Source organism: Phaseolus vulgaris, chromosome 2 (genome assembly GCF_051622355.1).
Source record: "Phaseolus vulgaris cultivar YP4 chromosome 2, ASM5162235v1, whole genome shotgun sequence".
NCBI lineage: Eukaryota > Viridiplantae > Streptophyta > Magnoliopsida > Fabales > Fabaceae > Phaseolus > Phaseolus vulgaris.
In genome coordinates this window covers 4,345,853-4,448,358 of record NC_143499.1, presented here as the reverse complement: position 1 = coordinate 4,448,358, position 102,506 = coordinate 4,345,853, and the positions used below count along the sequence as shown (strand labels likewise).

Below are 102,506 nucleotides of genomic sequence, written 5' to 3'. Positions count from 1 at the left end.
TTTTGAGATTACAGTTACCAATCCACACATCCTCCCAGAACCTAATTTTATCTCCACATCCTAATTTCCATCCAATTTCTTTATGAAACCACCTTTCACCTTCACCCTCCCTACAGACTTTGTGTAAGTCTCTCCACCACCATGATTGAAGTTTGACCGGAATCTGCACTTCCGAGCCATACTTCGAATCTAGCAGTTCCTTCCATCTCCCTTTCTCCTCCGAAATGTATCTCCACCTCCATTTAGCCAGAAGAGCTGCATTGAACTTCCGAATCTCTCTCACACCCAGACCACCCTCCTCTCTATTTTTGCACACAACTTCCCAGCTTACCCAAGAGATAGACGTCTTCTCCTTCCCCCAACCCCAGAGAAATCTCCTTTGGATTCTGGTGATACTCTTGCAGATCGACGCCGGTGCTTTATACATAGATAGGTAGTAAAGCGAGACAGAGGTGAGAACCGATTTGATTAAGCACACCCTCCCTGCCATGGATAGGAATCTACCCTTCCACACATTGAGTCGGTCTTTTAACTTGTTTAGCACAGGCTCCCAAAACTTGCTTGTCCTAGGATTCCCTCCTACTTCAAGGCCCAAATATTTGAAAGGTATCCCCATTTGAGCACAGTTGAGGGTCTTGGCATAGCAATCTAAGTTGTTTCTTTGGACATTGATGCCTGCTAGTTTTGACTTGTGAAAGTTTATCTTCAGACCTGAAGCTAACTCAAAACCCCTTAGTATTGCCTTCAACGTCACCACATTGGTGTAGGAATCCTCACAGAAGAACATGGTGTCATCTGTGAACTGCAGGATACTCAACTCAACCTTCTTCCTCCCAATCTTAAGGCCAGAGAGTAGATTCGCCTTAGTAGCTTGTCTTACTAGACCTGCCAAGCCTTCTACTACCAATATGAACAGGAAGGAGGCAAGAGGATCGCCCTGCCTCAGCCCTCTGGAAGGTTTAAATTCCTCCGTTGGGCTCCTGTTTACAAGCACTGAAACGGTGGAACTTTCCATGCATCCTCTGATCCAGCTAATCCACTTATTTTGAAACCCCAACCTTTGGAGCATGTCATAGAGAAATTCCCATCTTACCGAATCATAAGCTTTCTCAAAATCCACCTTCAGACACAAGCCACTCCCCCCACCCCTCCTTATATCCTCTACTACTTCATTGGCCATTAGCACACTGTCAAGTATCCCTCTGTTCTTTACAAAAGCTGATTGGCTATCATCGACTATTGAGGAGATGACGTTCCTGATTCTGCCAGCCAACACCTTAGAGATGATTTTGTACATAGCCCCTACTAACGAAATAGGTCGATATTGCTCCAGTTTGATAGGGTCCCTAATCTTCGGGACCAAAGCAATGAAGGATGCGTTGCATCCCTTCGGTAAAGCACCTGTAGCATGGAAGAGATTCATAATTGCCATAACCTCCTCTTTTACAAAGTCCCAGCTTTTCTTAATGAAATTGAAGTTAAAACCGTCAGGTCCTGGGCTCTTAGAACCTTCACATTGCCACACGGCATCCCTTACTTCTTCCTCATAGAACACTTTTAGAAGGCTCATGCTGTCTTCCCAGGTTAGGGATTCAAACTCAACCGCATCTAGTCTTACACCAAAGTCTTTCGTTGCTGTAAATCTAGATTCAAAGAGCTTCTTCGCTTCCAACCGAACTGTACAGGGTTCTTCACACCATTGACCTCCCACCTCCACACCTTTAACTTCGTTTCTAAGGCGTCTCCACCTTAGAGAGGAATGATAGAATCTAGTGCAAGAGTCCCCATACTTAAGCCAATTGGTTCTAGCTTTTTGGCTCAATAAGGATTCTATCCTCCTATCGGTTTCCTTTAGACGACTCAACAAGCCCAACCTCTGCAAATTCTCGCTAACGTCTAAAACTCCACTACATGCCTGGCAATCAAGAGCCTCAAGCTCCTCCAAAATCTTCTTCTTAGAAGACTCCATGTTACCGAAACTATCCCTATTCCAAATCTTCAAGTCTCCCTTTAAACATTTCAGTTTCTCTTTAAACACTATAAAAGCATTCCCCTGAACGGGGTAAGAGGTCCACCAATCCTTCACCATCGTTAAGAATCCCTTCTCCATAAACCACGCATCAATGGTCCGAAAGGGTTTAGGTCCCCAATCCTTAACCAAAGACTTCACCACTATCGCACAGTGATCAGAAACCTCTCTACGTTGCACATACTGCTTACCCATTGGCCATTCCTGCAACCATTCTTTAGAGACTAACACTCTGTCTAACCTGCTCATTGCCTTCCTGTTTGAACTAAACCAAGTGTATTTTTTGCCTACAATTGGTAGTTCAATCAACATATTAGATTCAATGAAGTTATTAAAACTTCCCATCTCGCTTGTATCGTTGTCCCGTACACTTGTTCCTTTCCTTTCTCCTCGCTTTCTAATAGCGTTAAAATCTCCACAGAAGCACCAAATTGGGTCCAAAGAAGCCCCTTTAATAGCAGATAAATTCCCCCACATATCAATCTTCTCTCAACAAGCATGCGGAATAAACATTTACAACCACACACCTACAGCTAGATTTAGTGTGCTGTCCAACCACCGCAATGAACCCCTTCCCCATTTCATGACTTTCATAGGTGAAAGCATCCTTATGCCACATAGTCAACAAGCTTCCACTCCCATTTTCTCCACCATAGTGAACCCAGCCCACGTTGTTGTCCCCCCAAAGGGAGAAACATTTTACATTTGTACAAGTTCTCAATTTCGTTTCTTGAATACACGCGAATTTTGCACCTTCCTTTGCTATAATATGCCTCAAGTATCTAGTCTTTGTGCTTCCCCCCACCCCTCTTATATTCAGGTTTACAATTAACATGATTGATCCTTCTGCTTACCCTCCTCATAACTCTGCAAAAACACCAAGTCTCTCTCCTCTAGGCACATATATTCCTTAACCACCTCATCCTCGTCCTTTGTACAGTACAGCCCCGCTTGTTTACCGATCTCCCAAAGCTTTGGTGGGTCACAATTTCGAGTATTACAATTGACGAAATCCCCATCAGAGATGGACACTGAAGACATACCATGTCTATGATTAGAGAAAGCCCCAGCCTTAGTAATACGTGCATTAATTCTCACTGATCTTCTCGGATTTGAAGTAGAGGCCCCCACTTCAGAGAGCCCTTCAATCATGCGCCAACGTGGTGAGAGCATAAGGTTACTTCCTGCAGCCGCGCCTTCCTCTCCAAACGCGATAGGCTTCAACCCTCCAACCATAACACCCTTTAAAGCTTCGTCAAATTCTTCCGTGTGGCATTCGTCCACCCTTTCCTTCAAAGGAGATTCAATCTCCATCCCTTGATTACCTAGTCCACTAACCTCTCTTTCACCGGTTTGAACCTCCTCACGCTTCTCCTCCTGTTTACCTCCACGGCAGCTCATAGATTTGATATTTTCGTTTGCATTTTCACTTCGAGGAGCCTCCTGCAACGTGCACAGTCCAACGTCTTTTTTCCCAATTTGGGTTTCACAAGGAATATGGGCCACAAGGCATTGGGCCTCCACCTTCCTTCCTTGGCCCACATAGAGAGCGGGGGTCCCTTGTGAGTTAAAACTTTCAAGTTCTACCACTACTTTGGCCAGCTCAGCATGGGTAGAGTAACTATTGCAGATAAGGGAACGGCCTTGGTCAGGGTTGACATCTAGGTCAGCACCTCGACACGCAACCTGGCCTATTCTATCTTCTTTCATGCAAGATATGCAGTCTATACTCTGGTCAGGGCTGTCTTTGTCAGCAATTATCTTAAAAAACAAATTTGTCTTATGTGCACCTTCCTCACCTTCTTCCACCGCCTTGCCACCGTCCTCCTCCCCTTCTGACCGAAGTTCTTCCTTGGACCCAGACCTCGCCTCCTCCTCACAGCTTTTAGAAGAGAAAATCGTTTCTTCAATAAAAGTCTTTGATGACGACACACTATCCGACGAGTCACCATACCAGGATTGCGTGTGCCTTCCTTCGTGACAAGCAGGGGGTTCTTCTTCAATGAGGATATTCCAAATCTGTTCATTAATCCACAATTTCTTCTCCAGTCTGATGTAGCTTTGGTTCTTCACCCGGACTTGCAACCTTGCGTATTCCAGGTTCTCCCATAGCAACGTGGAAGTGTCTATGGATACCAGCGTAGCCATATCTCCTAAAACCTTTGTAAAGCAATCCTCATTCCAGAGAGGTAACGGTAATCCATAGCATCGTACCCAAGCAATTTTATGGTCCGCCATGTGCGACGTCGACCACGGTTTCAGACTCACAAAGAGATTGTCAAACCATACTTTATTACAGTTGATAATATCCTCCATTTTCTCTCCTTCCTTTGGGGTCAACATCACTAATCTGTCCCCCATGTATCTTATACTGACTCTGTTCAAACCTCCTTTCACAAACTCCTCTCCTAGCTGATCAACATCCCAAGCCTTCTCAAACTGCCCAACAACGCTATTCACCATCCAAGGCATAGTGTGGGAAAGCGACTTAATTGATGGTCTTTTCCACTTCCCTTGGTTTGCATATCCTTTCACAACGTCTACAAAAGATCTATTCCATTTCTTCTCTACCCATATCTCCTTTTGTTTCCCTGTGTCCCTCTGTTTTTCCAGATGGTTCACCTTCGTCTCCCTCCTCTCCTCCTTAACAGAGTCCATTTGGTGCCTTCAATATCTTGGAACGTTTACATGGAGTTTCATGTTTCCGACGAAGAGACTGTCCAACTCCCTCTCAAGACGTTCCACATTTCTTACTTCAAAGAACCTAACGAACCCAAATCTTCTACCCCATTTGTTCAACCTCCGTGATATGAAAACTTCTTTTACCCTTGCTCTCCTTTGAAAGACCTTGACCATGTCCAACTCTCCATAGCCATGGGGGAAGTTCGAGAAGAAGAAGGTAGTGTAGTCATTTAACCTCCCTTGATCGCCTCCCCTGTTGGTTCGAACTCTGCTTCCCATGGAGTTAACGCTTATTTGTGTTGCCTTACACAGCTATACCCCGACAAACCTTACCAAAATAACAGCTTAGAGACCATGAACAAACCTTTGTTTTCTTCAATTTTCTTAGTATATGGTAGTGTCGATCGATCTTGATCGGGCATTGGACTTCCATTCAGTCATCTGGTCTGTAATCTATGATTTAACCATTACTCAAAACATGATGTGTTAGTAGGGGACATTAACAAATGTGTGACAATTAAATTAAATGGTTAATATAAAAAAGTACACCATTTTAATTTCATATTCAACATTAAAATCAATGGATGAGGAATTAACTAACATTGATATGTAGCAATTGAGTTAAAATCTTGTTTCAACTCCTTCAACAAATTCATCAATAGGTACATGTTAGGTAGTGGTGTTAAATGACATTTCCTAATAGTGTGACCATCTTCATTTCACTTGCCATATTTTTTCAACATTTCATTTTTGAAACACACGTCTTACATAAACTTTGAAAATACACATATCTTATTGTTGCATTTGATAAATAAATAAATATTGAGTTTTATTTGTAAAACATTTATTAATGTGAAACTAAGAGTCTTAAAATAAGGAGCCTAACTTTTTAAATATTTTTTAATAAAACAATTTTACTATTATATACTTAGATGCTATATGTTTGTTGTTTAATTTTAAAGGGAAATTATTTTTTCTGCCGAAAGTCACTTTATATATTCACATAAACTAGAACTTATCAAAGTCTAAACTAAATGTTTATTTTTTTTTATTAGTTTAGTCACTTATTGTTAATTACCCATTTTAATCAAAGTATCTAATAGGAAGCTTTCCAAAATATTTTTAAATACTCTATTTAAACTCTCTTTCCACAACTTTTTGTTTTACCTATGACCTAACTTCTAGAAAGTCTAACCCAATTTAACTTCATTTGTTAAAGATAGCATGCTTAAACTAATTAAAAAAATTATTTATAAATAAAGGTTAGACTTTCATTTTTGAACATGATTCTACTAGAACACTCATACTATATTTGTCTTTACATAAGTTATTTACATTAATTTGTGGATCTTTCAATATTAAATAGATTTAAACTACACAAGTTTACTTTAATGACAGTGTTGTTAAAGTCAACTTTTAATTTAATTTTGTCTCACCTTTAATACACTATTAATATTTTTTCATTAATTTATCTTATTCTGTACCATAACGATCTAGTAGCAAAATGATGTTTTAAATAACAAAATTCTGTAAGCAATGCTTAATTTGAGTCAACGTTGATAAAAATGATTGCACCTTATGTGCTCTTAAAGATAAAAAATTCACTTTTTATTGATAAATTATTTTCTTTTGTATTAAGATTTCAATATTTATATTATATTATTTTATTACACTAAGTTCATATATAAAATTAAATTAATTTTTTATTTTGTTTGTGAAATTACTGATATGTTTAACATCAATATTATTGTGTCTATTAATAAGTTTATTATAAAAAAGTTTAGTATGTGTTATCCAATTGTTGACTAATATATTATAAATATATTGAATGCTTTTGTTTGAAAATGAGTCAAATAAACTAGTTTGAACTTTTAGAATATTAATATGGAGTGTGAGAAGACTTGTTATTGACTACTTTTATGACTTAACTAAGCTCAATTAATATTCAGTTTAATATAAAGAAACTTAGTGAATGTACAAATATTATTTATAGATTTGATTTTGATCATATTGTAGTAATAATAATAATAATAATGGAATTTATATATGATTTGTGCAACATAATTTCACACATAAAATATAAAATATGTTCTAATTGTCTAAAAAAATAAAACATTATTCCATTATTTTCATATCTAGATTAGCCAACTTTGAGATTGATTTCTATAGATTAAAATATAGTTAATTATAGTCAATATTATTTTGATAAAAAATGTAAACTGAAAAATAATAAACATAATTAGTAAACTAAATAAAATCTTCCATTTAATTTGTTTAACAATAATAATACTTTGAGAACCTATTTCAATATACAAACTTGATGATATGAATAAAGGTTATTTTTAATATTTTATAAACTGATTCAAATTTTTCGTAGAAAAAATATAATTGTAAATTAATGCAAGTTCTAAATATATCACTTATCTTTATTTAACTGTTCAGTTTAATTCAATTTTCAATTAATTCAGTTTAGTTTAACTTATTTGTAAAAAAAAACTGATATTTAAAAAAAAAAAAAAAAAAAAACTTATTTGTAACGTCTCTAGAAATTCTGTAGAAGACTCACTTACCGAGAAACAGTACTGAAAAGTGTAAGAAAAACTGTATAAACAGTCGTGGGAACCGTTGCGATTCTGCCACGTGCAAGATATGCAATGTGGCAGCATCAGAACCGTGCGATTCAACAAAAGATAAAATTTGGAGGGAAAATAAAATAAGCAAAACATAAAGCCATGAACAGCTAACATTGTTTTCTGTTTACGTTTTTTTTTTTTTTTACTTTTTTTGTTATTATCGATTGATTATGATATTAGCTTAGTTGTTGCTTCTGCAAATCGCAACCCAAAATCTCTTCCCCTCTCAGTTTCTCTCCAATTTTTCGTCTCAATTTCTCTCCGACTTCGGTCGCCCTCGGAACACTTTTCGGCGGGGATTACTCGCTTCACACAGTTTATTCCGGGGACGGAATCCGTGAATTTTCCGGCGAGGTAAGGTTGGAATTTTGTTTTGGTCTGAGGGGAAGGGGATGAGTGTGTAAAGTTAAGAACGATTTTGCTTTAGATCTGGAGATTAGGGTTTAGTTTTGGTTGCGGGAGATGCTAATTTTGGCGAGGGGCTTTGGTAGATGGAATCAGAAGTGAGATCGGGTGGTTCTGGGGTTGTGGTGAAGAGCAGAAATTCCTCGGGTTGTTTGATTGTGCGAAAGAAAGGGGATGGGTTGGATGCTACTGCTTCCACCTCTAGGAAGTTCTATGAATCGAAGAAAAGGGCCAACATCAGTGTGCCTGTTAGTGATTCTGGATCAAGCGACGAGTTGCTGATTCCACCTGGTAGAAGGCTTGGGTCTGAGACTATTCGTGTTTGCAATGGTTTGGCTGCGTCTGAGAGGGTTGGGAGTGAGATTAGTAGGAAGAGGCACAGAATGGAACGAATTAGGGGTGCGGATAAAGGTTTGGAGCAGTGGGTGAATAAGCGTAGTAAGTTGGATGTGTACAATTTAGAAGAATATGATGGTATGGATGTGGAGAACATGAGGAGGAGGCATTTGGATGGTAATGCAGCTGGTTTTGGAGGAAGAAGTTTTATGGGGTCGGTTCATGCTACTAGGAGTGGCATTGATAGGGAATTGAAGAATGGGTCAAGTGGTCGTCTTGTTGATAAGCGGAAGAACTCTTATGTAGACAGGTCAAGTGGCTTGTTTCCTGGAGATAATCTTGATCGCATTAGGTTCAAGAGTAACAGAGATGGTGTTCGGGTACCTATACCCTTGCAGAGGGAGAAGTTTAATTCGGATGAGTCTATCAGGGTTCAGGGGAAAAATGGTGTTTTGAAGGTAATGGTTAATAAGAAGAAGGTGTGTGGGCAATCAGAACAGTACTACAATCATCACAAACCTTTGGAAAGCTGGCAAAGGTTGAAACCTGAAGAGCCCATCAAGAGGATGAAGATTGAAGAGACTGCCAAGAGGAATGTTCCAACTCGTCCTTCATCAAACCTGGAAACAAAACCTGTTGAGAAACCAGGAGTACTCAAGAGGGTGGAGAAGAAACAGATAGCATCAAGAAAATATTTGTCAAGCAAGGATGGCAAGGGTGATGAGGGGGGTTCAGATAACAGTGACACATCATTAAATCCCGGGGTAAGAAATACTGTAGCTCGTGAGCCTGTAAAAAAGATGTTCTCTGAGGATGAACAGACTCCTGTGCATGATAAACTCTCAAGCACAAAAGCGAAAGAAGGAAAAATCAAGCGTGGTAGTGGTACAGAAAAACAGAAACTGCGAGAGAGAATACGGGAGATGCTGCTGACTTCAGGTTGGACCATAGACTATAGACCTCGAAGGAACAGAGACTACCTGGATGCAGTTTACATTAATCCAGTAGGTACAGCCTATTGGTCTATCATCAAGGCCTATGACGCCCTTCAAAAGCAATTGAATGAAGATGCTAATGAGGTCAAAGCCAAAGGGGATAGTGCTTCTTTTACACCTATTGCAGATGATGTGCTCAGTCAGCTAACAAGGAAAACTAGGAAGAAAATGGAGAAAGAATTGAAAAACAAGAAGAAAAAATATGACAGTGAAAGTGATAATGAAAAAGAGCCTGAAATAAGAAGATCTGCCAGCAACAAGAATGATATGAATAGCACTGATAGTGATAACAATGAGGAGAAATTAAGCTCCTTTATTAAACAGGGAAGTAAGTCGATGAAAAATAAAATGTTTGAAAGTAACGTTATCAGTGCTCGCTCTAAAATCCAGAATGCTACCCATCACTCAGTTGACGGAATAGAAAAATCATCTGGATGTGATTCTCGTATACATGGACGGAAGAGTAATAAACACGGAAGATGTACCTTGTTAGTTCGCAGTTCTAACAAAAGATCAAATTCAGAATCTGATGGCTTTGTCCCATATACGGGAAAACGGACAGTTCTTGCCTGGTTGATCGACTCTGGAACAGTAGAGTTAAGCCAAAAGGTTCAGTACCGCAGACGGAAGAAAGTCCTGCTTGAGGGGTGGATCACAAGAGATGGCATACATTGTGGCTGCTGTAGTAAAATCCTCACAGTTTCAAAGTTTGAGCTTCATGCAGGAAGCAAATTGCCACAGCCATATCAAAATATTTTTTTGGAATCTGGAGTTTCTCTTCTACAATGCCAGATAGATGCATGGAATAGACAAGAGCATTCTGAAAAAATTGGTCTCCATTCAGTAGATACTGACGGTGATGATCGAAATGATGATACATGTGGTATTTGTGCAGATGGAGGGGATTTAATCTGTTGTGATGGTTGTCCATCAACATTTCATCAAAGCTGCTTGGATATACAGGTATGTGGGCGTATTTTATTTTTCATAGGTCACGGTTCTCACTTCGCAACATATTGTTAGAACATTTTTTTTTTGTCGTGATTTTGACCTGTTTCTTGGTGAACAGTAGCATATGAAATTTATGTTTCTCTTCCAGATGTTGTTTGGTTTATCGAATCTTTTTGGGGTGGTCGAAGGAGGCACTATGTCTTTGTTGGTTGCTTTGTTGTTATGAATGTTGAGGGGACTGAAGTCACGTTCTTGTTATTATGCTTTTGCAAATGTGTTAGGCGAATGCTGAACAAAACTTGTGCCTACTGAATACTTAAATGGTTGAGTCTGTCCAGTGTCAGCAAAGAAGTTCATTCAAAGAAAAAATACCTTCCTATACTGTGGTATATGAGGACTTCAATAATTTAATTTATGGCCCTCTAACTTCTTTTATACCTAGTAGGCATGTTGAATAGGTTTTCTCATAGAAGTTGAGCAAGTGTTCCCGCACACCAAAGCTAGAATAATGTATTATTGAGACTTTGACTGAGGTGTTACTAACTCGTTGTAATTGCATACTTAACTTTATTTCAGTAATGTAATTGATATATATATATATGTGTGTGTGTGTGTGTGTGTGTGTGTGTGTGTGTGTGTGTGTTGATTATTTTAGGAGTATTGTTTTTTCATGAGGAATTCATTTATGTTGTTGCAGATGCTTCCTCCTGGTGAATGGAATTGTCCAAATTGCACCTGTAAATTTTGTGGCATAGCCAGTGAACTTTCTGAAAAAGATGACGCATCAGTGTCTATCTTACATACATGCAACTTATGTGAGAAAAAATGTATTCACCTTCTCTCATTCATATTTTTTATGTTTCTTCAATATGTTTATATTCTATTGGCCATTACTTCTCTTCTGTTTTTCCCCTTTGATGTTGTTTAATAAGTACTTTCCATTTGCATAGATCACGACTCTTGCGCTAATGAGATGGATGCCCTTCTTAATAACCTCAATACATCAAGCCTTTCTTTTTGTGGGAAAGAGTGCAGAGAGGTACATCTTACAGTTATTTCTCGTTTTCAAAATTTTGAAGTATAGCTTGATGAATGTATCTGTATTTATTTAACCATTTTCTTTCTCATAATTTAGCATGCGTTGAGAGTACCACCAATTATTGTGCACTAGTCTATAGAATGTGCTTCTTCCAAGACATTGCTTTTTATGAATTTTCGTATTTTATTGGTTTGTTACAATGAATTTTTTTCAAAGTTGCTGTGATAAGCCCAGATTCTGATTCGTTGTTATGTTCTTCTTACTTGTACAGCTTTCTGAACAATTGAAGAAGTATATTGGTACCAAGCATGAACTAGAAGCGGGTTTTTCATGGTCTCTCATTCATAGAACGGATGAAGACTCAGAGGCAGCTTGCAAGGGAATTAATCAGAGGGTAGAATGTAATTCAAAATTGGCTATTGCACTGTCTGTGATGGATGAATGCTTTTTACCTGTTATTGATCGGAGGAGTGGGATCAATTTAATCCGTAACATTTTATATAATAGTGGGTAAGTAGTAGTTAAAAGTTCAAAACATTATGAATTCGCCATTATCCCTATATTTAATTTATGAGACCTCTCATTCTATTTGTTTTCAGATCAAACTTTAATAGGTTGAGCTATGGTGGCTTTTACACTGCTATTTTGGAGAGAGGGGATGAAATCATTTCTGCGGCATCTATCAGGTACTAAGCCTCAGACTTTGTCTTGCTGACTCGTTTATTGAATCTCTGAGCTTTTCTTTTGAAGAAGGAAAACAGCAGAAAGAGTAGAAATTGGCAGAGTGAAAGGTTTTTCTGTTGCAATTGGATTGAATGCCTACTTACCTGGTGCACCTCTGAGAAGTTAGGGGAACTAAGAAAATAATTGAGAAGAAAAAAAAATTGTAGTTATCAAGACAATTTGTTTTGATCATACGAAGGAAATGAAATTCGTAATTATGTAAAATTTTCCAGTCATGCTTCATTTGCTTTAGAGAACTTCTCCTTTTCATGGCATTTATAAAAAAGTGCCATAATGAGGAAGCATGAGTGCATTGGGTAGTCACTCTGGTTCCTAACTTTCTTGAAAGTGACATTCAGTTTTACTGATTTAGCTTAAAAGCTAAAAGGCCATGTTCTTTTTCTTGGTTTCTCACTATCATAATCTATATCTATGCTGCTATGTGATTTTTTAAGTCTGAATAAATGAGTATACATGTAAGTATTAACTCCCATGTCTTAGGTTCCATGGAACTGAGATAGCTGAGATGCCATTCATTGGAACTCGTCACATATATAGGCGTCAAGGGATGTGTCGCCGGCTTTTTTCTTCCATTGAATCGGTAAACCTTGAAGCTATGATTCATTGCGATTTACTTACACCTAAGATCTATTTAGAGCTTTGATTGAGGCTTTTCTGTATACATTTTTTATTGACACTGACACATTCTTATCTTATTATTTTCTCCTTGGTTGGAAGGCCCTTTGTGCTATGAAGGTTGAAAAACTAGTTATTCCTGCAATTGCTGAACTAACACATACATGGACAACAGTTTTTGGTTTCACACATCTGGACGAATTACTCAGACAAGAAATGAGGTCACTGAATATGGTGGTCTTCCCTGGTATTGATATGTTACAGAAGCTGTTAGTGGAAGGTAATAAAACTGCAGGTGTTGATGCTGTTTTTGTTTAAGTAAATTTCAGCGAGTTACTTTTGCCAGTGCATAAGTTTTACTTTCCTTTTACTAACAGGTTCTGAGAAAATGGGAAATGAAGACAACGATTTTATCCATACCAAAATGGGAAATAGGTCAGATATGGGTTCTTCAACTCCACAAGATCTTCGTGGAAGTGATGATGTTAGTTCAAATCCTGCTAATGAGACAAATGATGAATGCAGCGATGCTTCTCGAGAAATAAACCAAGTTTTGGTTGACGGGATTCTCTGTTCCAAATCTCATTCTGAGGAAATGGTCTCTGATTCAATTTCAGATAAATGTGTTTCTCCTTCTAGAACTAGTCACAGTGCTCTAGAAATGAAGAATAAAGTGCTGGCTCCTCCTCCTGTTGATAAATTAAATCCCACTTCTGTGAGAAGTCACCCAGAAGATATTCCAAATGTTCAAGCTTTGGCTCAGGAAACTGCTTGTTCTGATCCATGTTCAGCAGAAAACCTTGACAAGAAATGTCGCTTGGTCACTGCTATGAATTGTGATTCGCTGGAGCTTGACATTAATTCAGTTTTGAACTCTCAAAAGTCAGACAACACTCCACCTACCAAAGAGGCTTATATGAATGATGCTCTTGAAGCTGTTACTTCAGGGATTTTATCAGAAGAGAATATTATTCCAAAGGGAAGTAATCAAAATGTAGATGTCTCCATTTCTGCTCTCAATCATGACGACGAGAGTTTGTTGCAACTAGGATCTGGTTCCAACTCTGAAAACGGATGCAAAAATGGTAAGGATTTGCTTTTGAGCCCAATAGTTGCTTCAAATGAAACATGTGTGGATGAAAGTGGCGTAAATGCTTCCGGTGATAGTTCCGAGACTGTTGTGGTCTAACAGATAACCCAGTTCTGTATTACTTGTGATACTCATAAGTTTCGTTTCAGAGCTTCACTGCGTTGTATGTGAGTCAATTTTCAAGGCTTTAGAAGCTTCTGCGTTGTGCTTTGATGTTGGTATTATGAATAAATTCTATTGATTTTGAGGGAATCATTATTTGGTCCCTTGTCATTTATGAGTGAATTTTGTAATGTTAGAAGTAGCTAACTCCATGTTATCTGAATGTTTCTTCTGCCAAAAAGATTCAATTGCATCTGCGGCAAGACCTGTTGCCGATTAGGTGAAGTTACTGAGTGAGAAGTAATATCCCATCGATCTTTCAACAAAAGCAAATACTTGAGTTACACTTTTGATTGTGCTGCTCTTATTGTATATATCTCAATCTGGTAGAGTCGAAACAGGTTTCTGCTCAATCCCTTTGTGTCACTATGTTCATGGTAATTCGTCAATCATATGGCGTTGGCAATTGTACTTTGAGAAACTCTTTTTACATATATTTTTGTCTTCTGTTTTTTCCCATACATTGGTAGGAAGTGTTTAATCTGGTTTCATGGCTTGACTATATTTAACTATGTTTCCTTGTATTAAGCTTGTGGTCCGTTTCTGCCAAAGTTCATCAGCATAGAATTTGGTGATAATGTATTTAATTTGGGCAGCCCTTGTTTGTATTCACTTGAGAACTGAAAATGCTTTGTACTTTCATCAAATTGAAGTCATGTTTTGATATGATTTTTGGAAGACAGCTGTTTTCTTGCACCCAGAAAATATTTAGAATGTTTTTTATTTATTTTTTCTGAATTGAAGTTATCAATCTAAAATATAGTTTTACAAACTGGATTAGTCTTACATCAGTCTATAATCTCAGTTCTTTATTTAAAATTGAAGTAACAAAATTTCAGTTTTTTTCATGAACTATTATTAAAAATAAATACAAAAATTACGAGAGACTAAGGGAAATCTATAAGTCAAATCTGTCAAATCTATATGTTAACAAAAATTATATATGAAAAAAAAATCTTATTTCTTCATATCACAAATCGGTAACTGAAAAAAATCTTATTTCTTCATATCACGAATCAGAAATTTATTGTACCAATGTTATAACGATTACATGTGAGATGAATAATAAATTACACATCATCAACAAAATAAAGAAGTACACATATCAACAAAATAAAGAATGAATGTTGTTGGACATTGACATGAATCTAATAAGAGAGTTTGCACACTTATGTAACAAAGATACTCATACAATTATTATTTTTTTATAAAAATGTTTTTATGTTAGGTATTACTGACATTTCAAGTAACAATAATCATCTACCATCACATGAAAAAATATTATTAAAAAAAGAAAGAAAATAAAAAAAAAATATGGGGAACTAGGCCAAAAATCCATATGTTAACAAAAATGATACATAGGTAAAATATATTTATTCATAAATAATTCTAAGAACAGACTAGATGGAAACATATTATACCAATGAAACAATTCTCTATGAATAAATTCTAAATTAGTCAACTTATTAGCACACGCATTCCCTTCACGAAAAAATATGAGTAATCCTTAAGCTGATTTTCCCACAATAATTAAGACAAATATTCCATCTAAAAAACATTTGTCCTAGCAGAATCACATTCTAACCAAACATTAGTAAGTCCCGTCTTTTGAGTTTCTTCCATAGCATGCATAATCCCATAAAACTCAGCAAACAGAGCAGTATGAACTTCAAGGAACCTCTCATCTCACAGGAAGAGGACAAATAATTTTACCAGAGTGTTAATACCAAAAATCTTGATCATGTTAAAATCTAACTTATCATTTTTCATAGAAGCTTTAGACGAGTTACCCACCAAACAACTTAAATCTTATCTTGAAAACGAGCGAGGTATAATTTCTAAATTGTGGACACGGACACATATCTATATTATATAATTATGAATTATATAAATTGATGATAAAGATTTATATGCATAAGTATGTTTCAAATTTTTTTAACAGAAAATGTTTCTTATAGCTGGTTCAAAATAATTTGTTCTTTATTTTTTAATCATAATAAAAATTTATACAATAAATTTGAGTTTTAAAAGAAATATATTTATTCTTTTTAAAATTATTCTAAAATTGTGCTAAGAAATCTAATAAATATTAAAAATCAAATCAAATTAAAAACATTCAAAATAATAAAACCAAATGGAACAGATCATCACAATCGAGGGAAAAAAAAGCTATTAAACCTTTTTTATTTTGTGCATTTTACTTTTTGTATTTAGGTGACAGTTTGGCTATTGCTTTTCAGAGATAAAAGTGACTATTCATACTACTTTTCAATAGATGTTAATTTGTTTTTTTCAATTGAAGTCTCTCAAGTTTACTTATGTATTGATTTGTAGAGATTTTTTTATTTACAACAACGATATTATTTTCTTATCAAATATTTGTGAATTCCTTTTGTAATGTCAATTAGGAAAATCTTGTCCAAATTATAATGATTTTGTTTAGTACTATTATTGGTCCACGTGATTTGACCTACCACTCGTTTATATTTTATGGCAGTATTCAACTGTAGGGATCAAGAGAAAAGTACAAAGGAAAAAAGGTCCTCTTAACACCAATAGATTCTCACTTGTTTTGAACTATATATACTTTTGAGGTTGCTTTAATCTATTTGTTCATTGTTTTTTTGTATTCCTTCTAAAGGGGTCGTGTTTCAGAAAATAAGTACAACGGTCTGCACGCCAACTGTTCGATGTTTTGCTGCTTCGAGCATTTGGCATTAACTAGTTTTTAAAGTTTCTCTCTTGAAATCTCTGGTCATGGTATCCATGCTACTAGCAAGGAAGGGTGCCTCCTTATACAAACAACATTTTCTCTCCAGGACATTCAATCTCTGCTTCAAGACCCTCACCACCCTTCCTACCAAAGAGGTTGAGGCAGCACCGAGTTCTGCATCCGTGCCACCTTCTGAATACTCTACCAGCCTCCATCTTTCCCCATTTCTCTCCGAATTCAATCATCCCTCAACTGGGTTTGATGTTGAACTTGTGGATCAGGATACTTGGGGTGTCTCATCTGGGGTGGCACAAGCCTGGAGGGGGCCTGTATCGAAAGCTAGTTCTTTTGGTTCGCAAGTGACCGATGAAACCATTGAAGATCATGTTGAGGGTGAACTAGATTTTGAGGACATAGATAATATGAGAGTTCGTGGCAATCTGTTTTATAAGCTTGAGCGCAGCTCCAAGGAGTTTGAAGAGTATAATTTGGATTTTCACAGGAAGAAATCTTCCAAGAAAAAAGAGGAGGTAGACAAAGCTAAACCAACTCCAAATGTGGTTTCTAAAGATCACAAGGCTCCCAGAGTAGATGAATTGGCAAGAAGCAAAAGTGTTGTGCCCCGTGTGGACGAAATCAATTATGGGCCTAGTGTGAACAAGAGGCAGAGGACTCCCACCTTTAACCAGCTTACAGGTCCTTACCACGAACCCTTTTGCCTGGACATTTTCATATCAAACGCCTCTGTTCGTGCTTGCATTGTTCACAGGGTAACGAGCAAGGTTGTTGCTGTGGCACATTCCATTTCCAAGGACCTCAAGTTTGACCTGGCTTCTACCAAGAATAAAACCACTTGTGCCGCAGTGGGGGCAATTCTAGCTCAGAGAGCACTGGGTGATGATATCCATGACGTGATTTACACTCCAAGAAAAGGTGAAAGGGTGGAGGGAAAACTTCAGATTGTTCTTCAGTCCATCATTGACAATGGCATCCGCGTTAAGGTAAAGATTAAGCAGAGACACAAGAAACCATTCAACCGCATCACCTGAGGTGTGCATTTTATTCGGCACTATATGTAAATGGAAGGGGATTTGGATCCTTTTACACATCTTTGATGTTGAGAGAAACACTCAACAAATGTGCGACTGCAGGTGTGATGGTGGTGACCCCAATACTTTTGATGTTAGGCTGAAGTTGTGTATGGACAGTTTTTTAAAACCTTGTTAAGGCTAGCTGGGGTTTGAATCATTTGGTAAATGTGAACTTCTACTACCATTTTGGATTCCACCTTTGTAATATGTCAATAAGGTTTAGAAATTTTAAATAAAATTGCAAAATGATAACTACTCATCCACATTTAGTTCGTATCCTAGATAACCATTTATCAGCATTGTTGGAAAGTTGGTGTCTGTTCTAGTCTGAATCAAATGTTGTATAATTGTGCTTCATGCATCAATAAGAAACTACATAATAGAACAGAAGTATATCAAAAACCAGAGCGACATCAGCGAATACAGAAACAAGCAAAGACTCAACCCTGTTAACCAAAGCCAGCAGCAGCAGCTTGGAATTAGGTACTCTACATTCAAAACTCAAAAACAGACTAGTCATTGGCTGTGGCCAACTGCAATGACAGCAGCTCCTCCTCAGGGATAACCTTTATATGACAATCGGATTGAGGGTAGGAGACACAGAGGAGTGTATAACCTCTCTCCACCACATCATCGCTGAGCATTCCTTCACTCTGATCAACAGATCCACTGATGAGACGAGCAGGGCATGTCATACAAACCCCAAGTCTGCAGTCATAAGGCACAGGCAACCCAGATTCCAGTGCCTTTGACAGTATGGTCTCGTCAGCTTCAACTTCCAGAGGAATGGACTGCCCCTCCTGCTCAATCACCACTTTGTAGGACCTCACAGTGAGTGGGCGCAAAGCAAGGCCTTGCCGAGGGTTCACCTGAGAAGCAGTGGAGAGCTTGGTGGTGGGGTGCCCCCGTCTGAAAAGGGTAAAGGGTGTTGCTGCTAACTGAAAGCTCGCCATGCTGAGGTTCTTCCAATGGAGAAGAAAGCAATGGTTTCTGAGACGGGCGAAGCGTGTGGTGGATGAAGGGATAAGGCTTGTGTTCTGGTGGAAAGGTGAGGATGACCTTTTTCACATACCTTAGTTTAATTAATGGTAAACAAAGAAATTAATGCAATCTCTTACACAGTTTTGTTTTCATATTATCATCAAACTGGTTCTGCTGCCAAAAGATAATAAAAAAGTTTGCTTGTGAAAGATGCAGACCCAAAAATTATTTTCTGTTGTTTTCTTTGAGACCTAGCAAGTTTCATATCGATTGGAAATAAATCCAATTATGACTGGTATGGCTTATATTAATAAAAATAGTAAGCTTTAGAAATAGATAAATTACTTATAATCTGTTTTTCAAATTAAAATTTAAGAAGTGAAAAGTTGGAAGAAAAAAATAAAAAAAAATACATGAAAAAGGAGAAATTAATTATATTTCAATACATAATTAATAAGATATTTATAACCTAACTAATTTCAATATAAGTAATATATAAGTAATAAATCAAATGTTTTTTTAATATTTATATCTATATATGTTTACATTGATTATATAGATATAATTTATTATCAGTATTTTATTGATATTAATTTTTATTATTATAATTAAATAAATAATTAAAATAATATTTTTTAAAAATAAAAAAAGTCTATAATAAATAAATATCTTTAAGTTATTTTTAATTATTATTATTTTCAATCTTTTCACATCCATCATGTATCCATGTTCAGTTAATTTGTACTTCAGGGAACAGTACAAGATTTAGATAAGAGTGACGAGACATTATATAATAAATGTTAATAATTATATCGAATATTGTAATGGGTTGACAAATATAAGAAATTAAATAAATAAAAAGTTCTTTTATCGATGAAAAAAAAAAGTGTAAAATAAGAAAAGACCGATACTACGCCGTTTTCTCGTCTTTTCTTTCTATAAATACGGCCGAAATGTATGGTGGGGTTACCTTTGCTTACAGTTTAGATCCGCGGCGCTGTGCTGTATCTTCGTTTTCGTTTCGGTTCTTCAAGGTCACTTTTGCTTCTTTTCTTTTTTTTTCCATTACATCAATCACTCTATTTTCTACTAATTATCTCGTTTCGGTTTCTCAAGCTCACTTTTGGTTTTTATGATCCTCCATTACATTAATCACACTACTTTTTTACCGATTACTCTTCTTAATTAGAGTCCATTTCTCACCGATCATTCCCAAACCATTAATATCACTGGGAGTTTTGTTACTTCTATCTTTTTCTTTTAATGCATGTGTGTTTTTGATAGTTTTTTGAGCTCTATGCTAATAGTTTTTGCTTGTCTGTTTTGTAGTGACCAGATATAATGTCTTCTGACAAGTCTGCAATGGACTACCATTTTGCTGAAGTGAGAGTTTCTTTATTTGATGCTCATTCCTGCTCGGTTTTTTGTATTGTATTGTCAATCCGAAGTTTATTCTTCGATTCGAGTTGCATGTATGTGTTGCATGTATGTGAGTGTGTTTCTATAAACATGCATGCATTGCATGTATGAGTGGGTGTTTCTATAAACAAGTTTTGGTTGGATCTACCGGTTTTGATGAAGGTTATCATATAACTTTGTATATCGTACATCTAAATAAACTTTCGGATGATTTTCTTGTGTTTCCCGGAGTTGCATGTGTGTCTTGCATGTATGTTTGTGTTTCTATAAACATGTTTTGGTTGGATCTACGTTGCATGTATGTGTGGGTGTTTCTATAAACAAGTTTTGATTGAATCTATGGTTGCATGTATGTTTGTGTTTCTATAAACATTTTTTGACTGGATCTACCGGTTGCATGTATGTCTGTGTGTTTCTATAATCAAGTTTTGATTGGATCTACCGCTTTGATGAAGGTTATCCTATAACCTGTATATCCCACATCTAAATAAACTTGCGGATGATTTTCTTGTGTTTCCCTTGCATGTATGTGTGTATGTTTCTATAAACAAGTTTTGATTGGATCTACTTGCATGTATGTGTGGGTGTTTCCATAAACAAGTTTTGATTGAATCTATGATTGCATGTATGTCTTTTTATTTCTATAAACAAGTTTTGATTGGATCTAACCCTTTTGATGAAGGTTATCCTATAACCAGTATATCCCACATCTAAATAAAGTTGCCGATGATTTTCTTGTTCTATAAACAAGTTTTGATTGGATCTACTTGCATGTATGTGTGGGTGTTTCCATAAACAAGTTTTGATTGAATCTATGGTTGCATGTATGTTTTTTTGTTTCTACAAACAAGTTTTGATTGGATCTAACCCTTTTGATGAAGGTTATCCTATAACCAGTATATCCCACATCTAAAATAAACTTGTGGATGATTTTCTTGTGTTTCTGAGTTGCATGTATGTGTGTATGTTTCTATAAACAAGTTTTGATTGGATCTACTTGCATGTATGTGTGGGTGTTTCCATAAACAAGTTTTGATTGAATCTATGGTTGCATGTATGTCTTTTTGTTTCTACAAAAAGTTTTGATTGGATCTAACCCTTTTGATGAAGGTTATCCTATAACCAGTATATCCCACATCTAAAATAAACTTGTGGATGATTTTCTTGTGTTTCCTGAGTTGCATGTATGTTTGTATGTTTCTATAAACAAGTTTTGATTGGATCTACTTGCATGTATGTGTGTATGTTCTATAAACAAGTTTTGATTGGATCTACTTGCATGTATGGAAACAAGTTTTGATTGAATCTATGGTTGCATGTATGTCTTTTTGTTTCTATAAACAAGTTTCGATTGGATCTAACCCTTTTGATGAAGGTTATCCTATAACCAGTATATCCCACATCTCTAAAATAAACTTGTGGATGATTTTCTTGTGTTTCCTGAGTTGCATGTATGTGTGTATGTTTCTATAAACAAGTTTTGATTGGATCTACTTGCATGCATGTGTGAGTGTTTCCATAAACAAGTTTTGATTGAATCTATGGTTGCATGTATGTTTGTTTGTTTCTATAAACAAGTTTTGATTGGATCTAACCCTTTTGATGAAGGTTATCCTATAACCAGTATATCCCACATCTAAATAAACTTGCGGATGATTTTCTTGTGTTTCTTATAAACAAGTTTTGATTGGATCTACTTCCATGTATGTGTGGGTGTTTCCATAAACAAATTTTGATTGAATCAACCGGTTCAATGTATGTGTGTTTCTATAAACAAGTTTTGATTGGATCTACCTTTTTATTATGAAGGTTATCCTATAACCTGTATATCCCATATCTAAATAAACTTGCGGATGATTTTCTTGTGTTTCCGGAGTTGCATGTATGTGTGTTTCTATAAACAAGTTTTGATTGGATCTACTTGTTGCATGTATGTGTGGGTGTTTCCATAAATGTATGTGTGGGTGTTTCCATAAACAAGTTTTGATTGAATCTATCGGGATAAGATACATGTATGTAAATGCAAACTTCACCTTCTAAGTGATTTTTATAAGATTGAGTTTGACTTAAAAGTTTACTTTTTAAAATGGTATCTAAGTCATTTATATAGCATATAGAGTTTTTTTGGCCATATTAGAAGTGGTTTTTATAAGATTGAGTTTGACTTAAAGTTTACTTTTTAAAATGGTATCTGAGTCATTTATATAGCATATAGAGTTTTTTTGGCCATATAGAGTTTTGTGGCCTTATCAGGCCACTTGTTACACACGAGTTTGTAGCTTTGGCTTTGGCGTGATTGTATTGGAAATCCCATATGGACTGGAGCATTAAACCTGGAAGTGGTGATATTTCCTTTAATTTTTGGTGTGGTCTTTCTCTAATTTCCTTCTTTGAATGCGTTAGTTTCATTATTCTGTGAATTTTTTTTTTGTTTTTTTATGATCTGTTTCGGGAATTTTAACTCTCTTCAGTTCAGCTGCTCTGTCATTTTCCTGAACTGCCTTTTATATTACATATTTGTAATTCTAATTTTGATTATGCTGCGGTTGAGATGGAGGATAATGATTTATTTTATCTACAGCCAGTGATTCCGGAAATGTCTGGTGAAGGATTTCCATATGCACCGGAAAATTGGCCAGAAAAGGGTGATGTTTGGGGATGGAGAACTGGACGGAGAATTGTCCCTGCTGGTACGCACTTTCAGGATAGGTATCTGTATCTGCCTAATCGACTAGTCCGCTTGTTGAAGGAGGAGAACGAGAACGCAGGGTCAGGTTCAAGCACACACAGCAAACAACACATCTTTGCGAGCAAGCTTGCTGTTGAACGTTATGTCAAGAGATATTTTCCTGATGCTGATATCAATGCCTTTTTTGCATCTTTCTCCTGGAAGATTCCCGCAATATCATCTGCATCAGGTAACGGTCTCTTTTTTCCTGTCACTTATTCCTAAGCAATATCCAATGCTTTTTAGAAGGATTTTTCAGATGTTGCCTATATCTATTTTTTCATTTGATACTAGAATATCCCTTTTCTCTATCAATTTCCTTTAATTTCTTCCTTTTAATTTGTAGTGGCCTTTGCTTTGAATGCGTTAGTGTCATTTTTCAATGTTTGTTTTTTTGTTTTTTCATGACTTGTTTGATTGATTCTAATAAACTCTGCTGAGTTCTATTGCTCTGTTGTTTTTCTGAACTCAGTTATAGATGTAATTCTATTTTTTATAACAATGTTATTTGCACATTCGGAGAATAATTTATGTAATCTAGAGGTTAAAAATTTGATTACATAAAACTGAAGAATAAAGATAAAGTTCTTGACATGATAATATATAGGCATATGAATTTTATCAATGCGATTGGTAAATCATTTTTGCTACCAACATCTTACTAGATGGAGACTAGCAGAATTATACGCTACATACCACGTTGGCTTGGAATTGTTGTAGTGTTGTCGTGATGTGGTTGTGGTTAGTTAAAAATCTTTGACAGGGCAACTACGGTTGTGAAACAGTTTTATTAAACCATTATTTTTCATCCTAGTTATGTTTTCCTTTTCATGTTTTACAATGTCTCTCAGCAATCAGTGACGTACTGTTATGTTTGTTTTGCTTATTAAAATGATATAACATTGCTAAATAACTACTTCGGTTGTTCTACATCACAGACAATGCAGAACCAATACTTGCTATACCTCTTCAACAGGTAGCACTAGAAGTATCTGACTCTGATGATGAGGACGTTGTCAAGTGCAAAGCAAATAATAAGGAGTGCAGTAGTCTGGTGTTGGGAGAAGTAGCAAAATATTCTCCAGTCATGCCTTGTGATATCTGCTGTACTGAACCTGGCTTTTGCCGTGACTGTTCTTGCATTCTCTGTAGCAAAACTGTCTCTGCAGCTTATGGTGGCTATAGTTACATCAAGTGTAAAGTGAATGCTGGTGAAGGGATTTGTGGCCACGTTGCTCATATTGAATGCGCCCTTCGATGTCTCTTGGCAGGCCAAGTTGGAGGAAGTATTGGACTGGATGCTGGCTACCTCTGCCGTCGCTGTGATGGGAGGACTGATGTGATTTCTCATGTTAGTAATCTTCTGCAAACATGCAAAAGTACGGATTTGGATGATGAAATTCTGAAGAAGATTTTGAATCTTGGTGCTTGTCTCCTGCGTGGTTCAGAGAGACCCATTGCAAAGGAGGTTCTGCGTTATATTGAATTGGCCATCTCAAAGGTATATTCTTAAACGATATTATGGTAATAGAAACAAAACTTATCTTGCTTGTTCTCTCTTTTTGAAGGCTTATGACCAATTTGATGGTTTTCATCAGCTCAAATGTGGAACTACTCATGAAGATGTCTGGAAGAAAGATGACAATCTTATGGATTATTCTATGAGTAAGTATCCTCCCCTACTATCTGTGCATATCTATTTTTACTACTTTCGACTGATACTAAAACCCTAGCATTGATTTATAGAGGTGAAAAACTCTAGGTGTGTGAATTTCTAAAAGACATGAGAAACAGAATGACCATTTATCCTCTCTGACTCTGGGTTGTGACAAATCGTAAACTTTCTGTTATTGGGTGCACTCTACTTAACATATTGTGTGTTTGTTTATCAGGTAATGGCAGTGGTGTGACGCAAGACCCAATGAATGAGGGCAATGCTGAAGTTAAGACAAGGTCGAAGCCTTTTAATTTTCATAATTTTAGCTTCTCAGACCTTGATGAAGATGCTGTACAAGTTGTCGAGGAGTTTAGAAGGTCACAAGAGTTAGAATATAAGGTGGTTGAAGAAGCACTTACGGCACAAAAAACCTATTTAATAAATTTGCATGCCCAACTGGAACATGAAAAAGAAGCATTGGCTGGTCAAATGTCATCTGCTGCGGCAGAGGATGCTGTACGTGAAAGGAAGAAACAGCTCAAACGGGAGATGGCTAAGTTTGAAAACATGTGTAAGATAGGGAATGGGTGTTCTAGGACATCCAGGTCTATTCTGAAGGAGTACTTTGGCTTTTCGTAAGATGCTTCACTTGACAATCTCAGGTTGTGACAATTTCCATTTTCCTCAGACTTTCGTTGTGTTTTTGTTGTGTTTTTGCTTCAAATTACATCCTTTCGTATCATCATGGATGTTTTGCCAAACTATCATGTGGCAATTCTCTGAGCTACAGACTCTTACTACTAAATAACGTGATGTTGAAAGTTTGTTGTTAATTGCTGTTTGCAGTATTATTCTTCCTGATAGCTCATCTGTTATAATTATCTGTCCAAACATTTTCAAAATCGGTTTTCAAACTTAGCATCAAATATCATTCTCAGTAGGCTGCTGATATATTAACATTCTTGACAGTTTTCACACACACTTCACATCATAAGAAATTAATATTATTTTTTTTTTTAATTTAAAAGTATTATTATATTATTATAAAGAGTGTAATGTTTTTTACTGTTTATGCAACAAAACTTTTCTCTTCTCTTCTCAGTATTGAATTCCCTTCTGCATTGGGAATAAGATTCTTTAGAAACAATTTCAGAAAATCCTAGTCTTCTAAGACAGATTTCTTAGCTTTCATCACTTATGTTGCCCTTTTTTAAGTATTAAAAGTCTGAAATTACTTGATTTGTTTTAATTGTAATTTTTTTCCAAAAAATATATATTTTATCAAGGTCTAAAGTTGAAGAAATGTTGGCATATTGCTCACACATCTTATGGAGTTTCTTCCTCCACGCCTATAATTTTTTTTTTAAATACCGAAATTAGTTTTGGATGATTTTGGAATAGGAAATTTTTTTGAAATACCTCGCAGTTTTGAATGATTTTCGCAGTTTTGAATGATTTTCGCAGTTTTGAATGATTTTGGAATATGAATTTTGTAAGAATTTCTTTTTTAGAAATATCGAAATTATCTTTTCTCTGTTTTGAATGATCTCGGAATAGGAGTTCTTAAGAAAAAATAAGCAAAAAATATTTTCATAATAGGGGTTTTGTAAGAAAAAAATTGTTTCTGAAGTAGGGATTCTGTAATTATAGTGTTTCTGAAATAGAAAATTCAGAAATAATGTTTTTGGAATAGGAAATCAGTTTCAGAAAATATGTTTCAAAAATATTCTAAAAAGAACAATTCAAAATCAATTTTAAAAAAAAGGTAAAATAGCCTTCTTTGAAAATGAAAATGATGGGGTGTAGGAAGACATTTTTTTGGGGTGCATGAAGAAATAGCCCACATCTTAAACTGTCATTGTGCAATACTTGCATTCACATCTTTTTATTTAATAATAAATTATTATTACTACTGATAATAGATGAAAAAATATAGATCAATAGGGTAAGTAATTTCATGTGTACAACATTTTTAAAATTAAATTGTTTTTTGTTATAAAATTTATTATTAATAATTGTACATATACTATTTATAAAACTGTATTATATATCAAACATACAATACAGACAAGTTAGCCACCTTATAATTTATTTAAAGCCTAAAGTTTGATATTTTTAACTAAAAATGGTTTTTAAAAGGTCTGAATCCGGCAATTTTAAAAAATAAACGAAGTCAAACTAAGTTTTTTTGACTATCCAAATTATGAGCAGATATCTCTTTACTTGGAGATTGAATATTAAATAAAATCCTTTTTCTTATTCTTCACAATTTTTTATTTATTTTCTCATTCCTTCTAGAATATTCTTTATATAAAACTTTTTTTATATTTCCTTCAATCATTAATTAGTGACAGGTGAGAGAGAACAACTGTGAAGTGTAGAAAGCTGGAAACTATAAAATCTTAATTTGTTTAATTGGTTAATCCGCTTAAATCAAGGAAAAAAATAATGACTCGTAAGAACCAACCAAATGAATAAATATATAATATTAACTATTTATATATGTTGAAGTCATGCTTAGCTGGTAGCATGCTTTTGGGAAGAACTAAATGCTTACCATGTTCAATTGGTTTCTCAATGTATATAATTAATTATGATCTTCATTGAAGACATGTCCTATAATCGATAAAATTAAGAGTTAAGTATTCAATAAATACCAACTTCTCAGCTTCTTCTACGACGATTTATGTCATACAGAATCAAATTAAATTAATGATGATGTGATTGGGTGATATAGTTTACAATATTATAAGGTTTACGACATTTAATCTTATTGAAATAAAGATTATTGATAAATATATATGAACTTCATTTCTAACCCTCAGATGCGTGATAAGTTGTAAATAATCATAAAGACTAACAACTATTCAAATCCATAATCAAATTGATCAATTAGGTTAAAATAATCTAAAATACATTCAATTAATACACAGACATACATTATCTAAATTTATGAAAGTAAAAAATATAAAAAAATTAACTATTTTTAATTGAGTTCATATTAAAAAAAAATCATTATACTTAGTGCCTAAAATAATTATATTTTATTAATTGAGTCCCTAATCGATTTAAGGTAACTTTCATTAAGTGTCTAAAATACTTATATTTTATTAATTGAATACTTTTGAGGTAACTTTTGACCATTTAATTTTGCAGTTTCAAACAAAACATAAACAACATGAACAATAAAAAAAATAAAGTTATGAAATCCTAATTATTTTTATAAAAAATTATATTATTTCAATTCAAAAATTAAATACTAAAAAAACAAATCAAAGATTATTTCACTCCAATTAATAAGAAAATCTCACTTGAAATATATCAAATTTTGACACTCAATAAAATAAAAATATTTAATAAAAATTCAATTAAAAATAAATAAATTTATAAGAAATTAAATTTTAATTAAGTTATTTTTACTTTTTATATAAAAACAAATAAAATGATGTGAAATAAGACCATATCATCCTAATTAATGATAAAATCTAATAGAAAGTAAATTAAAAAATATCAAAAGTCTAGATTGTGATAAAAAGAAAATCTGTAACATGAATATTCAATATTTTCAAACATATAAACAGTAAAAAAATTAAAAAAAAAATTGCTTGCGATATAAGCAGGTGTTGTAGGGCGCATAAATAGTCTTTAATTGTGTTTTTTTTTTGCATTAGTATATTTCATTTGGTTTGTAAATAATCCACATTGTCTGAGTTTTGTTAATGTTTGCAAATTAAAAATTAAGAATCTAAATTTAAAAAAAATATATATTTCTTAAAAACATATAGAAGGGATGGAGACAGCTACTTTTAGAATGAGAGAGGCATGGACCAATGCAATGGTGTCAAAAAACAGGCATTTTTATCAACTATTAAATAAAAAATATTAAAAATTGGATCTTATTAAACTTTTTTATTTCAAAAAAATTACAAAAATAGTAAACAAATCGATTAAAAAAAATAAAACTTTAGATAACGCCTTTTGCAATAGAAATGGGACAAAGATGTTGGGAAACTAATTTTTACTTTTACTGCACGGTCTCAAATTTTGATAATAGTTTCAACAAATTTTTTAATGTATATTAGTAATTATTTCGAATGTTGTAATGAAATTATAAATATAATAAATAAATAAACTTAAACAGTTATTTTATTAATTAGAAAACTTAAATTAAAGTATAAAATAATAAATGAACAATACTACACCGTTTTGGTTTCCAATAAATTGATTAAAACGTAAGCGGAGTTATCTTTGCGTACATTGTAGATCCACGCTGTGCTTACCTTGGTATCCTCGTTCCTTCTCCTCAAGGTCAATTTTGTGTTCTTATGATCTTCCATTGCATTAATCAAACTAGTTTTTGCTAATCATGCATGTTAATCAGGGTTTATTTCTCACTGATCAATCCCAACCATCAATATTATTGGTTGTTTTGTTACTTCTGATGTTTTTCTTTTGATGGGTGTGTGTCTTTTGGTAGCTTTGTGAGCTCTATGCTAATAGTTTTTGTTTATCTGCTTTGTTGTGACCAGATATAATGGCTGCTGAAAGGTCTGTAATTGCCAAAGATATTACAGAAGTGAGTTTCTGTATTTGATGCCCATTTCTGCAATGTTTTTTGTATTGTATTGCTAGCTTTTGTACTGTTATCTGATGTTTATTCTATGCAGTTGATTGGTAAAACCCCTTTGGTATACCTAAACAAACTTGCGGATGGTTGTGTTGCCCGAGTTGCTGCCAAACTCGAGTTGATGGAGCCATGCTCTAGTGTAAAGGACAGGTGACTATTTTTTCCGTTGTCACGAGTTGTGATTCTGAGTTTTAAAATCCATGGTTTGGTCCCATTGTGCCTGTGATGACTTTTTGTGATTTTGTGCTTGTTTTCTTGTTTCTGACTCACAGGATTGGGTATAGTATGATTGCGGATGCAGAAGAGAAGGGGCTTATCACACCTGGAAAGGTTGGTATACCTTGATAATTAAATAGAAGTGAAGCTAGTAAGAGATTAGGGAAGGGGTCATATTGAACTGCTGTGGTTTGAGTGCAGAGGATGCTGTTTTTTTAGTGCCTGAACTTTGATTATGATGTAAACAGCTATACCATGATTATCTCATTGCTTCGTGTAAATAATGATATTCCTAAACCTTCAATTGTGAAGGAAGGAGTAAGACAAAGGTGGTGCATTTCCAGATCCCTCATAATATACGTAGATGATAACTATCTTTACAATTTGTCTTCAAGAGACACATTTTTGCTTGGATCATCCTCTTTGATGAAGTTTATCATATAACCTCCTGTATATATGTGACGTTTCAGTTTGACTCAAATTTAAAAGAATTGTTAATTTTTTCCTATAGAAAAAACCTTAGTGAAATTTATATTAGTCCAGTAGCTGATGTTTTAAATCTGAATGAATATTCTGTTATTGAGTTTTTGTTACAGACTTACAATACAACTGCTATGTAGAATAGTTGGAAGTGGTGGATTAAGAAAGGGAATTGTTGGTATTAATTTAGTATATCTCTGAGTTGGGAATTTTATATATAATTCTGATATTGGGTTTCTTATTTTACCATAGAGTGTCCTCATTGAACCAACAAGTGGTAATACTGGCATTGGATTAGCCTTCATGGCAGCTGCCAGGGGTTACAAGCTCATAATTACAATGCCTGCTTCTATGAGTCTCGAAAGAAGAACCATTCTATTAGCTTTTGGAGCTGAGTTGGTTCTGACAGACCCTGCGAAGGGAATGAAAGGAGCAATGCAGAAGGCTGAAGAGATATTGGCCAAGACGCCCGATGCCTACATACTTCAGCAATTTGAAAACCCTGCCAATCCGAAGGTATAAAGAAAGAAGCACATTTGTTCTGTAAATTGTGCACCAAATTCTTTACACTTTGGGCAATGTATACTGTTCTTGCAGATACATTATGAGACCACTGGTCCTGAGATTTGGAAAGGCACAGATGGGAAAATTGATGCTCTTGTTTCCGGCATAGGCACTGGTGGTACAATAACAGGCTCTGGGAAATATCTTAAAGAGCAGAATTCGAATGTAAAGGTTGGTTATCCGTTTTTTCCTTGACATACATGTTTAGGTACATTTAGGGATACTTGAACAATATTTTTCTTGAAAATGGAGTTTCTGCTATAGCTATATCATTTATTTTTTTAATTTTTTCATGTACTCTACATCTTTTTCCTCTATGCAGCTGATTGGTGTGGAACCAGTGGAAAGTCCAGTGCTCTCAGGAGGAAAGCCAGGTGAATTATGACCTCTTTAATAATGTGTTGTTTTTTTGTGGTGAGCCATAAAGCCCTTGCATTTCTAGTTGATGTTTTATTTTATTTTCTTTGTTGTGTTTGAGAGCCATGTAAATCAAATAGAATAGAGTCCAGTTGAAAAAGGTAGAGAAAGACTCAGAAAACTTTAGGAGAGAACAAAAAACATAAAACAAAAACTTGCATCTCCTGCGTCTACCTTTTCCTTTCTTGCCATTCTCTTTTGGTGTTTTACTGGAATTACAGTTTTGGTTTATGATTACAATGGCATCAATTGATAATGTAGCAAGCCTAGTAGAAGGGTTAAGGCATGATGATTAGTTTACCATGTAAATGCTATTGACTGGCATTTAAAAATTGCATTTCTAGTTGATGTTTTATTTTATTTTCTTTGTTGTGTTTGAGAGCCATGTAAATCAAATAGAATAGAGTCCAGTTGAAAAAGGTAGAGAAAGACTCAGAAAACTTTAGGAGAGAACAAAAAGCATAAAACAAAAACTTGCATCTCCTGCGTCTACCTTTTCCTTTCTTGCCATTCTCTTTTGGTGTTTTACTGGAATTACAGTTTTGGTTTATGATTACAATGGCATCAATTGATAATGTAGCAAGCCTAGTAGAAGGGTTAAGGCATGATGATTAGTTTACCATGTAAATGCTATTGACTGGCATTTAAAAATTGCATTTCTAGTTGATGTTTTATTTTATTTTCTTTGTTGTGTTTGAGAGCCATGTAAATCAAATAGAATAGAGTCCAGTTGAAAAAGGTAGAGAAAGACTCAGAAAACTTTAGGAGAGAACAAAAAACATAAAACAAAAACTTGCATCTCCTGCGTCTACCTTTTCCTTTCTTGCCATTCTCTTTTGGTGTTTTACTGGAATTACAGTTTTGGTTTATGATTACAATGGCATCAATTGATAATGTAGCAAGCCTAGTAGAAGGGTTAAGGCATGATGATTAGTTTACCATGTAAATGCTATTGACTGGCATTTAAAAATTGCATTTCTAGTTGATGTTTTATTTTATTTTCTTTGTTGTGTTTGAGAGCCATGTAAATCAAATAGAATAGAGTCCAGTTGAAAAAGGTAGAGAAAGACTCAGAAAACTTTAGGAGAGAACAAAAAACATAAAACAAAAACTTGCATCTCCTGCGTCTACCTTTTCCTTTCTTGCCATTCTCTTTTGGTGTTTTACTGGAATTACAGTTTTGGTTTATGATTACAATGGCATCAATTGATAATGTAGCAAGCCTAGTAGAAGGGTTAAGGCATGATGATTAGTTTACCATGTAAATGCTATTGACTGGCATTTAAAAATTGATTGCGTTTTGTATTGTAGGTATATTATTGAATACTATCATCGTGTCACTTTTGTTCCTTCCTATAGCCATGAAAGACTAGGTTTTGCTTATTCAACTGGCCTTATTATTGAAAGAAGATTATTGCTAGGTTTTCTACATAATATAACACTCGTTATATCTTTCCTCCTGAATTTTTCATGACGGTCAGCTGACAAGAATGATATTTGAAGTTTGAACTAATCGCAAACTAAACAGGAATCATGTAAAGTTTATGTCACTGTGATTATATTGTCTTTCTTAAGCTTAAAATTACTCCTTTAAACTACTTATCAGTTCCTATGTCTTTTCTTGTTTGTTTTGTTCTTTGAGGTTGTAATTGCAATAGTTTTTCCCAATTTTTTAGCAAGAATAAATCCTTAGGGCTGAGGTAAAGAACTTTATTTTCTAGTTGTGTTTTATTTGCAAATTTGCATTTTGAATGTTCAGGTCCACACAAGATTCAAGGGATTGGTGCTGGTTTTATCCCTGGTGTCTTGGATGTCAATCTTATTGATGAAGTTGTTCAAGTAAGCTTTAATCACTTATGGATAAGAATTACATTATTCAAGTGATCATGTAGCCATATTCCAAAAAATATTATTGGTTATGATTAGGTGCTGATTTTGGTGTACTAGTTTACTAGTTTACATAATTATATCTGCAAACTGCAAACTATCGATAAAAATAATATTGGTTATGATTAGGTACTGATTTTGGTGTACTAGTTTACTAGTTTACATAATTTGTGTACTAATTTGCTCGCTCTTGTGGGCAAACTGCAAACTATCGATAAAAATTTGTGTACTAGTTTACATAATTATATCTGATCTGCTTAATTAAACTTCACATCACATGTAGATTAACAGTTTTATATAGAATGGGACTCCTGATATATTTCAAGATTAGGTTGTGATTTTGGTGCTATGGATACAAGTACAGGCGGAATATGATTTGACATATAAATATTTTACAATATACAACTTCATTTCTAGTATGATGTGATAATCGATTTTTTAGATGCATATTTGAATTAATCACTAAATTTTTTTGTTATTGATGTCTTGTATTTTATCAAAAAGCTATTGAATATTTAGTCTTTTTGCAGTATTTGTTTTTGAAGTTGCAATAGTTAATATTCCATCAAACCTGAGATATGTGTTATTGGCAGATTTCGAGTGACGAAGCAATAGATACTGCGAAACTTCTTGCGCTTAAAGAAGGCCTCTTTGTAAGTTATAAACCTATAGAAACAGCCAAGAGCGAGCACCTAATATATATTGTGTTGAGCATACTTTGTATTGTATATTTGGATTCTGTAAAAAATATGCTGATTAAACCACTTTGGATATTGTTGAAGGTGGGGATATCTTCTGGAGCTGCAGCTGCTGCTGCCATTAAGATAGCAAAAAGGCCAGAAAATGCTGGCAAGCTTATTGTTGTAAGTTTATCATATCCCTAAAATTCCCCTGAAAGTATTTAGAACAGTAAAATAATTCTAGTGTAATTGTTAATTTGTTATGCACAATATCCATCAAATGAACTGGTGATCTCTTGGTGAAGGAATTGGAAGGCTGGTGATTTTATTTATTTAAGAAAGACAAGTACATATATTTATGGTTACATTTCAAGTTTAATTTATATATGTACTTTTTTGACATAGACATTTAATTGAAATTCAACCCCATTGCTCCATCATCATATTCATTAATATGATGTCGCAACATAGTGAATTTCTATTGAATGCCCATCTAAAATAGTTTTACACCAAAACTAATAGCCATATAAATCAAATTCTTGCACGTTTCCATATGTTAGTTTTGTTTCGCATGCTAAAATCATTAACATGCGAAAACAAAGAAGAGCCTTAGGTAGTATAGTCAGATGTTTCCATTAGCAATGAACAAAATGGAATCAGTGAACTCTTGGACTACGTGGACTTCACAGATGGGACGAGTCTATGTTTGAGTTTTAGATCTTTTATTTCTTAAACTTAGCAAAAAAATCTGTCAATGATTATTATTATTCGTGTATTGGGTAATAACGAAAACTAAATATAATGATTATTACCTGTTTTCTGCATTGTCGGTTGCCACTGCTTGCTACAGTAGTATAGTACCATTATCATTGTAATTTTTCTAAGGTAATATAATCATGTGAACAAAACCCAACTATATCCAAAGTCCAAAGTTGCTTCTAATGGGTGTTGCGTGTGTAATTTTGAGACCGATAGAGTTTTGTTTGTGAATAGTGGATCACCTGTGGAACTGATTTGATGTGAATAAGAAAAACATGATAACGTAGCTTTTGACTATATGTATTTTCATGTGTTGTTATATTTTTCACTTGAGCAACTGAATCTATGTGGTGTTTTTCTGAGTTACGGTTCCATTTGGATATGATGCAGGCTGTTTTTCCCAGCTTCGGAGAGAGGTACCTGTCCACCGTGCTATTCGAGTCAGTGAGACGCGAAGCTGAAACCATGACTTTTGAGCCCTGAATTCCCGTTTGAGGCTTTCACCTGTTTCTGAATTTTCTTGTAAACCTTAACGTGGATTGTTAGAGTACTGTTTGTGTTTCTAAAATTAAACAAAACTTGCTCCAAAAGGCTAAAAATAATGTATCAAAAGAAGAGGGAATCAAGTTGGCCTGGTCTTCCAGAACATGTTATATTAAAAGCTTGTTGTGTCAAAATATTTATTATTAATAGTCCAATTTCTAGAGAAAATCGGCATAAAATCCTTATAAAATTATGGATACATTATATTATATATGTAACAAAAAGTTGATTAAAGATTATTTCTAAAATAAATGATAATAAATAATGTATTATATTTCATAATAAATTATTTTATTCAAAATTAATAGAGATATGATGGATTAATGTTGATAGCATTGAGTAGCTATTTTTAAGAAAAGAGTAACGGTCTTGTAAACAAAGATAGATCTAATACCTTTTCTATAAAAAAAAAGGCAACAATTTTAATCAGTTGAAACACATAATATAGATATTTTTAAAAGCGTGTTAAATTGAAAATACACATTAAGTGATTGACCTCAAAGATAGAAGTAAAAAAAGAACACAGTGAACAATATTATACACGTTTATATTAATATTTTAGCTTCTTCTTTTTTACATAAAAGGTTTTAACTTTTAAAACTCACAATATTATAAAATAGATTTGTACTGGCAAGAGAACTTTCTTCCTAAACAAGATCAACATCTATTGTTTAGCCCTTGTAATGAACTTGGAAAAAAAGTGTTGCATAGGAGATCATTATTCCGTAATTAAATCTAAATTTTATTTTTTATTTATTATTGAGAGATTTAATATCTTATAATGATTTAATTTAATATTAACTGTCTATAATTTGAGACTCTAATCATATTTCTAAAGAGATCTGAAATACATTTAATCTATTTCTTTCAACTTGGTATGAAAGTCATTTATAATACTCTAATCATATATATTTTTAAAGAGATCTCAAATACACTTAATCTATTTCTTTCAATTGGTATCAAAGTCATTTATAATTATTAGATTTATAATATGAAGTATCTATCCACTTATATGAAATGTATCCACTTATATGAAATTTATTATGTATCCAATTATATGAAATTTTCAGCACCTGACATTATATATTATAGTTGATCGATATACATAGTACTATGAAAAAAACAAAACATTGTAATTGAATAGCATAACGTCACAGGGAAAGTGATGGCAATGGTAGAGAACCACTTTGGTGAATTGGCAAGGGGGTGAAAGCAGTAAAATTTAGTTTGGGAACACAACAACAACATTTGATCAATGAGGTTCAGATTGAACAGCAGGTGAATCACCCAGGGAAGGTCCTTCATGTAGCAATTAAAAGGTTAGTGTCAAAAATTGCACGATTATGGTTTCGTTTAGTTGGGTGTGTGTCAGGTGAACAAATCCTGAATTCCTTTGCCTGCGAAAACCCGGTCAGAAAGCTCGGCCAAAACGGCATTTACAGTGAGCAAAACGACGCTGGAACCAAAGATCACGCCGAGGACAACGCCGGTGGTGCCCAGAACCTTCCCGAACGTGGGCCACTCAATCTCGTCGATCTCACGCGCCACTCCGCTCAACAAGTTGTCCTCTTCTTTCTCCTTCCTCTCCGCCATCGCCTTCTTCAGTTCCGACGCCAACTCCGCTTTCGACTCCGCTTCCGGTTCAGGCTCCGAACTCTCTTGGCTTTCCTCCACGACGGCGGCCACCGGCAGCCGGCGCCTCTCCGGGAGCAGCGAGAATCCGATGGAAGTGAAGGGTCGGGGCTTGAAGGGCGCGGAAGCAGTGAGTGTGGGTCGGGGAGAGTGGGGAGCGGAGCATGGAGAGTGCGAGCGTGATGTGAGCGGCGAGCGTAGGTGGTGGAAAGCGTGGACAGCCATCGATAACTAAGCACGAAATAACCAATGATTTTGTGTGTTGTGTTGTGGATAACAACACTCTCTATGTTCTATTCTTCTGCCTTCTCTATTCGGGTCAATCCTAACCCATTTCTCTTATGGGTCGGATTCTGTGGTAACGGTTCATTGCATGGATCATTATGGGCCTGTAAAATTAAACAAACCTAGCCTTTCTACAAGGCAAATTCTCCCTCCACCACATCAATTTGTCACTTGCACCTAACATCTTTTTAAGAATCCCAAACTCTTCTTGTCACTTTTTATTTCAAAAGAAACCTATAGAAGAGCTTGTTTGTTGTGGTAGAGGCGTTTTGAGTGGAGAAGATAATGGTGGAGTCGTTTGTTGTGGGGATGGATTCAGTGGCGATGGTGTAAATGTGTTTCTAGATATCGATGTCCAGAAAGTGACTTAGATGTAGATTTTCATATGCATTCAGTATAAATTTTGGATATTCGTATTTGAAAGGTAAAAAAAGTCTATGGATCTCAGTATCCGAAAGTTATTGTTGAATGTCTTGATAAGACTACGGATGAGATATTCGAAAGTCACTTATTATTTTTGGACAAATAGATTTAGAACTGTATTGTTTGTGTTGTGGAAATTGATATCTAAAATGTTAAGGGCAAAATAGTCAATTACTCTACATCTGGTGGGTGACGGTAATAAGTGATATGGTGTAGGGAGATTCAACCTTGTACAATTGAGAAAGTTGCTAAGTTCAATAGACTTAAGGCAACTTCTTCCTGCACCTTTACAAATTTCTTCCTGCACCCATCATTTTTGGAGAAGACTGTTTTGTCCCCTTTAAAAATTGACTTCTGGATTGTTCTTTTCGAAATATTTCCATAACACCTTTTCTGGAACATGTTTTATGAATTATGGATTTATCAATCCGGAAATAAATAAAAATGTGTTAAAAAAAGATGTTTCAGAATGATTTTTTGTCTTCTAGATTTTCTATTCCAGAAATACAGTTTGCTTACGGAATCAGTATTTTGAAAACACCCAAAACTGTAAAGGAAATTTCAGTATTTTTGAAGGATGTAGGGGTGCAGGAAGAAAAATGTAGAGGTGCAGGAAAAAAAACCCTACACTTAAATGTTACGATTTGTACTTGTAATATCAATGGGCTTAGTCTAATTTTATGGTTCATTCCCAACTCAATGGACCTTGCATTGGGCCACCTCATACATTAGAGGTTGTTTCTTCCTGCACCTCCATACCTTCTTGTACCACCCCTATAATTTTTTTGTATTTCAAAAATACCCTTTTTAATATTCTGGATTACATAATCTGGAAGTCTTTTTCTAGATCCAGAATTAGTTTTTGGATTATGTAATCTGGAAGCCTTTTGTGATTAACTTCTGGATTACATAATCCTGTAAGTTTTTTCTATACATAATATTAGCTTCTAGATTATGTAATCCGAAAGCCTTTTTTTTCATATGCGTGATTAGCTTCCGGATTACATAATTCGGAAGCCTTTTCTAAATATGAGATTAACTTTCGGATTATATAATCCAAAATATATCTGGATTACATAATTCATAGGCTTATTTCAAATCCAAGGGGCTGGACACAAAAGAAGATAAAATGGTATTTTCGTATTTAGTATGGTGGTGGCACAAGAAAGTATGAGGTGTAGGAAGAAAAAGTCGTGTAAAATGAGAAATAGGTTTCACAAAAACATGTCAATAACCCAACAAATTTGAATATGTAGTCTAACAATAACGTCAAATAGTCAAAATGTCCTTTCCACTTTTTAAATAGGAGTATGATATGATATCTCAATTGCTCACTTCATCCAACAAATTTGAATTTTTACTCTATTATTCACGTTAAATAGTCAAAATGCTCTTTAGTTTTTAAATAGGAGTATGAGATGCTGCTCAAAATGTTTTTTTAATTTAGTATTGCAGAATACATTTATGAATCTCGAGAATATTTTCTAAATATGTTTATAAATTTTGTTTTCTATAACTTCTTGTATTGGAATGTATTTTTTATTTATTGTGGAATTGATTTTTTGGAATAAGATTTTGATTTTATAATTTTATTCTAAAATTTCATTTTCAAAACACAATAATCTATTATTCTCAATTTCCTTTCCAAAAATGTATTTTTTTTTAATTTTTAAATGAAGGACAATTTTGAAATTTTAAAAATTTGTTGATTACAGGTTCAATATCATTGATTGAAGAAAGCAATTTTCTCATAGTTTGCATGCATTATTTTTCCTTTTCCAATTATTAGCTTTGATTTTTGTCAAATTCTGCCTCCACCTTTATGGTTCTTCCCACACCATCATATTAATTGTGAATTTTTTTTTTGCCGTTTCTTAAAAAATTAAATACCCTAATTTGTACAACTACTCACTCATAATAAATGTTCATTAATTGTGAAATTTCTTTTTGCCGTTTCCTAAAAATTTAAATACCCTAATTTGTTCAACTACTCACTCATAATAAATGTTCATCATAAATGTGTATTTTTGTTATCAAGAATCATAAATGTGTATTTTTGTTATCAAGAATGGCTAGAATTTCAACTACTCATAATAAATGTATTTTTTGTTATCAAGAATGGTCTTAATTGCATTCATACAAATATAGTTTCTCTTCCCAAAAGGTTAAATACGACCAACTTGAAGAACTTTTATTATTGTGAAGGTAAGTTTAATTTTTCTTGTTACGTAAATCTTTCTCACACCATTTTTTAGCTTGTTTTTTTTGGTGTTGTATTGAAATCGGATCATACAATTAGGTTTTTTTTTATAAAAATTCTGGATTGGACAATCCGTTATATATAGTCAAATATGAGATATACATATTGGAATGTAGAATCCGGTATATTATTAGAAAAATAAATACTAAATTATATAATTCAGTTTGTAATATAAAGTAAATGTACATGTTGGATTGAACAATTCATAAGCTAAGATCGGATTTAAAATTTGTTGGAGATCACACATAGACTAGAGATTAGAAAATTTCATAGTATATAAGTGACTGCAAATCTCACCTCATAAGCCAATTTTATGATGTTGAGTTGGGCTTAAAGTTCATTTTTTAATATGGTATCAGAGTCATTTCGAACATATCCTAGAGAGTATTTGTTGGGCTTATCAGGCCATTCTCGACGTGAGGGGTGTGTGTTAGATATCTCACATTGACTAAAGATTAGAAAATTTCATAGTATATAACTGGGTGCAAAACCTCACCTTATAAGTCAGTTTTATGAGTTTGAGTTAGACTTCTTAATAAAATTATCTATCCGATTGTACAATTCGATATACAAACCGAATTATACAATTCGATATGTAATATGAGTGTGTTAGCTTCTGATAGCTTCTGATTGTTCAATTTATAGTGTAAATTTCAAATAAGAGGTGTTACATATTGCTTAATTCATTACAAACAAATGGATATATTTGGAATTTTAAAATTATATGGACTTACAGAAAGAATTTACCCTTGATTTTTATAAGGTATTTTAAAAAATTGAACTTTTGTTGTCATTATACAATAAGAAAAGTGGATCAGGTGGTTTAGGTTTGTAAGATATGATTAGGAAAAATTCTTTCTGCACCTTACAAATTGTGACCTGCAACCCAATACCTATCTAAATTTCCAAAATTACCATTCATTCCGAAATTAAAAAAAAAAATACATTAGGAAATGTAAATCCATAATAGATTTTTAGGAAGTGGAATTCCGTAGTAGAATTGGAAAATAAAAATTTCATTCTGGAAAAGTAATTTCGAAATATAAAAAATACATTGAAGAAAAGAATTTCAGGAAACAAAATCCAGAAACGTGTTCCAGAAAAAGAATTTTCCTGTTATCTAAGGACATTTTTGTCGTTTCACATAAAAATGGGGTGCAGGTTCAAATTTCATCAGGTGTACGAAGTAATTGTCTCTGATTAGTTGAAAACTGGGCCCAGGCCCAAAAAAAAGAAGAAAAGCGTGAGGGTTGAGTTGGGCCAATATATAATACTGAGAAGTAAAGCAATTGGTTGAATGAACAGTGCGGTGTTGCATTGGAACGGGGAAGGTGGGTGCGATAGACACCGCCATTTCCTCTCCTCTCTAACGAACAGTGTTGTTAGAGGTTAGCGAGAGAGTTTTTGAGGTGGTTGTTGGTGGCTTCCATGGCATTTCTCGAGTGAGACAATGATGGATTCTGACGTGTTCTGGCGAGGTGTCTCTGTTGACGCAGCCACGGACTCTGTCTCTTTGCTCTGAGTCTCACTCACTCCCTTTCCTTTTCTTGCATGCAATTTAATGTTCATGTGTGAGGCATAGCATGCAAGCTCTCTCAGATCTTGCAGCTGCCGATGATCCTCTATACACACTCCTCTCTTTCTCTTTCTCTTTTGTTCCATCATCATCATCTTCTTCTTCATCACCATATCATTTTCCATTCATCTTCTTCTTCTTCTTCTTCTTCTAACTTGTTTTCCTCTTCCTCATTTGGATATAACGAGGCAGTGATGATGTTTCCTGCAATTGAAACAGGATCTGAGTGAAGAAGAGGCGGGTAATGTGCGGTCCTGGCGAGGCGATCCACTGTGTTCGCAGCCACGGTATCACGCTCTTTTCTCCTCTCTGTCTGACAAAACCTAAATCTGAGCCTCTTCCTTCAACACTAACACTAATTTGCTTTTCTCCTACTAATTAACGCAACAACAAAATCAAACAAAATTATAACGCCTGTTTTAGTTATTATTTCCTCTGCTTTTTTTTTGTTTTTTTTTGTTTCCTTTTCCATTCTCGACTTCCAATTATTTCCCCCAAATTTTAGGTTTATGGGTGTTTTTGTTCCTACTCTATAATTTTGTGTTCATTTTTTGAAATTATTTCGGTTTGTTTGTGAATCGGGAGTTAGATGCTGAGATTATTGTGACAATCTATTTGGTTTATTTGTAAGCCGGTGATCCCTGTGAAGTCATTAAAATGCTGAGAGAAAAATGCTGTTGAGGAATTGATTCTCCTTTTTCTTCTATTTCTATTACTACACATTTCTTCAATACTACAAACAATCAATGCTAAACAAATTAAGTTGATTAGGAACTTCTATTCTACAAATTTGTTCTATGATATCGGTCATGCATTGCAGAAACTAGAACTAGCTCGGATAAATTTTTCGATATTTATTAAGAGAAGATAAAATGAATCAATTTTTCAAAATGTTGAAATCAGATTCTGTATCATATTTTTTCAACTAATAAAAGTTTAAATGGCAGTACAACTCTTGAAACATTATCGATTTTTATCATCCAATCGTAGAAATTAACGGAGCATTAGCTTATACAAGTACTTGGAGGTGTTTCGTAAAAAAACAAGAAGCAGCATTTAACATAACTATTAAATTAAATAATGTTTGTGATAACCAATTAACAATTACAGATATAATGGAAGAAAAATTTTAGAAATTGTGGTTTAAAAGCGTTCAAAGCAAGTTTACTGAGAAAAACACCAATGAAAAATATTTATACCTTATAGTAGAATTTTAAGAAGGAAAAACGAATAGGTAAAGCGGTTCCTATTCTTTAAACTTTTCAAACTCTTATCTTTTTTCTAAAGCCCAAAAAGCCCAAGAGAGAACGAATCAATCTTATGCAGAGTTACTATACTCCAATATATTTATGACTTAAATTCACTTTTTCTTATGATATTCTAGTTCCTACAAAATTATAATTGTAGATTTTATCTTTTACTTTTTTTAAATTAGACAATTATAATTCCTCATAAATATATTATTATATTACTAATAAGAAAACGCAAACATGTATCAAAATTCATAACTTCCTTTCATTTTTTAATCCCTAAAATTTTTATAGTCGTAATATTGGTCCCTAAATTATATTTTATGAAATTTTAAATTATATATAATGTTGTTCAATTTTCAGTTTTAAAAATATACGAATCATTATCAAATTATATTTGATAAGTTCCTACAGGTATTAGTCAGAAAAAAAACAAGTAAAAAATATATTTATTTTGAAAAAATAACAATATTTTTAATGTATTACAAAGGAAGCTAGCTAGCCTGCACTGCTACATCGTATACACAAACCTAAGCAATTAACACCATTCCTTCTTTTCATTTTAACTGCATTCTTTTATATATTCTTTAATTTACGACTTTATTTTTTATCTTGTTAGATGTTTTCCAGTTTATTATATTAAAGACTAATGTGATTGTTTTTATATGGTTAAGATCATTCACACTTTTAAAAATTGTTAAAGCTTTTATTTCATTTTAATTAAGTTAATCATCTTGGATGAAAAAAAATTCTGAAATTGTTTTTTACAATATGTTTGTTGATTTTGACAAATCCTTTTTTTATGTTTAAGATTGTGTTTTATATAATACTCAGTTTCTTAATTTTAAGACTTTCAGCAAGCATATCATTGAATTTTAATGTAAATTTCTTATAATACCCGAGTCTTAAATTAAAGGTGATGGTTTAAACTTTTAGATATACTCTTAATAATTTTATTTGAAACTTCTTTCTTAATAATTTGTTGATAGGCTTTTCATTAACCACCATGAAAGAAGAAAATAAATAATTTAAAGTTAAGAATTGTTTTCTAAAAACTTAATGATAGAAAAAATCTATAAATTACTTCATATGAATTAACTTTTATTTTCAGAGAAACTTATTTAGGTTTTCTTAATTCTACAAGTATTTATGATTTTTTTTGGCTACACATTTGCCATATATTTTTACCAGCTCAAAATAAGAATTTTTGGACTAATTGTAAACCAGTTATGAATTTAAATTGATCCATATACATGACTACGTTCAAATTTGATTAACAAAATGCTAAGCCAAAAGAATTGATACACAGATGAAAATAACTAAAAAGTTGAGATTAGACTTAAAATGATAATAATACTAAATTATTATGATATGATTCTATTGGTTATAAACTTAATTTAATTTTAGAGTCAATAAAATTTATGAATAAATAGTGCAATTAATAAATAGTATTGATAATTAAGAAAAATAATTTGAAATGTTTATAAAAAATGATTTATCAATTGGAATATAAATTATAATCTAGAAGTTATTCACTTATTAAGATTAAAGTAATGATAACAAATCAAACTTAAAGATGTAATTTTACATGAGAAGTTGTCATGCAAAAATTGCTGAAGCTTGTTATATATACCTAAATTTGTTTTTCAAAATATATAATACATGTAATTTCAATACAATATAGAACATTAATACATTAATAATACAATTAGTATATAATCTAAGCTAATAAATTAATTATTCCAGTATGTTTATGAAGGATTTAAAAGATGTTTTAGCTAAATGAATTTTTAAAATGGTTATAATTTTTTTTTTCTTTTTAAAGATTTCATATATAGAAAGATGAGAACAGTTGGTAATAGTTTTCTCTTCAACATTTTTCGCATCTATGTTTCTCATGCAATTCATTTCATATAAATACAACAATGCATTTTCATTCATTATTCACCTCTGTGTGTTGTATGAATTTTTTTCTCCCAGAACACACAGAGGTGCCTCAAATGGATTGCATGAATAGAAACTATTCCGAAAGAGCAGAAACAAATGATACCATTTTATTGCAAAAGAGTATCGTTTTGCTTCTTTCTCGTTGGTATGCCCTTCAAATGGCTATTGAAAATCAATGGGGTGGTTCTGATTCCCTTCAGAAATCGCATCAACTTGCTGCTGATTTATTTTCCTGGTTCTCCAAATCTAAAGGTTGTATAGTATTTTTCAATTAGTTTATTCTCTTTTCTTTCCATTCATTTAGACAAATTTTATTTATCAATTTTCTCTTTTGTTATAACATCTCACCAATGTCTCTTTTATGTGATTTATCATCTAAATTTCAGTGTTAGTTCCTGTTGAAGATTTAGAAAACCTACTCCATGAATGTATGTTGCTTACATTCAACACAGAGATAGAAGATGGCAGTATTGAACAGGTGTGTGTATATATATGTATACATCTATCCACTTTTATATTCTATATATAATCTGGTTCAGTGTCAAAGTCAGATCCATGATCCATGATTCATGTCTATAATAAATTTATCTTCTACTTTTTCAACCAAACTAATATAGTTTCTCACAATCCTTAATTAACATTTTTCCAAAACCACAAACTTTCTTTGTAGGTTAATGTTGACTAATGTTTTTTTTTTATTTGTAACTTAACAAAAATCTGAGATATATATAGATATTTGCTTAGTTTATGATTGTAAACCTTATAAAAACTTTTACATTTTGTTTTAAGAGACAATTGGTAGAATTACGTGTCATTAGATTTAGTATGTGTATTGAGGAAGCATAAACATGAACATGACATCCACTTATACAAATTTTGTTTGAACATGAAAAATATATTAGGAACAAAGTCTTATTTAGGTTTGGTGTTATACAAGCATGAAATAAATAAAACTTATTATCAGTCTAAGATACTTCTTAACTCTATATCACTCAAACCTAATTTTATGTAAAATGCTTGTGTCCTTTTTTTTCTTCATTAAATCAAGCTTAATCTTATGTAAAATAATGTGTCATTTTCAATTTTTTTTCCTTAACATCATTTGAATTTGGCTAATACTAATGATACATATATAACAGGTAGCAGAACAATTATTGATTATTCATGAAGAATACTTGTTTCGCACATCCTCTTAATATTTGAAAGAACTACATTTGAGCAGCAAGAAGAAGGCTTCACTTCAGAAACAAACACATGAATTTTGGTAAATCTCTTTATAACCTTTTTTTTAATTATATATATTATATAAGTAGGTTTTTGTCAAGCAACTTACTTATACTTTCAATTAGTTGTTTAAGTATGCAAGATCACCATTACAAGTAGTTGATAAATAATTACACTCCCACAAAATTTAATTAATAGTAATTACTTATTTTTTTTAAAGATTAGTAATTACTTAACAAATCTCCATATGACAAACTGCAGGTAAAAAAAATCTTCATATAAATACAAAATATTCATATTTGAAGGATGAATATTTTGAAAGATTCCTATAACATAATTACTGGTCCAGTTTCAAAATTACTTAAAATGGTGGAAAATGACAAAATCTTATGTCATGAATTATACAATATGGAGTGAAACACAATAAATTTTGATCATCAATTTCATGAATGATCCTAAGAACAAAGGACGCGTGTAGTGCATATGGTAAAATAGAAATATGCAAATGAAGAGGGAAAGTTCATGCACGTGCAGCACTGAAGTTCTTGGTCTCTCTCTCCGACATTCTTCGGTTCACAATTTTGAAAGTTATTGCCTTCTTTTAACCGACATTATCAACCGACATTCTGAACCGACATTTTATTGTTCTTTGAGCCGACATTAACAAAGAGTTGTTAACCGAAGGATCTCACTTTCTGACATCACTGAAGTTTCGGTTGAAATGTTTTGGATCTAATCATTATAATGTTGTATTCAACAAAAATTAGTTGTTTGCAATAAAATTCTATAGTTATTTGAACTGAATAAAATTTTAATAACCCATTGTTACACTCCAGTCTCAAATAGTATAGTATATATATTAACAACAAATTAACTATTACGTTTTATCTTTTCATTTTAATTTTTTTTACAGTGAATAAAAATTAAACATATTATCTAATAACACAATAATAAGAGAAACATGTATATTGGTATATATTAAGATTACATAAAAGCAAAAATATTGTATTTTAAACACTAGAGAAAGTTTTCCTTTCAGTTTCAAAAACCCAAAAATAATATATATTTCTAATAGAAAAAGTTTTTATTAACACTTAAATAGTAAATAACATACTTTGACACCTAATTATAATAATATAATAATATTTTAAATTAAAAAATAATAATTTATTGATATGTAAAATGAATGTGTTTTACTGTTTTTCTAATATCATAGCCATAAGGCCCATTTGTGAAGTCAAATAGCTGTCACATGTATCATATTTAATATACATTTATAAGTCACAGTTGTCTTTTTCAATTCATTAGTATGGTTACATATGATTGTGTTACCCAAAAAAAAAGTTATTTCAAACATTTATTGTTACATAGAGTTTCAATAATTTTCTGTATACCACTTAAAACTCTTTTTATTTTAAGTTATTGGTTAATTGTCAATATTGAATTAAAGACAGAAAAATGTGATAATAATGGTGATAATAAGGCAGAAAAATGTATTATGCTTTGGTTAAATGTAAAATAACTTGTAAAACTTATTTGGATCGGAGATTCAAAAACAATAATAAAATAAATTAGGAACAAAGAAAACCAAATAAGTAAATCTATGAATAGGGTTTACATAATTTAAGAACTTAAATTGAATAAGAATAAATGAAACAATTGGTATTATAAAACCATTGAATGAAATTAAGTAAAAGGAGGATTTATTAAGTTTAATATATTTGATCATTTTAAAAAATACTAACAAATTAAATTTTATTTCAAGTGGGCTAGACTTGAAATTCAATTCAAATCCAATCTAAACCTGAATAGATTGAAATTAAATCTAAATCCATATTATAAAAGAATTAATTTTGAATTTCGTAAGTCCAAATCTAAGTAACTAAATTGAATTTTAAGTTCAAATCCATATTTTTGAATGTTTATAAATCAGTTTGATATCGATTTTAAAATTATAATAATTTTTTTAAGAACAGATTAAAATTCAAAAATAATTTAAAACTATGATATATTTTCTAAGAATAAAGATTATGATGGAAACCTGTTGGAGTAGTTTATATTTCATAAAATATGCAATCCATTAATAAAATTAAAAAAAGTTAGTTTTTCATATTTTGAATTTGAGTGTAAGTGTTTTGAACAAGAATAACTAATACATTCTTTAAGAGTTTAATGTTGCGTTAATCAAAATATAATTTTTTTATCCTAATATGACTAATTACTCTGAAATTGAATTAAGATAAATAAATAGGAAGTATATATTGTCAGATATGGAAATTTAAAAGACAGAAGTGAGAATTTAAAAAGACATCTTTGGTTTGTAAAGAATGAATGAAGTGTAATTATGACAGCAGAACACAATTTGTTTAATTAATGAAGCCGTTGTTTGATGACTGAAGATTCTCATTATGAAATAGACCTAAGAGAAAAACCCTTCTTCCTTGGTTGCCCTAGATTTGCCTTCTTCGGTGTGTGCTAATAAAGCTGTATTAATAGAAGGAGACAAAATCACGCTATCCAACCATGTGTCTGCACTGTGCTTCTCTAAAGCTGCAAAACGCAGTCTGCTACATCTGTGAAGAAGGAATCACGTGATTCTTTTTTTCCCTCTCCCCAGCCATACTTATCAAAAACTTTTGTCTAAACATGCATGTTAACTACTACATTTACTGCTTTTATTAACATGCATCAGAAAACTTTAAACACCCATTAATATACTTTGAAAACCTGCTCTAATACACTAACCGTTAACATACAACCTGTAATTGATATTATTCTCGTCATTTCATAAACTGATACAAGTTTTAAGCAGAAAAAATGTAGTTTATAGAAGAATGCAAGTTGTGAATATATCACTTTTTAAACTGAAAAATGGAATGTTAACTTGGAAAACTAGATTAATGTTTTACTTCACAAACAACACATATATGTGATGATCTATGTATGTAAGTTGGTGGATCTATAACAAGGGTTTGGTTATATTCTGTGATTAGTGATGTTAATCTGTTTGATAAAACTAAAGAAGAGTGGTATGAAGGGACATTTATTATATACATTTATTAGGATTAGATAGATGTTCTTGGGGTGTACAATCTTGGTTGGGTTGCACAATGGTATTGGTTCAGCTGGAAGGCTTTATGCATGTATGATCTGATACGTAATTTTGTCCAAGTTTCAAAAATTTAAAGCATGGTAATTACAAAGATAAGCCGCTCAAGGTCATTTCTTGCAACCTCGAGTGTATCAATTTTTGAAAGAGCTGTGCGAAACGGACACAACTGCACCGCGCATCTTCACCAACGAAATAACTCAGCCAATCCTCAATCTTCTCATTTCAGACGCCTTTTACGTGCTTTTGCCACATGTTTTCTACTACCTGTATTCACCTTAATATCACCTATTCTGTTAGCTACGCGTGATACTAATTCCAAGGTTTCAAGCACTATAAATCCAAGTGCTATCAGCTAGGGTTATACACCAAGCACTGTAAACCAGCTAGGGTTATAGCAAGCACTGTAAAAAACCTAGTGAGAGTTGTTGAGATGGCGAGTGATAGTTTGGTGTATTTGCCCCCAATGGCTGCCGAAGTGTATGGTGAGGGGTTACCGTACGCACCGGAGAATTGGCCGGAGGAGGGTGATGTTTGGGGGTGGAGAACCGGCCGGAGAGTGGTGCCTAACGGCACTCACTTTCAGGATCGGTATCTGTACTTGCCAAAACGGCTGTACCAGCTGCTGAAGGAAGAGAAGGAGACACCAGAGCCTGCTTCAGGCTCAGGGTCTTCTTCAAGAGCTCGCAAGCAACACATCTTTGCGAGCAAGCTGGGTGTGAAGGGCTACGTCATTAGACATTATCCTGACACAGATCTGAAAGTCTTTTTCGATTCTTTCTCATGGAAGATTCCTGCTTTAACAACTTTCGGTCTCTTTTCTTCTGTCACTTATTTCTAACACTTATTTCTAAACCATATCTAATGTTTTTTAATATCTGGTTGTTTTTTTTTTCATTTCATACGAGGATGTCTTTTTTCTCTGTCAATGTCCTTTTTTTTTGCTTTTTTTTCATGTTTTATGATGATCTGAGTGGGAACAGTCTTGAAATGACTAATTTTCCTTTGTTTATTCTTTGCCGATATGAAAAACGATGATCCTCAGAAATCAGTGATGCACTGTTATGCTGTTTGCATGTCAATTTGTCTAGGAGATGTTTTTCATGAGTAAAAAAGTCTTGCATGTATGTTTTTCGGTTGGTGTAAGGAAGTTAGAGTTCAGATCTTTTTGTTTAAAGGTTAAACTATTCCTAAAATACCTTTTATTTATTTATTCGTTATTTTTTTTATAAAAAATCGTTATACTCTTTGCATGTGTGTCGATCTGTCTAGAGTCATGAGTAAAATGAGTCCGCATGTAAGTTTTTCAGTTGTTATTAAGAAAGTTGAAGGATAAAAGTTTCAGATCTTTTATATAAGGGTTGAGGTATATGTGGATCACCTCTTATTTATTGATTCTTTTTTTAAAAAAAAACTGTTATGCCTCTTTTGCCTATTGAAATGGTATGTAAATTTTTCGGTTTTTCTTATCGATAATAAACAATTAAGATAAATCGGTTCACTTGTTTTAAAATCTTCAGATAAATCTTTGTAAAGGGTCGAGATATTTTTAAAATACCTCTTATTTATTATATATTTGCTTATTAAAATGGTATAATATTGATATATAACTAGTTGTGGTGTTGTTTTCTACATCACAGGCAGTCCAGTTCCCATAGCTGCTCTACCCATTCGACAGATATCAGAAGAAGCACGTCAAGCGAACTGTCTGTTGGTTTTCAAGTGCAATGCAAACAATGAGGGGTGCCCTAGTGTGGTTCTGGAGAAAATTGAGTGTTTACACGCCATGCCGTGTGATATCTGCTGCACTGAACCTAACTTTTGCCGTGCTTGTTCTTGCATGCTTTGTGGCAAAACTGTTTCCACAGAGTATGGCAGCTACAGCTATGTGAAGTGCCAAGTGAATTCTGGAACGGGAATCTGTGGCCACGTTTCTCATGTTGAATGTGCTCTCCAGTGCTTCATGGCTGGGAAAGTTGAAGGAGCTATGATGCTGGATGCAGAGTACCACTGTCGCCGCTGTGATGGAAGAACTGACATGATTCCTCATGTTAGTAAAATCATGCAAACATGCAAAACCATGGATTCGCATGACGAGATTCTGAAGCTTCTGAACCTTGGTTCTGCTCTCTTGCGTGGTTCGGAGAAACCTGCTGCAAAGGACCTCCTCGATCGAGTTGAATTGACCATCTCTAAGGTATTTTTACATGATGTTTTGTTAATACAAATAAAAAGTATCTTGCATGTGTTGAAGGTTCATGACCAGTTTGAGGGTTTGTTTGCATCAGGCTAAATCTGGAACCAATCTTGAAGATATCTGGAAGGAGGATGGTAAATATCTTTTCCATTTTAATGCAAAGATCCCAACAAAACTCCGCAGTTGAACTTGCTTGAACGAAAGTAGTACTAGGACGGTGACCTATTAGGAAGATCTCGTCTTGCAACTCTTTTAAAAATAAAATATCTTCTTCATTTTAATGCACCTGATACCATCAGAATTCTTCAGTTAAGCTTGTTTGTATTCATAGGACGGTGATCTCATCCTGTGAAATTCTGGTGTTTTAGAAGAAAAATAATTATCTTCTCCATTTTTATACTATTACCATTTGGTTGCATTGCATGCATTATGGAGTGACCATTTATGATCTTTCACTTTGAGTTGTGACAAATCTTGTTCATCATGGTGTTGGGTGCATTCTTCTTGACATATTGAATATTTTGTGTTTGTTTTACAAGATAATGGCAATGATGTGATGGATGTCACAGTGAATGAAGTTAAGAAGGAGTGGGGACCTTATATGAGTATACCCTTTACAGTAAATCTTGACGATGATTCGTATGAGATTATGAAGACTTTTAGAAAGTCTCAGGAGCTTGAATATAAGATGGTTGAAGAAACACTTTTTTCACAAAAAAACTATCTTAACAATCTGAATGAGCAACTGCAATATGAAATAAGTATACTGAACGGTCGAAAGTCATCTTCTTCTTCAAAGCTCTCCGTGAAGGAGAGAAAGAAACAAATGAAACGGGAGATGGATAAGTATGAAACGATGAGGAAGGTAGCCTTTGGTTTCATCAGGACGCCCTATAGTATCATAAAGAAACACTTTGGCTTTAAACCAAACTAAAGTCACAGTTTCAATTTCCTCAAGTTTTCATTGTTGTTGTTGTTGCATTGAAGTTTCTTTGCTGTTGTCATCTTTCATGTTTTGCTGAATAAAAATCATGTCGCGTTTTGTCTTTTAAGTCTTTCCACTCACTTCATCTATTAATTGAAACATTTTGATTATGGTTTCAAAACTAATTGATATGTTTAATTTAAGTATTCAAATTTAATATAATATTATAATAATATTATTGCTTTTATAATATTTTAAAATTGTTAACCTATCAAAGTTATATATACATTATCAAGGAACATATATTTACTACCTCTAAAATTGAATATGTTTTTACTTGCCACTCCTAAAATACAAGTTTATATATTACTAATATTAGTTGTTCTCTGACTAGTTTTGAATCTAAAGAACAAATATTCTCCTTTCACTTAGTCCGGATGGTATTAAAAAAAAAATTCTAACACTCAAATAAAACTTCGGTGTTCAAAATTCGATGGTATTAGTGAACGAAAAGGACATATCTGATTATTGGAATATTGGAATATGTGCTTATATATATTTATTATTGAGACGGATTAAAAATTTGAATGATTAAGAATTATTATCTAATTTTAGACCTAATGATTTTGAACGTGTAGTTCGGTCGATTTTGACCGGGTGCGGAACTCGAGGTGTAACGGTATATTACTATTAGTTAAATTAATAATTTATCTATTACCTTATGAATAATCCAACACTGCCATTGTTCTTCGTCTGGTTTCAGTTTTTGGTTTACTTGTTGACTGAAAACATTAAAACTACACAGCACGGTTAATCACCTTCTACAACCATGCAAAAAAATGTGTATTTGATAGAAGAAAAACAGCAGCAGAAACACTACACTATCTCCACTTCAAGAACAACCGTAAAATTAAAAATTAAGGTATTATAAATGTGACAAACTAAACTAAAAGGATCGATCGAGTTAAATAGAACAAACAAATCACTGTACAAGCACAGGTGTAGAAGCAGCGCCGACGCCTCTGAGCTCATCATCCCGGTCATGGACGCTCTTCGGCACCGTCACGACAAGCGTACCGCCGACCACGACGGCGGTGGTGAGGTCCGGCCGCGTGGAGTCCGGCAGGCGGATCCTCCAGACGTCGAGGCGGAGATCCTCGAAGGGAAAGCGCAAGGAGACGGTTTCCCTGACGACGACCTTCGTCATTCCGGGATGAATCTGGACGATGTGAGCCTCCACGTGTGCGAGTTCTGGTGTCTCCGCCACGAATCGGAAGCAGTTAGGGGCTTCGTGGAGGGACACGTCAGTATCGGCGGGGATGGGGAGTTGCAAGACTCTGGTGAAGACGTGGGGGAGCCTCCGCAGCTTCTTGGCGGCGGCGGTCTCCGCCTCGGAGAGAGCGTTGAGTTGATTTTCGGTGGCGACGTTTCGCTTTCTCGCCATTGCCCGAGAGAGTTTGTTTGTTTCAATGTTTGGGTTTTGGTGCACGTTTTAAGAAGCGATTTCACGCGTAACAACTTTAGAATAACATGAATTTATAAATAAATATATAATAAAAGATAAACGTAAAGTTAAATGATATAATAATATTGAAAATTGTAATATAATTGTATAAAAAATTAAGTTATAAACGTATTATTATCCATTCCATACGAATCTTCTGCCTTTTCCAAATTACAATGTTGCCCCTCTCAATTATTAAAGGAGAATCACTTTTTTCTAAAATCATGCATTAAATAATTTCCTTAAAAGTTGTTGAAATTTAATTTAAAAATAAAGATGAAACGATACAATGAAAGAAACAAATTAAGAAAATGATAAAGATAATAATGATGGAGTAATTTGAAATAATTTAAAAATTTAAAATCAAAACTAAATAGTATATGAGTGAAAAGGTCATTAAAATCAAATATAAATGATATATATATATATATATATATATATATATATATGATAATAACAGCTAAAGGCTACAGATTTGAAATAAAATAAAAACCGTTCTCGTTTAAAAAATTATCTTTAAATATTTTTATTTAATCGTTAGTAAAATACATATTAATGTTTTATTAATATGAATTGATAAAAAAAATACTTTTAAATTGTATAGATGTTTATACAAATCGCTTATTTAGAAATTACGTTATTTTACTTTTAAAAGTGATTTTAATTTTATCAGTATCAACACAATTAAAAAAAAAATCTTAATATATGCTGTTATAGAAAACCACTGGAGGTGAAAAGTCTTATACGTTGTTATTTTTTATAGTATTATATATATTAAAGCATAATAATAATAATAATAAAATAATAATAAACAAAAATATTATAGAGATTCTTTAACTAGTTTCTGTGGATGACGCGTCTTCGTAAAAGCCTTTACCATTAAACAGAAGAGACAAGGGAAGAGAAAGTGCCTAAGTTATAACTTTGCCTCCTTTTAACTTTTTTTTATTATGATTATGGTGTTTTTTCTATAATATAATTTTTTTTAAAAATTTAGTATAATTTTTAAATTTATAAACATTTTTGTTCTTTTAATTGATCCACAATATTGTATCTAATATAATGACTTTTGTTAATTTTTTGGAAAACATAGTCATGGGAAAAAATATTGATTTCCCAGGTAATAATTAAAATAAAATCATTAAACGTAATTTATATTTAAAAAACACTTGAAAATAAAACTTGTAAGTTTTTATTTATTACTTTTCCAGAAAAATTGAAAAACATGAACATATAAAGTTGAGAAGTAAAGACAAAGGAGGAAGGTGCTCTGATCCTTCCCTGGAAAGTACAACGTAATAAAATGGTTCTCTACACTGAAAACAAATCACAAACAATACCAGATATAATCAAACAAGAATATGTCATCATAATAATACTATTATTTTTCTCGTAAATAATTATAAAATTCACGACTAATAATGATGATGTTATCGAAACTGTCACGTCAATTTACAATGTTATTGAAATTAAAATTAAAATGATATATTTATATTAAAATATTTATAATATCTCGGAACAATTATATAGAATTTTTTTGTATAGTTTTGATGATGTTAAATGAGATTTTTAGAACAGGCGATCAATCTTTTTGCCCCATTCTTCAATAATAAAAAATCATTTTCAATGAAGTTTGAATTTTTTTGGTTCAGAATCAGGACTACTGTATTATTTTCTTTTCTTTTCTTTCACCATTTCTTAATTCTCACAAGCTTTCGATAGAATCTGACTCATTTTATTATTGAGAAAAAGTATGGAAAAAATGAGATTGAATTTTCTATCAAAAGTATTATATAAAATCCTCAGTTTTTTTCCTTTTTCTATATCCATATTTCGTAAATAGAGCGTTTGAATTAATAGATAATTAATAGAGAATTCTTTCTTTTATATTTGGATGAATAGATATGGTTATAATCAAATTTCTTCCCGATATAGTTATAATCAAATTTCTTCCCGATACTTTGAAACCGAATTGAATTCCAAACCGATACTTGAAACCGAATTGAATTTCAAATTGATAAGTTAATGTGAGTTTATCATGCACCTTTAGAATATGAATCTATTTCTTAAAAATTTCTAATTGAATATGAATCTATTTCTTGAAAAATTCTAATTTTTGTGCTGATGTGTTTTTGATAGCCTTTCGACGACCTATATATGAAGAGATATCTATAAAAAAAAAGAGTTTTAGTTCTATTTGATTAATATTTTCTATCAGTATTCAATTTGTTTTACTTAATGAACTCTTTTTAGCTATTGCTTTCTTTCGTCATGAACGGTTGCCAACCATATTTTAATATTTTCTGTCCAATAATTAAAATTTGACATTAAAAGGATTGATAATTATAAAAAATTTAATAGAAGAAAAATTGCATTTAATTGACTATTGTGATTTTTTCACAATAATATACAGTTAAATAAAGTAGTATATTGTATTCCAGAAAAGTCAATTCATAATAAACCATGTTAAAACCTATATTGTTTACACCATTCAGTGATTCTTAGCTCTTGCAACAGCCTCCATGAAAAGTAAAAAATGTGTGTGGCTGTAAAATAATTTAACCTCTAATTTATTTTATTAATAACCCTGTTAGACCAAATTAAATTGATTGGAAATAAATATAACTAGTTAACTAATAATTCTAGCACATCTTCATTTTTATTCCATGTTCATACTAAAGTAGCTAACACTTTCAGGTTGGAACTTATAAACTCCAAGAACATACAAGATAATTTTGTCAGCAGACTATTCCTGTGAAATAGTAAATGATGGAAGGAAGTAAGAAAAGCAAACTATTCCTGTGAGATAGTAAATGATAACAATACTCTTCTTCCCTTTGGGCAATATTGTTTGAAGGGAAATTGATCTAAACGTTATCAGAAAATACAGAAGCACAGAATTTGCAAATCCTAACATAAACTTGTGCCAATGTTAAGCATCCAAGTTGGAAAGGTCTTCATGATTTCGCATCCGACGCCTATGGCGAGATCTTCTATGAGCCCGATTTTGTGTTCCTGATGGCTTATTGGGGGAACTAGAATGAACAGTGTCTTCCACAGGAGGAGCATAACCAAAAACACAATCAAGAGGGTCTGCCTCAAACGCCATATCAGGACCCCCCTTTATCTGCAATCAAAATGTACACCAAGAAAGTTATATGTAAAACAAAATCTCATCGTGATCGATCATTTTAAGTTTCATTTTCCAGTGGATACAGCATCTTTTATATTAGGCACAATAATTTGTTAAAGAATCCTCAAAACTCAGGTTGACTATTGTGAATATAGAGAAATAAACATCAGATGAGTACTACTTGATTATGTTCAAATCATCTACCGAAGGAATAAAGGACAATGAAAGATTGAGTTTATCATATCAAGGTTGAACTACAGAATACTTGAATATTTAATTGTGATTGCACATTGCCACATTGAATTGCAGAGTTGTGAATTCAGTCAATCACCAGCTTAAATAAGCATTCATCACAATAAACGTTAACAAAAGCAAAATATCTATGGACTGAGAAGTAAATTGGGGCAAATATTCCATGGCGTAAATTTCTAATAAGTTATTTCCGTAAAGACAAGTCTGACAACACAATTGTAAAATCCAAACTAAATAGCAGCATGGTCTACTCTTCTACTATGGTTCCCTCCTCGCTTACGTAGATACCATCAAGGAACTTCCGAATATCCTTGTTCTTAACATGGCATTTCTGGTTAATCAGAGCACAAGACCTGGAAACAAGCTCAATATCGTTTCCATTCAAAACCAACTCATCCTTCACCTTCTCAGATCGAACAGACACACCCTCGAGCATGTCAACTTGTCTCACCTTCTCATTGAAAAACTTATCAACAAAAATGTCTACCCATCACATTACTACTGCAAAACGGAGTCAGTTTGCCCAATATTCTTTTAGTAAAGGAATATCCTTCACAGGATACAGTGCTTTGAATCCCTTCAGTGTTTGATTTTAAAATCTGTCTTCTAAACCAATGCTAGACTCTTTAATAAATCAATTTCTCATACAAAATCTATTAAGATATAAAAAATTATTTATAAGATATACAATGCACTTTCGGAGGGTTAGCAATCAGCAGTTCACGACTCTATACACAGAGACCTTGACAAATTGTTAGTAACGTATATCTGCATCTGATGTTGCCGAATGGTTAGAAATCAGCAGTTAAAAATCCCAAAAATAAACAACCAAATCATGTTTCTGCATGCTCGTCTAAAAAAAAGCATGAAAGTGAACCACTCTTCTAATTTCAATTTAGAAAGAACAACTCGGAGAAGAGTTTCCCTAGGCTACAAACAAACACGTTTTCTAAAATTTTAATTCTATAAAACTAAAAAATATTTTTAAATAGAAATTAAAACTGACCATATTTTCTGAAGTCCTTTAATGTTACTGCACTCATATAACAAATCAGTAATTTTTACCTTAATTTTCGTTAAAAAAATCAGTTTCTCAATTTATACTTTATATTTGATTTCTACCCAAACATTGCCTAGCATCAACTTGAACTGAATCCAGAAATAAGATTTTCCGATTTTTTTTACCAGGTTGATCAATATGCAACTCGTGTTAAGTAATCACCATTGATTGTGAGTTAGACAACTAGTGAGGCTACAGTACCATTTTACTCTTTCCCCCTAAAACTTTTGCAATGGTTGCAGCCACCAGTGAAGCTACTAATTTTTTTTTTCTTTAAAGAAAACAAATAACAAAACATGCATAGACATTTTGCAACCCATTGACATAATACAATTGAGGTTAAATAAAGTTTATTTTTCCTTGAAAACACACAGGACTCATGGAAGGCATGTAAGTAACTTTCTCAGTATGCACAAATGAAGTTTAACAGTTCCTTCCCCCTCCCCAAGACATTTGAGAAGGCCAAAGCAAAAAATACCCCCCTGGTGTCCCCCAACACAGTCCATATCCTTCTATCCTTAAATTAGTTAGAAATTAGCATATTTAATTACACTAAAAGCTCCTATTTCATTAACTAAAGAACAAGAAAAGGGAAGTCCAAGAATACTTACAAAAGTATGCTTCGTCTCAATATTTGTTTTTTTGCTGTTGGTGACATTGTCAGACCTGCCTTGGGATGTATCATTAGAATCAGTACGAGATTGGTCTTGGGATTTATCGTAAGAGTCATGATCATGTATCCTATGAAGATGGACTTCCTTATCATTAAACAAATTCCGGTGTCTCCATCTTAGTTTAGGATTATTACTCGAATCATCAAAAATCTTCTCCAAATAGAAATGCTTAGACATAAGCTTCATTACTGAAGGATCATTCTGGTATTTTGTCACCATTCTGCCATTTAACAACAATTAAAAAATGTAAATGAAATGAAAATCAGTTGAATCAAAATAACGAAAAAATAGGGGAGCCCACTGGAGATCGAAGCTATTCTCTTTCCGTGTCACCCCCCTTTAGTGAAAAAGCAATCCGGAGAGATACATAATTTCAAGGGGGACATGGACAATTCCAACTGCAGAGATGCTAATCATATTTCAAGCAAAGTAACCACTTGGTAGTAGGCATAAAACTTTAACTGGTTACAACAAATAAAACAGGTTTCAATTCTTGACTCGCATATTTTATAATTAACTGATAACGATTAGGATTTTTTATTTATGTATTTATCAATCAAAAAGTGCAACTGTGGGTCCTGGTGTTTGGATTTGTAGCCACTCTTGCTCCTACTCTTTGTATAGGTTTAATTAATACAATTCAGATTTTGTACTGCCCTTTTATAGTAAGTTTTGCCTTTATAGCTACATCTTATTTTAAATATGATGACAGCAAACTGGAAACAAAAATAGACTTAAAATATCAAATTGTATCTGCCTAAGAGGCTGTGTCAATGAGGTAACAGCTACAATGACATTACGTGTTTATTTACATTGAAATGGGAAAAAAATAATTCTTTGATCAAGTGATACCAAAGCTATGTTTGTCAATGCTAGAAAGCACTTCAAAAATAGAAGAAAATGAGTGGCAAAGCACTTCAATAAGATAACTAGAAAGCAAAAGAGAAATAAAAAACTTAAATGTGAAAAAGTCTCTGTACTTTATTTGGAAAAACGTCAACTGTCATCAAATTCTTACATATAGAAAATTGACAACTAGAACACTGCAAGGTATCAGTTAAATCCCATAGCAATTTTGTTTGGACTAATAATAGTCCCATCTTCAACCAATAAGTCAACTGGGGAATGGGGGATTTTGCAGTTAAAATGGAAACGTGTGTTTGGATTACCGTATCAGGGGTACCAAACATTCATTTGCACTTTCCAATGTACAAAATGGAGAAGTTATAACACTGCTGGATTGAAAGAAAAAGCATGGGTTACGTTCATTTGAAATGTAACCCAAAAACACTCTATAATGGTAACCTTATTTTCAGCTTAACCTAAATACTCCCATACTAAGTAATAATAACCTTTCCTTGCTTCTTATAACTCTTCACCATCATTACTATCAAAGCAGATGCATCCTAAACTGTCTTTGATCTTATTCTATATACCACCATTTAATAAGCTACTTTCTACTTCTAGTCAGAAAGAAAACCTGACACTTGACATTGATCTTGTTACACAAAAAACCTTTGTAGTTTTAATCCTTCAGACACCTATTGTACACAGCACAGCATGGTGGACAGAAGCTAAGCTGACTTCCTCTGCTTATGACAGCATTTATTTTATAGCCTACTAAAGAACAAGAAAGAATGAGATAGTAATTGGAACTTATTGCACAAATAAAAAATGTTTACCAAGTCTGAGCAACTGAGAGGGAAAAACCTACATATTGGCTAACTCCTTCTGCAATATGCTACCATCCATTGTAAGAATCTGATCTGCACAATAATACGAGGTTCTATTACAAATCCACTGTCCACAGATAGCACCAGCTCCTGCAAAAGGATAAAATAAAACAATAAACAAGACTAACGTAGGAAGGCCTTAGTAAAACTGTAGAAATAAAGATACAAGAAGTGGTTTCTCTTACCGACTGCAAGCTGGATTCGAAATGCTTTACTGAGATTCCAAGATGCTGCAATAAAGGTATGATGCTTATGGTCATACTAACCCCAATGAGAATCTGTTGTGTCTACGGTAGAATAATGACAATATATATGAATCTTCCTGGTTATTCTGCTCTAGAATAAGAAGTCAATGACCCCCTATCCCTCCATCAGGAGGTTAAGGCAATAGCTATAAGAGAAAGAGCAAAGCGTTTTTATTTTTGTTTCTTAGCTTAGTTAACCTTACAGTCACCACCAGTGCTTGGATTACTCACCAGTCATATTACTTTAACACATTAAACATACAATGTTCCAAAGCCAAATATTTCATACATTAAAACAATATTCACTGAATCATTATAAGTTAGCACCATAATAATTAAGGATGCTGAAATCACAAACCTGCCCATGCCGCTGTACCCCCAGAAAGTGCACCTGCCGTGAAGTCCCTCACAAGTTTAGCTTTGCACGAGAGAATAATATTTGATTCCTGAGTTTCCTACAAAAGAAAAAGACAGATATTTGGTGATGAAGCCGATCAACTAACTTTCACAATGTGAGCACAAAAACCTTTTCAAAGATATTTGAAGGCACAGAATCATGTCCTTCCACGATGATCGCCAATTAAAAGAAGCTAATTTCAACTAAATTTATTCCAAATGTAAAAGCATTTATCTGGAAGCCCAAATTGCAAACCCCAGTTAAAATTAAGTGTAGAAAACACTGAATAATTGCTCTCAGACACGTCAGAATCAAAAAATGGCAGTAAAAAGTAGAGTGTAAAAACTCGGAATTAGCATGATCGGAATAAGCATTGACACTGATTTGTTAAAAATGAATTGAAGGAGAAAGGAATTTGACATTGGTATAAAATATGGAAAGAAATTAAAAACCCTAGCTGAAAATGAAGGGAAGAACCTTCTTGGAAATGAGAACTTGTTCAAGATCGGACAATGCTCCACCCATAGCCATTACGCTCCCTTCTCTTCTTCTTCCTCTCAGTTTCCCTTTCTATGAAGATAGAGAGGGAAGAAAAAGAAATATAAAGTGTTGAAAAAATAGCATAAATTATCTTTTTTAAATACCTTTAATATAATATAATATAATATTATTATTTTATAATTATTATTTTATTAAATTTATAAATATTATTATATATTTTTATACACATATTTCAAAAAACACAAATTTACAGTCTTATATTTTTTTAATAAAAAATTATTCTTTAAGTGCCAAATCAAATAAAAAATATTATTAAAAATGTGTGTTGAATTTAGTTAATTTTTTATAATAAATTTATTTATTAAACTATAACAAAGAAAGAGTAAATTCGTATTTTTATTATCTACACAAAAATATAATTTAATTTTCTTTAAAGCAAGTCATTGTTGAGTTTTAACAGGCTACATAAAAACAACTAATTTGATGTGGCTATGACATGTTAATAATATATATTTTATAATGAAAATTAAATAAATAATAATAATCTTATAAATCTAAATGTATTGTTTTGGTCAAAATTATTGAGTATAATGATTATGATTTGATATTGAACTCTCTTTTATCAGGAAAACAATGAATTAAAATATATTATTATTATATTCAAATATTCCTTTTAATTTAATTCTATTCTTTGATGATAAAAAAAATATATTCAAATTTTAAAAAGTAAAATAATTTGAAAGTAGGGATATATTATATATATTACTTATCTTTTGAAATATTATTTTTTTTATCAAATTTAAAAGTTAAGTTTTATTAAATAATAAGTATGATGTGTAATTATTATTATTTTGTCTAGTTTTTTTATTTATAAAAAAAATACTTGAACACTTTTCATTTATTTATTTATGTAGACGTTTAAGTAAATACATATTATTAAGTCAATAAAATCTATTGAAGAATTTAAAATATATAATTATGTAATAAATTGTGCTGATTTAGACATTTACACAAATAAATAAAAAGTTTTCAGGTATTATAAAAAATAAATTATTATATTAATATTTAGTTGTTCTTCCAAGAGTCTAGAAACAAAACTCATTTCTTTAAAATATGTTGACTTCTTGGTCTGTCTGATCCTCTTGGTCTTTAGTCTTAGGTTGGACTTTTGATATACTCTTCATTTGATTTGGGATTGAGCTTAGATGATCGGTAATCTCACTTTAGTGGACTGAATCAACTCGGTCTCTCGGTTTTCTCTCACGGGTCGATGTGTGTACCTACAAGGCACTCTGATGCCAAAGTCAAAATCAATTTGGCTTCTTCTTCTTGCACCCCCACAATTTTCCAAAATTCTGAAACTGACCTTTACCTTTTATTTGAAAAAGGGCAACATGGTTACTGGAAATCGGGATCTCGGAGTGTACTATGGATTCATCAATCTGGAATTGAATCATTTTTTTTTTCAAATGAGAAGGTATTCCAAAAACAAATTTTACATATTGGGTGATCCAAAATTTGACCGGAAGTGCCAATCCGAAAATTTTCCAGATTCCATGATCTAGAATGCAAGAAAATAAATACAGTTCAAGTGCATTTTAGGATTTTAAAAAAATAATAGGGACATTTTGGTCTTTGCATACATTGTATGGGTTTAGGATTTAGGATTTAGGGGTGCAGGAAGAAATTGTCAATCAGTTTTGTATAATTATCAGATAAATTGACTCTACTTACTTCTTGGAACATATATTTATAATGTTCTCTTATTAGACTTAGAAATTATTTAGATTTTTTTTACACCTAATATTTTTTAAACACACACCTATATATTTATGCATGTTTTATAAGTTTTGTTAAAGTAACTAATTTAATTTAATTAATTTATTTATTTATTTAACCTTTCGGCGTTATCGGTATAACCTTACTTTTCTATTCACCTTTCGGTCTAATTAGTCATTATTCATTAAAAAAAATTATTTATAAAATTAATCTCTATTTTTTATTTTGCGAAATTGAGTTTCGTTCTTCACCAAAAATATAGAATAATTGTAGTTTTTACTTTTAAAAAAGATAAATTATTTAAATGTATTATATATACATGCAATTACTCTCTAATGTGTGACTCCATTTGTCACGTGATAAATTAGTTAATCTCGTCTGTTTATGTCTTCATAACTTTTTGAAATATAAAAAAATCATTACTCTATAATTTTGGCGAGATATGAAATCATATTTAAAATAAAAATTAAGGTACTAAAAACATATTTAATTTTTATATATATATTAAAAAATAAAGTATATATACATGTAGTTTTTACTTTAAAAAAAAAGATAAATTATTTAATTATTTTTTATTTATTAAGAATTATGTACCGATCGAACCTACAGGAATCTATCAATTTCAATTTATTCCTAATTATTCACGAAACTATCGATAAAGAAAATCTTACACAAAAGTTAAGAGATTTATTCTCTTTATAGATGGTTAGTTATAGAGGTGTATAATGTTTATATATTATTATATATATTAGTTATTATCTATGAGACTTAAACATTTCTTTTTAAATTTTGTGTTCATGTGTGACATGTATCGAACATTATGTATCAATAAAATATTTTTAAAAATAAAAAATACATTATTTTTTATTAAAAAAAATTAAAACGATAAAATTTTATTATCAATTTATATTATTCGTAATTATATAATATATTAATACTTGTCATCGTGTCCTTCAAGATTATAACATGAAATTTTTCATGTGTGGTATAAGTTTCAGTAGTAGTGTTTGTGTTAAATATGTTATTATATAAAAGTTATTATTTTTGATAAAGTTATAATGAATGAATGTAGAAATTGTGATACACAGTGAAGGAAGTTTGATCTGAGGCATGGCGATGAGCACGAGCGTGAGCATGAGCACGTGCATTTGCAGCAGGAAGATGGTGGGTAGTGAGAAGGGATTGTTGGAATCATGCAAGACACTGAGGCACGTGAAGCAGGTGCACGCTCAGATTCTCCGTTCAAAGGTGGAACAATCTAACTCTCTGCTTCTCAAACTCATTCTCTGCTGTTGCACCCTTCCTTCTTCTTCTTCTTCCCCTTCAGCCCTTCACTATGCACTCTCTCTTTTCACCCACATTCCAAACCCAGACACCCGTTTCTCCAACCAACTCTTCCGTCACTTCTCTCGTGGCCCCTCACCGGAGAGCACCCTCCGCCTTTATCGCCTCCTCCGGAGAAACGGTACCCTTCTCGACAGGTTCAGCTTCCCCCCTCTGTTGAAGGCCGTCTCCAAGCTTTCTGCTTTGAATATGGGTTTGGAGGTTCACGGCCTGGCTTCCAAGCTGGGCTTCCATGACGACCCTTTTATTGAAACCGCTCTGATTGCCATGTACGCGGCATGTGGACGTATTATGGATGCCCGTTTGGTGTTTGACAAAATGTCTCACCGGGATGTCGTTACCTGGAATATTATGATTGATGGGTACTCCCAGAGTGGTCATTATGACCATGTTTTAAGGCTCTATGAAGAAATGAAGGGTTCTGGTATGGAGCCAGATTCTATAATACTTTGTACTGTGCTTTCTGCTTGTGGTCATGCGGGAAATCTAAGCTATGGCAAAGCAATTCACGAGTTCATTAAGGATAATGGTTTTCGCGTTGACTCTCATCTACAGACTGCTCTTGTTAATATGTATGCGAATTGTGGTGCTATGTATCTGGCTAGGGAAGTCTATGATAAACTTCCTTCAAAACATTTGGTTGTTTCTACTGCGATGCTTTCGGGGTATGCGAAGATTGGTTTGGTTGAAGATGCGCGCTTCATATTTGATCAAATAGTTGACAAAGACTTGGTGTGTTGGAGTGCTATGATATCTGGTTATGCTGAAAGTGATCAGCCTCAGGAGGCTCTGCGGTTGTTTAATGAGATGCAACGACAGAGAATTGTGCCTGACCAGATCACGATGCTGAGTGTCATTTCTGCTTGTGCTCATGTTGGTGCACTTGTTAAAGCGAGATGGATTCATTCATATGCAGATAAAAATGGTTTTGGAAGGGCTCTTCCTATAAACAATGCCCTGATTGATATGTATGCTAAATGTGGGAACTTGGCCAGAGCAAGAGAGGTATTTGAGAATATGCCAAGAAAAAATGTGATATCTTGGTCCAGTATGATCAATGCTTTTGCCATTCATGGGGATGCTGATAGTGCCATAGCTCTTTTCCATAGGATGAAAGTACAAAATATTGAGCCCAATGGGGTTACGTTTATAGGTTTACTTTATGCTTGCAGTCATGCAGGCTTGGTTGATGAGGGCCAGAAATTCTTTTCCTCCATGATCAATGAGCACGACATTTCTCCCCAACGTGAACACTATGGTTGCATGGTGGACCTGTATTGCAGAGCCAAACTCTTGAGAAAAGCATTGGAGCTTATTGAGACTATGCCTTTTCCGCCAAATGTTATCATTTGGGGATCCCTGATGTCAGCTTGTCAAAATCACGGTGAGGTTGAGTTAGGGGAATTTGCTGCCAAACGACTTCTTGAGTTAGAGCCTGATCATGATGGGGCCCTCGTAGTTTTGTCAAACATTTATGCCAAAGAAAAAAGGTGGGATGATGTTGGACTGGTCAGGAAATTAATGAGACAAAAAGGTGTCTCAAAGGAGAAGGCATGTAGTAGGATTGAAGTAAATAAAGAGGTGCATGTGTTTATGATGGCAGATAGATATCATGAGCAATCAGATGAAATATATAAAAAGTTAGATGCGATAGTCAGTCAACTGAAGCTAGTTGGTTACACACCCAGTACTTCAGGGATTCTGGTTGATTTGGAAGAGGAAGAAAAAAAGGAAATAGTTCTCTGGCACAGCGAAAAATTAGCACTGTGCTACGGGCTAATTAGTGAGAGAAAAGAATCATCATGCATTCGTATAGTTAAAAATCTTAGAATTTGTGAGGATTGTCATTCCTTTATGAAACTGGTCTCAACAGTGTACCAAATAGAGATTGTTATGAGAGATAGGACTAGGTTTCACCATTTTAAAGGTGGAATTTGTTCTTGTAGAGACTATTGGTGAATTATTCCAATTTGTAAATTGAATTAAACTGGCATATCCTCATTTTGGGCCTGCCCTATATATGGCAGGGCATGTACTTCAGTTAGGGTTCACTGCTATAAAGTTTATCATCATTTCTAATTTTGTTGAAAATTACCATAAATTCATTTTCTTTTGGTTGAATATCATTCATTTGGCAGTAAACAATTGAAAATTTTGCATGCCTATAGTAACGTTACTGTCATCAAACTCGATCCAAGTGGGCCCATGCATAACAAGTTTACTTACAAAATACGCAGTAAGGAATTGTATGGGATAAAAGGAGCTTCTAAACCTTCAATAAGGGGCTAGAATCTTCTTCCCTCAAGGTTCTTGAAAATTACCTTTACCAAACCCACTTCATATAGGAAAATCTAAGCGAGGGTTGTGCATGGCTCCATTGAAGGTCAATGCAAAGTTCTTAAGTTGGATATCTGTGAATATTTGCCTTTGAAATCTGAGGCAAATGATATCCTCTGCGGTAAAATTTTCATTTCACTGCATGAGTTCAGTTTACCTTTCATGTTAAATTTTAACAGAGGTATGTTTCTCTGGCAATATTCTTAACCAAACAATTGCTCAAACAACGTCAATACAAATCGAGTTCGTATTATGACTTTCTGATTAAATTTTTTCTATTATTTATGATTTTTTTTCTCTTAAAAGAAAAATGTTTAAAAAAAATCAATTGTGACCCTAAAGAACAGGAGAAGTTTTCAAATAGAGAGGAGATGTGCATGTAAAAGTAGTTTCAGATCCTCACATAGACACTGATAAAAAATACTTATAATCTCTAAAGTGTAAGATACAGAGACACGATTTTTTTCTTCTTTGTTAAAGTTGTGCTAGCATATCCTACGAATATAGTACAAGATTTTTTTCTTCTTTGTTAAAGTTGTGCTAGCATATCCTACGAATATCTTACAAGTATTGGTGTATTGGTGTGCAATATATGTGCCGGACATTTTATTTAAGAAAAAGTGTAAGTATGGTTGCATTAATTTATCATAAAAACATAAACAAATGCTTTGAAGGTCATGCCTCAGTGGTTTATGACTTATTGGTTACGGAAAATCATTGCACTTGAAGAATTGGAATCCATGCGTGGTTGCCTAGTGGCGGCTACGATTAAGCATGACACCACCAACTCCAAAATGGCACAGTAGGCTAATCATGATGTTATAATTCACACAAATGTTAATGCTAATTAAGTACCTTAATTATCACATTTCATAAACCATCTTTGGCTGCAACAAATGGAATTAGTCCTTCGCCATTTCATTTGTCTTGCTTTAGTGGACCTTTATGGAGAGATTCTATGCCTCAACCTCAAGAAAACTATCGTCACCCACATAACATAACGTAGTGAGATAAAAAAGAAAATTTTAAACTATCATTACATAAGACAAGTTGATGATGACATTTTACATTATAGACACAGGGCAGTGAAAATAATCACATTTTTCTTTGTTTGAGAGTAGAGGGTTGCTGAGTGAGAAGTTGACCATAGGAGCTTCTTTAATAATAGATCGATCAAAGTCCCAGATACGTTTATGGACAACATATGATAACTTCAAAGTTCTGAACAATTTTGTTTTTCAATTGAATATTATTGGGAGAAATTTAAAAGATTGGTCCATATGGTACCGGTTGGATCCGTACCACCGGATGAAAATCCAATAACCGGTCAAGATCGACCAACACCATCATATTCAAAGAGGATTAACAAGATTAATTGATCATCAAACGTTAAATAATATATTCTTAATTACGATTTATATCCTTAATCCAACCCAATAACAAAAGACTGAAACTATGGTAATCATTATAAATAAATACTGATTCCAAGAATTAGGTATGTCATCATTCGGTATTAAGAGCACCAAGTGTCAAACACTGCAACAGTGTTTTTGTAGGTACCATCCGAGAAGCAGAGAGATTAGAGGAGTAGAAGAGGTCGTTTGAGCATAAGAGAGGAAAGGTAGATGGACTAAGGAGGAAGATAATCGTTATTTTGGTTCCAACCCCAAGAATCCATATTATTTAATAAAACTGAGATGAAAAAGAGTGCTCAAAAACAGACTAACAACATCAAATGTCACTTGACTTGCAAAGTACGTTAGTCTCTTTGACATCTTTAGCGAAGAAACATGGATGTCAAATTTTGTTTACCATGTTACTCTTGCAGAAGGAAGTTGAAGAAAACCCACAACGTTTTTAATTAACAGAGGGATTAATCATTTAATCAGAAGCGTTAAAATAGGCACATATTTTTGTTTCCATCTTAAGCAGAAAACGTTTGTACAGTATGATCCAGAGGAACTTTTGGAAGAGAATGGTTTCTCTGCCGATCTGTCACGTGTAGAATAAAGTTGGATTAAATAGTTTATCTTGGAAATTAGATGTCTGCTGCCAAGAAAGGAAAACAGAGAAGAAAAAGACGGATGAAGTGAAAAAGCACTCTCTGTACAAGACAAAATGAGAAGCTTAGCCACAAAAAGCTAAGTATAAACTTTATTTGAACGAAACCAAAGGGAGTTATATGTTCCCAACTTGCAGGGTCCTCTGTTTTCATCAGTGCAATGTGAAAGTGGAGGAATCAGTGACTTGAGAAGTGGTGTTTGACCTGCTACTACTGTACTTGTTAGACGATGAAGTCAAGTCACTGGACCTTCTCCTCAGCATCTGCCTCATCCCTTCAGCCACTCTAACTGCAGGGTTCGATTTGATCTTCCCACAGAATGACATGTGAGCTTTCACAGCTTCATCCATGGCAAAAGGCCTTTTCCCTCTGTTAACCTCGTATCTCACTGCCTCTGAGCACAACCCACATAACCATTTTCCATCAAACTTGGCCTTCACATCAAGGATATATTCTTGGGTGCAATCCTCTTTGAGGCCACAGCACTCACACTTGACAGATTCTACTTCCATATCTAGCTGTGTAGACAAGTTTTCTCTTAACTCTTATCTACCCTTATAAGGAGGAGAATGAGAATCTTTGGATAATGGCAGCCACGAGTGGTTTTTTTTTCTTCTTTTGGTTGGATTCGAGCGCAATGATGAAAGATGCAGTCTTGGCTATTTACTTTATGTTGGCATGTTGTGCACTTTCTCAGTTGGGGTTGATGGTGTTGTTGCTTCAAGAACTAGTAAGTGCCTGTTGTTCAACTAGAGCTTTTATGGTGTTTGAGATGAAAGAGAGAATGGGAAACTGCCATAATGTCCTCCATGTTCTAAGGGACATGGCGGATGTGGAAAATAAAAAGGGAGGGGTCGGAGGGGCCTTAGCTAGGACCCTACTTTGCATTTAATACACAGTTAATAATGTCACACATCATCATCTAATCAAATCAAACACATGAATTAACTTAACTAAATGCAACAACTATCTGATATCTGTCTTATTCCTTGTTACTAATCCATCTCATAAATTGAGCTAAGCAAGGGTCAAAATTACATGAAGGTGGGGCAATGTGTACATGGATTCTTTTATAGCATGTTTATTTATGTTGTTTTGTCGTTGCTTTTGGTAGTTTGTCCAGTAGTTCTACTGATGTTACGTGAATTTCATTCTCACAACTTTATGATTATCAGTTTGAGGGATTTTTTTTTACTGTTCACAACTCTACTTTATTGAACTCACATTCAGACACCTTCCAAATGGTCCTTAATTATTGTTCTAGACAAGAGTATGAACGACTCTAAATCCAGAACATTCAGTGATTAAGAATAAGTGTACTCTTAATTGAGTGTGTAATCCGTCTTTCTCCCTATTGTCTTCTTCTACATGTACTTGAGTCTTTTTTTCTTCTTTGTATCTGGTTTTGTTCTTGACCTATTTTAATAATAAAGACTAATTACTCAGTATTCCTTGATTTGTGCTAACTTAGGAATCAATACTCTTCAATATAAGTATCGGGAATTAAATCCTTTCGATATCAGTATCGGAAAACGATCCACTTACCACCTGACCAGGCTCACACCCCCATGATGCTACAATTATGAACATGACTTGTATGACTCGTTATTCTTTTCTGTTGATTTTTGCTTTCGGTTAAAAAGGTAAGTGCTTTGTATTTAGCTTCCCTTTACTTGGCTATGATTGTCTAATCCTTTTTCCTCTCTCGTGTATGAACCTATATATGACACCTATCTCATACCATAATGTAGTCATTTATTAAGAGTTGGTATTTCTGTTTTTTATTATACACGTTTCTGTGTTTCATGCATAGTTTTTCTCCCCACCATTATTGAGAAACAAAGGAAAAAACTGAGGAGTTTCCAAGCACATGGGGGCAATAGGATGGTCTTGTTCGTCTGCTTAGCTTAATAAATTCTATGAACTTTGAGTGCTGACTGATTATTTTTCTAACAAAGGCCAGGTGAAGTTTTGTGAGCATTTACTGAGGTAAGTAAGACAGTCACAATCACTGCTAAGAAATATCTTTCTTGCTTTATTGACAACATGGCACTGCCCTCTATGGCTGGACTGTATCAGCTTCACTTGATTAAAATGAAAATGATTTTTTCAGTAAATGAATAAGAATTTCAATCATGTTTGGCAATGTTCATAACAAAATCTGATTATCCTTACTGTTATATCCAGAATCGGCGAAGAGTTAAAAGCTTGACTTTTAAACCGGACAAATATAAGGCAATCCCTAAGGCCATTCTGTAACAATACCGACAGACACCCGACTTATCAGATGTCCGAACGGTCTAACGGCAAAGTGATGTTCACGTCATAGCAAGTAAAATGGGTAAGAGTCTTAATTCTCATTAGGGATGGTAAAACATGGTTAAGCGACCATTGAGTCTAGATAATCCTTTTATTCAGATAATGTCCAATAAAACTGTATTTGTTTTATTCAGATAACGCCCAATAAAACCGCATAAATATAAGGGTCCCTCAAGGTGAAAGTAATGTTATTTCTAACCCTAAACTGAACCACAAAAAGTAATCTCCACTTACCTGAGTAGACAGTATCCTACCCTTTCGGACATCGGAAGAAATAGTAACATGAGTAAAGAGATAAGAGCAATTCGATAGGGGATATTTGTCTCGAATAAGTTGTAAGAAGACTAACTAATCCTGTGCTTATTGGTGAAAGAGTTGTATTAAAATTTTCATTACTTAGCTTTGAAGAATGCACTAGTTGATTTAACTTATGAAAACGGATTTGCTTATGAGAGATAAAGAAATCATGAAGACTCTTACTTAGAACTTAGCAGACATCCCTTTTGTTTTTCTTGTGTTTGAGCTAGTGTGAGACTTTCTCTATTTTCCAACAAGTTTATTTCATATTAAGCATTATTGTTATTCACTTGACAAATGAATGTGACACAACAATACTACACAATGCCGAAATCTCCACCTGCAAGTTGCAATAATAGAACACATTTTCTGGATTGTTTTTATCTTCTGGCGAAAACAATTATGTCTTTTCTATTTCTTTTTTCTCTTTCCTCTACAATGAACAAACAAAATCTCTTTATGTGATTCTAGTCAAAATGGTATGTGCAATGGTGCCTAGCCACTGAGCCTGCACATGGCAAATGTACCCTTTGCTTGGTTGTGTTGGCAAATCAAGTTTCCCTTGTTAACATGCAAGAGTTTAATCAAATGCAAAATGTTAGCATCTATGAGCCTCGATACGCATCTAAAATGATAGATACATTTATCGGACACCTAGTAAGACACTCGTATGACACATATCTGTAAGTGTCCAATTCAAAAAATATTTGTTGAATTTCTGACAATTCTAGCACGATTATAACACAATTTTAAAAAATAAAAATACATTAGTTTTCTAAAAACTCAAATTTACTGTATAAATTTTTATTATGATTATAAAAATAAAGAACAAATCTTTTCGAACCAGTCATTAAAAACATCTTTTTACTAAAAAAACTAAAACATAATTCTACACATAAATTTTATTGTAAATTTATATAATTTATAATTATAATATATATATATATATATATTCGTGTTTTATATTTTAAAAATTATATGTATGGTGTGTTTGTCCTATCAATATTCAGGATTTGTATTAGACACGTTAGCAACAAGAGTTGCCACTTCACAGAGAGAAGACATGACCCCACATCAGAGTGTTGGCCATTTCTGGAATCTGTGATTAGTTCACTTTCATGGGTCTCCTTTTATGTGACGCGACACTGAGTGTATCCTAACATCATTAAATTGAAATTAATGAATTATTAGAGGATTGTATCGTAGTGCTACAATTCCCTCCAATTTCAATGTATTTTGTGTGGTCTATGGCAGGTTGCTATCTCCTTCTTCAAGGTTGCTTTCACCAACAATGTTGAGTTGGGTCTAACACTGTTCATTCATTTTCACAATCAAATTCATGAACACACGAGTATTCTCGATTTCGGATGTGTGTGAGATCGTAATTGGTCTCACTTTGCCCACCAACTCAAACCTTCACAACGAATTGTTTTTACGACAAAACAGATGCTATTCAAAGTCAGAGTTGGTGCATATTCAAAGAGATGAACATAGCAAAGGAAACATTAGCATGTGCATGCTCTGTGCAACTTTGAATCCACAAGGCTACCTAAGTACATTTCAAACCTATTTCAATTGATATGCTATAACATGTTAAAAAGTAAATTTTAAACTTAATTCAACCTTACAAAATCGATTCATAAGGAATAAAGTTGGTTTGCATCTATTTATATATTATCAAGTGTTTTTATACTCTAAATGATTTTGATATTGTTGAAGATCTTACATAGACTATATATTATACATTTAATGGTATCTAAGTAACTGCAAATCTCACCTTATAAATTAGTTTTATGAGTGAGTTGGTGTGTCGTCTGTAATTCACAAGGAACCTAAGTCAAATTTTTCACAATTTAGGATGAGTCAGGCTTCTGTTTCGGTTAACGAAGTTTGGGGTACAATTTGGATTGGCATTGTGAGCGAAATCTGGAAACATAGGAACTCGGTCATCTTCAATAGAGGTGTGGCAGATGTGTCTGAAGTGTTCACTTCGGTGCAAGTAAATGTATGGTCTTGGATTTATGCAAAGTCTCGTTATTTCCCTTATTCTAGTTGGGTTTTAAATCCTCTGGCTTGTATGAGGTTGATTCATTAATTGGTTAGTGTTGGTATGGTTATCCCTTTGCTAATTTGGTAGGTGTTCTAATAGGAGATTGATGTCAAGTATTTCTGTATAAGGGTTGGACCACCCCTGAAGTGGTCTCTATTTATTTTTATTTTTTTTATTACTGATAAAAAAAAAATTATAAATGAGTTAAGCTTAAAGTTCATTTCTTAATATGATATCAGAGTCATTTCGAATTTACCTTAACAATTATTTCTTAAACTTATTGGATCACCGTTATCACTCGAAACATCTTGAATCTCACCATTAACATTTTTTTCATTCTTTTAATACCAGACTTCCAACCAACCTCTTCTTATCTACTTTTCACCTTTTAATATGAATTACTTTAGGCTCTCAAATATTATAAATCATTGCCACTGCCCTAACAAACACCTACTCAGTCTTACCAAAAATAACTATTTTAACTAACATTCAGTATTCATATTATATCTCACTTCTTTTCTTGAACACAAAAAGGGACACCACTGCTACCTATCCTAAATTTATACATACCTTATTGCTTCTATACATTCTTATTTTATCTATATTCAATAAATAAAAACTACTTTATTTTAAACATTTATCATAATTTATTTAAATTTTTAAGTTAGGTGAACAGACTTTAATTTAACAAATAAAGTTTAAGACAATTTATTATCTCAAAAACCTGACTACATCTTAAAAGACTTGCTTTCTTATGAAGTTTTATTTGAAGTTGTGACTTTAATTTTTTTGTATTTTTATATTTTAAGAATTGTATATATTTTGAAACGAGGTTTTTAAATTAAAATTTGCTCCTTAAATTTTATAATAATTTCAATTTAATAAAATAAATAATTAAGAATCCCTCATCACGACCAACTATTTATTATAAAAGGAAAAATTAAAGTGTTTTTTTCTTATAAAAAAATTCGTTGATTCAATTGTATTTTATCAATTTCATAATATTTTAAAAAATTATCAATTATAGCATCATTATCACAATAGGATTTCGAAACCAATATATTATTTGTACACTGTAAACAATACTTCGTTCAATTTTTTTATTAAGATTTAAAAAATACCATAAATATTTTTACTTTAATAAAATATTTATAAATTTTCTATCTTATCATTTTTATTTTTTGTATTATAGTAAATATATACAAATTAATACAATATTAGGGGAAGAATCAAAGTATAAATAATAAGAAAGTAATTAATATTATTTTCAATTTTTTAAAAAATGGTTAAATAAAATATTAAAAAATTGATTATTAAAAATATTAGGGTTTTTTTTTCATTCTCCATGTCCCATCAAAAGTTGAATAATTGGAAACACCATGGAATTTCTGGAACCTTACAATTGCCTATTGATGGTATGTCATACAATTATAATTGCACATCCCATTTTGGGATACATCAGTGGAAGAAAGAAAGATAAAGATAAAGATAAATATAAAAGAGAAATGATTGGAAAAAATAAGGTAAAAATAAAATGCATGATAATAAAAAATCCATTCCATCATTATCTTATAGTTAATAATTACAATTTGATGGCTATTAATGTTTAAGTTTTCAAATAGAGAGAACTCATTACAACTAAACTTCAAATCAATAATCATTGTTGTTCCTTTAATAACTTTCTTTGATATCATTAACATTCTCACTCTCTCTTTCTCTGATGAATTTTATATTTGATGAACTTAACCTAACTCATTTATGTAATAAATATAAGATAGAAATATTATTTGTTTAATAATTTTAGATTTTACCAGATGAATGGTATCAGTGTATGTGTTGTAAAAATTGTTATTATCTTATAGTTATTAAAATATAAAAAAAATTGAAAATGTTTATTTTATAAGTATTTTTAACTTAATAAATAATAATTTTTTTAAAATTATTCAATTAAGTTAGAAAAATTACATTAATGGTTATCCATCTGGAGCCACTTATACTCCTAGTTTTTACTATAGTTTTAAAAAAATGACATCAAATTAGAAAAAATAAAAAATAAAATTGGAGAGTGTTTCTTTTTGTATTTTTATATTTTTTTTGTCATCGTCGTGCACAAACAAACAGGGTACAAGAAATCGCGATTCAATGGTATTTTTGGTGATTTCTTGGAGGTGATTCGTTTTTCGATAACCTGGTGGTGGTTAGATGGTATATGTGGTTGTTCTATGTTAAGAGAAGAATATAAGTATTTTTTTATTACTTTGGTGTTCCATGTTTTGACAGATTTGATATTATGCAATACAATTTGTAGGGTTATAGACAAGATATTCTGCAATAAGTTAAAAAATTATTATGAATCCACCGATCCATAAGTCTAAAAGTGCATTCTAAATCTATCATTTTCATAAGTAAAAAAAATCATTTCCAAATCCACAAATCCATAAGTTAAAAAATGCATTTCAAATTCATCAATTTATAAGTCAAAAATTACTTCAAGAACGCCCCTCATCTAAAATACAAAAACTTTACTTACAAATTAATCATTCCGTAATATAACCACGAAACCCAATTTTCAAGAACCTCTAAACCTCATAATCACCCAACCTTCTTTAATAAAACTCAGTTTTTACCTCCAAAATTCAAATCAACGTTTCAAAACAACAATCACACCTCCAACTTTGTTTTGTGCAACTTAAATTACCCTCTACCAGCACTAACAGTCAACCAGAAAAAATAAGGACAGTCATAAAAGTCATCAATAGTGCCTTTTCAAATAAAAATAACAAGGCTATTTTTGGAATTTTTAATATAGAGGTGCAAAAAGAAAAATGTAAAAATGCAGAATGAAACACCCATATTTTTATCTTGTTAAAATGAGCCCGTAAACAAGTGGATCGGCCTCATTTGATCAGGCCCATTTCCCCGAGGCGCATGAATTTGAGTTTGAACTCATTATTGCTTAAATTACATGTGTTCTATAATTTTAAATATTATATTTAAATTTAAAAATACTTTCAAGTAACTCATCGTCAATTATTTTGATGTAAAGTCTAAAGTAATATACTTTTTAATACTACCATAAAAGGTACAAAATTAAAAATTACGAAACATTTGAAATATTATTATGTAGTAAAGATGAAATGTAAAGATGTAAGTTAATGGTGGGGTTTGTAAAAAGTGGTAGATCAGAGAAAATGATATTTATGAGGTGTTTTGAAAAGGACAATCCTTTCAAAAAAAAAAGATGAAAGGGATAAAGACCAGTGTTGTATATAAATAGAATCCACTTAAAAATCCCAAAGACAAATACTAGACTAAATAGGACATGTATAATGAAAATTTGTAGTTTCACAATTATACATTGAAAACACTAGTTTACAATTAGATTGAAAAACACTAATTTACAATTATGAAGATAACAGTTTATAATTATATTGAAAGATATAGTTTATAATTATATGAAAGATATAATCTCAAAATTACTCTATTTCAACAAAATATTATTGATCTTTTCAATGATATGGAGACTCATATATTTGACATGAATGATAGATATTAAATTAGATATTTTATTTTATATATTACAGAATCCACACTTTACTATGATGTCCCATATACATCTCCAGCTTTCAATTTGCACATTCCTTCTTCCAACAGCATTCCCTGGTCACGGCATTCACAGCTGCAAAATGCTCTCTCACCCCTGAATTTTAACCACACAACTACACTCATAAGCTCATTCCACTCATTAATATAAGCTCATATTTTTGTCATTCTGTAATCCAAATTCAAATTTCAACTCACTCATTCATGCTCACATTTTGTATAAAGTTTAATTATACACCTTATTTAGATCAAACTCAAATTCTAATTCAAAAGTAGTAGTACAAAAACCTATAAAAAACTTCATCAGAGTGTTTTCCTTAAATCAAATATGTCTTCACATTCTACTGGGACCAGCCAAAGATGAATGTCAATAAATTTTCATCCATTATGACCATAATATCAAATTTAACTCTGCCAAGTGATCAAAAGCCAAGGTTTCTCTCCATGATTCTCCATCAAGTTATGACATCACCTTGAATTTCATGCAGAGATTAAATTGGCATGCATACACAAACACGTCAAATTTTCTGTAATTTGTATGATGCTTGGACACGTATCTTAAATGATATATCCGTATCAGACACTTGAATTCCGACAGACACTCGTACGACACGTATCGATGAAATGTTAATTTCAAAAATATTTGTTGGATTTTTGAGAATTCTAACATGGTTATAACACAATTTTAAAAGAAAAAATACATTATTTTTTTAAAAGTTCAAATTTATTGTATAAATTTTTTATTACGATTATAAATATAAGAAACAAATTCTTTTGAATCAGTTATCACCTGTTACAGAAAAAACTGTTATTAACAAGTCATATAATCATAATTATATAATATATAAATCCGTGTGTTCTTATTTATGTAGCATTAGTGTTTATGCTACCAAGTTTAATTCACATCCAAATCCTACATGCTAATGAGATATGCGCTTCCAAAACAAGTAGCAAAGGTTTAAAAAGGTTGTCAAAATTCTATAAATTAATACAATGGTGTTCATGGGGATGGACACAGAAAAACAAAAAACAATTACCTGTAAATGTAGATGTCCATGTCCTGCCCAAGATTTTTGTTGCAGCAAAAACAGAAGCTCATGAAGCTCTCAGTTGAATAACTGGTGTGAGGAGGAAGAAACACACTTTCCATGGGAGAAGAAGAGCATCCAAAATCAAAACAGCCACTCTCAACGATGCAGTTATCAAATATGTGGGTAGTTCTTGGGTTAGGCCCGTGGGAAATCACTCGAGTGTAATCCTCTGAAATCTCCATCTCACTGGCAGAGAGAGACCCCATGAAAACTCTTGAGGATTTGGAGGGTTTAAGAGCTGAATTGGCAGAACCAAACACAGATTCAAGCGATTGAGAAGGAGAAACTGTTGTTGAATGAGGCAGTGGAGGATTCTGAATCTTGAGCTGGGATCCAAAGAGAACAAGTCTGCTTTGTGACTTTGATGATATTTCTTCAGGCTTGGTGTCATCAACAAGAGCATCAACAAGACCCTTTGAATCCAATTTCTCCCAATAACGCTTGTGTTCTCCAACTGGGGTTCTGGGGCTGTTCGTTTCTGATCTAAAAGGGTTTTTGAGTATTGAGGTTGGACTCATCACAGTCTCAGTTTCACACAACACTTTGGATGTGAAATTCGCGAATAACTTGGGAGAACTGAAGAAAGATGATACCAGTTTCTTGTATTTTTCTGGTATAGACGATGATGAACTACTAAACGTCATCAAAAAACCAATTTTATGCTTGTCTGAAGTGTTGGAGACTTGTATTGTACTTCTATTCCAATCTCAAGTTCAAAGGATAGCATATTAGGGTCAATCACCGCATCTGTGATATTATCTGTTTTGGAATTCGATGTTCAGTCAAACAGTTTTGTCTTTAAAAAATGTTTCCATGTAAGACTACATTAACCACAACAACAAACTACTAGGCTCTAGGTTCTGCAACACATGTCCAAAACTGCAGTAAAAAAAAATTCACTTCATATGCAGAGTGAGAACCCAGAAACTGGGAACAAATTTCCATGAAACCCCTTTCTCTCTCTTGTTTAAAGATTATACTACCAGGGTGACATTCATTCCTAAAGCAGTGAGAAAATTGGGGGAAAAATAAAGAAAGAACTGAATTAGAATGGCAATAGAATCAAAAGGGTATTCAGAAACGACATGCAAAGAGGGTCTCAGTGGTCATGATCAAGGGACCAGAGGTACATGCATCACACATCAGAAACAAAGGAGGGTTGTTTGGATTTTTGCTCCTTCTTTTCGCTACCTTTCAATTTCTTTTGCGTTTGTATCTGGGAGGGCCATTATTTCCCAAACACATCACAAATTCAGAGTAATAGTAAGAAGAAAGAGAGAAGAAGGAAGAATGGTAAATCTGAATGATAAAGAAGTGTTTTCAGCAGTAATGGTGGAAACTTCAGAGTGTGGGATGAAGAAAACCTCAAAAAATGGCCCATATAGGAGAAGAGTGAGTGAGGGTACAACAGAAACTGGTTTGGTGGGTTGTGATAAAGACACGTGTGTGTAAAAATAACTGGTTTTAACTAAAAAGAAACAAAAATTACTTTCACGAGTAAAAGGTTACAGTTAAACTAATAACTATATTAACGATAAAATCTAAAAAAACATTTGAAATTAAAATATGATGGTTATTGTTATAAATAATTTTGAAAAAATATATTTAAATTAAAAAAAAAATAATAGTAATGATTATATTAAAGTATTTTAGAATTTAAAATAGTAGTAATGGAAAATAAAAAATACTTTATAATTTTTTATTAATAATATAAACTACTTTATATATTAATAATTTTTTAATTTATTAAATTGTATCTAATTTAATTAATATATTAACTAATTATTTTTTATTTTTAAAATATTTTATTTAATATTTTTTTATAGTGTAAAATTCATCAAATCAATCTTTTCCTATTGATTTGAAGAAGTAATAATGAAAAGATTTTGGTACGTCATATAGTTTTGCTTCTTTTTTAAAATGTTATTTGAAAGTTTATTTGGTTTAGCTAAAATAAAGCTATATAATGAATTATGATTATGATTATATACTTTTCTAAATCCCACGTATTCGGTGTTTGTCTACATAATTATTATGCACAAACAAAATTAATTATGAATGTCTAAAAAAACATTTTTATTAGATATTCACTGTAATGTAATTGTGTCTTTAACATAAGGACATATTTTATTTTTTTATTCAAAAATCTATTACCATATTTTTTTTATATCGTTTCAAATTAATTTAATATTTTTACAAACTTTTATTTAATTTTATTTAATTCAAACAAATTTTGTTTTTATTTATTTATTTTAATTTTTCCCACTTTTTAGTTTCCATGACCTCTAAGTATATGATAATGACAGCAAAAGCTCAATTATGGTCCACAAATGAAATATCTTCAGAAATTGATATAATTGTGCATACATGTATCACAAAGATGTGGTGAGAAAAAAACATTGCACGACTCATTATTTCTCTGGTCTTAGTTTAAATGATTAGCAGGGAAGAAATTGTAATGAAGTGTTGAACTCTATTAATAAATAAATAAATAAATAAATAAATAAAATTATTTAAGCATTAAAACTAAAATAGTGAACCTCTACATGCTTATTTAAGTGTTCATTTGGGAAGATTTTGAGTTAGTATCATTGTTTTTATGATTACAGTATGTCCCAAAAACTGAATATTAATATTTTCACACTTCAGAGTTTCACAAGTTTCACATCAATAGAATTTTAAATCACTTAAAAGATTCTTCTTTGAGTTTCATCACAAATTTCAGATATTCTGAAATTATAAAATCAAAAAAGGTATTTATGAATTATAAAATCCATAAGTTATTTTCGGATCCAATAAACCTTATCATTTTTATAATCAAGAATATAAAAGGTATTTATGAATTTAAAAATACCTTTCAATTTTTTCAATCTGAAAGGTGTAGATAAAAAAAAGCATTTTCAAAATATAGATTTTAAGATATAATTTTTAAATATAAAATAATTTCTTCGTCTGAACTATGGGATAAGAGAGAAACTAAGGAGGTGCAGAAAAAAATAACCCACACTTTTCATGCTCGTGGGCCATAAAGGCCTGGCCCAATTCTGGCTCAGAGCTTCACACTCACAGTTTTGATTAGCTAATCCACATAATTAATTTAATTTTTCTCTCTAATTATTTCTCTCATAGCATTGCTAAAATTGATCAAAGTGGTGTATACCTAATTAAGATGATTGATGTTAATCACAAAGATCACTAAAATAAATTCAAAACTTGATCAATGTTCATATTCAAAACTTGTTCCGAATGGTCAAGTCATATATTTCTTTTACCCAGGACAAAAATATCACCATTTCATTGTTGTAAAAAACATCAAATACTTATTTTTAAAAATTTCAACTTAATTATAGTAAAAAATAACTAAAATATCAATTATATATAGATTTTTTTGGTTTCAAGTATATTTTTCTATTTTATTTTTAATAATATTTTAAATTAGGTAAAAGGTAATAATAAGAGAGAAACAGTGGGGAGACTAAGCAATTACATTATAATTATCACCAAATAAATATATCTCATTATATATTGTCATCAATTAAAATATAGGTATCCTTTATACTGAATTATATATTAATATAGACTATATTATGTTATAAATATAATAATTTTTTTAAAGAGAATAATAAGAATAATATTTGTTTTATTTTTATTAAAATCTGGAATAGCGTGTCTTTGAGTGGACTTGGCCCAACGAAAGCCCAAGCCCAATAAGGGTTTTAAGGAATATAAGATGGAGTAACTAGCGATAGTGGTACTGAGAGAGAAGTTAGGGTTCCGGTTTTATCTTACGGCTGCGGAGAAGACCAGACCTGACCAGACCTTGAAGCAGCAGCGGAAGAGCAACCATGGCGGTCGGAAAGAATAAGAGGATTTCCAAGGGAAAGAAGGGTGGCAAGAAGAAGGCGTTAGTCCCATTTTCTTCTCCTTTTTCTCTTTAACTGTTTTGTTTCAATCGCGTTTTTTAACTTCTTCTTCCATCAATCCACAGCGCCGATCCCTTCTCCAAGAAGGATTGGTACGATATCAAGGCCCCTTCCGTGTTCCAGGTCAAGAATGTTGGCAAGACTCTCGTCAGTCGTACCCAGGGCACCAAGGTTTTTATCTCGAATTTCACGAACGCATATATATATATTCATTCTTTTTATGTATGTAGCTATGTAGTTATATTTTGATAGATGGAATGTGCTTAGGATTGAATGCTGCGGTGTTGGATCTGCGTATATTTATACAGTAAAAAAAGTAGAATTGTGTATGTATAAATAAAAAGTTGGATGTTGTATTTGGTTATGTATCTCTACAATATCGGTTGCTGTTTTAGCGTTGTATTCGGTGTTTTCTTTTAGTATAGTGGGCTAGTCGATGTTCTCTTTATAGTTTGTGATTGTGTCTATGATGTTGAGTATTGTAGTTATAATAATATGTGGGAAGAGTTATTCTGTGTGCGTGTGCTTTAAATTGCTGAACTTAGCGTGGGCTTATATGGATGATGACGGGATGGCTATTTTAATAACAGATTGCTTCTGAAGGACTCAAACACAGAGTGTTTGAGGTCTCATTGGCTGATCTTCAAGGGGACGAGGACCACTCCTTCAAGAAGATTCGTTTGAGAGCTGAGGATGTTCAAGGAAAGAATGTTTTGACAAACTTTTGGGTATGATGGTGCTGAGTTTTTTTTTTGTACGGCCTTATTGACTCAGATTATTTCAATTTAATTTGGTATTGTATCTTTTTAGGGAATGGATTTCACAACTGACAAGCTGAGGTCTTTGGTTCGAAAATGGCAAACTTTGATTGAAGCTCATGTAGATGTGAAGACCACCGATAGTTACACCCTGAGGATGTTCTGCATTGGCTTCACTAAGAGACGCAGTAACCAAGTAAAGAGGACTTGCTACGCCCAATCGAGCCAAATTAGACAGGTACCAACTCTTTATAGGTTGTATGCAAGAATGTTTTGTTTTCAATTTAGTCTTTAAATATATAGGGGTATGTTCCTGTATTAATTATGTTAAATTGGGCATTTTTTAATTGCATTTATCTCTATTGTACCCAAGATAGTAATATAAATTTAAAGGAGGTGAACCAGGTTATATCACCGTTTGTTTTTGTTTGCTCCTAGGCGTTGCCCTTCAGCACATGTTCTCCTATTACAAATTGCCTTCAATTTTTTTAACATGTTTTCTGGAATTTTGCCCTCTTGGTTTCTTATGTTTAATATATTGTTTATGGGATAAACGTGTTACATATCTGACCGTGTAAAGCTCACCATTGTCTGTTCAGATCCGCAGGAAAATGAGAGAGATAATGGTTAACCAGGCAACAGCCTGTGATTTGAAAGAACTGGTCCGCAAGTTCATCCCTGAGATGATTGGCAAAGAGATCGAGAAAGCAACATCAAGCATCTATCCCCTACAAAATGTGTTCATCCGTAAAGTTAAGATCCTGAAAGCTCCAAAGTTTGATCTTGGCAAATTGATGGAGGTATGTCCTTTTGCCTTCTGTTGAAGTTTTTGCCTTCTGTTTTTCTTTCCTTGAATATATTTTCACTTAGTTCATGATGGTCGTACCTCATTGAAGTATTCTGCCAAGCATTATTTGAATTATCTTTGTATTAGTGGTATTGCCAAGCTGGTTTTCTCCAAAGTGTTTCTTACTCATGCGATTCCTTATTTGCTATAAAGTTTTTATTCTTTCCTTTTCATCATTGACCTTTTTGTTATTGACGAGTAATTCTTGTTTGGTATGTATATGAAGCAATATTTGTAGAAAATTGTTACTTTTTTTTTAGCGCACAATCGGGTGATTTAAAACTTTATAAGTATTCTGATATGTTACATTTGTGTTTTATACTTGTAGGTTCACGGGGATTACTCGGAAGATGTTGGAACAAAGGTTGAGAGACCTGCTGAAGAAACAGTGGTGGAGGGAGCCACTGAAGTAGTTGGAGCTTGAACTGGCTCATAATGAATTTTTGTTTGTTTAGAATTCCTGTTGCATTTACTAATATTTATACTTAAATTCTGTTTTGGTATTTAGAAGAGCATTTGTTTTTTCGATCTGGATATTCGGTTTCTTAAGTTTTATTGGAGACTAAAATTTCTTGGCTTATTTTGTGTGCATTTTCTCATCCCGCTGATAATTTGTGCATTCTTTGCCTATTATTTTTACCTCCCATCCCATAATCCATAATGGGATGAGATTTCATGCCCATGCTCAGGCTATCTTGCATTAGTTTGCATTTTCACAGCTGTTAGTCAAACCCGTATTTTTCGTATTTACTAGTTCCTCAGACATTGGATCAAACATTTTTGAATTGGTATACAAATAAACCTGATTTTTCCTACTCCTTTTGATTTGCATGTTTGGGTTGGATGATTGATTGTCTTTGTAAGTATAAACTCCGTGTTTGGGATGAATGGTCGTTTGTCTTTGTGAGCGTAACTAGGTTATGAATAAGTTCATTAGAGAATAAGTCTGGTTTAGTTAAGTGTTTTAATTTTGTTCCTGAAAGAGAATGATTTGATGGTTTTTAAATGCGTAGAATTCATTATTTTATTGTTAAATTCATCCTTATGTTTTACTTTTTCTATTTCTATGCGAGGTGATTTAAATATAACTATTTAAATGTTTTATTTTAGTATTTGAACTTTAATTTCTTTAATTTTTTATTGTTTTACAAAATTATCATTAAGGGAAGTTACTTATTTGTTAAATTTAGAACTGAGAATAGTGACACTGTATTTTTATTATATATTATTCTGCAAAATAATATAAGAATGTTACTTTGGCTTTTGTAATTTTGAGCAGACAAAAAAATGAATAAGTATTTAAGATTAAATTGTCGTCTATTTGCATCTTTAAAAATCTTAATAAATTATTTTTTACCACCATATTTATAAATTTTTGTAAATGTTTAACTTATTTTTTTTTCCTCAATATTTTTATAATAGCCTTTTTTTTCCGGACACCTCTTTCTGTGATTTATTTATTTAATTTGTCTGTACTTCTGAATGTAGATCGTTTTTTAACCTTTTACTGAAATTTACATTGAAATTCGTGTGCGATTATGAATTTAACCATATTGTATGTGTATGTATATATATATATATATCATATCATTCAAGAGGTAAATAGTTGTGATATATTTTGAGATAGTTTTTTTTTTTCAATTTCAATTTTGAAAGCATGTATAAACTAGTATTTATTAGGGAAATGCATAACATAGGTTGTGATCAGCAGCCAAAAAGCTCTTGGTAGAAAGAATTGGCTCTTAAACTTTGCAATGGAAATGAAATAAAATTGAAGAGTAAAAGCAATTAAGGAAATTGAAGGTGAGAATCAGTAGAGAGAAGACTGAACATGACCATATCTCTGCTTTTCCCTTTCAAGAAGGAATACTTCCTCAGAATTCCCTCCCTCTGGAAACCAGCCTTTTCCAGCACTCTCTGAGACCCAACATTCAACACATCAACAAGAGCTTCAACCCTCTCCATGTTTGGCAATGGCAACTCAGTGAAAGCAACCTTAACCACCTGTTTCACAACCAGCGTAGCAACCCCTTTGCCCCAGTATTTGGAACCAAGAACATACCCAAGTTCCACGGATCTGTTCCTGCTTTTATCATGCTCTGAATTGGAGGAAAGAGAAACACACCCAATAGCACGATCGTTTAGGCATATTGCTCTGCACCACACAAACTTCGTTGCTATGTTTTGGATGAAGTTTATGCCATCTTCTTTGCTGGTGTAAGGATCCCAAGTGCAAAAGGTTGCCACTTTTTCATCGGAGGTCCACACCAAGAGATCATCCAGGTCAGAGAGCTGAATGGGTCGAAGAGATATTCGAGTCAGAATCTCTTTTCCTTCTGGTCTCTCCATTGGGTTGATGGGGTTGTTGAGTTTAAGCTTATCTATGGAATTTGAATGGAAGAAGAAGAAGAAGAAGGGCACAATATAGTTGGGAGAATGGTGGTAGGAATTAAAGGAAGGCTGCAGGACACCGTGGTTGACTTTTCTAGCCGCCAGACACATGACTGTAATATACTTTCTTGTTAATCAAGAAAAAAAATTCCTTTTCACTCCCAAACTAAGTCACAACAACCTATGATACATATATATATATATATATATATATATAATTTTTAAAATGTAGAATATGTATATAATTATAAATTATATTATTTGATAATAAAAATTTATGTGTATATGTTTTATTTTATTTTAAATAAAAAGATGTTTATCGTGATTTATTTAAAAGAAATATTTTTTATTTTTTAATTATAATAAAAATTTATAAAATAAATTTAAGTTTTTAGAAAATTAATATATATTTTTTTGATTAATATTATATTAAAATTAATATATTTAAGTTAAATACTTTATCCATACATATTATGAATTTTGATATCTATTTCCAAATATTGTATGAATTTTTTTATCCTATATGTATTAAATACCACTTGAGAAAAATGCCCTATTCTAATACCATCCAACTTTTTTCTTGTGCTTCCATTTAACATCCTTCAATGTTATTATTTTAATAATCTTATTATTGTTTGATTATAAATTTATCTTTTATTATATATATATATATATATATTAAAACCATCACATCAATAATTACACTCTATTAATATAGTTCTTTTTAAAAAGAGTGAAAAAAATAAGAAAAAATACAAAAACACAAAAACACAAAATTAATGTAAACTTCGAAGTTAATGCTCTCGGTTTGGGACTTACTACGCCTTACTCCTTGGGTCTTTTGGTATGAAATTTTTACCAGACATTCGTCACTGTCTCTATTGAGTTTTGGCTGAGGTTTGAGCCCTAGATTCGTCCCACAAGATTGGCAATAAATTTTTTATTCATCACTGCCAGGGCTGAAAGGAAGGTTTGTTTGTGTGTGAAACTGTTTGATTTTTTTCGTGGGTGAATACTCATCCGTTTGACCTGAAATTTGTCGCGTTTATTCTCAAATTCAGTGGAGATTCTTGGGTGGAAATTCAGGAAAAAACTATTCCGGAAGAATTTTCAGAAATTTTGTGCAAATCAAGGCTGACCTCTACCGCAACTTGTGAAATTCCGGCCTAATTTTTGCAATTTCATTATGGGGTCCGTATTGCGCTGAAAAAAATTCACACAAGCACTTTCGTATGTTGTTTTCACCTAGGCAAGGAGGCACGCCCATAAACGAATCACAAAAAGAAGATACAGGGAGAAAAGGCAGGAGGTATTGTTTTCGGAACACCGATTTTGTTAACTCTCGGTCTGGGACTTACTACGCCTTACACCTTGGGTATTTTGGTCTGAAATTTTTACCAAACATTCATCACTGTGTCTATTGAGTTTTTGCTGAGGTTTGAGCCCCAGATTCGTCCCACAAGATTGACAATAAATTTTTTATTCGTCACTGTCAGGGCTGAAAGGAAGGTTCCTTTGTGTGTGAAACTGTTTGATTTTTTTTGTGGGTGAATATTCATCCGTTTGACCTAAAATTTGTTGCGTTTATTCCCAAATTCAGTTGAGATTCTTGGGTGGAAATTCAAGAAAAAACTATTCCGGGAGAATTTTTTAGAAATTTTGTGCAAACCAAAGCTATCCTCTACAGAAACTTGTGAAATTTCGATCTAATTTCTGCAATTTCATTATGGGGTATTGCGCTGAAAAAAATTCACACAAGCACTTTCGTATGTTGTTTGCACCCAGGCAAGGAGGCACGTCCATAAACGAATCACAAAAAAAAGATACGGGGAAGAAAAGCCAGGAGGTTTTGTTTACAGAAAACCGGTTTTGTTCACTCTCGGTCTGGGACTTACTACGCCTTACTCCTTGTGTATTTTGGTCTGAAATTTTTACCAGACATTCGTCACTGTGTCTATTGAGTTTTGGATGAGGTTTGAGCCCCAGATTCGTCCCACAAGATTGGCAATAAATTTTTTATTCGTCACTGTCATGGCTGAAAGGAAGGTTCGTTTGTGTGTGAAACTGTTTGATTTTTTCCATGGGTGAATAGTCATCTGTTTCACCTTAAATTTATCGCGTTTTGTCCCAAATTCAGTGGAGATTCTTGGGTGGAATTTCAGGAAAAAACTATTCTGGGAGAATTTTTCAGAAATTTTATGCAAACCAAAGCTGACCTCTACCGAAACTTGTGAAATTCTGGCCTAATTTTTGCAATTTCATTTTGGGGTCCGTATTGCGCTAAAAAAAATTCACACAAGAACTTTCGTATGTTTTTTGCACCCAGGCAAGGAGGCACATCCATAAACAAATCACAAAAAGAAGATACGGGGAAGAAAAGCCAGAAGGTTTTGTTTACGGAAAACCGGTTTTGTTCACTCTCGGTCTGGGACTTACTACGCCTTACTCCTTGTGTATTTTGGTCTGAAATTTTTACCAGACATTCGTCACTGTGTCTATTGAGTTTTGGATGAGGTTTGAGCCCCAGATTCGTCCCACAAGATTGGCAATAAATTTTTTATTCGCCACTGCCAGGGCTGAAAGAAAGGTTCGTTTGTGTGTGAAACTGTTTGATTTTTTTCGTGGGTGAATAGTCATCCGTTTCTCCTTAAATTTATCGCGTTTTTTCCCAAATTCAGTGGAGCTTCTTGTGTGGAATATCAGGAAAAAACTATTTTGGGAGAATTTTTCAGAAATTTTGTGCAAACCAAGGTTATCCTCTACCGAAACTTGTGAAATTCCGGTCTAATTTATGCAATTTCATTCTAGGGTTCGTATTGCGCTGAAAGAAATTCACAAAAGCACTTTCGTATGTTGTTTGTACCTAGGCAAGGAGGCAAGTTCATAAACGAATCACAAAAAGAAGATACGAAGAAGAAAAGCCAGGAGGATTTGTTTTCGGAAAACTGGTTTTGTTCACTCTCGGTCTGGGACATACTACGCCTTATTCCTTGGGTATTTTAGTCTAAAATTTTTACCAGACATTCATAAATGTGTCTATTGAGTTTTGGATGAGGTTTGAGCCCCAAATTCGTCCCACAAGATTGGTAATAAATTTTTTATTCGTCACTGCCAGGGCTGAAAGGAAGGTTCGTTTGTGTGTGAAACTGTTTGATTTTTTCCGTGGGTGAATTCTCATCCGTTTGACCTGAAATTTGTCGCGTTTTGTCCCAAATTCAGTGGAGATTCTTGGGTGGAAATTCAGGAAAAAACTATATTGGGAGAATTTTTCAGAATCGTGTGCAAACCAAGGCAAATCTCTACCGAAACTTGTGAAATTCATGCCTAATTTCTGCAATTTCATTATGCGGTCCGTATTGCGCTGAAAAAAATTAACACAAGCACTTTCGTATGTTGTTTGTACCTAGGCAAGGAGGCACGTCCATAAACGAATCACAAAAAGAACATACGGGAAAGAAAAGCCAGGAGGTTTTGTTTTCGGAAAACCGGTTTTGTTCACTCTCGGTCTGGGACTTACTACGCCTTACTCCTTGGGTATTTTGGTATGAAAATTTTACCAGACATTCGTCACTGTGTCTATTGAGTTTTGGCTGAGGTTTGAGCCCCAGATTCGTCCCACAAGATTGACAATAAATTTTTATTCATCACTGCCAGGGCTGAAAGGAAGGTTCGTTTGTGTATGAAACTGTTTCACTTTTTTCGTGGGTGAATACTCATCTGTTTGACCTGAAATTTGTCGCGTTTTGTCCCAAATTCAGTGGAGATTCTTGGGTGGAATTTCAGGAAAAAACTATTATGTGAGAATTTTTCAGAAATTTTGTGCAAACCAAGGCTATCCTCTACCGAAACTTGTGAAATTCTGGCCTAATTTCTGCAATTTCATTCTGTGGTCCGTATTGCGCTGAAAAAAATTCACACAAGCAATTTCGTATGTTGTTTGCACCTAGGCAAGGAGGCACGTCCATAAACGAATCACAAAAAGAAGATACGAGGAGGAAAAGCCATGAGGTTTTTATTTCGGAAAACCGGTTTTGTTCACTCTCGGTCTGGAACTTACTACGCCTCACTCCTTGGGTATTTTGGTCTGAAATTTTTACCAGACATTCGTCACTGTGTCTATTGAGTTTTGGCTGAGGTTTGAGCCCCAGATTCGTTCCACAAGTTTGGCAATAAATTTTTTATTCGTCACTGCCAGGGCTGAAAGGAAGGTTCGTTAGTGTGTGAAACTGTTTGATTTTTTTCGTTGGTGAATACTCATCCGTTTGACCTGAAATTTGTCGTGTTTTGTCCCAAATTTAGTGGAGATTCTTGGTTGGAATTTTAGGAATAAACTATTTTGGGAGAATCTTTCAGAAATTTTGTGGAAACCAAGGCTATCATTTACCGAAACTTGTGAAATTCCGGCTTAATTTCTGCAATTTCATTCTGGGGTCCGTATTGCGCTGAAAAAAATTCACACAAGCACTTTCGTATGATGTTTGTACCCAGGCAAGGAGGAAAGTCCATAAACGAATCACAAAAAGAAGATACGGGGAAGAAAAGCCAGGACGTTTTGTTTTCGGAAATCCATTTTTGTTCACTCTCGGTCTGGGACTCACTACGCCTTACTCCTTCGTTATTTTGGTTTGAAATTTTTACCAAACATTCGTCACTGTGTCTATTGAGTTTTGGCTGAGGTTTGAGCCCTAGATTTGTCCCACAATATTGGTAATAAATTTTTTATTCGTGACTGCCAGGGCTGAAAGGAAGGTTCGTTTGTGTGTGAAACTGTTTGATTTTTTTCGTGGGTGAATAATAATCCGTTTGACCTGAAATTTGTCGCGTTTTGTCCCAAATTCAGTGGAGATTCTTGGGTCGAATTTCAGGAAAAAATATTTCGGGAGAATTTTTCAGATATTTTTTGCAAAACCAGGGCTATCATCTACCGAAACTTGTGAAATTCCGACCTAATTTCTGCAATTTCATTCTGGGTCCGTATTGCGCTTAAAAAAAATTCATACAAGCACTTTCGTATGATGTTTGCACCCAGGCAAGGAGGCAAGTCCATAAACGAATCACAAAAAGAAGATATGGGGAAGAAGAGCCAGGACGTTTTGTTTTCGGATAACCGGTTTTGTTCACTCTCGGTCTGGGACTTACTACGCCTTACTCCTTGGGTATTTTGGTCTGAAATTTTTACCAGACATTCGTCACTGTGTCTATTGTGTTTTGGCTAAAGTTTGAGCTCCAAATTCTTCCCACAATATTGGCAATAAATTTTTTATTCGTTACTGCCAGGGCTGAAAGGAAGGTTCGTTTGTGTGTGAAACTGTTTGATTTTTTTCGTTGGTGAATACTCATCTGTTTGACCTGAAATTTGTCGCGTTTTGTCCCAAATTCAGTGGAGATTCTTGGGTGGAATTTCAGGAAAAAACTATTTTGGGAGTATTTTTCAGAAATTTTGTGCAAAGCAAGGCTATCCTCTACCCAAACATGTGAAATTCCGACCTAATTTCTGCAATTTCATTATGTGTCCGTATTGCGCTGAAAAAAAATTCACACAAGCACTTTCGTATGTTTTTGCTCCCAAGCAAGGAGGCACGTCCATAAACGAATCACAAAAAGAAGATACGGGGAAGAATAGTCAGGACGTTTTGTTTTCGGAAAACCGGTTTTGTTCACTCTCGGTCTGGGACTCACTACGCCTTACTCCTTGGGTATTTTGGTCTGAAATTTTTACCAGACATTCGTCACTGTGTCTATTCAGTTTTGGCTGAGGTTTAAGTCCCAGATTCGTTCCACAAGTTTGGAAATAAATTTTTTATTCGTCACTGCCAGGGCTGAAAGGAAGGTTTGTTTGTGTCTGAAACTGTTTGATTTTTTTCCTAGGTGAATACTCATCCGCTTGACCTGAAATTTGACGAGTTTTGTCCCTAATTCAGTCAATATTCTTACATGGAATTTCTGTAAAAAAATTATTTCTGGGAAATTTTTCTGAAATTTTGTGAAAAACCAAGGATATCTTCTATAAAAAATTTGAGTAATTTCGCCATACTTTCTGCAATTTTATTATGGGTTTATATTGCGTTGAAACTTTTTGAAAAAAATCACACAGGTACTTTCATATGTTGTTTTCACCCAGCTAGGGAGGCAAGTCCATAAACAAATCTCAAAAGAAGGTAGGGGGAAGAAAATCTAGGACATTTTATTTTCCGGAAAACCAATTTTGTTCACTCTCGATATGTGACTTATTACGCTTTATTCCACTAGTCTTTTCGTATGAAATATTTACTACACATTCGTTATTGTGTGCTAAATTTTGGCTGAGTTTTGACCCTCAAATTTGTCCCACAATATTTGCAATAAATTTTTTATTCAACACTACCAGGGGTGAAAGAAAGGTTCGTTTGTGTCTGAAACTGTTTGATTTTTTTCCTAGGTGAATACTCATCTGTTTGACCTGAAATTTTTCAACTTTTGTCCCTAATTCAGTCAAGATTCTTACGTGAAATTTCCGTACAAAATTATTTCTGAAATTTTGTGAAAAACGAAGGTTATCCTCTACAAAAATTTGAGTAATTTCACTCTACTTTCTGTAATTTTATTCTGGGTTTATATTGCATTGAAAAATTTCGAAAAAAATCACACAGGTACTTTCATATGCTGTTTTCACCCAGCTAGGGAGGCACGTCCATAAACAAATCACAAAACAAGGTATACGGAAGAAAAGCCAAAACATTTTTTTTCGGAAAACCAGTTTTGTTCACTCTCGGTCTTGGACTTATTATGCCTTATTCCTTGAGTCTTTTGGTATGAAATATTTACCACACATTCGTTATTGTGTGTGCTGAGTTTTGGCTGAGTTTTGACCCTCAAATTCGTCCCACATGATTTGCAATAATTTTTTATTCAACATTGACAGGGGTGATAGGAAGGTTTTTTTGTGTGTCAAACTGTTTGATTTTTTTTCCTAGGTAAATACTCATCCGTTTGACCTGAAATTTTTCGCGTTTTATCCCTAATTCAGTCAAGATTCTTACATGGAATTTCAGTAAAAAAATATTTCTTGAATTTTTTCTGAAATTTTGTGAAAAACCAAGGCTATCCTCTACAAAAATTTGTGTAATTTCTCCCTACTTTCTACAATTTTTTTCTAGGTTTGTATTGCGTTGAAAAATTCTGAAAAAAATTCACACAGGTACTTTCATATGTTGTTTTCACCCAGCTAGGGAGGCACGTCCATAAACAAATCCCAAAAGAAGGTAAAGGGAAGAAAAGCTAGGACATTTTTTTTGGGAAAACCAATTTTGTTTACTCTCGGTCTGAGACTTATTACGCCTTATTCATTGGGTCTTTTCGTATGAAATATTTACCACACATTCTTTATTGTGTGTGCTGAGTTTTGATCCTCAAATTCGTCCCACAAGATTTGCAATAAATTTTTTATTCAACATTATTAGAGGGTGAAAGAAAGGTTCGTTTGTGTGTGAAACTGTTTGATTTTTTTCCTAGGAGAATACTCATCTGTTTGACCTAATTTGTCACGTTTTCTCCCTAATTCAGTCAAGATTCTTATGTGGAATTTCAGTAAAAAATTATTTTGGAAAAAATTTCTTAAATTTTGTGAAAAACCAAGGGTATCCTCAACAAAAATTTGTGTAATTTCGCCATATTCTCTGCAATTTTATTCTGGGTTTATATTGCGTTGAAAAATTTCGAAAAAATTTACACAGGTACTTTCATATGTTGTTTTCACCCAGCTAGGGAGGCATGTCCATAAACAAATCACAAAACAAGGTATAGGGAAGAAAATCCAGGACGTTTTTTTTTCAAAAAACCAGTTTTGTTCACTCTCGGTCTGGGACTTATTACGCCTTATTCCTTGGGTCTTTTCGTATGAGATATTTACCACACATTTGTTATTGTGTGTGCTAAGTTTTGGCTGAGTTTTGACCCTCAAATTCGTCCCTCAAGATTTGCAATAAATTTTTTATTCAACACTGTCAAGGGTGAAAGGAAGGTTCGTTTGTGTGTGAAACTGTTTGATTTTTCCCTAGGTGAATACTCATCCGTTTGACCTGAAATTTGTCACATTTTGTTTCTAATTTAGTTAAGATTCATACGTGGAATTTCATATGTTGTTTGATCCCAGTTAAGAAGGTACGTCAATAAACAAAACACAAAAAGAGATATAGGGAAAAAAAGCTAGGACGTTTCGTTTTCAAAAAACCAGTTTTTTTAGTCTCGGGCTAGACTTATTACGCCTCATTCCTTGAGTCTTTTGGTATGAAGTTTTTACCAAACATTTGTTATTGTGTGTATTGAGTTTTGGCTTAGATTTGAGCCTGATATTCGTCCCACAAGATTTGGAATAAAAAATTTATTCATCACTGTCAGGGCTGAAAGAAAGGTTTGTTTGTGTGTGAAACTGTTTGATTTTTTTCCTAAGTGAATACTCATTCGTTTGACCTGAAATTTTTCGCATTTTGTTCCAAATTTAGTTGAGATTCTTACGTGGACTTTCAATAAAAAATATTTCACAAAATCTTTTAAAAAAATTTGTGAAAACCAAGGGTTTCCTCTTTCATAAGTTGTGAAATTTCGCCCTACTTTCTGCAAATATATTCTTGGTTCATATTGCGTTCAAAAATTCCAAAAAAAAAACAAATGAGTACTTTTATATGTTGTTTGCACCCAGCTAAGGAGACACGTCTATAAACAAAACACATAAAAAGATATAAGGAAGAAAATCCAGGACTTTTCGTTTTTTAAAAGCTAGTTTTTTCCACTCTCGGTCTGACACATATTTCGCCTTATTCCTTGAGTCTTTTGGTATGAATTTTTTACCAAACATTTGTTATTGTGTGTATGGAGTTTTGACTGAGATCTGACCCTCAAGTTCGTCCTACAAGATTTGCAATAATTTTTTTATTCATCATTGCGAGAACTGAAAGGAAAATTCGTTTGTATGTGAAATTGTTTGATTTTTTTTCTAAGTCAATATTCATCCGTTTGACCTGAAATTTGTCATGTTTTGTTCCAAATTCAGTCAAGATTCTTACATGTAATTTGAGCAAATAATTATTTCAGGAAGATTTTTCATAAATTTTGTGAAAACCAAGGCTTTCCTCTTTGAAAAATTGAGAAATTTCGCCCTACTTTCTTTAATTTTATTCTAGGTCCATATTGTGTTAAAAATTTTTGGAAATGTACTGTCTAGGCCGAAAGGTCAACCGAAAGGTTGTACCAAAAGTCTCGACCGAAAGGTTGTACCGAAAGTCTCAACCGAAAGGTTAAATATAAAAAGTAAATAAGTAAAATTAAATTAGTGATTATAGCAAAGCCCATAAGATGGGCCCAAATATACAGGTGTGTGTTTTCAAAATGTTAGGTGCAAAAAGAAAAGACCCAAGTAACTCTTAAGCCCAATAAGAGAGCCTTATAAATAGAGGTTCAACTCAAGAGGTAAGTAAGATTCAATTGATCTGATGAACATAAAACTATATCTGACTTTGGCATCGGAGCGCCTTGCAGGTACACACACCCACCTGTGAGGAGAAGAAGCCGAGAGCCCAACCCGAGAAGAAGCCGAGAGCCAAACGAGTAGGAGTCGCGAGAGCCCAACCCGAGAAGAAGCCGAGAGCCAAACTCGAGTAGAAGCCGCGAGAGCCCAACCCGAGAAAAAGCCGAAAGCCCGACTCGAGAAGAAGCCGCGAGAGCCCAACCCGAGAAGAAGCCGAGAGCCCAACTCGAGGAGAAGCCGAGAGAGTCCAGCCCAAGTTCGGAAGATTTGTAAAGGAGTTGATCTTATCAACCTTATTCTAGTGTTCTTGGTCCTTGTTGTAAGAACATTTTGGCGCCCACCGTGGGGCCGAGAAGTAACTGAAAAAGGTTGAACACAAGATGAATCAAAGAGAAGAACAAGGTGGAGAGCAATCTGGGGAGTAGAGAGATAATCAAAATTCCATGTCAATGGCTATGCTCATGCAGTTACAAAAAGAGTTCGAAACACTAAAGAAAAGCAATGAAGAGGAGTTAAGTATGTTAAGGGCGGAGAATGCGTATATGAAAAGGAAGTTGAATGAAGAGACGATTTTAAACACATCATTTGAAACTGTTCAACCAAGAACACATCCACCAAAGGGTACATAATGAGGAAAGATTTGAAACTACAAGGAAGAGAATACCAGAGACTTCTGTTATCTTTGTCGGAATATCTGTTAGGAGACATCCATTTTCCGAAGCCATTATAGAAACCCCACTGCCCAAAATTGGAAGAATTTTACCATGGAGAAATATGATAGAGGTACAGATCCTGATGAACACATTGCAGTATACACAACGCAGATAAGTTTGTATACGTGGAATGATGCCATTTTGTGCCGAGTATTCCCAACAACTTTGAAGGGAGGGACTGAGTTGGTTTACTCGGTTGCCACCGTTATCCATTGATTGTTTCAACACTTTAGTAAAAAAGTTTGGAGCTCATTTTGCTACAAGCCGACCACATCATCTGACATCAATTGCCTTAGTGAATATAAGGCAAGAAAAGGGAGAATCCCTAAGAGCATTTATGGAGCGCTTTGGAAAGGTAGCACTAAGTATCCGCAATCTCAGTCTGAAAATCACAATGCATCATATGATTACAGCACTGAAACCGGGACCATTTGCCGACAGTCTTTGCAAAAAACTGGCAACCAATCTTGATGAGTTAAGACAACGTGCATCAAAGTTTATGCAGATGGAAGAGTTGAGAGAATTTCGAGGGCGGATGGAAATGATAAGAAGATAAGTGAAAAGGAAGGAGGACATTCGTTTAGAAAAGGAAGAGAATAATTTCGTAGCCGAAAGTTTCAACAATATACACCGTTGAGTAGTAATTGAGCAAGAATCTTACAATAAGCAATGGCAGTAAAGATAATCCCACCACCAAAGAAGGAAAGAACTTCAAAAAGAGCATATCAGAGTAAACATTGCCAATACCACAAGAATCATGGTCGTCATACAGAAGAATGTGTAGCTTTGAAAGATAGAATTGAAGAATTGATTCAAGTTGGGCAGTTGAAACGCTTTGTTAGAAGGGATAAGGAGCAGACAAAGTCCAAGGCAGTTAAACACTCATCGTTGTATGTAAAACCTTTCGGTCAAGGATGATTTTTCATGTATAAAGAAAGTCGTATTCAAGATTGAAACACTTAATGAAGAAGTTATTCATATGAAGAGTCAAACTGTTAAATTCATCAATGTTTCACATACTTCAAACCTCTCGGTCCTGGATGCTTTCACTTCAAGTGAAATCCCTCCCGAGAGTGTATCTCGTACTTCAAACCTCTCGGTCCAGGATGTTTTCACTCCAGGTGAAATCCCTCCCGAGAGTGTATCTCGTTCTTCAAACCTCTCGGTCCTGGATGCTTTTACTTCAAGTGAAATCCCTCCCGAGAGTGTATCTCGTTCTTCAAGCTTCTCGGATCAAGATGTTTTCACTCCAGGTGAAATCCCTCCCGAGAGTGTATCTCGTTCTTCAAACCTCTCGATCCTGGATACTTTCACTTCAGGTGAAATCCCTCCCGAGAGTGTATCTCGTTCTTCAAACCTCTCGGTCCTGGATGCTTTCACTTAAAGTGAAATCCCTCCCGAGAGTGTATCTCGTACTTCAAACTTCTCGGTCTAGGATGTTTTCACTTCAGGTGAAATCCCTCCCGAGAGTGTATCTCGTACTTCAAGCTTCTCGGATCAAGATGTTTTCACTCCAGGTGAAATCCCTTCCGAGAGTGTATCTCGTACTTCAAGCCTCTCGGATCAAGATGTTTTCACTCCAGGTGAAATCCCTTCCGAGAGTGTATCTCGTACTTCAAGCCTCTCGGATCAAGATGCTTTCACTCCAGGTGAAATCCCTCTCTCGAGTGTGTTTCATTCAAATCAAATCTCAATCAACGGAGTTCTTATTTAAGAAGTCGAAAAGTTATAGTCCGAAAGGTTGGCAGAATACAAAAACCGAGAGGTCTTATCAAAAAACCGAAAGGTTCCAATACAAAACCGAGAGGTCTTATCAAAAAACCGAAAGGCTCCAATACAAAACCGAGAGGTCTTATAAAAAACCGAAAGGTTCTATTACAAAAACCGAGAGGTCTCATTTTTTGCATGTCAGAAAACAAAAACCGAGAGGTCTTATAAAAAAACCGAAAGGTTCCAATACAAAACCGAGAGGTCTTATCGAAAAAACCGAAAGGTTCTATTACAAAAACCGAGAGGTCTCATTTTTTGCATGTCAGAAAACAAAAACCGAGAGGTCTTATAAAAAAACCAAAAGGTTCCAATACAAAACCGAGAGGTCTTATAAAAAACCGAAAGGTTCTATTACAAAAACCGAGAGGTCTCATTTTTTGCATGTCAGAAAACAAAAACCGAGAGGTCTTATCAAAAAACCGAAAGGTTCCAATACAAAACCAAGAGGTCTTATAAAAACCGAAAGGTTATAATACAAAACCGAAATGTCTCATTTTTTGCATGGCACAAAACAAAAACCGAGAGGTCTTATCGAAAAAACCGAAAGGTTCTAATACAAAACCGAGAGGTCTCATTTTTTGCATGTCAGAAAACAAAAACCGAGAGGTCTTCTCAAAAAACCGAAAGGTTCCAATACAAAACCGAGAGGTCTTATCAAAAAACTGAAAGGTTCCAATACAAAACCGAGAGGTCTTATAAAAAATCGAAAGGTTCTATTACAAAAACCGAGAGGTCTCATTTTTTGCATGGCAGAAAACAAAAACCAAGAGGTCTTATTAAAAAATCGAAAGGTTCTAATACAAAAATCGAGAGGTCTTATGAAAAAACCGAAAGGTTCCAATACAAAACCGAGAGGTCTCATTTTTTGCATGACAGAAAACAAAAACCGAGAGGTCTTATAAAAAACCGAAAGGTTATAATACAACCGAAATGTCTCATTTTTTGCATGGCACAAAACAAAAACCGAGAGGTCTTATGGAAAAAACCGAAAGGTTCTAATGCAAAATCGAGAGGTCTTAAGACAAAATCGAGAAGTCTAAATAAACATTGGCGTATCAGTATCAAGTCCAAAAGTTCAAACCTATAAAAATAGTCAAAATTGGTCTCTAACTAGAAAAATCGAGAACTTTAATTAGGAAGTTCATAAACAATTATTTTCAGTTCAAACTCAAAAATCGAAAGGTCCAGGTTGCAATGTATTTAAATAATTTTATACTTGAAAACCGAAAGGATAAGATGTATTTATTTTAGGTTGGAAAAATACTAAAACCGAAAGCTAGGATCCGACACGTTGGTTATATTAGGTGATATATGGTGCGGTGAACGTGAACAATCACATCTTCACTTTATCTTTCATGTACATTTGTGATAAATAAAGATTATTCACTAGCAAATAATTGGGATACGTGCAAAGTAAATAGAATATTATATATAACTTGATGTTATACATCCAAAATAACCATCAAGTGGCTGGGACAAAACATGTTAAAGAACCCTGGAACTTTACTTGGGAGTTCTTACAAAACAACAAACTAAAACAAGCTATTCGGCGTCGGCATGCCTATCATCATCAGCACCACCATCTTCATCTTCATCTTCATCATAAGGAATTTCACTGATGGGCATCAGTTCGTCATTATAAAAATCTTTGCCCATGTCGAAATTTCCAGCATCCAATGGAATCTTGTAAAAATACTCGGCTTGCTGGAGAGGTTTTTCAAAACCCAACTTGTGTTGCTGAACAAAATAACCCTCAGCTCGAGTAACCCTTGAATTCAACTGGTTTATCACAGATTCTAAACGAAGATTATTATCAGCTTCAACTTTCTTCGCAGCAGAAAGATCATCGAAGTTTCCTTTCAAACGTTGAATCTCCTCGTCAAGGGATAACTTATGAGCCGTTAACTCAGTAATCTCATCCTTCAGACTCTTTCTCGGCTTCATAACAATCCTTAGCCTTAGACAACTCTTCAACTTGGGAAGTTAAGGATCTGATCTTCTCATTTGATTCAGTTGCTTCCTTTTTCAATTTTTCAAGTTCAAAAGAAGAAACAACATCCTTAGTCTCGTCTTATTGCTTTGCCAATTAGTAAAGTCCGACTAGCAAGCTCAATCACCGAATTTGTAAGAGAAGGAATAGTAGCCTACGAGAACATGTCACGAGAAGAAGCATTGGGACTAGTATGCACAAAATCCGAAAGTTATAGGCCGAAAAGTTGGCCGAAAGGAAATCCGAAAGGTAAACGCCTTCAAACAATTGTTATCAATTTTCAACAAGTTATAGGCCGAAAGGTAAACACGACTTCAAATAGTTATCAATTTTCAACAAGTTATAGGCCGAAAGGAAATCCGAAAGGTAAACGGCTTCAAACAATTATCAATTTTCAATAAGTTATAGGCCGAAAGGTTGACCGAAAGGAAATCCGAAAGGTAAACCTTCAAAAAAAGAACAAATTATGTTATTCAAGACTCTTACTAGATTCAACCAACTCTTTATTCAGCTTCAAGATCTATAGCTTCTTCACTTGAACTCATATCACTACTAGCTTTATTCTTCACAACAGAAATGATGGCAGATGAAATAATTGAATGAATATCCTCATTCATCTCAATTACTTTCCTGATAGCCTCGTTACTCATGTCCAAAAATTCTGTAAATTCATCAGAAATAGAAACAGAGCTTGAAGAAGACATTATACCTTTTGAGAGTATTCAGTTCAATCTTTCTGAATCAATAAAAACAAAAAACCCTTCCAAACGAAGCGTTACGATATCACAATTATAACTCATAATGTCAATCGGCATAATCAAGAAAAGTATACGAAACAAGGCAATACTTTGATACGAAAGGTATTAAATACAAATTTTTTCCTTTTCATTAGGCATAACGTCTTTTTCAAATCCTCATGCCTGGGGGCTAGTGTACTGTCTAGGCCGAAAGGTCAACCGAAAGGTTGTACCAAAAGTCTCGACCGAAAGGTTGTACCGAAAGTCTCAACCGAAAGGTTAAATATAAAAAGTAAATAAGTAAAATTAAATTAGTGATTATAGCAAAGCCCATAAGATGGGCCCAAATATACAGGTGTGTGTTTTCAAAATGTTAGGTGCAAAAAGAAAAGACCCAAGTAACTCTTAAGCCCAATAAGAGAGCCTTATAAATAGAGGTTCAACTCAAGAGGTAAGTAAAATTCAATTGATCTGATGAACATAAAACTATATCTGACTTTGGCATCGGAGCGCCTTGCAGGTACACACACCCACCTGTGAGGAGAAGAAGCCGAGAGCCAAACGAGTAGGAGTTGCGAGAGCCCAACCCGAGAAGAAGCCGAGAGCCAAACTCGAGTAGAAGCCGCGAGAGCCCAACCCGAGAAAAAGCCGAAAGCCCGACTCGAGAAGAAGCCGCGAGAGCCCAACCCGAGAAGAAGCCGAGAGCCCAACTCGAGGAGAAGCCGAGAGAGTCCAGCCCAAGTTCGGAAGATTTGTAAAGGAGTTGATCTTATCAACCTTATTCTAGTGTTCTTGGTCCTTGTTGTAAGAACAGGAAACATTCACACTAGTACTTTCATATGTTGTTTGATCCCAGTTAATTATCAACCTTATTCTAGTGTTCTTGGTCCTTGTTGTAAGAACAGGAAACATTCACACTAGTACTTTCATATGTTGTTTGATCCCAGTTAATTCAGGACGTTTCATTTTTTGGAAAACCAGTTTTGTTCATTCTCGGACTGGGACTTATTACGCCTCATTCCTTGGAGTTTTTTTATCTAAAAATTTGACCAGACATTCATTATCGTGTGAATTGAGTTTTGAAAATTTAAAAAAATTTAAATTTTTTAAAATAAAAGTGTTTCAAAAACGCTTTAAGGTTTGAAAATTTTAAATTTTTCAAAATAAAAGTGTTTAAAAAAAGAGGTTTGAAAATTTTTTAAAAATAAAATAGAATTTTTTTTTAAAGAAATTAAAATTTATATACATATAGATATATACACACGTGCCATGAAAGTTATTACGGTGTCTTTAGGGTTAGGGTTTCACATGGATCCGAAAACGATGACGTTTTGGGACTTCCACCAAATACAAATAATCCACTCCCAGAAAAATTCATTTCTTCCCTGATTTTCTCTTCCTCAAGGTCCCTGATCTTATTTCTACACTTTATCTTTTTCTTCTTCATGTTTTTAGCCCCTTTACCTGTACAATTTAAGCTGAATCTCGTTTTCACAAATATATTTTATCGGCGAAGCAAACCGTGGAATGTCAAATGCTGAATGCATTGCTATATGTTTACTAGAAAAGATGGGTTTTTCCCCACTAAATTGTGCATGAAAGGTTATTGATTGGGCAGAAGCACATACTTTGCTTCACAAGAGTGAGGTTGGGTGCCATAAACCTTTCTTTGTATTCTGGATATTTGTTGTGTTTAGATCTCAGTTTTTTTAATCTTCATTTCTTTTGCAGCTTATGTATGTAGTGCAGCCATTGGGTTGTGGATTATGCGGTTTTTCAATTGTTTACTTGTGTTATTTATTGATAATTGAAACCATAAGAACCTTTCTCTCTTTCTCTCAGTTGTTTGGGAGATTTCATTGACTATTGATCTAACTTCTCTTTCTTTTGAACTGCAGGGTATAATGTCCTCTGAGAGGGTGGACCCTTACATTTAGCATATGTTGAAGGGTACGATTTTTAAACAAATCCTCCTCTCTTTGTTTTTTTTTTTAATTTCCATTTTGTTGTTACATAATCTCATTTCTTCAGTGTTGCGCACTTTTAGTTATTCTTCATCATGTCTGATGTGCTTTGAATGTGCATTACTGCAAATTTTCAGTATCCATGATTGTATTAATCCATCCAAGAACAGTCCACATACGTAGCAAGAACAGAAATGATCTCACCAACTCTTGGTCGTGTTGTCCCTCTGAAGCTCACCTTGCTGAGGTTACTGTCCCC

At 33.4% G+C, this 102,506-nt stretch overlaps 16 protein-coding genes and 1 pseudogene across 31 annotated transcripts in view; 10 read left to right on the top strand and 7 right to left on the bottom strand.

The window, feature by feature from the left end:
• The first annotated feature begins 7,449 nt into the window (after positions 1-7,449).
• LOC137810383 (uncharacterized) lies at positions 7,450-14,142 on the top strand. The gene is made up of 8 exons (XM_068611620.2): positions 7,450-10,043; positions 10,729-10,858; positions 10,982-11,070; positions 11,342-11,580; positions 11,670-11,756; positions 12,295-12,394; positions 12,532-12,709; positions 12,807-14,142. Exons 1-8 carry the CDS (start codon positions 7,836-7,838, stop codon positions 13,616-13,618), a joined length of 3,843 nt encoding a protein of 1,280 aa, XP_068467721.1. The 5' UTR covers positions 7,450-7,835; the 3' UTR covers positions 13,619-14,142.
• Positions 14,143-16,087: 1,945 nt separating this feature from the next.
• On the top strand, positions 16,088-17,744 carry LOC137810381 (Ribosomal L18p/L5e family protein). The gene is made up of 2 exons (XM_068611617.2): positions 16,088-16,221; positions 16,323-17,744. Exon 2 carries the CDS (start codon positions 16,439-16,441, stop codon positions 17,441-17,443), a length of 1,005 nt encoding a protein of 334 aa, XP_068467718.1. The 5' UTR covers positions 16,088-16,221; positions 16,323-16,438; the 3' UTR covers positions 17,444-17,744.
• A 64-nt stretch (positions 17,745-17,808) lies between these two features.
• Positions 17,809-18,572, bottom strand: FDC1 (2Fe-2S ferredoxin-like superfamily protein). Its single transcript, XM_068611619.2, has one exon. The coding sequence runs from the start codon at positions 18,436-18,438 to the stop codon at positions 17,998-18,000; it is 441 nt and encodes a 146-aa protein (XP_068467720.1). The 5' UTR covers positions 18,439-18,572; the 3' UTR covers positions 17,809-17,997.
• Positions 18,573-19,289: 717 nt separating this feature from the next.
• Positions 19,290-25,098, top strand: LOC137810380 (CDPK adapter, putative (DUF1423)). 6 transcript variants are annotated; one of them, XM_068611608.2, is made up of 6 exons: positions 19,290-19,500; positions 19,796-19,849; positions 22,467-22,803; positions 23,552-24,114; positions 24,182-24,278; positions 24,506-25,098. In XM_068611608.2, exons 2-6 carry the CDS (start codon positions 19,808-19,810, stop codon positions 24,907-24,909), a joined length of 1,443 nt encoding a protein of 480 aa, XP_068467709.1. In that variant the 5' UTR covers positions 19,290-19,500; positions 19,796-19,807; the 3' UTR covers positions 24,910-25,098. The 6 variants fall into 6 exon arrangements, with proteins under 6 accessions (XP_068467709.1, XP_068467715.1, XP_068467712.1 ...); XM_068611614.2 differs by having other exon boundaries at positions 19,336-19,500; positions 19,803-19,849; positions 24,212-24,278; XM_068611611.2 differs by having other exon boundaries at positions 19,350-19,500; positions 24,212-24,278.
• A 3,375-nt stretch (positions 25,099-28,473) lies between these two features.
• LOC137810378 (cysteine synthase) lies at positions 28,474-34,561 on the top strand. Its single transcript, XM_068611607.1, has 11 exons — positions 28,474-28,578; positions 28,800-28,846; positions 28,938-29,047; positions 29,170-29,227; positions 29,846-30,109; positions 30,191-30,328; positions 30,480-30,531; positions 32,334-32,413; positions 33,055-33,114; positions 33,244-33,324; positions 34,291-34,561. Exons 2-11 carry the CDS (start codon positions 28,805-28,807, stop codon positions 34,381-34,383), a joined length of 978 nt encoding a protein of 325 aa, XP_068467708.1. The 5' UTR covers positions 28,474-28,578; positions 28,800-28,804; the 3' UTR covers positions 34,384-34,561.
• A 996-nt stretch (positions 34,562-35,557) lies between these two features.
• Positions 35,558-36,362, bottom strand: SECE1 (secE/sec61-gamma protein transport protein). Its single transcript, XM_090298139.1, has one exon. It carries the CDS (start codon positions 36,298-36,300, stop codon positions 35,812-35,814), a length of 489 nt encoding a protein of 162 aa, XP_090154265.1. The 5' UTR covers positions 36,301-36,362; the 3' UTR covers positions 35,558-35,811.
• Positions 36,363-40,340: 3,978 nt separating this feature from the next.
• On the top strand, positions 40,341-41,304 carry LOC150028948 (uncharacterized; annotated as a pseudogene).
• Positions 41,305-43,817: 2,513 nt separating this feature from the next.
• On the top strand, positions 43,818-45,081 carry LOC137809593 (Pre-rRNA-processing protein TSR2, conserved region). Its single transcript, XM_068610707.2, has 3 exons — positions 43,818-44,068; positions 44,203-44,294; positions 44,956-45,081. The coding sequence occupies exons 1-3, from the start codon at positions 43,831-43,833 to the stop codon at positions 45,010-45,012; spliced, it is 387 nt and encodes a 128-aa protein (XP_068466808.2). The 5' UTR covers positions 43,818-43,830; the 3' UTR covers positions 45,013-45,081.
• Positions 45,082-48,504: 3,423 nt separating this feature from the next.
• LOC137810377 (uncharacterized) lies at positions 48,505-51,398 on the top strand. The gene is made up of 4 exons (XM_068611606.2): positions 48,505-48,961; positions 49,790-50,346; positions 50,438-50,480; positions 50,886-51,398. The coding sequence occupies exons 1-4, from the start codon at positions 48,583-48,585 to the stop codon at positions 51,278-51,280; spliced, it is 1,374 nt and encodes a 457-aa protein (XP_068467707.1). The 5' UTR covers positions 48,505-48,582; the 3' UTR covers positions 51,281-51,398.
• Positions 51,399-52,093: 695 nt separating this feature from the next.
• LOC137809872 (uncharacterized) lies at positions 52,094-52,777 on the bottom strand. The gene has a single exon (XM_068610934.2). It carries the CDS (start codon positions 52,713-52,715, stop codon positions 52,254-52,256), a length of 462 nt encoding a protein of 153 aa, XP_068467035.1. The 5' UTR covers positions 52,716-52,777; the 3' UTR covers positions 52,094-52,253.
• A 2,774-nt stretch (positions 52,778-55,551) lies between these two features.
• LOC137810376 (uncharacterized) lies at positions 55,552-60,886 on the bottom strand. Of its 6 annotated transcripts, none has more exons than XR_016518380.1 (7): positions 60,747-60,868; positions 60,231-60,327; positions 59,813-59,857; positions 59,609-59,717; positions 59,410-59,514; positions 57,832-58,114; positions 55,552-55,902 (listed from the first exon to the last, which is right to left on the bottom strand). XR_016518380.1 is itself a non-coding variant. In XM_068611605.2 (6 exons), the coding sequence occupies exons 1-6, from the start codon at positions 60,798-60,800 to the stop codon at positions 55,708-55,710; spliced, it is 783 nt and encodes a 260-aa protein (XP_068467706.1). In that variant the 5' UTR covers positions 60,801-60,886; the 3' UTR covers positions 55,552-55,707. The 6 variants fall into 6 exon arrangements, 3 of the variants coding, with proteins under 3 accessions (XP_068467706.1, XP_090154264.1, XP_090154263.1); XR_016518381.1 differs by having other exon boundaries at positions 59,410-59,511; XR_016518382.1 differs by lacking the exon at positions 59,410-59,514 and having other exon boundaries at positions 59,577-59,717.
• A 2,714-nt stretch (positions 60,887-63,600) lies between these two features.
• Positions 63,601-65,972, top strand: LOC137810367 (Pentatricopeptide repeat (PPR) superfamily protein). Its single transcript, XM_068611594.2, has one exon. It carries the CDS (start codon positions 63,660-63,662, stop codon positions 65,850-65,852), a length of 2,193 nt encoding a protein of 730 aa, XP_068467695.1. The 5' UTR covers positions 63,601-63,659; the 3' UTR covers positions 65,853-65,972.
• A 2,249-nt stretch (positions 65,973-68,221) lies between these two features.
• On the bottom strand, positions 68,222-68,947 carry LOC150028947 (uncharacterized). The gene has a single exon (XM_090298136.1). It carries the CDS (start codon positions 68,802-68,804, stop codon positions 68,445-68,447), a length of 360 nt encoding a protein of 119 aa, XP_090154262.1. The 5' UTR covers positions 68,805-68,947; the 3' UTR covers positions 68,222-68,444.
• Positions 68,948-76,423: 7,476 nt separating this feature from the next.
• On the bottom strand, positions 76,424-79,056 carry LOC137810371 (FCS-Like Zinc finger 8). The gene is made up of 2 exons (XM_068611600.2): positions 77,599-79,056; positions 76,424-76,658 (listed from the first exon to the last, which is right to left on the bottom strand). The coding sequence occupies exons 1-2, from the start codon at positions 78,294-78,296 to the stop codon at positions 76,556-76,558; spliced, it is 801 nt and encodes a 266-aa protein (XP_068467701.1). The 5' UTR covers positions 78,297-79,056; the 3' UTR covers positions 76,424-76,555.
• Positions 79,057-81,334: 2,278 nt separating this feature from the next.
• LOC137810372 (small ribosomal subunit protein eS1) lies at positions 81,335-83,760 on the top strand. The gene is made up of 6 exons (XM_068611601.1): positions 81,335-81,556; positions 81,641-81,746; positions 82,166-82,303; positions 82,386-82,571; positions 82,933-83,133; positions 83,509-83,760. The coding sequence occupies exons 1-6, from the start codon at positions 81,498-81,500 to the stop codon at positions 83,602-83,604; spliced, it is 786 nt and encodes a 261-aa protein (XP_068467702.1). The 5' UTR covers positions 81,335-81,497; the 3' UTR covers positions 83,605-83,760.
• Positions 83,761-84,906: 1,146 nt separating this feature from the next.
• LOC137810373 (uncharacterized) lies at positions 84,907-85,750 on the bottom strand. The gene has a single exon (XM_068611602.2). It carries the CDS (start codon positions 85,680-85,682, stop codon positions 84,969-84,971), a length of 714 nt encoding a protein of 237 aa, XP_068467703.1. The 5' UTR covers positions 85,683-85,750; the 3' UTR covers positions 84,907-84,968.
• A 15,814-nt stretch (positions 85,751-101,564) lies between these two features.
• The window catches only part of LOC137810369 (uncharacterized), a 4,200-nt gene continuing 3,258 nt past the window's right edge, over positions 101,565-102,506 (top strand). For 4 of the 6 annotated variants that reach the window (XM_090298134.1, XM_090298133.1, XM_090298132.1 and 1 more), the window contains exons 1-3: positions 101,606-101,930; positions 102,182-102,233; positions 102,385-102,506. The exon at positions 102,385-102,506 is cut by the window's right edge. In XM_090298134.1, coding sequence (XP_090154260.1) covers positions 102,442-102,506 — 65 coding nt within the window. In that variant the 5' untranslated portion in view covers positions 101,606-101,930; positions 102,182-102,233; positions 102,385-102,441. Of the gene's footprint in view, positions 101,931-102,181; positions 102,234-102,384 lie in introns of all 6 variants that reach the window. The other 2 variants (XR_016518377.1, XR_016518378.1) reach the window with 2 other exon arrangements.

What these genes read in the sequence shown, in the direction of transcription:
- LOC137810367 (XM_068611594.2), top strand. Translation starts at nt 63,660, where the DNA reads ATGGCGATGAGCACGAGCGTGAGCATGAGCACGTGCATTTGCAGCAGG.
- LOC137810381 (XM_068611617.2), top strand. Translation starts at nt 16,439, where the DNA reads ATGGTATCCATGCTACTAGCAAGGAAGGGTGCCTCCTTATACAAACAA.
- FDC1 (XM_068611619.2), bottom strand. Translation starts at nt 18,438, where the DNA reads ATGGCGAGCTTTCAGTTAGCAGCAACACCCTTTACCCTTTTCAGACGG.
- LOC137810372 (XM_068611601.1), top strand. Translation starts at nt 81,498, where the DNA reads ATGGCGGTCGGAAAGAATAAGAGGATTTCCAAGGGAAAGAAGGGTGGC. An exon ending in AAGGGTGGCAAGAAGAAGGC is followed by an intron (nt 81,557 to 81,640) that starts GTTAGTCCCATT and finishes ATCAATCCACAG; the next exon opens with CGCCGATCCCTTCTCCAAGA. An exon ending in AATCGAGCCAAATTAGACAG is followed by an intron (nt 82,572 to 82,932) that starts GTACCAACTCTT and finishes TTGTCTGTTCAG; the next exon opens with ATCCGCAGGAAAATGAGAGA.
- LOC137809872 (XM_068610934.2), bottom strand. Translation starts at nt 52,715, where the DNA reads ATGGCGAGAAAGCGAAACGTCGCCACCGAAAATCAACTCAACGCTCTC.
- LOC137810371 (XM_068611600.2), bottom strand. Translation starts at nt 78,296, where the DNA reads ATGACGTTTAGTAGTTCATCATCGTCTATACCAGAAAAATACAAGAAA. An exon ending in ATGGACATCTACATTTACAG is followed by an intron (nt 76,659 to 77,598) that starts GTAATTGTTTTT and finishes GTTAAAATTCAG; the next exon opens with GGGTGAGAGAGCATTTTGCA.
- LOC137810376 (XM_068611605.2), bottom strand. Translation starts at nt 60,800, where the DNA reads ATGGCTATGGGTGGAGCATTGTCCGATCTTGAACAAGTTCTCATTTCC. An exon ending in AAGTTCTCATTTCCAAGAAG is followed by an intron (nt 60,328 to 60,746) that starts GTTCTTCCCTTC and finishes TTTCTTTTGTAG; the next exon opens with GAAACTCAGGAATCAAATAT. An exon ending in TCGAATCCAGCTTGCAGTCG is followed by an intron (nt 59,718 to 59,812) that starts GTAAGAGAAACC and finishes ATCCTTTTGCAG; the next exon opens with GAGCTGGTGCTATCTGTGGA.
- LOC137809593 (XM_068610707.2), top strand. Translation starts at nt 43,831, where the DNA reads ATGAATTTTTTTCTCCCAGAACACACAGAGGTGCCTCAAATGGATTGC. An exon ending in CTGGTTCTCCAAATCTAAAG is followed by an intron (nt 44,069 to 44,202) that starts GTTGTATAGTAT and finishes TCTAAATTTCAG; the next exon opens with TGTTAGTTCCTGTTGAAGAT. An exon ending in AAGATGGCAGTATTGAACAG is followed by an intron (nt 44,295 to 44,955) that starts GTGTGTGTATAT and finishes CATATATAACAG; the next exon opens with GTAGCAGAACAATTATTGAT.
- LOC137810377 (XM_068611606.2), top strand. Translation starts at nt 48,583, where the DNA reads ATGGCGAGTGATAGTTTGGTGTATTTGCCCCCAATGGCTGCCGAAGTG. An exon ending in TTGAATTGACCATCTCTAAG is followed by an intron (nt 50,347 to 50,437) that starts GTATTTTTACAT and finishes TGTTTGCATCAG; the next exon opens with GCTAAATCTGGAACCAATCT. An exon ending in AGATATCTGGAAGGAGGATG is followed by an intron (nt 50,481 to 50,885) that starts GTAAATATCTTT and finishes TTGTTTTACAAG; the next exon opens with ATAATGGCAATGATGTGATG.
- LOC137810380 (XM_068611608.2), top strand. Translation starts at nt 19,808, where the DNA reads ATGTCTTCTGACAAGTCTGCAATGGACTACCATTTTGCTGAA. An exon ending in TGGACTACCATTTTGCTGAA is followed by an intron (nt 19,850 to 22,466) that starts GTGAGAGTTTCT and finishes TTTTATCTACAG; the next exon opens with CCAGTGATTCCGGAAATGTC. An exon ending in CGCAATATCATCTGCATCAG is followed by an intron (nt 22,804 to 23,551) that starts GTAACGGTCTCT and finishes TCTACATCACAG; the next exon opens with ACAATGCAGAACCAATACTT.
- LOC137810383 (XM_068611620.2), top strand. Translation starts at nt 7,836, where the DNA reads ATGGAATCAGAAGTGAGATCGGGTGGTTCTGGGGTTGTGGTGAAGAGC. An exon ending in AACATTTTATATAATAGTGG is followed by an intron (nt 11,581 to 11,669) that starts GTAAGTAGTAGT and finishes ATTTGTTTTCAG; the next exon opens with ATCAAACTTTAATAGGTTGA. An exon ending in TTTTTTCTTCCATTGAATCG is followed by an intron (nt 12,395 to 12,531) that starts GTAAACCTTGAA and finishes CTTGGTTGGAAG; the next exon opens with GCCCTTTGTGCTATGAAGGT.
- LOC137810378 (XM_068611607.1), top strand. Translation starts at nt 28,805, where the DNA reads ATGGCTGCTGAAAGGTCTGTAATTGCCAAAGATATTACAGAA. An exon ending in TTATTGATGAAGTTGTTCAA is followed by an intron (nt 32,414 to 33,054) that starts GTAAGCTTTAAT and finishes TGTTATTGGCAG; the next exon opens with ATTTCGAGTGACGAAGCAAT. An exon ending in CGCTTAAAGAAGGCCTCTTT is followed by an intron (nt 33,115 to 33,243) that starts GTAAGTTATAAA and finishes ATATTGTTGAAG; the next exon opens with GTGGGGATATCTTCTGGAGC.
- SECE1 (XM_090298139.1), bottom strand. Translation starts at nt 36,300, where the DNA reads ATGGCTGTCCACGCTTTCCACCACCTACGCTCGCCGCTCACATCACGC.
- LOC137810373 (XM_068611602.2), bottom strand. Translation starts at nt 85,682, where the DNA reads ATGTGTCTGGCGGCTAGAAAAGTCAACCACGGTGTCCTGCAGCCTTCC.
- LOC150028947 (XM_090298136.1), bottom strand. Translation starts at nt 68,804, where the DNA reads ATGGAAGTAGAATCTGTCAAGTGTGAGTGCTGTGGCCTCAAAGAGGAT.